General features: G+C 40.7%; 1 protein-coding gene across 1 annotated transcript; it reads right to left on the reverse strand.

The window, feature by feature from the left end:
* Positions 1-3558: 3558 nt before the first annotated feature.
* On the reverse strand, positions 3559-99327 carry LOC128979453 (guanine nucleotide-binding protein subunit alpha-14-like). Its single transcript, XM_054397673.1, is given in 8 exon segments — positions 3559-3749; positions 4663-4698; positions 4701-4815; positions 7719-7842; positions 12158-12286; positions 15205-15350; positions 70506-70690; positions 99201-99327. Coding segments are annotated over 8 exon segments (1053 nt in total).
* Positions 99328-119616: the final 20289 nt, after the last annotated feature.

Consider the following 119616-nt stretch of genomic DNA (forward strand, 5'->3'; position numbering starts at 1 on the left):
TGTATGCCATTTGCTACTTAGGATCTCTTAACACCTCACAAAGTGCACTGACACACCCAAGAAGTCACTAAGGTCTTTTGCTCTTTCTGAATTATTTCCAGCAACCTATCTGCAAATAATAAACCCTACACACAGCCAACAGAAGTTTAATATTGCTATGTATTGATAGCTTAAATTTGATACAGCATACTCTTGCAGTGCAAACCATAGGTTACCTGATTACTGTGCTGTTGTAAAACAGTTTCAGTAAACAGATGACATACTTTAGTAAGATTGCTAAGTTGTGTGGCTTGTTTGTTAGTGGCTTTGTATCCATGTGACATTTAAATAGATTGATTTGTATGTATTTCCTGATACTGTATTAGCTATGAGAATGTTCCACAAAACTGTTTAGGAAATTTCCTCCACCCACTCCTTAAGCCTTTTACATTTCAATTCCAGAAAAGACCATGTTCCTTGGAATCACGTAAGTAGTCTACAAGGCAAGAGTGTGGTGTTTCTTCAGCAAATCGGAGTGCTCCACAGTACGTCTTTCCAGCATGAAACTAACAGTTGATGTCTCTCTATCTGCAGTGAGTAATCTTTACTGAAGACATGGCATAAAGAAGCAATCAATACTGGTGAAACGCTTACTGCTCAGGAACTGAGAGTATAGGTGGCTACAGCTGATTTCTATCCCTCACCCTGCCCATTTGTTAATCCATTTATCTGTAACTTCTGCTAAGGAAGGTTCTCAGGTTCTGTGCTTAAATGCGTTACTAAAACCAGGCTCCCGGGCAAGGGAGCTGTCAATCTCTCTATTGTGTGCAGACACTACAGTAATTAATTCAATACCATGGAAGTTTTGGATTTTTTTTTTCTGCCAATTCCAGGAACTGGGACTGTATACCTCAAGAGAAGAGGGTTATTAAATGTGGAAACTAATGGTGAAAAAAACGTGTGAATACACATTGTGTATTGTAATTTTCTCAGACATGGTACAGAATATTTCTGACTTAAATTTGATTTTCATGTGTTCCACAACATGTTTCATTATGCAGATCAAAATTTTGCAAAGCACTTCATATTTTCATACAGAAAATAGTTTATCATCAGCTTCTCTTGAAATGCAAATTGTCATAGTTTGGTTTTGCAGTTCTTAAATGCTTTTTATGGTTTTCTGTCTAAACCTCAAAAAATTAGCAAACAGCTTTTTTCCCTGCCTACAACTGTTTTAGTCAAGATTTGTCTATTTCTCCTACTGGGGGATTAATTTAGGAATTGTCTGGCTACTATATGCATCATCTAGGAGCCTGAGCCTTATTTAGCCTAAGAATTGCAACCACAATTTGCTCTTCTGAGTGCAAGTGGGATTTAAGGATCTCAAATTCTACTCACAGCAGACGGTATTTTTATGAAGAGGTTTTGATGGTTTTCAGGGCAAATTCTAAATATTCTTGTAATATTTCAAAAGTGGAGTAAATAGGCTTTTAAGTCTCCTAAGCATCTTCCTGCAAGGAGTCAGAGTGTTCACACCATGTCTATTCATCATCTCCAGATCAGTACATCAGAGGTTGAAAAAAGTGTGACTGCTGGAATGAGCATGGTGAAGTAGAACACTAATAGGCAAAAAGTGAGGGAAAACTGAGCTCTCCTGCTTGGTGTGTCTCAGTTTTTTGTCCTTGTGGCTTTCATTCTGTGTTGCATCAAGCAGACTGAGAACTATGTGCAGAAATTTGTCTTGATAACTGGGCTTATGAATGTTTTTTAATGTTTTCGAAGTGTGAAAGAAAAGCATTCTTGTGTTGGATGGGTTCTGTAAAATGGTAACTCTCCCAATCCCAAAGCTTGTGCTCCCAAAAGCCAGGCTCAGAGCTCTTTGCATAGATGGCAAATCTTGACTCAAGACATCAAGGTTCTCAGGGGGCTCAAAACTGGATCAAGCAGTTTAATCATTTGGGCATGTCATATGCTTTCCTTCATTAAATCTGCTGTCCTAGAGAAAGTATTTTTGGCATCTGTTCATGTGACTGGAAGTTCTTAAGTAAGATTCCAGTATCTTCAGATTGTGTGACGAGAAATACTTTTGAATTCTTTTTTGAGCAATAGTAGTTAGTTCAGGACAGCAGGTTTGAGGACTTGCCATGATGTCAGTACTCCTGAGGCCAGGTAGAGATGACATTTGAGGTTAACCTCTATCTTGTCCCAGGGGATACTGTGCTGTTCCCTCGGTGCCAATTACTGCCACTCACTAGGATGGGCACAATGCTTTTGTCAGTGTGCTTCCCTCGGAGAAGAATATTATTAAAGCAGTGTAAGAACAGCGTTCTACTGCTTGTTCTGGCACTTAAGAAAGAATAAATGAATCAAATGTTAGAGGTTGTTTTCTGCATAGCAACCCAAAACAGCTCTGGACATTTTCTCTCTACTGCTGGACAAAAAGGAACTGTCCTGTTGATTGTGGAAAATAGTAAACGTTTTTGTGGGCAGTGAAAGGTCAGGGTGGGCTTTACACAGGACTGACCTGCAAGAGCTATCAACATAGCTGAATACACAGAAGCAGTACTCAAGCTGGAAAATCATAATTTGAATTTTTTCTGTGTTGCATAGAAATTGCTATTTTATGTAGATGATAAAAACTACTGCTTATAATATTTCTTCTTGGAAGAATAGAATTTTAATTTATTTAAAAACAGGAGGACCTCAGTGTGTCTTTTGGGATGAATTACTGCTAATAACAAACTGTTCTACTATATCACTCTTCTTACCAATGTTTCTGGGTTAGCTGATCAGGTTCCGATCACTGTCATGAATTCTGAATGGATAAAACAGGTTTTCAAGATTGACCTAATGTTTTCATTATGAGAATTTTTGACACAGTAAAGGAGAACTGACTGAGCTATTATGGTGCTGGCATCTTTAGTGTCATTGGGCAGGGTGTGGAAGAAGTGGAAAAGTGGCAAAAGTCTTCTACAGGAGAGGCTTTACTGCTCTTTAATACATATAAAACTACCCAGGAAACTATGACAAGAAAATACAGAATGCAAAAAAGCAGCTTATTAGGAGATATTTAAAGCTTAGTTTAATGCAGCTGTAGATGACCTCTGAGCTCACACAGTACTGAATGCCAAGAATGTTTGTTAAATATTTTGCTGTATTCCCCTTTAGAAAAAAATTAATTCCATGGACTGCCTACAAGATCTTAATCTGTCATTCCTTAACTATGAAAGGTATTTTATTTTTGTAAGGCACTTGAAGAAAAAGGCATTGATAAACAGGAGTCACCAGGGATTAATCTTTTGTAATGATTCCTAGAACACTGACAAGTTTGGCCTATCAAGGCTACTGAGAGATGCTCCTAAGAAGTGTAATAGGATTACTCTTGTCTTCCAACTACATTGCATAGAACAAGAATACAAAAATGTCTAGCACCCTAAAATAACATTAACTTGTCATTTTTAAGGCATCACTGCTTGAAATTCTGTAAGCTATGATTTTAAATGCTAAAGAAATAAAAATAATTGGTACAGGCTGTGCTATGAGTAAGCCACACTTTGTGACTGCAGCCATGTTTTTTCTTTAAATCAGGGTGAACTCCCTGAGTTTTAATTGCAGGATGGTGTCCTTAACAGCAGCGAAGACGAAATGAGTCTTTTCTGTGTCTGTGGCACAAGTGAAATGGGAGTAGATGACTTTTTTCATGCCTGGATTCTGATCCTGATACAGCTTCAAAATGAAGTCTCTGGCAGCTGTGACGTCTTGTTTAGGACCTAGTCAAAAGCACAGTTAGTGGTCTTGAACAATTAAAAGCTATGGGTCAAGGAAGAAACATGGACAGTATTTTAAGAGACTAGTTTCATATGCCAGTCTTAGTTTGCATTCTTTCGTTCATGCCAGTGGAACAGAAACTGATACATGCATGGAGTGCCCTGTTTTCCACAGTAAACCTTACAGGCCATAGCATTTTAAACAAACAAACAAAAATCCCCCAACAACTCCAACTGAAATTACCCAGCATATGTTAATAGTTTGCTACATTATTGTAGTATGTCAAAATACTATGGGAGAAATTACATTTTCTAAAACACATGGAGTAAAGAGGATTCACTTTATCCAAGCAAGAGATGTGTTTTTTTCTATGTAGCTATTAGCTCATTGTAACTCTTCATTATTAATTGTAGGATTCAACATGATGTATGTCTTGCAGAATATAATACTGAATGAAGTAGTGGAATACATCTGTGATTGTTTAATTACTTTTCTGGTGACGTTAAGTAACAGTAAAATTTGTTAAGCAAAGTTATTCAGACTGCTTTTTTAACTTTGGGTCTTTTATATAGATAAGAATTTATAATAATGATTACAGAACGTTATGACAGGTTTTTAATATATATAAAGAGGTGCATTAATAGCTGCATTCCTCAAGTTCTCTCACATAGTAATCCTGACACTCTTGCAGCAACAGAATGGCTGCAAGAAATCTTGCAACTGTCCACAATGATCCAGTAAAAAACCCAAAGTTCCAGTAAAACTGAGTAACTTAACTTTGTATTTTAAAGGATAAAGTAGAAAAGCATAGATAGGAAATACATTGAATAATTCCACTTTTCATGCTTAATTTGATGAGGACAGGTTTAAATATGACTTTCATCTTTGTGAAGATAGTATGGGATAAATGCTTACCTGTGTATTCTGGAAAGTAACTAATTAGATGTGATGCATGATTTTCTCTTCTAGAAGATCCTATTTTGTTTTTAAATAAAAGACTGAAGAATTCAGAAACCATGGATATGTAATGATAGTTTTAAATAAGGCCTTGGTTTGTTCCGTTCGATTCTACAACAACAAAAAGTATATGAAGGTACACTCTTTGGACAGTACCATATACAAATCACATCAGCCAGAGATCATGATGATTTTTTGGAAAGTTTTTTTTAAAACTGTTACTTCATAAAGCACAATTGTGGAATCAATCATTGGTTGATCATTACTCTTCATGTTGTATCTTTTTATTCACTGGTGTTCGGAGCACTACTATGAATGTAGATGTGAAAACGAGATAAGCCTTTTAGTAGTGGAAACTGCTTGAATTCTTAGTATGAGTTAGTGAGCAGCCATGGAGTGCTGTGCTGCTCTGTGAAAGCAGAACTAAAGCAGGATGTATCAGGTAAAAATACTTGCTATTAACATGCTGTGACAGCTAAATGACAGCAGCCTAAGTACTGTTACACTGTGTTCCAAACCCCCTCCCTCACCTCCATCTGAATAGGGGAAGACAAAGGTGTGAGATTGGCTTCCGTTTACCCTGGGGACAGGCAATGGGTGCCCGTTCTTGCTGCCAGGGTGGAGGTCCCTCACAGGTATTTACTGATGGGGAAGCCCACTGGGATTTGGAAATACAATCATCAGGGCACTTCATATATTGGCCTGGACAATTGTTTAGGAATATTTTAAACAGGGTGAGCAGAGAGCAGTCAGGGCTCCTATTTTTTTGCCACTCTTACTTGGTTCTCCCCTGGCCTGCCTGCCAGCCTGAGAGTGATCCTGCAAAGCGTGTTTATGGACACTTTGATTCCTGGTGGGTCCCCTTTTGGATTTCGAGCCTCATTATCCACAAAATTGGATTACAAACTCTGCAGTTTTCTGAAGCCTGTGTTGGAGAGAGAGACCTAGGGCTGTCTTCAGATTCCTGCTCCAATTTTGTGAGTAAATCAGACTTCCCATATTTTCTCCTAAGGTTATCATTTGGCCTCTGATTTATAAGGGGTGAAGCTATTTCTGGCTTAGCCTTTCCATTTTCTGAATCCTCCAAATTGTACTAAAGTCGACGTAAGCATCCTGGAGGAATTCACAACTGAATAGAACCTGTAAATAAGTTTTAATCAATTTTGTACATGGTGTGGGGGTTTTGGGAAAATAAAAATAACTATTAATTTTATAATTCCCACCTTGGTAATTTAACCCCAAATTAACACACATACCTTTAGGTACCATGTTTTTCACTGTACTACTATTTCTGGAAAGATCTCAGGAACACCAGAGACTGCTGTTTGGAGCTCCTGGGGATAAGCTTGTGATGGTAGTAATTTATTTCCTAATGGCCAACATGAGCGTAACCAAGCATTCAAGACAGTGAAAGGAAAAAAAGCTACAGTGACCAAGGTTTGTTCATAAATCTAAAGATGACAGGAAACTTTGAGAACCTGATCTCAATTCCAATGGATGTTGTGATACTTCAATAAATAAGTAGGCTATACTCTTCATAGTTCAAACAGATCTAACAATGTGATCTGTAAGGGCTTTGGGACTTTAGAGTTCAGATGGCATTAAGCACTTTTGAAGGACATTTGAAGGATGTAACGCTACCACTATCAAAAGCAATGCAGTTCCACTAAAATGCCTTTCCTAACTGCTTAGTGTTTTTCTGTGTTGCATCCTTCTCTACAACATCTGGCTACTGCTGCTGACAGCACTGCAAAACAGATAGGAGAACTTATGTTTTTGACCTTGGCAAAGAGGTAAATTTAAAGCTATTTTGGTTTAATTCTCCTTAATTAACACACAGGTAAATTCTGAAGTACCAGAGACTTAACAAACCTAACTACAGAAGACTGAAGTACTTTTATTTGCCTAGAGATACTGCTCATACCCAAATTCTCAAATATTTGACATAGCTTAAGTGATTTAAATCATGTTTTGTCTTTTAAGGTAGAGTTTAGTTTTACAGGCAGGCTACTACTTTAATACAATTTCATGGGTGGTAGTAATCATTGCTACTAGTAATTCTAGTAGTTCTAAATGCTTTTATGATGACATGATTGCTGTCTCAACAAGCGTGCGTCTCTTTTGTATACCTTATATACCATGCCCCCACTCCTCACTGTCCTGATGGAGCATAACTAAGCCCATACATGTTTCACCAAGAACCACTCCTCCTTGGCGGAGGCCTGGAGAAGTGCACAAAGACAGACACTTCTGGCTGAAGGGGCTTAGGCACAGGGGTTTGTCCAGACTTGCCTGCGGTGTAAAGCCAATAAACCTGTTTGACAGGAACCGTGGCCACTGACTGCTGTGCTGGTGCTCAGAATTTAGTTGGCGAAGTTTCAAATTACTTTTCTGCCAGTGGTCCGTTTTGTTTTGAAAAGTAGTTAAGTAGAGGCTTTTTGGTAAACTCGTGCTTTCTTCTTCTACCTGCCTGCTGGTTGGGTGCAGCTGGCAGCCTTCGCCTGTGAGCACGTGGTTTCAATTTTACTTTTCTGTTTAGACAACGTGCTTGGCTCCTGTTTTCACTTTGGCCCTGAAACTGCATCAAGAATGCAATTTTGGATTATAAAATTTCCTGACTGCAGCTCCTGGCACAGCGTCTCGGACTGACCAGAATTGTTTTAAATTGAAGACAGCTTTTGTGAGAAATTCAAGTATTGATTTGCTTAAAGCTCTGTTAAAGAGCAAAGAGGGTCCATCTTGTGAGCAAATCAGAAATGGCAGCTCCTCACTCTCTCCAACTTTCAATTTGATGCTAGGTTTATATTTGTCTTTTCCTTTCCTTTTCCTTAATTGTTCTTGCTATTTTTAAAGGCTCATTTTGCATAGGTAATTCCCAACTTTTTACATGAACCTAAATAAATAGTAAATAAGTTTTATTAATATTTTCTGTGGGGCTTTTAGATTAATAAAGTTATTAACATTTTTATTAATCATTCCACCAATTATTACATGTTAATAACCTTAACACTTACCTTATTGTCACATTCCACCATGACTTGATTATATTCACTTAATGCAACTAAGAAAATGATGGAAGTAACACTTTCAAAACAATGGATCCACTTCCTTTGTGGAAGGCCACTGACATCCACGATCCTGCTAAACAGAAATAGAGTCAAACAGATAAAGTATGTTATCAAAAGTAATTTTGATAACATACTTTAAGTACAGCTGAAGGCCTTACAATAGATCACTTATGTGAGGTAGGTTTGAACTGTAAAAAGTGTATCTTAACATTCTATGCTCTGCTTAATACTTGAACTTGATTCATTTGCTACAGCTTCCACTGTTCTTTTGTGTTGTGGGTTAATCCTGGTGCACAGGAAAAGGACTTGGGGGTACTGGTGGACAAGAAGCTGGATATGTGCCAGCAATGTGCACTTGCAACCCAAAAAGCCAACTATATCCTGGGTTGCATCAAAAGAAGCATGGCCAGCAGTATGAGAGAAGAGAAGGCTCTGAGAAGTTATTGTGGCCTTCCGTTATCTTAAGTGGGCCTACCAGACAGCTGGTGAGGGACTTTTTAGGGTGTCAGGTAATGATAGGACTAGGGGAAATGGAACAAAAATAGAAATGGGTAGATTCAGATGGGATGTTAGGAAGAAATTCTTCACCGTGAGGGTGGTGAGACACTGGAACAGGTTGCCCAGGGAGGTGGTAGAAGCCCCATCCCTGGAGGTTTTTAAGGCCAAGCTGGATGTGGCTCTGAGCAATCTGATCTAGTGTGAGGTGTCCCTGCCCATGGCAGAGGGGTTGGAACTAGATGATCTTTGAGGTCCCTTCCAACCCTGACAATTCTATGATTCTGCCACTCTGCTCTGGTTGAGACCTCACCTGGAGTACTGTGTCCAGCTCTGGAGTCCTCAACACAGGAAGGACATGGACCTATTGAAGCAGGTCCAAAGGAGGGCCACAAGGATGATCAGAGGGCTGGACAACCTATTCTATGAGGACAGGCTGGGAGAGTTGGAGTTGTTCAGCTTGGAGAAGAGAAGGCCCCAGGGAGACCTTATAGCAATATTTCAATATCTGAAGGGGATCTATAGAAGGGTTTGGGAAGAATGGTTTAGAAGGGCTTGCAGTGATAGGATGAGGGGCAACAGTTTTAAACTAGAGCAGGGTAGATTTAGATTTGCCATTAGGAGGAAGTTCTTCACAAAGAGGGTAGAGAAATATTGGAACAGGTTGCCCAGATAGATGATGGAGGTGTCATCCCTGGAGGGATTCAAGGTGAAAGTTGATGGGTTCCTGAGCAACCTGATGTAGTTGGGGATGTCCCAGCTCATTGCAGGGGTGTTGAACAAGATGATCTTTGAGGGTCCCTTGCATCCTGATGCATTTTCTATGATTCTATGACATCTAAGCACAATTCAGCTTCTTGCTACCTACATGGTAGGTGGAGAGGTAGAGAGAAAAGAAAGAGTAAAGCAAGAAAACTTGGTGGTTGAGGTTAAAGGAAAAGTAGTTATTGTTTAATAAGTGAAGGATGAGTGGGAGAAGAGATTAAAAAAAACAAGTCATGCAAGAGCAATCCCTCACCACTTCCTGTGGGTAAATCAATGCCCAGCCAGTTCCAATGAAAAATATGGCAGTCTTTCCTAAACCCCCCCTTTTTAGTTATCACTAAGTATGCTGCTATGTGGCATGAATTATGTCTTTGTTTAGTTCAGGTCATCTGCCTGGCTGTGTCCCCTCCCAGCCTCTTGTTCACTCCCTAACTTATTTACTGAAGGACAAAGAAACAGAGAAGGCTGTGGTGCTGTACAACCACTGTTCATCAAAAATTACAACACTGGTATGTTATCAGTATTCTTTTGGTTACAAATATAAAACACAGCACTGGACCAGCTGCTATCCTAAAAAAAAAGTAGCTCTGTCCTAGCAGGCCTAGTATGATGACTGGAAGCTGGCCAGTGTGATGCCCATCCACAAGAAGGGACGGGTGGAGGAACCTGGAAAATACAGGGCTGTCAGCCTGACCTCAGTGCCAGGCAAGATGATGGAGCAGATCATCTTGGGGGCAATCACAGCACACCTGCAGGACGGCCAAAGGATCAGGTGCAGCCAACAGGGATTTAGGAGGGGCAGGTCCTGCCTCACCTGATCTACTTCTATGATCAGGTTACCCACCTGGTGAATGTGGAGAAGGCTGTGGATGTAGTCTACCTGGACTTCAGCAAAGCCTTTGACACCGTCTCCCATGGCAAACTCCTGGCCAAGCTGTCAGCCCATGGCTTGGACAGGAGCACTCTGTGCTGGGTTAGGAACTGGCTGGAGGGCCGAGCCCAGAGAGTGGTGGTGAATGGTGCCACATCCAGCTGGCAGCCAGTCACTAGTGGTGTCCCCCAGGGATCAGTGTTGGGCCCAGTACTGTTCAATGTCTTTATTGATGATCTGGATGAGGGGATTGAGTCCACCATTAGTAAGTTTGCAGATGACAGCAAGTTTGGAGCAGGAGTTGATCTGTTAGAGGGCAGGAGTGCTCTCCAGAGGGACCTTGGCAGACTGGACAGATGGGCAGAGTCCAACATGATGGCATTCAACTGAAGTCCAAGTGCCGGGTGCTGCACTGTGGCTACAACAACCCCATGCAGAGCTACAGGCTGGGGTCAGAGTGGCTGGAGAGCAGCCAGACAGAAAGGGACCTGGGGGTACTGGTTGACAGTAGGCTGAACATGAGCCAGCAGTGTGCCCAGGTGGCCAAGAAGGCCAATGGCATCCTGGCCTGTATCAAGAATAGTGTGGCCAGCAGGAGCAGAGAAGTCATTGTGCCCCTGTACTCAGCACTGGTTAGGCCACACCTTGAGTACTGTGTCCAGTTCTGGGCTCCTCAATTTAAGAAGGACATTGAGATACTTGAACACGTCCAGAGAAGGGCAACGAGGCTGGTGAGAGGCCTTGAGCACAAGCCTTATGGGGAGAGGCTGAGGGAGCTGGGGTTGTTTAGCCTGGAGAAGAGGAGGCTCAGGGGAGACCTTATTGCTGTCTACAACTACCTGAAGGGAGGCTATAGACAGGTGGGCGTTGATCTCTTCTCCCAGGCAATCAGCACCAGAACAAGAGGACACAGTCTCAAGCTGTGTCAGGGGAAGTTTAGGCTTGAGGTGAGGAGAACTTCACAGAAAGAGTGATCTGCCACTGGATGTGCTGCCCAGGGATTGGTGGAGTCACCGTCCCTGGAGATGTTCAAAAAAGCATTGGATGTGGCACTTGAAGTCATAGTTTAGTTAGTCATGAGGTGCTGGGTGATAGGTTGGACTTGATGATCTCTGAGGTCTTTTCTACCCTTGTTGATTCTATGATTCTAAGTGTATAAACTAATTGAGGCATACAAAAAAATACATTGCTGGAGTTTTTTTCTGTGTTGATGGATTTTTTTAGTAAAGGTGGATGTTAATGTACTCAGTTTTGTTTCCTTATACACTCCAAAATCTCCTTCACCCCCCCAAATACCCCAGTGTAGTCTTAATCTCACTATTCAGAATAATCAAACTGCTCACAAGTATCTTAGTTACACATGGGGTTTGCAGACAGTTAAGTATGTCCCTAACATTTTACAAGGTCGAAGTGTTCCCTAGAACCTTCCATCACAGTTAGGCTGTGTCATCACAGCTGATCCTAGTTCTCTGTAGTAACTGCTGGCAGCTGTTTGTTCTTGATGAAACAGGTGTTTTGGTGGAAGAGCACCTATAACTGCATTAGTGTGAATTCTGCAATATTGAAATTTAAAATAGAAATGCTCTTCCTTAGAAAATCAGTAACCCTACCTGTTGCAATATCTTGTCTAGCAGCAGATAAGGTAATTCTAAGGTCCTTCTCAGACTTCATTTCATCTTCATGTGTACATTTGTCTCAATTGCAATGAACATAAATTTTGGGGGTATGTTATGTAGCACAAAGAATCTGTGTTGTGGCCCTCCATTTCGTATTCTGTTTTGTTAATTTAAAATTTTATTTTACTTTTCCTTCCATCAGTGTCTCAAATTTCCTTCTCTAACTTTATCTGAATTGAAAACTCACTTGAAATCTTTAGCGTTTCTGTCAGGGTACTCTTTTCCAAACAGTTACAGTCAGGAGGCAGAAAATGTTGACTCAAAATGGAATTAAACTGCATCACTCACAACAGTACAAATACATTACCTCTGCACCCCTGTGACCCATCCAAAGCCTCTAATTAAACAAATAGTTCAGAATACACAGTAATTTGGCTCCTTGAATTAAAAAGCTTTCTTCATGTAATGTAAATTTGAAAAGGAGTGTTTTGAAACACAACTCAAGTTACTGTATTAACTTCAGAGACTGAAAGTGTTGGAAACACAACACACACTGAATGCAAAAGCATCTAGGTAGGACTTCAGAAGTGAAGTTGCAGCAACTACCTTCTACTGAAATACTTGTCAGGCAGTCTTACCTAATTATAGTATTTTCTAAATCAAATGGATACTCAGTAATTCTTGTAGTTGGCACTTGAACTCTAAGAATATCTTGCTGAGTTGGCACAAATGAGGGCATAGCAATATGATCAAGGTCAGTAAGATAGCTGGAAAGTTAAATATACAACAGAAACAAGATTAATATACTGTCACGAAACTGATCACACAGATTCAAAACCAAAGTACTAACCTGCAGTCACAGAAGTGTTCCCAAAAAGCAGCTTTAACAGATTAATCTGTACATAGCCTTTACACAATTGTGCTGGCATAAAACACCAGAACCCTTCAGCTGAGACCTGCATGTATGTTTCAGACAAAACAGTAGCACTCAAAAAAGATGGTGCCTGAATGTTCTGTAGACAATCATCACACACTCAAAATTGATTTTTTAAATTTGAATAATCTTTGCTATTTCACAAAATAAACATTAGAATTAAGATTTGAACACAAACATAAATATGAGCCCTAGTCATAATATTTGCCAACAGTACCTTATCTCTTGTCATTTCATCTATGATGCCAATATTGCATGCAAATAGTGACATGCTGCTGGACAGAATTCAGAAAAGCAGAATCACAGAATCAGCCAGGTTGAAAGAGCCCTCAAGATCAAGTCCAACTGATCACCCAACCTTATCTAATCAACGAAACTGTGGCACTAAGTGCCTCATCCAGTCTTTTCTTAAGCACCTCTAGGGATGCTGACCCCACCACCTCCTCTGGGAGCCCCATTCCAATGGCCAATCTCTCTTTCTGTGAAGAACTTTTTTCAAAGATCAAGCCTGAACTTCCCCTTGCACAGCTTGAGACTGTGTCCTCTTGTTCTGGTGCTGGTTGCCCTGGAGAAGAGACCAACCCCCACCTGGCTACAACCACCCTTCAGGTAGTTACAGACAGCAATAAGGTCTCCCCTGAGCCTCCTCTTCCCCAGGCTAAACAACCCCAGCTCCCTCAGCCTCTCCTCATAGCGCTTGTGCTCCAGACTCCTCACCAGCTTCATTGCCCTTCTCCGGAAGCATTTGAGCAGCTCAGTATCTTTCTTGAATGGAGGGGCCCAGAACTGGACACAGTACTCAAGGTGTGGTCTAACCAGTGCTGAGTACAGGGACAGAATGCCTTCCCTTCTCCTGCTGGCCACACTATTCCTGATACAGGCCATTAATTACAGCAATTAATTACAGCAATCAATTAATGGAAGGCACTGCAAACATGAATGCTTTGAACTTACATGTTTTTTAATATAAAAAGTGGTTCCTTTAATTTCTCATCTGCCTATGCAGTCAGTCTTAACTTTGCCCTCTTTAGTTTCACATGCTTTTGTGCTTTTAACGGCTGGGGTTAAATTGTAGGATGATATTCCTGTGCCTCGGTAAGTGAGCAGTGTGTGAGCAAGACAAGGTGCCTGGTATGCCTCTCTGGAGTCTATCTTCCCACCACTAGGTGGCAACACTAGATCATCCAAAATTCTAGGAAGGCATACAAAGGTCAAATGTATTCCTAATGTGTTCCAACATGGGTGTAGTGCGAAGCTTCCCCTGAGCACTAATTTCACCCCTTTCCTTTGGTGGAAGAGGGGAGGTGTCGATGTGTTCTGCTCTTGCTGCCCAAACATCCCTCACATTAGGGCTCTAACATAAAAATACTTCCACTTAACACAATTGCTTACCTAGGAAAGATGTCTGTGAAGAAAATTTCTTCTCTCCAGCAATAGGTTCAATTGTTACCGAGATCTCAATTATAATTAACAGTATAAGGAAGAATTAATAAATGTTCAAAGAAAACTGATTTTCAGTTGTAGCTGATTTCTTAGAAAATGAGGCTGACATAGACCATTAAGTGACATCCTTCTCCAAAGCTGGATTATTTAGGAACAAGGCAGACAAACCTCTGTCAAGAACAATAATGCTTGACACACTGGAATAGATTGCCTGTGTGTAACCACTCTGAGCTATTTTACCATAATTGTCTAATCTGAATGTTCCTTGCTGAAAGGTAACCCTATTACTTTTTGACCTTGGCAGAAACAGAAATGTAAATTTTCTGTCCTTGCGAAACAGTAACTTTTCACAAATAATTTAAAATCTGGGAGAGTGAGTTATCTCCTGTCTTGTTTAAATACTTAACTTTTCACATAACTGAAAGGCCTGACTTGATTGCCTGTTAATATATTTTGTGCAGTTGTTTTTCAATATTTCTCTCACTGGAAACTCGGTTATGTACCAGCTGTGCTAACCTCAGAACTCGGAGGCATGATGGTCCAGTATGTTCAGAAAGCTTAATATTAGTTTCATCACTTCAGCATAAAACTTATTGTGTATCACAGACTAACACAGACACAGGCAGAAGTTATAAAATCTCTCTTTATTATGAACCAGCAGTGTGCTCAGGTGACCAATAAGGCCAGAAGCATCCTGGCCTGTATCAGGAATAGTGTGGCCAGCAGGACCATGTGAGTGATCATGCCCCTGTAACTCAGCACTGGTGAGGCTGCACTTTGAATACTTTGTTTAGTTTTGGGCTCCTCATTACAAGAAAGACATTGAGAACAAGAAAGATGTAAGGTGTCAAGAGCACATCTCTCACACCTGTGAGAAGCACCTGAGGAAACTGAGATGGTTTAGTCTGGAGTGGAGGCTGAGGGGGAGACCTTATCACCCTCTACAGCTAACAGAAAGGAGGTTTTAGGTGAGGTGGATGTCAGTCAGTAAAAAAGTGACAGGATGAGAGGAAATGGGGGAAGGTTTGCACCAGGGAAGTTGCAGCAGGGAAGGTTTGGATTAGAAATTAAGAAAAAAAAAATCTTCACCAAAAGGGTTGTAAAGCACTAGAACAGGCTGCCAGGGAATGTGATGGACTCACCATCCCTGGAGATATTTAAAAGTCAGGTAGGCATGGTGCTTAGGCATATGGCTTAGTTAGGTCAGTGGTTGGACTTGATGATTTTTAAAGGTCTTTTCAACCTAAATGATTCTATTCTTAACTTTATGAAGTCTGGCTTGTCCTTGTCATTACACGGTGTACTTACTACTTATCAGAGTCTGAGAATTGGTACTCCCTCCGTCTGTTGTAGCATTCTTGAAATCCTGGGTCTTCCCCAGAGCTTCTTGATTGCTTCAACTGCAGCACTGTCACTTTATCCACTTCTACTGCATTGAGCATCTGACCACTCTCCTAATCAATTAAATGGTTACACTACTGTGAGAAAGGATGGCTGTTGGCATGCAGTACACACTCTCCTCTTTTATTATACTCTACCCATCAGTAACACTAAGCATCAGGAATAAACCTATGATAAAATAAAACTTTAATCCTTGAATGCATTTAATTTTTCAAGTCAATTTACACCTACTGAATGTTTTAATTGTTAGTTATCTGTGTGTGATTTTTTCCTTTTCAAAAGGTGACCTTAATAAAGGTCAGAAGGTGCTCTTAACACACTATTTTTAAACCCACAAAATCTGACTACCGTTTTCTAACTGAGGTAATGTTTTTAAAATTCTAGATACATTCTTTAGTATAGGCATTTTTTGTTTGTTTGCAGGTTTGGTTTGCTTTGGGACAAAACAGAGGCTGACCTAGCATGCAGGTTATTCAAGCAGGCACCAAATTCCTACAAGCCATCTTCTGTTTAATGCCAGTGAAGTACATCCAAGGTACTGCTCTACGGAAAGAAATTCTTTTTCTTTGCTTTAAGCATAAGAAGTATTGTAAAGATAAGACTAAGTATCTGTGGGATACAAAAGAATTTATTGTTCTGCAGCAAGTGGTGCAGATGATTCACTTTCAGGAAGGGCTGCCATCTAAAGTAGACTTGACAGGAAGAGTGGGCTTGTGCAAACCTGAATACAGGATGGGGAATGAAGCTGGCAATGCACCCTTCTGTGATGGGTTGAAATTACCCCCAAAATAAAATTGCCACACTAGCTCAGTGGAAGCAAATGAAGCTATATTTACAAGCAAAATCGCAATTTTGCTAGAAATATGAAATGCAGTGAATATATGCAAGATATACAATATTTACATGTGTTTGCAATTTATAAATAACACAAGAACCCTGCTGGACAAAACCAGGGCATTACCAGCAGTTTCCCCTCTCCTTTCTTTCCCCAGTACAAGGGAAAAGATAAAGAGGAGAACAGCAGAGAGTAGCTTGTTAGTTCTTAGCCACAAGAAGAATGCAGCTAAGGTCAGCAACAGCCAAGCAAAAGCACCAGCTAGTATCTGCTAGAGCAAAGAAGCCGAAAAGAGAGACCGTTAGCTTATACAACTAACTTTATGTTAGTTATTGGACCAATAGGATTTTTTTTTTTTGGTACTTTATTTACATTCTACCACTTTCTACTCAATCTGTGGAAAATTTTCCTAGGCATCAGCCTAAAACTGCCACACCTTCCCTCTACTCTGCTCCAGTGCAACCCCACCTGGATCATTGGAGTCTGCTGGATTTGGTGCAGAGGTGAGCCACAAAAAAAAAAAAAAAAAAAAAAAAAAAGATCAGAGAGCTGGAATACCTCTTCTATGAAGAAAGGCTGAATTGGAGTTGCTCACCCTGGGGGAAGGCATTATTGTGGTCTTTCAGTTCTTCAAAAGGAGCTCATAAGTGAGATAGAAAAAGAAATTTTACCAGTACCTGTAGTAACAGGAGAAGGAGCAACGCAACGCGTCTAAACTGAGAGTAGGTAGATTTAGCTTAACCAGAAAGGAGAAATTTTTTAGTATGAAGGTGGTGAGACACTGGAACAGGTTTCCCAGAGAAATTGTGGAATGCCTCATTACTGGAAGTGTTGAAGGCCAGTTTGGGTGAGGTTTTGAGCAACCTGATCTACTGAAAGATGTCCCTGCCCACAACACAGGAGTTGGAACTAGATGATCTTTAAAAGCCCCTTCCAGCCTAAACTGTTCTATAATTGGAAGCATTCTGTTCTGTTCAACTGGGTATATAATGATGTTTGCTTATGCTTCCAGTGGTCTGGAAGAATCTAAAATGCATTTAATATTGTGTCCAGCAGGTTTAGGGAGGTTCTTCTCTGCTTCTACTCTGCCCTGGTGAGTCCACACTTGGAATACTGTGTCCAGTTTTGGATTCTGTAGTTCAAGAAAGACAGACCTGCTGGAGAGAATCCAATGGAGAGCCACGAGGATGACTAGGGGACTTGAGCATCTCCCCTGTTAAGAGAGACCGAGAGACCTGGGGCTGTTTCATCTTGAGAAGACTGAGAGGGGATCTCATTAACATGTATAAATTTGAGGGGTGGATGTCAAGTGGATGGGGCCTATCTCTTTGGTGGTGTGCAGTTATAAGACAAGGAACAATGAATACAAGCTTGAATATAGAAGATTTCATCTCAACATGAGAAGAAACTTCTTTACAGTGAGGGTGATGGAGCACTGGAACAGGCTGCCCAGAGAGGTTGTGGAGTCTCCTTCTCTGGACACGTTCAAAACCTGTCTGGATGCATTCCTCCTGTGGACTACCCTAAGTGATCCTGCTTTGGCAGGGGGGTTGGAGCTGATGACCTCTGGAGGTCCCTTCCAATCTGTAATGTACTGTGATACTGTGAAATTATTTAATGTCTGAAATACAGCAAATTTGTTCCTATAAATAATGTTTGCCAAACCTCTTTTCCAGTCCATTGCTAAGTATCAGATAGATTTTTAACTTACATTCTCTTTAAATATGAAATAACACTGCATCCTGACCTCTGACTGAAGCCTGGGAGAGTCACAAATAGTAACACTGCATACAGATCTGATTTGGATCTGTGGTAGCAAATGCTTAGGTCTGAGATGGAAAGCCTGAATATCAATAGACTCTAAATGAGATAAAGATCAGTCAAAACCCAGGACTTCTCTAGTTATAGAATCTTTAAGTTATGACATGGCTCTGGAAAACCATGTTGAGCCTAATGCCTCAATAGCAATTTATTCTTGCTCAGTTCAAGTTTATTTTAAGTATTTTAAGTCTCTACAATGTTGTGAATATACCACTCTTACAAGTTTTCACATTAAAGATTTACAATGCAGTCAAACTGCCTGGGCAACTTCTCTATGACTGGAACTATTTTTCATTTTGGAGATATTTTGTTACATAAAACTAAATGCCAGGTCTTCCAATTTTTCATATTCATCACAGTGTTTTCACTCGGGTTGACTCAGGCTTCATTCCATGCTATAATTTTGTATGTGTTTAGGAGGACTTTGTGCAATTGTAGCTGCAAAGCTAGCTTTTGGTATAAGGTCCTTATGAAAAGAATTGTTTAAGTGTCTACATCTGCAAACCTCTGATCCCTTATGTGGCCAAGTGCCATGTGACATGAGGAAAAACCCTTTTAATGAAAATAATTCACATTAATCTTTCATTTTGTAGTATATATCAGAGTTAAACACTGGTAGCTAATCTCTTACCTGTGATTCAAAGAAAAAAAGTTCCTACATTTAAATGAAAAATTACATAAAGCACCAAGTAATTTTAGTATGATTCCATGGGTCTGTCTTCATCATCGTCAGTGAATAGGCACATTACTAATACAAAATGCTTTGGGTATTAAATTATGGGTGGATAATATGCCATGAAAGCAAAACACAGAAAAATTCAGTTTACTTGAAAAGCAGTCTTCAGGATAAATGAGTAATGAATAATCTTATGAGACACTGTACAATAATCCAGTCATGATCTGATGGAAAAGGGGATCGAACTCAGAATGTATTGTAAAATGTGCTTAGAAGCAATAGAAAGTCCTTCAACCTGGGCAGCACGGGAATTTTCTGCAATTTTGCTGCTGGGAAATTTTAACTAAAAGTAAGGTGTCATGGTGTTTTGAGTGTATATATTTTTATATATATATATTTGAGTATATATATGTGACAATTTATTACTAACAGCAAACATAGTAAGTAACAACCAGAGCGATGTCATAGAATCATAGGATCATGGAATCAGTCAGGATTGGAAGGGACCACAAGGATCATCTAGTTCCAACCCCGCTGCCGTGGGCAAGAACACCTCACACTAGATCAGGTTGCTCAGAGCCAGCCACGTAATTCAAATGTCACATAATTCAGCCTCTGACTACTAACTGAATTCTTCTACAAAATTGTGTTGATGTGATAACATATATTAAAGTAAGATAGGATTAAATTGGAAAGGTATAAGGTTTTTTTTACATACAGTTTTATGTAATACTGATTGTCAAACACTGGTATTAGCTATAACTTAGTTGCAGATGTTCCGTATTGTAGTCATGGTCAACACAACAACAATTGAAACTCAGTTTGAAAGCAATGGTAAAATTAAGCCCCCAAACCACAAACACAGCTCCTCCAGCACAGAATAAGAACCAGTTCTGCTAATCAGGGCTTTTTTTTTAAAAAAAATTGTACCTAACCCACAAGAAGATTTTTGCTAATTATTGCAAATAAGTGGCCTTTGAATCTTTCACAAACTTGTGAAAACTTAAAGACATTTTCTAACAGGCTACAGCTCTTTAAGCTAGCTTGACATCTGATAAAATGCTTAAATGTTCTTTTTTCACTCTTGTTGAACACTATAAAGGGTAAATGAATGATAAGATGCCCTACAAGGCTCACAAGGCTTTTATTATTTTGCTGTAGAATCCCACCACTGGGAATTCTAGAAAAGGGTTGTTAAATCTTGTCAACACTTAGTAATAATTTAAGTTTCCATGTTAACAAATACCATTTGGCATTGCCAACAGCACACCACAAAAGCAAGAGATTTTGGCAAGAAGTGGGCCTCAGTGTTTCAAGTGGACAGAGTCATATTTTAAAACCTTCTTCTGCAACTTGGAAGAACCACAGAAATGTATTTTTCATTTCCCTCAAAGCAAGAGTGGAATTTTATAGAAATCTTACCACTAAGAAGTTATCTCAAGAGACATTGTGAAAAAATGCAGCACTGGAATACATGAGCAGTCGGTGCTTTGCAGAAAGAACGGAAAGGGCTCACTACCATGGGAAGAAAATGTAGCTACAGTCATTCCAAACTGAAACAAACACAAAGAGGGGAAATTGAAAGCAGCACAAGCACTTGTTAACAGTGTCAGTTATTGCCATAATTATTTTTAATGAAATACAAGCAACAAATCAGTTCCAGAATTCACTCTTAATTAAAATACGTATAGCACATTATGCTGTCTCTAAAGACTATATAAACAGTTACCCTACTTGAGGCTGCTAGCTTTTTTTTCTTTTTATTTTTTTCCCTTTTTACTAGACGTCTGGTTCTCAATGACATGTTGCAGGTAGAGAGATGAATATAGATTATAAAATAAGGGAATAAGGATAAGTATTTTTGAATACAGCAGAAGTGGGAGAGTATATTTGTTCCAAAAATCACCACAAATCTAACCCCCAGACTTTATGATCCTGGAAAGAAAACTGAACCTGTATAACAAGGACATTGAAAACCTGTGTCTAAGATGCTTAGAACACTAAAAATCTATTAGTCTCCTAAAATTCTATTGTGTTATTCTCTATTGGAAATCAAACTTAATTCTGCAGTTAAAGGGCAAGTGATCTTGCGTAACAAACAACAATTCAAGGTTAATCTTTTTTCATTAAAAAGATACACTGGAAAGAAACAAAATAATCAGGAGGAGTCTTGAATATAACTTTTTCAATTCACACAGTAATACTGCTGGGTAAAACCAGTAAAAAAGCTGGGTAAAAGCTATGAAAGTACCAAGAAACATGCAGAAATGCTAGCTCAATGTGTATAATATTAAATACAACCTATATTAAGGACAAATCATCCCCAGACAATAAATTGGTAACACTACGAGCAGCAACTGTAATTTCTTTAGATATAGGAATAAATTTTATCTCCATTGATGTTATATGCAATGCATAGAACTGTTTTGGAGGGTATGAATCTCCAGACTCAGGAAAAAAAAAACCAAAATTAATTTTATACCTTGCCCCTCCATCCTATTTCTTAGGAAACTAACTCAAATAGTACCCAAAAATGTCTTTCTGCATTACCTCATGAAGCTCTTTTTATTTATAAAGCATGAATTTATATACATAGGTTGCTTCTCCTTTAAAAATCTTTCTGAGAAGAGCAGTCTGTTTTGTTTTTTCAAGCATTTATATTTACAGTCTTCGCACTTCACTTTCATGCCCCAAGTCGTTCTACTTGTGTCTGAGGAAAACAAACTGCAAAATCCTCCAACAGGAGTTATACTTGGAAGTTACAGCACATTCTTTACAGCAAACAGAAGATCACAAGAAGGGACACGAAGTGGTTATTCAGTATTGGGAGGTTACAAGAACAGCCAGTTAAACAGGGCATACTCCTTCAGACATTATTTATTAAGAGATACTTCACTATGGCACAGCTGAAGTTTTCAAACTACGTGAATAAGAACTTTGTAAATATCACCGAACACATCGTACATCTCTAAGCATTTTTACTTTAACAGTGCTACTGAAATACAGATCTCACTACAGAATATATAGCAGTATGGAAATAAATTCTTGCCTCTTCTTCGTACTATTGTTATGCCCATAAATGTGAACTTCTGGGGAGCACAATGTAATATATTTCAGCAGTCATTGTGTTTTACCAAAACCATGCTTGCGTTCATTTTAATCTAATTTTTTGAATCAGATAATTTGACATAATGCATAGAGGGTCTTTGTTTATAAAGAAATAAAAAGAAAAATGCATAAAACAGGAAAACAGTGGGGGTGGAGGGGGCATGTGAACAATACAAATATTCTGTAATTCACAAATTACTGGCTATTCCCAGGTCATATATAATTTTAGTAGAACTCACTCATTAAAAAAAAAATTACCAAGAAGTTAAGTGAATTTCAGTTTTGCTGCCCTTTTGTTGCTGTTCTTAAGCAATTTGTTGAATTGGAAGCAAAAGCAAGCCCAAGTACAGACCCACACACTTAAGTCAATCTCTCTGTACCAGCAAGGATACTAATTTTTGCTGAATTACAAGCACTGCATGTAGCTCTTCTGGTTGAGGTATGGTATTTTTCATATCTCAACCTCTATTACTGAAGTAAAGTACAGAGTAAGAGACTTCTAAAATCAGCTAAGCAACTATCTATGATTGGTTTGTTTACCTGTTTTGGGTACAGAAGAAATTGATTATGAACCAACCACCCTTAAAGCTAAGGAAGAGGAAGCTAACAAGTGGCTGAGCTGTACACAAAATGTATACACTGCTGCTATTATTACCATCTGAGGAAGATATGAAAGTTAAGTATATGAGGGATGTTTTCAATTTTTAAGTGGAAGAATATTGTGGAAGAGGAAAACTAAGGAAGGTGAAAAGATCAAGGGAACTAAACAACTCAAGCATGTAGAGTTAGGACATTATATTTTAAAGACAAATTAATATTGCTTGTTTTGCATTATTCAGCTGTAATAGTGCATTGCTTTATTATTATGAAAAGGTACCTGATCATAGTCTGGGTAACTGGATAGGAACAGAAGATTAAGTTGAAGATTAAATTTTTGATAATTAAAATAATGAATTGATATCATCCTGGTTGTATCACAGTATATTAGTAAGTGCATCAACCACTTACCTACCATAAGCTTTGACTGTATCTTTATTACTGAGTCTGTTCTGCCTGCTACCCACAGGCAGTAGGAAATTATTTCTGTAAGTTTTCAGTCATTATTAGTCCTCCATCTATAATAACAGCAGGAGCAGTAAACAGTACACTAGCTAGAAGTGAGCAAAGCAAGACTAAGCAGGGCCACTGTAAAAATACCAAGCCAAACCAACACTTGGATTGCAATTGTCAACCTAATCTTTTTTGGCAAAAACAAGACTTTGCAGTCAGATTTGATATAATAGTTAATGGATCGCCCTTAAAAAAATAGAGAATCACAAGATATTTGTTTTCTTATTCACAATTAAACTTTGCAGTAGCATCTTTATGTATTTGAATTTTTGATTCTGTGTGGTTATTTGTGAGTGCGATGTCATTCAGCTTCAGACACAAGAGACATAACTGCAGTATTATATAGACATGGACTAAAAGTAAGCATATATACACCAACAAACAACTATACAAATATAAATACTATAAAGATACATGTCACGTGTGGCTTCCTCATTTTCCAACTAGAGGAAAGGAGCAGGGGAAGGGAGAAACAAAAACTATCAGTATCACATCACAGATGAAATCAAGGGACATCCTTTAATTCTTGGTTCATTTTTCCTCTCTGTAGTAGACAAAGAGCATTGTTCAGCAAAAGTATTTGGGTCACAGCTTGGTTTAATAACCTCTGTTTGAAATGGTGGTTTTAATCTTTATGATTTTTTTGTTTTCTTTAATTTCCTGGCTATTCGTTGCCACCAGTTTCAATCAGGAATGGTTTTAGAGGACTATGTAGACGAGTGACTGTGTATTCTTTCCCACACTTACTAACTTGCAGCCTGGGTTTTAAAAAGGGGAGTGGAAGATTTTCACTTTTGTTAAGCATTTAGTAGCTAGCATAAATTGACATGGAAGAAAACTATTACATGGATTTTTGGTTTCAGGGTTGTTTGGCGGGGTTTTTTTTTGTGTGTGTGTTTTTGTTTTTTTTTTTTTTTTTTAAAGGAAGAGTGGTCTAGAAAGGCAGAGAACCCCTCTACTCAAGAATTAAAATGCTACTTATTTCACAAAACTTCCTAGTGGTATATTAATCCAAGTGGGTTTTACATAACTTTTGCTTTTCATCTTCATAGAAGACGTAGGCAGTGTTAGTTTTCAGTCCTGGTAAGACAAAGACTGCAGACTTGCATGTGCAACACTACTTCCTGTTAATGTAAACAATTACTGACACGTTCAGCAGAAGCTTCACTTTCAACACACTAGTAATGCTATCAAGTTAGGAATATGCATAGTTTTTCTCAGGTCTTACATGATGGGCCAAGTTTCTGTTTCTCTGAAAAAAACAAACTCTGGTTGGGGGCGAGTTCATTGCTAAGTTCCTTAGAATAATTTTTCCCGTTCCTCCACAATATTTACCTTATAAATAGAAATACAACTTTTAAGATCTGTAAAGTCACTCTGCATAGCATGAAGACTTTAAGACTCACAACCACCACCCAGAGTAGTGAACCAAAGGTGCCGCTGTTTGCAACTCCCTTCTAAAGGTGTCTGGGTCCCACTGACACCCTGTGTCCTGTCTTCCAAGTGCCTGCTGTAAAAGAGGTCCAGTGGACCACTTGCCCCTTGCTGAGGCACATGAAGGACATGACAGCCAGCATGGCTTTACCAGGGGCAGGTCCTGCCTGACTAACCTTGTGGTCTTCTATGATACAGTGACTATGTCGGTAGATAAGGGACAACCTAGGGATGTGATCTATCCAGGCTTCTGCAAGGCCTTTGTCCCCCACAAATTCCTGCTTGCCAAATTGGAGAGATATGGATTTGATGGGTGAACTGTTCAGTGGATAAGGAATTGCCTGGATGGTCATATCCAGAGGGTGGTGCTCAATGGCTTGAAGTCCAGATGGAGAGCAGTGACAAGTGGTGTCCCTCAGGGGTCCATACTGGGACCTGTGCTGTTTAGTATTTTTATTAGAATAGACAGTGGGATTGAGTGCACCATCAGGAAGTTTGCAGATGACACCAACCTGAGTGGTGGTGTTGATATGCCAGAGGGACAGGATGTCATCCAGAGGGACCTGGACAAGCTGGAGAGATGGGCCCAGGTCAACATCATGAGGGTGAGTAAGAGCAAGGGCAGGGTTTGGCACCTGGGCCAGAACAATCCTCACTATCAATACAGGCTGGGGGATGAGGTGATAGAAAGCAGCCCTGAGGAAAATAATTTGTGGGTGCTGATGGATGAGAAGCTGGACATGAACAGGCAGTGTGTGCTTGCAGCCCTGAGGAAAATAATTTGGGGGTGCTGATGGATGAGAAGCTGGACATGAACAGGCAGTGTGTGCTTGCAGCCCGGAGAAGAGGAGGCTCTGAGGAGACCTAATGGCAGCCTTCCAGTACCTGAAGTGGGCCTACAAGAAGAATGGGTAGAGTCTGTTTATAAAAGCCTGCAGTGACAGGACAAGGGGCAATGGCTTTAATCTGGAAAAGAGCAGATTTAGATTGGATGTTAGGAACAAATTTTTTACCATGACGGTGGTGGAACACTGGAACAGGTTGCCCAGGGAGATGGTTGTGGTCCCTTCCCTGGAGATATTGAAGGTAAGGCTCAACGAGGCCCTAGGCAGCCTGCTCTAGTTGGGGATGTCCCTGCTGACTGCGGGGAGGTCGGACTAGATGACCTTTGGAGGTCCCTTCTGGCCTGGACCATTCTGTGATTCTATGATTCACACATGGCAAACACTGGCATTCTCACATGACATCCTCCTTTGAATCAGATTAGTTTTACCCTGCTGATCACAGAATCATAGAATGGTTTGGGTTGGAAGGGACCTCCAAAGGACATCTTGTCCAACTCCCCCTGCAGTAAGCAGGGACATCCTCAATTAGATCAGGTTGCCCAGAGCCCTGTGAGCCTCATCTTGAATATGTCCAGGGATAGGGCCTCAACCACTTCCCTGGGCAACCTGTTCCAGTGCTCACCACCCTCATAGTAAAGAATGGTAAAGAATGATGATGTTGTTGCAATAGTGAAAATACAGAGATAGCAAGTGGAAATCTGACTACATTTAACTATATTTCAACCTACCAGAACCGTTCAATTAATGAAAAAAAAGAATTCCCTCTTTGATACAGATGTGATCAGAAGTAAAGAAGTGTGGTGGGTTGAAATTACCCTCCAACTAATTTGGAGAAACAGCCCCTCCCAAAATAAAATTGCCAGACTATCTCAATAGGGTCTTGGAAGCAAATGAAGCTGTATGTACAAGCAAACTACAATCTAGAAATATGAAATGCAAAAAATATGTACTCTCTCTCTCTCTCTCTCTATATATATATATATGTATGTAGTTATTTACAATTTATAAACAACACAGAAACTTTTCAGACCCCTCTGGATGGATCCAAGGGACCCATTTACTTCCTCCCCCTCTCCCTCCCTTCTCCCTGTTACCACACACAGTAGTCAAACAGAGATAGCCCTGGCAAGGCCAAAGGAGAGAGAGAGAGAGGAAAGCTGCAAGCAGAGTTGGCAGAAGAAGAGAGAGCAACCCAAGGAATTATATAGACCTTATTATTATTTTCCTTTTACATCTATTGGTAATTTATTTTCAGTCTTTGCAGTCAGGGACTAGGCTTAAAGTTCCCCCTTCAAACTGTAACAAGGAGTTACCACATTCTAGACAAAAGATGAGAGTAATTAATGTGATAATACTGTATTCTTTTTCAAGAACATGCATCTTTTACAAGAGAAAAAATGTGTACATTTTATTGAAAGTAAATATACCATATACATGCGATTGTATTTTCACATGGGTAATGCACTGCTATTATCTATTAATATTACACACAAATATTAGAGACATTTACTCCATAGTATTTACCATAACAAACTTCTCCGACCCTTCCAGACAGTCTATGCTCTGTTTTTCAGTTACTCCCTTTCATGTAATTTTGAGCAGAGATTATGTCAAGAAGATGCCAGTGATATAAGGACCAAGTTCACAGTATCACAGTACATCATCAGGTCCAACCCCCCTGCCGAAGCAGGATCACTTAGGGTAGTCCACACAGGAATGCATCCAGGTGGGGTTTGAATGTGTCCAGAGAAGGAGACTCCACAACCCCTCCGGGCAGCCTGTTTTAGTGCTCTGTCACCCTCATTGTAAAGAAGTCTCTTCTCTTCTTGAGATGAAATCTTCTGTGTTCAAACTTGTACCCATTGTTCCTTGTCTTGTTACTGCACACCACCAAAAAGAGCTTGGCCCCCTCCACTTGACACCCACCAGTCAGATATTTATAGACATTGATGAGATCCCCTCTCATTCTTCTCTTCTCAAGACCAAACAGCCCCAGGTCTCTCGGTCTCTCTTAATAGGGGAGATGCTCAAATCCCCTAATCATCCTCATGGCTTTCCGTTGGATACTCTCCTGCAGGTCCTGTCTCTGTTGAACTGGGGAGCCCAACACTGGACACAGTATTCCAGGTGTGGTCTTACCAAGGCAGAGCAGAGGTGGAGAAGAACCTCCCTAGACCTGTTGGACACACTTTTTTTGACGTATCACAGGATCCATTGGCTTTCTTGGCCACAAGGGCACACTACTGTCCCATGGCAAACTTGCTGTCCACTAGGACTCCAAGGTCTTTCTCCATGGAGCTGCTTTCCAGCAGAGCAGCCCCTAACCTGTACTGGTGCCTGTTGTTATTCCTCCCCAGATGCAGGACTTGTCCTTGTTGAACTTCATGAGGTTTGCCTGCACCCAGCTCTCCATCCTGTCCAGATCTCACAGAATCACAGAATCACAGAATCAACCAGGTTGGAAAAGACCTCAGCGATCCTCAAGTCCTACCTATTACCTAACACCACCTGATAACTAAACCATGTCTCCAAGTGCCACATCCAATCTTTTTTTGAACCCCTCCAGGGACAGTGACTCCACCGCTCCCTGGGCAGCACATACAGTGGCAGATTACTCTTTCTGTGAAGAACTTTCTCCTCACCTCGAGCCTAAACTTCCCCTGGCGCAGCTTGAGACTCTGTCCTTTTGTTCTGTTGCTGGTTGCCTGGGAAAAGACATCAACCCCCACCTGTCTACAGCCTCCTTTCAGGTGGCTGTAGAGAGCAATAAGGTCTCCACTGAGCCTCCTCTTCTCCAAGTTAACCCCAGTTCCCTAAACCTCTCCTCACAGGGCTTGTGCTCCAGACCTCTCACCAGCCTCGTTGCCCTTCTCTGGACATGTTCAAGTATCTCAATGTCCTTCTTAAATTGAGGAGCCCAGAACTGGACACAGTACTCAAGGTGTGGCCTAACCAGTGCTGTGTACAGGGGCACAATGACTTCCCTGCTCCTGCTGGCCACACTATTTCTGATGCAGACCACGATGCCATTGGCCTTCTTTGCCACCTGGGCTCACTGCTGGCTCACGTTCAGCCTACTGTCACCCCCAGGTCCCTTTCTGCCTGGCTGCTCTCCAGCCACTCTGACCCCAGCCTGTAGTGCTGCATGGGGTTCTTGTGGCCAAGGTGCAGAACCCTGAACTTGGACTTGTTGAATGCCATCATGTTGGACTCTGCCCATCTGTCCAGCCAGTCAAGGTCCCTCTGCAGAGTCCTTCCACCTTCTAACAGATCAACACCTGCCCCCAACTTGGTGTCATCTGCAAACTTACTAATTGTGGACTCTATCTCCTCATCCAGATCATCAATAAAGACATTGAACAGCACTGATCCCTGGGGGACACCACTAGTGATTGGCTGCCAGCACCATTCGCTACCATTCTCTGGGCCCAGCCCTCCAGCCAGTTCTTGACCCATTTTAGAGTGAATTTGTCGAAGCCATGAGCTGCCAGCTTGGCCAGGAGTTTGCTATGTGGGATGGTGTCAAAGACCTTGCTGAAGTCCAGGTAGACTACATCCACAGCCTTCTCCACATCCTCCAGGTGGGTCACTGGTCATAAAAGGAGATCAGGTTGGTCAAGCAGGACCTGCCCCTCCTAAATTCCTGTTGGCTAGGTCTGATCCCTTTGCCATCCTGCAGGTGCAGTGTGACTGCCCTCAAGATGATATATTCCGTAATCTTGCCTGGCATTGAGGTCAGGCCTGTAGTTTCTGGGTTCCTCCACCAAGACCTTCTTATGGATGGGCATCACACTGGACATTTTCCAGTCATCTGGGACCTCTCCAGTGAGCCAGGGCTGGTGGTAAATGATGGGCAGTGGCTTGGCCAGCTCATCTGCCAGCTCTCTCAGTACCCTAGGATGGATCCCACCTGGTCCCATGAACTTGTGAGTATCCAAGTGGCTCAGTAAGTCTCTAACAGCTTTCTCCTGGATTACAGGGGAACTATACCGCTCCCTGAACCCAGGAGGCCAGTTATCCTGAAGCCCTCCTGTCTTACTGTTGAAAATTGAGGCAAAGAAGGTATTTAGCACCTCTGCCTTTTCCTCATCTTTAGCTACAATATTCCCCTCCGAGTCCAATAAAATTGGAAGTTCTTCTTGCCCCTCTTTTTACCATTAATACATTTATAAAAATGCTTTTATTGTCTTTCACAGCAGTGGTCAGTTTGAGTTCTAAGTGGGCTTTTGCCTCTCTAATTTTTCTCCTACATGGCCTAACAACATCTTTAAACTTATCTCAAGTTACCTCCCCCCCCTTTCCAAGGACTATATACTCTCTTTTTTTCCCTTAATTCCTTCAGGAGATGCTTGCCCATCCAGGCTGGTGACCTTCCCCATCGGCTCATCTTTGGCACGTGGGAACTAGCAGTTCCTGTACCTTCAAGAGCTCCTGTTTGAAGAAGGTCCAACCTTCCTGGGCCCCTTTGTTCTTAAGGGCTGCTTCCCAAGGTACTCTCTGGGTTAATTGCTTAAATAAGATGAAGTCTGCCCTCCAGAAGTCCAAAATAAGGGTTTTGTTGTTGCTCCTCCTTATTTCCCTGCATATTGAAAACTCCACTCTTTCATGATCATTGCACCCTAGACATCTTCTTACCATCACGTCTCCCACCAGCCCTTTTCTATTTGAGAACAGCAGGTCAAGCAGGGCCTGACCCTTGGTAGGCTCACATAACAGCTGTGCCAAGAAGCTGTCCTCCATACCCTCTAAGAACCTTCTGGACTGCCTCCTCTCTGCTGTGTTAGGTTCTCAGCTGATATCTGGCAGGTTAAAGTCACCCACAGAGCAAGGTCTGGTGATCTTGAGACGACGCTTGTAGAATACTTCATCTACCTCTTCATCCTCCAACCAGGATGTCAGTTTTGTTAGCCTTCCCTCTTATTTTAACCCACAGTCACTCAATCCTTTCATCCTCTACCTCAAGTTCTGAGGTATCAAGAGAATCCCTAATATACAGGGCCACCCCTCCTCTTCTTCTCCCTTGCCTGTCTTGCCTGAAGAGCTTATAACCATCCAGTGCAGTGCTCCAGTTGTGTGAGTCATCCCACCACGTTTCTGTAATGGTGACTACATCGTAGTTTTTCTGGTGTACCAAGGCTTCCAGTTCCTCTTGTTTGTTACCCATACTGTGTGCATTGGTGTACATGCACTTCATGCTGATTTCACCACTGGCTCTAGCTTACCTCCCTCTGTCTCCTCCCTGGAGAGACTGGTTTCATCACTCTCCCCCTTTGAACCTAGTTTAAAGCCCTCTCAATGAGCCCTGCCAACTCTTCTGCCAGAGTCCTTTTGCCCTTTCTAGACAGATTCAGCCCATCTGGACCCAAAATTCTGCTGCTGGCACAAGTCCCTGAGCCATTTGTTAATCACATGGGTTCTCCTGTTCCTTTCAGTATACACCCCTGCCACTGAGGGAACTGAGCAGAGCACCACTTGCACTCCTGCCCCATCAATAATTTCACCAAGGGCCTTGAATTCCTTTTTGATTGTCCCAGTGCTCTTCTTATCAACTCATCACTGCTGGCTTGGATTACCAGCAATGGGTAATAGTCAGAGGGTTGGATTACCTTCAGTAGTCTCCTCGTGATGTCCTGTACCTGGACCCCAGGTGGGTAGCAGACTTCTCTGTGGGATGGGTCAGGATGACATGTAGGTCCCTCTGTTCTCCTCAGGAGAGAGTCACTGATAACAATTACCCTCCTCTTTTTCTTTATGGTGCTAGTCTTGATGCAAAGTGGGGACTGATTTGCTTTAGGCATCCCCTCAGATGGTTCCTCTTCTGCCTTCTCATTCACATTGCCCTCGACTTGCAGTGCCTCATACTTGTTGTGCAAGGGCAACGGGGGGTGTGTGTGTGTGTGAAGAGTGCTGGGATGGATTCTGCATGCCTCTCCTAACAAGGACCTGTATCCAGTCCCCCCTGCTTCCTGGGTCACCTCCCTCAACTAGGGAGATCTGTAGAGCCTGCTCCCACATGTCTAGCTCCCTTTCACATTCCCTTATAGTCCTGAGTCTTACCACTTCTTCCTTAAGCTCAATCACCAGGTTAAGGCAGATAATTCCCCTGGTGACACCTGATACAGGTGTTGTCTCCATGACCCTCCATTCCAAGTGCCAGGCTCCAGCACTCTGCAGCTGGGAGCCTGGACACCTGCATGCTTGTGCACGGGCTCTGTCTGGTTACCCACTGTTTCTCTAGTAGCCTTTGGCCAAGTTTTAACCATGGCTGGATCTCTTCGGGCAAGTGAAAATAAGTTTGGGTGGGGCTTTTTTGTTTGTTTGTTGTTGTTTTTTAAATGTTATTTTAATTTGCCAGCAGGTCTTGCACATACTCCAGCCAGAAGGCTAGCTCTCTTGCCAATGATGGTCTTAGCAGCTTTCTGTTCTCCCTGCATTTAAATTTCCTGCAGCTGATGTCACCCTCCTGAGCAGGCACATGAGAAGACGACACTGCCAGTCCTCACTGCCTGTTCAGGTCCTCCCGCCCTGGAAAAGCCCCAAAAAGAAACCAAAAAGATGCCCAAAAGCCCCCCCAAAGAAACTAAAATAAAGCACTGCTCAGCAGAGTTCACCAGACCTGTCCTGAGTCACTCCCTTCCAATAGCGGTCTCGTTGGATGGCCACACAGTTGGTGTTGGCCAACCCCCCAGTTTTGTATCATCACTGAACTTGATGAGGGTACACTCAATCCCCTCAATTTGTCTACTTGCCTGTGATGTCAAAATCTATAGTTTAATTCACAGAATCATAGAATATATCTGGTTGGAATAGACCTCAAAGCTCATCCAGTTCAACCTTCACAGAATCACAGAAACATTCAGGTTGGAAAACTCCCTCATGATCATCAAGTCCAACCGATAATCCTACTCTACAAAGTTCATCCCTAAACCACATCGCCAAGCACCACATCCAAAAAACCTTTAAGCACATCCAGGGATGGTGACTCAACCACCCCCCTGGGCAGCACATTCCCATGCCTGACCACTCCTTCTGTGAATTTTTTTTCCCTAATGTCCAGTCTAAACCTAGCTGGTTGTAGTTCGAGGCCATTCCCTCTTGTTCTGTCACTAATTACCTGTGAGAAGAGATCTGCACCAACCTCTCTACAACATTGTAGCAGGGAAGAGTTAATTGGAGTTTGAAAAGCACCCAGCTGCCAAGGGCTGCCTGGGAATAATTGGTGTTTGTACCCAGCTGCCTGGGGATGCCTGGGAATGCTTGGTGTTTGATCAGAAGCTCCCAGGTGCACAATAAGAGTAATGGATAACAGAGAAGAGACCAGCTGCAGCCTTTCCACAATGTCCTTTCAGGTAGTTGTAGAGAGCAATGCTGTCTCCCCTCAGCCTCCTCCTTTCCAAGTTAAACAGCCCCAGCTCCCTCAGTCACTCCTCACAAGACTTATTCTGCAGTCCCTTCACCAGCTTTGTTGTCCTCCTCCTCACTCACTCAAGCACCTCAACATCTCTCCTGTGTTGAGGTTCCCAAAACTGACCAGAGCTGAGTACAAGGGGACAATCACCTCCCCACTCCTACTGGACACAGCATTTCTAATACAAGCCAGGATGCCATTGGCTTTCTTGCCCACCTGGGCACACTGCTTGCTCATATTCAGCTGCTTGTCAATTAGAACCCCCAGGTCCCTGTCTGCCAGACAGCTTTCCAGCCACACTTCCCCAAGCCTGTAGTGTTGCTTGGGGTTGTTGTGACCCAAGTGCACGACCTGGCATTTGGCCTTGTTGAAACTCATGCTGTTAATGTTGGGTCATTGATCCAATCTATCCAAGTCCCTCTGTAGACCCTCCCTGCCATCATGCAGACCACCATGCCTACCTAACTTGGTGTGATCTGCAAACTTACTGACGATGAGCTCTATGTCTTTATCAAGGTCATAAATCAACCCAGTACTGAACGGGCAACACTAAACCTAAGCACCAGGTTCACACATAGCTTGAATACCCCCAGAGACAGTGATTCTACCACTACCCTGGCCAGACCATTCCAATGTTTCATAACCTTTTCAGTGAAGAAGCATTTCCTAATATCTACCCTAAATCTCCTTTGGCACAGCTTGTAACCATTTCTTCTAGACCTGTTGATTGTCATCAAGGAGAAGACACTGGCCCTTTCCTTGCTCAGGTCAGGCTTCCAGGCCTGCAGTTCCCTGGATCATCCTTTCAGCTGTTCTTGTGGATAGGCATCACATTTGCCAGACTCTGGTCAACTGGGACCTCCCTGTTAGTCAGGACTGTTGACAAATAGTTTGGTAAACAGACTGTTGGCAAGTAGTTTGGTGAGCACATCTGACAGCTAATTAAGTACCCTTGGGTGGATCCCATCTGGTCCCAGAGACTTGTGCCCATCTAAGTGGCACAATAGGTCTTTGATCATTTTCTCCTGGACTGTGGGGGCTGCTTTCAGCTCTCCATCCCTGTCTTCCAGTTCCAGGGAACCCTCATGGAGCAACTGGTGTCACTAGAAAACACTGAGGCAAGCTAGCTGTTCAGCAGCTCAGCCTTTTTCTTGTCTTTGGTCACCAGGTTCTCTCCTACATCCAGTAGTAGGTGGACATTCTCTCCAGCTCTTCTTTTACTGTTAACATATTTATAAACGCACTGTCTATTATCTTTAATAACACTGGCCAGAATGAGTTCTAGCTGAACTTTGATCCTTCTAATTTTCTTTCTAACATTCAATCACTTACACAAGATGATGATAAAAAGAACCCCTCTCATATGTCTGTACCCTGTTTTTACTTATTTAGAAATAACTTCATCTTGTTTTGCTTTAGGATCTGCTGGTGTAAGAAAGGCTTCCAGAAAACTGGGGGAAAACCCAAAAAAAACCCCAAAAAGCATTCTGATATTCCTTATTCTTACTGGACCTACTAAATTATAGCAATTACACTATGCTGTTTCAAATCTTAATAAAAATGAGCAGCCTAAACCAACCATATATATAGTAATAATGCAGTTACATACCACTGTTAAGTCAAATGACATGATAAATTAATTAAATTAATTTTCTGTATTTCCCAGCAGTGCTTAAAAAATTATTCTCAATTTTTATCCTCTTCAAATAATACACGAATATATATCCATAACAGAATTTTCTATTTTCCTGAGTAAATCATTCTGATTACCTAATTCTGGCACAAATTTTCTGCAGTTACAGAATCACAGAATCAATAAGGTTGGAAAAGACCTCAAGGATCATCAAAGTCCAACCTGTCACCCAAGACCTCATGACTACTAAACCATGTCACCAAGTGCCACATCCAATCCAGTTAATACTGCACATAGCTTCTGATTTATTCACAGTATATTATGAGAAAAGACAACAAAATTTAGTGTGAAGAGGTGAATTAATCTCCATCATTGTTTCAAAGAAGAATAGCTCTAAGCACACAAAAGCTAACAAAATGTGCCTCTGGGTTCTGCAGTGATGTTGTGATAGTGCTTATTCAGTGATCACGCTCAAGTGCACACCTTGAGTACCCTCTTCTGTCCAGTACTTTCTTGCCACCTCCTTTTCCTACAACAATATATTTGCAACAATTTTCTCCCTTATTCAGCCACCTTTATCACAAAACTTGACAGAATGTAATTGCTCTTGAAATCTCCCTCCTTTGGAACTCTAGCTGATAGATGTCCATGAGTTTAGAAGTTGCAAGGGGTGAAGAAAGGCAGCTGTGCACATAGTGTGACCACGGAATAATTCTTGCTTAAGAATCCAGATGTGACCTTATGAATTAGTCACAACAGCTTAAAAAAAATTTCCTATGGATTAGAAAAGAATAAGGTTCCAAACAGCAATACTCACTCTATATGTGTTCAGATTAGGAAGAAAGTTATCAGGGAGTTTTGATACTTGGTTGGTTTGTACATGTATTCCATCAGAGACTGTAATGCAGGGCTTTCAGATTTATAGTGACTCAGGAGAAAAGGAAATCTACAATATGTGTAGATTACTGAAAGGAAGGAAGCAAATTCGGGACAAAACTGTTATTAGGTAACATTCACCTCAAATGAAAACAAAACACTCAAGTTCAGCTGGCTAAGAAGAGGAAATTAATCCATGTCTTGGCTTTCTTCCTTGGAAGCAATGAGATACACAGATTCAAACGCCTGCATGTCTGTTCTGTACAGCCCTTTGCAGAGAGCAAACCTTTGATGTAGTAGGAGAGGTGGGACTCCTGTTGATAGAGACTACTTTGAAATTTCCTAGGCTGACAAACAGTGTCAGTGAATTCAGGATCAGGAGAGAAAAAAATCAGAACATAGCATTAAGATAAAACAGAATGAACTTCTAGCTAAGCAATAAATTCAAATACTAATCCAAGAAAATGAGTTTTCAGACAGAACTTGCATAAAGTTTCTTCTGACGTGCAGAGATTTAAATCACTAGAATTTTCCCAGTGGAAACTGGCAGGTGTAGGACAAATGTGACATAAATGGGTTTTTAAAGATGTGATTATGTATGCAAGAGCCACTAGAGCCACAAAAAAGTTCTGCAACGAAGTGAAGACAGGCATACAAGCACACACTAAAAAAAAAAGGAAAAAATACAAGATTGTGGATGTCTGATCTCTACAGATTGGTGCAAGTTCACTAGATCCATCCCCAAGACCATGCACATTTCCACTTATTAAGATATCAAAGTTCTGCGGTATTGCAAGATTCATTTCCTCTCGTTTATTTCTGCAGTTCTACTGGAAAATAACCTCTTGGGAACAGAAATTTTTTGTATTGTGGAGAATGAGACTGTATCATGTGAAGGAAGTTATGCAGTGACTAATTACGAACAAAAACTCTGGATATTTGCAGCACACCCAAATAGCAAGAATTTAGCGGTTTGGTGTTCCTGAATTCTAGCTTCAGCTTCTCACAATTAGTGTATAGTGGTTCTGCCCCACCCTGACAACTGGAGATGAGATACAAATGATTTAGGCTTTATGACAGAACTAGGAGCATCTCAAAATAAAAAATGTCTTTCTTTTCCATCTCATAATAAGATAATACACACGAAAAGAACTATTACTTATTTCTTCTGAAACAGATCTAGACAAAGCAGCAGCTTGATCTCTGTGCATGTGAACTATCAAGACTGCCAACAAATTAAGCTCTTCTTGAAAACCAATTGCTTTCCTGGAATGAGATTGTCTCAGTTGGTCTCTATATACAGTCTGTGCCTGGTGAATTTATCTCCTGGCTTCATTACTTCTGACACAACAAATCCTAACCTGAATAAAGAAAATACATGACACATGACATCACAAGCAGATATTTTGAACGAAATCATAGTGTCTCATTCTTAAGATACATACGAACATCAGCCTCGAAATACGAAATCTGTCATATCCTTGGAGACTTGACATTAAGAGCATCTGGAGAAAATTAGATTTCTGGCCACCCTAAGTTAATACAACATGTTACAAAAATAAAAGAGGCAAATTAAGTGCAGATCCAATGATTTCTTTCAGGACACAACACTGCATCCCTATAATCACTATTTAATAAGGACATGTAACATTCACCTACCACTCTACACTTAGGGCGTTAAAAAACAAAACCAAATCAAAACACACCACAAAGCCCACAAACCAAACCAGCTGACCAGTTTTTAAGCATTTGACAAACCACACCTCTTCTGGAGGGCTAAACAAGGCCATACAAGCCCAAACTCAAACCCCCTTTGGCCCCTCCCCGTGGAGCTGGGGTTTTTGGCATGAAACCAGAAAAAAGACAAGATGCCTCTAAGTCTGCAAAATCTGGACATGCCCAGGCTTGTCTAGACATGTCCTGGGGTCAAGGTAAACAAGGTGTCCGTGTTGCATGTGTACCTGGCCATCTGCCACACTTACGGACTGTGTGTGCATCCATGTTTGGACAAACTTGATTCTAAAGGTTGAAGTATCAAGGTTCTTCTCTTTTCTCTCTCCTGCCATTGGCTGTTAGTATCTTTGGGAAATCATTAATACAAACTGAGATGGTAAAACCCTTGCCTTGCTTTTACCTAGAAAGCAGCAAGAGCCAAGCCGTGTCATAGCTGGGGCCTAGCTGGTGAAAGCAGACCAGATTTACAGCAGCCTCGGCATGTACTGCTGCCAAAGTTACAGCTGAAAAAGTCTTTCCTAGCTGCAAAGTAAGCCATGCCAGCTGCAGCCTGAAGCTGCAGTCCATGAGCAAAAAGCTGATTGCCAGGGTAGAACTTGCCCTGGCTGCCCGCTCTGTGACCAGCTGACAAACCATGCTGGCTGCTGAACCGCGAAAGGAACCACTGCATCACGAGCTGAGAGAGAGCTGTTTTGGAGGCTTCTACAAATCCCCCAGTGGTACAGCTTCCCCCCAGACTGCTCCAGAAAACCAGAGCTGCACACTCCACAGCGTTCCACATGGTGGATGCCACATTGTTTGCTTTGTTTACTTACGCAAATGCGCACCATATTTCTTGGATTATGATTGCAGCATCCAGAAAGGTCCCTTAATATTTTTTCACAGATCTTGAGCAGAAAGTAGTAAAATATAAACAAATCACTATTGGATATAAAAAGGAAAATAATGATTATTCTAAAGTATTCTGTTGGAGAGATATCTCCCATAAGATTTGGTTCCCAAAACAATTTCTCTCTTCTCTTCTTGCTCCTTTGCTGGGGAGATACTAACAGGCTTTGCATTGTTTTGTCTGGTATTAATTTTCTCTGCTTCTCTCTCTTCCTTTTTCTACAGGGCAGGGTAAGGGGGAGGCAGGGAGGCAGCTTCCCTGGTCTTTTGGACAGGGAGGGATCCTTGTGCTGTTTTATTAATTGTAAATGCCTCTAAATATTGTAAATACTGTATATTTGTATATATTAATTGCATTCATTGTAGATTCTAGTTTTGCTTGTAAATACATCCCCGTTTGCTTCCAAACTGAGCTGGTCTGGCAAAATTAATGTTGGGGGGCAATTCTGAAACCCGCCACAGCATTCCATGTGGTGGACACCATATTGTTTGCTCTACTTCTGCAAATGCGCACCACATTTCCAGCGTCCAGAAAGGTCCCAGATGGCAGCAGCCATGAGTAAACTGGCTAATTCCTATAAAGCCTCATTTACAGTTCTAGTGCCTACTACTCCTTAAGCAGACCTAGAATGCCCCTTGTGGGCAAGCCAGCGTCTTGCTGTGCATCTTTTTCCCCATTTGAATTGCTGTTTGAAAGTTTCTCATTTGATTAAATGGTTTAAATTGTTACCTGTTCCTTTTTGTTAAATACTTTAGCCACAACCAAATATCTGTACCTATAAATGTACATTGTAAATAAGTTTTGGTGGTATTTTGATATTAACAAATAAATAAAATATTTTTGTAATATCTATGCCTAAATATTAAATAATAATATTAATAATTTCATAACACCACCACACCCCAAGAATCCACTCACAGCATTACTAGTGTGTTTACAGGAGGATATAAATTATTTATAGAAATGCTTTTGACTTTTTTTTTGGGTGGACAATTTTTTGAGTATTCTTTATAATTGTAGCAGTGGTGTTCTTCTCATAGGCTGCATGTTACGGTGTTTCCAGGTGAAGACAAGAAGACTCTTATTGTGAGAGCCAAAAGCATTTATTGCCTAAGCAACTAAGCAAAGTACTAAGCAAAAGCAAAAGCTGAAGCATAAGCCTAAGCCAAAGCCTACTAGTCTGTTACATAGTCAGCTTATATACTTTTCTAATACAGAGCTGTCACATCCCAACTGGCTATTCTTTCACTGACATGGGTCCAAGCAAAGCACACAATAAGTTAATACTGACAAAGAAGCTTCTCAACACATGCAGTCAACTTCTGCCTAGTCTTTCTCTTCACTTACAAGGTGTTTACATTCTTTCCAGCTCAATGACAAAACATAGCCCTCTCAAAAGCTATTCAAAGGCTTGCTATCTTCCTACAATTCTTCATTAAGATATAAAACAGCTTCATCAAATAGATTTGAGTTGCCTGGCAGTGAGAAAATTACTGAGAACTGCCATACAGCCAGTCTAATCACAAAAGGCTAGCTTTCAATGTAATCTGTGACAAAGGGTCTTGGTGGATTTGGATTTTGCCTTCCCCCCCCCCCCCCTTTATTTTATTTTTAAACTTCAGTTCTGCCTAAGGACATTGCATTAGATGCATTAAAATAAAGATATCACTTCTCAGTGAAAACACCACATATTAAAATACTCTTGTTAATTCGGTGTACAGAGAAATGTGAAAGAATTATTTAAGTAAAAGAGTAGCTTTAACAACATTTAGGCTTCAACTAGCAATAGCCTAAATATGCTAGATGATTTATCAAAAGGCGTCCCAGTTTATGAGATTATCTTTAACATAGAGCTGGCAGATCTTTAAGGATGCTTTCCACAGAGTATAAGAAGTCTCAGTCTCCAGGTGTAAGAAATCAGGCAAGGAAGGGAAGAGACTAACATGTCTGAGTCATGATCTGCTTGTCAAAGTAAAGGGCAAGAAGGCAGGCATTGGAAACAATTACAGGTAACCTGGGAAAGATTACAGGGGCACGCCTGGTTGTGTATGGATGGGGTCAGGAAGGCCAAGGAGAGTCTGGAGCTGAACTTGGCAAGGGATGTGAAGAATAATAAGGGTTTCTCCAGGTATGTCAGCCAGCAAGAGAAGATCAGAGAAAGTGTACCTCACTTGATCACTAAGAGTGGCAACCTGGTAAAACAGATATGGACAATGCTGAGGTACCCAACAAATTTTGCCCCAGTCTTCACTGGCAGCCTCTCCTCCCACACCTCCTAAGCTCATGGACTAGAAGATGGGGACCAGAGGAACAATGGCCCTGCCATTGCAAGAGAATATCAGGTTCATGACCACCTGAGGTGGGGACATCTTACTGCAGTCTTTCAGTACTTAAAGGAGCCTATAAGAAAGATAGGGACAATCTTTGTAGCAAAGCCTGTAGCAACAGGTCAAGGGGTAATGGTTTTAATTTAGGAGAGATTTAGACTAGATACAAAGAAGAAATTATTTTATGAGTGATTAAACACTGAAACAGGTTGTTCCATCTACTGATGCCCCAGGTAAGGTTGGATGGGACTCTAAGCAACCTGATCAAGTTAAAGATGTCTCTGCTCACTGCAGGCAGGTTGGACTAGATGACCTCTAAAGTTCCTTCCAACCCAAAACATTCCATGATTTCAGTCTTTAGAATTCACATTTTAGTTATACTGCACTACATACTAGGTTTCTTTCAAACTTCGTCCATCTTCTTTTCTGAAATAAATTTGCCATCATTGTGAAGTACTGCAGGACTTCATTTTCTAAAAAAAGTTAAACACAGGAAGTACCAACAGTATCTAACAATCTGCTTTATCAGACTTCCAGTCAATATGTGTAGACATAATTAGTTTAGATGTTGTTGCTATCCAAACTAAAATGAACTCCAAGCCTTTTGATGTTCACCCATTATGAATGACTGTTTTTAAGGACAATGTCCTTGTAAAGTGCATACTTTCCCACTGAGACAAGATGCTCAGCTGTCTAATTTCCTTGTTAAGTAAATTCCTTGGATACTATATATGTAGCATTCTAAGGGTGTCTCAAGTTGTACAGCAGGTGAATGTTGCCAAACATATTATGTCCCTTCCCAGACACTTCAGATACCTCACAGCACAGCCCACATGAGCATGGCTTTACACTAAACCACTCTGAAATGCTTCCTTCTTAACCCCTTCAACTCATGTGGGACAATAGATGCACTGTTCATTCCAGCACATAGCAGAAAAACAAGTGAGGATGACTGCAAAATACAAAGCTTACTATTATTTTCTATACTCAAAAACACCTCTGTATTCTCAAGCAGGAGTATGAAGAATGCTATGTGAGACTTGTGTTAACACATTTTTCTCTCCTCAGACTCTGAACATCTTTCATTCTCAAATTCTGTTTCATTTACTAAATCTTCAGATTAAGTAAACATAAGAGCAGAGAATGGTAGGGTTTGGAAGGGACCTCTGGAGATCATCAAGTACAACCCCTCTGCTAATGCACATACAACCAAATTAGGTTGCATGGGAACACGTCCAGGCAGGTTTTGAAAGTCTCCAGAGAAGGAGACTTCACAGCCTTTCTGGGCAGCCTGTTCCAGTGCTCTGCCAACCTCAAAGTAAAGAAGGTTCTCACATTCAACTGAAACCCTCTGTATTCTTGTTCATACCTGTTGCCCCCTTGTCCTATCACTAGTGACTATTGAAAAGAGCCCAACCCCACCCACATGACCTTCACCTTGTAGATATTTATGTGTATTGATAAGATCCTTTCATGAAGAACATACCTGATGAGTTTTCAGAATATCCACATGCTCCCCTGTGAGTTCATATAGCAAACTTCACTCCTTTATTTTTACACATTTACATGAATTAGATATTGTTTGTAATAGAGATAAAGCTCATTAGTTACTGCTTACAATGCTTAAAAAATATATATTTACAAATATAGGGCAGTCTGAGCCTCTTTCTTTCTAAACAACTTCTTACGTATGTCAGTGAAGTGCCTTGGAATCGTAAGCCAAGAATTTGTTTTTACATTCATGAGAACAGGAAAAGAATGACATGTTTTCACCATGCCAGTCAATATCTATTGTCAGTGAACATAATTTCATTTTTTAATATAAGAATACTCTGTACTTAAAAGATCTGCTTCCTACAGCCCAGGCACTTTTTTCATCTTTTTCCTCTACTGCCTTAGATATAAAAACCTGTTAGAATTTAAAGTGCTTTACTAACTTTATAATAATTCTGCTGGTCAAACATCTGGGTCTCATGACTTCTCACTTATTACTTCCTGCGAACTATATTTTGGTTGAAGGATGAAAAGTTGTCATCATAATACTTTCCAACTGGGAACTGCAGCAGTGGCAAAACATAAAAAAAGCCCTCTAACAAAGAGCCATACACAACCTGCCTCAGACAAGATCTCACACTGTTCCATCCGACATTCTCTGACTGAATCTCCCTTTCCCATGATGTGAAACCACCTCCTTCCTCCCCAGCAGAGCAGAAACATTGATAGTCAGCTCATGGGTAGTTGAGAAGTGAACACTTTCCATGTCTTTTGTTGAAGTCACACAAGATGTAGTGGGACTGTACTCATAAATGCCACTCATCAACAGCAAATACTTAATGGAGGCTAGGAATCTACCTCTCTGTTTTCCAGGTTACAGTCTGAAAAAGCACATAAATATTTTTTCAAAGCAGATATTTAAGCAGAAACAAAGCAAGAAAAAGAGACATTTCTTCCACCTCCTAATTTGGTGGTTAGAGCACCCATCTGAAAAATGGGGACCAAAAGTTTAATCTCTGGTCTGATGTTTACTAAGTACTTCTGGTTGTCTGTTTTCTATTCCTCTATGCAAAGTGTCAGACCACCACCAAGAGATTGGTTTTGATACCTTGTTAATTTTGTCTAAGTTGTCCTTGTAATGAAGGCAGATAAGCATCAAAACTGATGAGTGCTGAAATGCTTGGTGTAGCAATGCCTAGGTTTGCATTAACAATTTTAGCCCAAACAACATTTGTTTACAGTAAGGAAAAGAACACAATCCTTCATGCACAAAAGGCATACTGCATATACCAGAATTGGAAAAAAATTAATCATTTGATGACTTTTCTTCATTAGCAGTTGCTTCATTAACAATTTGCAGTAGGTATGCTTTCCTGTTACATGCTTTAAGAAAGTTATCAAGTATGTTAGGAAGCGTGATGCAGCTAACATCAATACACTAGGCTAGGATGCACTTTTCAGCAAAGCTGTGAAAAAAATGCAGTTAAGAGATGGTAAATGATAAAAAAGCCCCCAAAAATAGGAGAGTAATCTTGTGGATTAAGAGGCAGCTAAAAGACAAGAAAACCAAAACCAAACAGAGGAGTTACAAGACGCATCCTCACAGAGAAAAGGGTTCAGTAGCAGATTTGATCAGGTGTCTGTTACTCCATTCCATGAATAATCCACAGAATATTACACCTTCACTGAGATGAAAGAGCCCAAAGATAACATAGAATTAGTTCAGATAGACAAAGCTAAAGATGATACTGACTAAATGGAGAAGAATTTCACAGTGCTAAGAAAACCAAAAAAAACAAGAGGCTCATTCATTAATGGAACTATGAATGTCTTGATTCTGGCTCCTGTTTCACACCTCATGCAGCTATGGGAATGAATCATTGTCAGGGATCAGCATCATCATACCCTGTTTCTTACAGACTTTCCCTAAGAAATCAGTAGTGGGCCCTAAGGCTCACTAGTAGAACTGGCTGGACTTTGGTTGTATTTGGCAGAACAATATTTATGATCTTTAATGGAATTCAGCTAGCTCTGCTTGACTGACCACTTAGCTTCTGTGGAAAAAAAAAAAGAATTCACATTATTTCCTTCAAAGCTACAAAGTTATAATGGAAATGATGAGGTTATCCCTCAGTGTTCTTTGGAAATTCTGTCTCTGAACAAAATAATTTTCAAACATTCATATCAGCAAAGACTTATATTTATTAATGTTCAATCACTTACTCATGACTGTTCAAAGTAGACTCTAATAACACAAGCATGCCTTCTCCAGTGACAACTGCATTGCAGGGCGTTGATCTGCTTTCCCAGACCACCAAGAATTTTACTCACAAGGAAGAAAGCCAGAAACTTCTAGGAAAAATCCTTGCAAATTAGTAAGTGTAAACAAATTTTAGATGTATACAGTAAAACAAAACAAAACAAACCCCACAAACCTTTAAAATGTAATTCTCTTTTTAAATTACCTTGCACTTGTTTGCATTCAAATTGAGAAGTGTTAAGAAAACAGTGGTGTCACATTACTACTAAGCACATTTAGTGTTAGGTCGGTCAGGCATGTATCAATTAACTATAAAATATTTCAAGCATAGGTGAGGGGCCTGGAACACAAACCCCATGAGGAGAGGCTGAGGGAGCTGGGGTTGTTTAGCCTGGAGAAGAGGAGGCTCAGGGGAGACCTCATTGCTGTCTACAACTACCTGAGGGGAGGTTGTAGGCAGGTGGGGGTTGGTCTCTTCTCCCAGGCAACCAGCAGCAGAACGAGGGGACACAGTCTCAAGTTGTGCCAGGGGAGGTATAGGCTGGATATTAGGAGGAAGTTCTTCACAGAGAGAGTGATTGCCCATTGGAATGGGCTGCCCAGGGAGGTGGTGGAGTCGCCATTGCTGGAGACGTTCAAGAGGAGACTGGATGCCATGGTCTAGTTGATTGCTTAGGGCTGGGTGATAGGTTGGACTGGATGATCTTGGAGGTCTCTTCCAACCTGGTTGATTCTATGATTCTATACTCTATTGTGTCGGTGTGAGCTGAAATTCCCCCCCCACCGATAACAACCAGGCTAGCTCAGTCTGGAAGCAAATGAAAAGCTGTATTTACAAGCAGAGTCTAAAATCTACAATGAAATGCAATGAATATGTACAAATATACAAAATTCACGACATTCACAAATATATACAATCAACAGAAAAAGCACAACCGATCTCCCTTTGCTTCCCCCCAAGGGGACCCTCCCAAAGGGGCCTCCCTCTCCCAGGAGCTTCCCCCCAGACCCCCTGGACAGAGAAGCAGAGTTAGTTAAGCAGAAAGTTGTTAACTTAGCTGCCAAGGTCAGTGTGTGTTATCTTCAGCCAGAAGAGAAGAAGAAACAGCAGCCAGACAGCCCAGCAACTGCCCCCACTGCCGAACGCAGAATGTGCAGAGTGCCCACTTTGTTTTGGGTAATAGTTCTTAAACATTTCTATCTATCCAATGGAAGTGTTTAGAACAATCAGTATTTTGCTTTCTTACACCCAATAGTGACTTATTTACATTCTTTCACTTTCTCTGTTCTGAACTTTGCAAGGAAAAATTAAAAAGACAGTTTCAAACCACCACATCTATATAAGTAATTGTAAACCTGTAATTTTCTTCCTCAGTTCATCACAGAAATACTCTGTCATGGAAGGTTGCAAAATAAAAAAAATGTAATTTATGGCCTACAGATAGCAGAATATAATTATACAGAGTCGTGAAACGCAAGCTAAACAAAACTTATCATGGTCTGTTTATTGTTATTATTTTAGAATTTACTTTCTAGTTCTACACATATGCAATCAATTCTAGATATTTTACAGATAATCACCATAAAAACTGCATTTTAAAAAGTTCTTTTTAACTTTGTATGTGATCTATTTCATTGGAAACTGTTTTTAAATGCTTGTGAACATAGAAAAATCTACAGCACAGACAGTGCAGTTTAGCTCATGAAAATATTTCTGATATCAAGCCTGCAGTAGGCTGCATAATATTGTTCTATGTAGAAGTAATGAATCAGGTTGTTTCCTAAATGAGTAATGAATGTAAGAGATGAAGAAAGTTTTTGCTTATTTTTAACAAATTATGATGTAAACTCTAGCAACACTAAAAGCTGCACTATCCAGTGCGGATTCTGAACATATGCAACTGTAGAGTCAAAAGCCACATAAATGTAAATGTTTTAAACTTATCTGCATTAGGAAAGACATTAGGAAGCAGAATAAACCAGGAAATGGTCAGTGACCTGCTGTGCTACTTATACGGACACAAGTCTGTGGGGCCAGACGGACTGCACCCAAGGGTGCTGAGGGAGTTGGCAGATGTGCTCGCCAAGCTACTGTCCATTATTTACCTGAGGTCCTGGCTAACTGGGGAAGTGCCAAAGGACTGGAGGGTAGCAAATGTAACATCCGTCTACAAGAAAGGCAGAAAGGAAGGCCAAGGGAACCTGTCAATCTGACCTCAGTACCAGGGAAGGTCATGAGACAGATCATCTCGAGTGCCATTAGGGGATCAGCCAGAGGATCAGGCCCAGTCAGCACAGGTTTATGAAAGGCAAGTCCTTCCGGATGAACCTGATCTCCGTCTATGACAAGATGACCTCACTATTGGATGAGGAAAAGGCTGTGGATATTGTCTATATAAAGCTTTTGACACTGTTTCCCACAGAATTCTCATGGACAAACTGGCTGCTCGTGTCTTGGATGAGCACACACTCTGCTGGATAAAGCACTGGCTGGACAGACAGGCCCAAGGAGTGCTGATCAGTGGAGCTGGTGGCTGGTCACAAGAGGTGTTCCTCCAGGCTCAGTGTTGGGACCACTTCTCTTTAAAGTTTTTATTGATGATCTTGATGAAAAAATAGAGTGTGTCATCAGTAAGTTTGCAGATGACACCAAGTTAGGTGTGAGTGTTGATCTGCATGAGGGCAGGGAGGGTTTACAGAGGGACTTGGATAGATTGGATCAATGAGCCAATGTTAATGGATGAGCTTCAACAAGGCCAAATGCATTTGGGTCACAACAACCCCGAGCAATGCTACATGCTTGGGGAATTGTGGCTGGAAAGCTATCTGGCAGAAAGGGACCTGGGAATTCTAATCAACAAGCAGCTGAATATGAGCCAGCAGTGTGCCCAGGTGGCCAAGAAAGCCAATGGCATCCTGGCTTATATTAGAAATGCTGTGTCCAGTAGGAGTGGGAAGGTGATTGTCCCCCTGTACTCAGCACTAGTGAGACCACAGTTCAAGTATTGTGTCCAGTTTGGGGCACCTCAGTGCACGAAAGACGTCAAGGTGCTTGAGTGAGTGAGGAGGACAACAAAGCTGGTGATGGGCCTGGGGATAAATCTTATGAAGAGCAACTGAAGGAGCTGGGGCTGTTTAGTTTGGAAAAGAGGAGGCTGAGGGGAGACCTCATTGCTCTCTACAACTACCATAAAGGACGTTTGTTTTAGTGAGTTCTTTTCAGTGAGGAATTAATTAATTACACATACCACAGGTGCCGATAGGTACGCCTTTATTTATTACAGAGGCGGGTGAGATTGCATAATGCATGAAACCCAAAAGCAAGACACAGCCGTGCTAGGTACCCACAACCCAAAAGCAGAGCCTGATCCCAAGTAAAGCACAGCTAACTTACCCTAAACACCTTGTAAGAAACAGGACAGTGCTGAAGATCATAAAATGGCAGAGCTGACTGCCTCCCATCCAGGCAGGCGTCTCTGTGAGACCAAATCTTGTCTTGTTGGATTGGAGAAAATGGCAGAACCCCACCAGTAGTGATCTTCATTTTTTTAAGGGTCCCGTGTCCCATGACGTGGGGCCAAGACATCACAGAAGGCTGGGTCTTGGAGCCAAAGCCCCTCCCATAGTTTGCTCATGCACACAGCCCACTCAGAGGGTTGTATGCCCCCCCACCCAAAAATAGCCTTTCTCCTCTTCATCTTCCTCAGGTAAATTAACGGACAAATGAGGCTTGAAGGTCTTTTGCGGTTAGCTCAGAATGTCAACACGTTCAATGCATTCCCAACCCTGCTTAGTTTCATAAACAGAGGGACCTACAGATACCTGTTATCCGTTGCTCTTACTGTGCACCTGGGAGCTTCTGATCAACCACCAAGCATTCCCAGGCATCCCCAGGCAGCTGGGTACAAACACCAATTATTCCCAGGCAGTCCTTGGCAGCTGGGTGCTTTTCAAACTCCAATTAACTCTTCCCTGCTGCAACGTTGTAGAGAGGTTGGTGCAGATCTCTTCTCACAGGTAATTAGTGATAGAACAAGAGGGAATGGCCTCAAGCTATGACTGGGCAGGTTTAGACTGGACATTAGGAAAAAAAATTCACAGAAGGAGTGGTCAGGCATTGGAATGTGCTGCCCAGGGGGGTGGTTGAGTCACCAACCCTGGGGGTATTTAAAGGTCAATTAGATGTGGTGCTTGGGGATATGGTTTAGGGGTGAACTTTGTAAAGTAGGGTCAATGGTTGGACTTCATGATGCCAGGGGTCTTTTCCAACCTGAATAATTCCATGATTCTATGAAGTGTCAAAATATTAAAATTAAGAGGGTGAGTTACAAACCTATGCATTTACCACATTATCAGAAGTCCATTTTCTTTTCATCATCAAAGGAGCAGTTGCAACAGCAACTACAAATGCCATAAAAATATTCCAGCAGTATCTCTTGGCCATTAAGAATAACAAATGCATTACCTACATACATATGCTGGTACCAGAGGTGGTTGTCTCCATCAGCAGTGTCTGTCACAGTCTCCCTTTGTGTATGGTACCAAACCTCTTGGGATTTTTCCACAGCAGAGGTTCCCCAGGCTGCAGTGACTTTGTGGATCTGGGTTGGATTTTGGGAACCAGTCCATTGATTTTTCTCCATTGAGAAGCTGACAGCAGGTGATGTCTTCTCCAGCTCTCCAAATCCTCCCTTCTGTTTCCCTCATATTCCCCTATGATCCATACTGATAACACTGACTTAGCCAGACCCAACGTCCTTCCTTTCTCTTAAATTCCAGCCACTAGAGCCAGGGGATTGGGCACTTTGCTCCTTTTCTGTTGGGTGTTGTCTTCTACTTTTTTGCCTCTTCGAAGCTTCCAATGCTTTTGTTTCTCTTGGGCCAGAGTTGCTCTTCCTGTGTACCACAGGTGCCAAATGCCATCCCTCCTTGCTTTTCTCCATCACCAGCACGGAAGATGAGCAGAGCCCCCAGAGCAATGGGAATGTACAGAGTTGTTATACTACTGAGCTGATGTGCCTGTACAGACAAACCCTGCATGAGATGTTGCTGTATTTAATATCCAATTATTCAAGGAATTTTCTTATGGAGCTCTTTCCAAAAGACCTTTATAGATACTCTGTGGTTAATTTTTTTTTTTTCAGGCAAACCTCATGAAGTTTAATAAGGACAAGTGCAAGGTCCTACATCTGGGGAGAAATAACAACAGGCACCAGTACAGGTTAGGGGCTGCCATGCTGGAAATCAGCTCCATGGAGAAAGATCTTGGAGTGCTGGTGGACAACAAGTTCTCCATGGAACAGCAACGTGATCTTGTGGTCAAGAGAGCCAATGGGATCCTGGGATGTATCAAGAAAGGTGTCCCCAGCAGGTCTAGGGAAGTTCTTCTACCTCTCTACTCTGCCCTGGTGAGACCACACCTGGAATACTGCATTCAGTTTTGGGCTCCCCAATTCAAGAGAGACAGAGACCTGCTAGAGAAAATCCAGTGGAGAGCCACAAGGATGATTAGAGGACTTGAGCATCTCCCCTCTGAAGAGAGACTGAGATCCCTGAGGCTGTTTAGTCTTGAGAAGGGATCTCATCAATGTCTATAAATATCTGAGGGGTGGGTGTCAAGCAGAGGGGGCCAGGCTCTTTTTGGTGGTTCACGGTGATAAGACAAGGAACAATGGGTTCAAACTAGAACATAGAAGATTTCACCTCAACCTGAGGAGAAACTTCTTTACAGTGAGGGTGAGGGAGCACTGGAACAGGCTGCCCAGGGAGGTTGTGGAGTTTCCTTCTCTGGAGGCTTTCAAAACTCACCTGGATGCATTCCTGTGCAGACTACCCTAAATGATCCTGCTCTGACAGGGGGGGGTTGGACTTGGATGATCTCTTGAGGTCCCTTCCAACCTCTGATATACTGTGATACAACTTTGTAAGAAATAATGGCCTGTTATTCCTGAAATGAGAGAAGCTGCTGTTACTTAACTTCCAACTTTCTTCTCTTAATTCTGAGGGTCTGAACTTCTTCAGCTCAGGAACACATTTCTCCTGAGAACATCAACATTTTCAAGCCATGTTAGAACCAGCCAGCTCTCTCTGACGCTTGAACCAGTATGCGGCAAATGGTTCTGTCAGGCTTTTTCTTTTAGTGAATTTTATGATTTGTCTTCCCCAGACTGAGGACGAAACCTCTCTGAAAGTACTACCTCTGCTATGCTTTAGTCACTGTTCACATTCACATTTTTCAGGCTACCCTAGGATTGAGCACCCCAAAGCATGACCACAAAGTGCACTCAAATTTTGTGCTTGGCTGCCCTAGAAATGTAACATTGGTTTCCCAGTGCCTGCTATGGTAACTACTAGAAAAGGAATCCAGATTAGCTATTTCAAGAAGACATTTTACCACCACCTGATTTACTACCTAACCAAGGTACTCTGCTTCTCAACTTTCTCATTCTCTTCCTACCTTCAACAAGCTCTGGCAATCAAAAAAAATATCCTTCCTTAGCAGACTGCAATGACATAACTCAAGCTAAAAGACAAGTGAAAAGTAATGAAACAGATAAAAATAAGGTATTTCACATTAAACAAGAGGCCGATCAGTGTTTCGCTTGCGCCTAGCTTATGAGCTGCCATTTCCATTTCTTTTAACATCAGCTTGATGATTTTTAGTAGCACAAAGCATGAGGCACCTTGTTGCTATATAGACATCCTATAAAAATCAGAAGACTTTAATTTTTTGTGTTGTAACACTTAAAAAATTGCAAGTGTAGACATGCACACTGTTGCTTTTGGCACAGAATTTCTTGTTTCTGTCAACGGGTATGGAGACAAGCCCAAAACCACATCAGACAGGAGAAAAGATGGACTATCTCACAGTCTCTCATCACTGGATTTCACTTGAGTGAAAAACAGACCTTTATTCTGGCAGTTTGGGTTCACTTTTAATAAACTGAAAATACACATTAATTATAGGCAACAATCATCAGACAGTTCTGAATGTGATTGTGCAGTGATGTCCTTCACATATTTTTAAATAGCAATTTCTTTTCTTTGCCTTATGATTTTGCTTTGTCAACTAGCACTTTCCTGGAGTTCTCTTTATCTTCTAAGCCACAGTGATACTTATCCAATTTGTGCAGGTTTCTCAATGTCTCAATTTTACACACCATTTTGCTCTCTCTGTATTTTTCTCCTTTTAAGTCATTTGCAAGTTTACAAAGAGCGCCCTTCTTTCCAATTTCTTGACAAGCTTTTCTTTACTATAAGTCTAAGAAAACCTAATAAAGTTAAGATGTCAGTATGGATTTGGGGGCCACTGCTTCTCATGCTGATCATAGATGTCTCTTGTCTTTATTACATCTTTCATATTGAAAATTTTAAATCTCACCCACACTTTAAATTAGCTGTTTTACAAGGCTCAGTTTAATAGGATGCTTGTTCATGGATAGCAATGCTGAGTGCTAGCATCATTGACTATTCATGTTATTGTTAATAACCAACATTATCAACAGCTGAACTTAACGCTGCACCATCCAACACATACTGAAAAATGTAATTCCAGGTGACTGTACCTTGAGATAACATACATGAATCAATACTCAGCTCCATGGAAAATGACCTTGGAGTTCTGGTGGACAGCAAGTCCTCCATGGGACAACAATGTGCCCCTGTGGTCAAGAAGGCCAATGGTATCCTGGGGTGCATCAAGAAACATGTGTCCAGCAAGTCTAAGGATGTTCTTCTCCACCTCTACTCTGCCCTGGTGAGACCACACCTGGAATACTGTGTCCAATTTTGGGCTCTCCAGTTCAAGAGAGACAGGGACTTGCTGGAGAGAATCCAACAGAGAGCCATGAGGATGATTAGGGGACTTGAGTGTCTCCCCTATGAAGAAAGACTGAGAGACCTGGGGCTGTTTAGTCTTGAGAAGACTGAGAAGGGATCTGATCAATGTGTATAAATGTCTATAAATATCTGAGGGTGTCAAGTGGTGGGGGGGCCAAACTCTTTTTGGTGGTATGCAGTAATAAGACAAGGAACAACAGTGAAAGGTTGTGTGAAAGGTCTACTGCTCTGGAGACTTTCAACACCCATCTGGATGTATTCCTGTGTGGACTACCCTAGCTGATCCTGCTTTGGCAGGGGAGTTGGACCTATGATGTCTGGAGGTCCCTTCCAATCTCTAATGTTCTCTGATTCTGTAATACTGTATAATGGTGCTATCATAAACCCATTAAAAATAGATTATTCAGTGAGAATAATCTGAGAATTTGAATGCCAAACTATCTCTGTGACATACCTAAAGGTACATGCAAGTACTAACTTTTTATGGTTTCAACTCAATGGGCAGCCAAGTTCCAATAGCTGCTGTCACAGGAATCCCACACACTGCGTGGGACAGGAAGGAGGATTGGGAGTGAAAGAAAAACAAAAGCCCTGTGGGCTGAGATAAGGAGAGTTTAATGGGATAATAATTAAAAAGAAATACCAGGTGTTTGTAGCAAGCAAGCTTACCTGGAAGCAGAAGAGCCAGAAAGTACTGGGAACAGAAGCTTTTGAGGTCACAGTCCGAACTCCAAGTCCCTTTCCACCTTTGCTCCAGCCAGTCTTTTCCTTATTCAGAGGCATGGCATCAGCATGGTATTGGATACTCAATTAGCTGTTTCTTTTGACTCTCCTGACTGTGTTTCCTCCTAGCTGAATTCTGGATGTAAGTAAAACCCAGTACCCTGGTAAAGTATTAGTGATAAAAATAAGGATGCAGCTTTGACAATTAATATAGGTGAGAAAGGAACACCTCTTCTTCAGCAATACTGCATAGCAATTAACAGCACTCCTGTGAGACCGTAATTATTCTACCAAGAAATAAGGGAATAAGGGTTTCCAATGACCTCAAGTGTCAAAAATAGATGTATATTACTCTAAATTTACCCAGATTATTCTGTCCTTACAGTTGTTGGGAACCAGCAGTGCTCAGTATCAATCTTGGAATTTGTTTTCTGATAAATTTTTATTCCTCTCTCTGAAGTTGCTCTAAGTGTTTCTGAATGTGTTATTAAGTCATGTTCGGTCAATATATCTCTGTAACAAAGATGACCAAAAGAACACAGATGTTATTTTTTGTGAGACTGAAGCATAAGAGTAAAAATGCTGAACAAGCTATTCTTACCTCCTCTGCAATGAGAAAAGCATCCTTTGCTTCACTGTTAATGGACTAATTTCTTCTGATGTTCTAAAATATATTTATGTATGCAAACATCCAAGCAAAGAATATCATCTAGAGATGACAAGGAGATCATCTTCTAAAATAATCTCTTCCTCCAAAATAAAACACTAGTGTTGACACATGCTTCAGGCATTCAATGAAATCTGTATGGTAATGACATGACAAATCTAATTTTCTTGAGAAACTAAATACTAGCCAAAAATTTCTGCAGTTCATTCTTTATGAGTGTCTCATGAGATCTTCATGTGGAAGAAAAAAAAACAACCACCAAGCAACAAACCAAACAAAACAAAACTGCTCAGCTTAAGTATATTAGCTTAGTTATCAACCTAAATTTGCATTACCACAGCAGAATTACTACCATGTGTCTGTAGAGAATCCTAGATAAAGGAAGTTCTGAAATCTTTTCTTCCATATTTTCTTAGGTAATACAGGCAAACACCAATGCCTGTAATTATAGCATTAAAACCCAGTAACTCCAAAAGCAGTAATGAAAACTGAAGTCTTGTATAGCTTGAATGTGACAAGAATTCTCACAGACAAATTCATGTTTGTTTAATAAAGTATTTCATTTTGCTGCAATTCATACGAGGATGAAATTAAATATGGATGGTTACTTCCATTGCAGATGTATTAGCACAGACTTTTTCAGTAGAAACAGACAAAATGTCACACTGTATTAACCTTTTACGGTAAAACAAAAATAATGCAATTTAGTATACATTTGTAAACTGCAGACTTCTGAAACCACATTTTACTTAAAACCTCTAGAAAGAACCTGGCTTTTATGCAGAAGAATGACAATTCATTTTTTTTCCTAATTTCTGCTTCTTTTTACAGTTTCGTTCTGCTTAGAACCAAGTTTGCACATGATACAAACTTAAGAAAGCGATAAACACTATTTAACTGACAGCAATTCAGATTATTTGCCTATGGCATGCAAGCAAACAGAATCAGCTTCAGTATAAACATGTGAACATTCAGTGGGCAGGAAGAGACAGAGCTCTCTTCTAGTGAGAAACAATTCAAACAGACTTGGAAATCAGATTATGCAGACTGCTGAGCATGAGTTTTCAATGCCACACTGAGGTTACAAAGGCTAATGTGTCTCTTGGAAGTAAAATCAAGAAGCACAACAATAGCAGTAGCAGAAATTTTTTTTCTCCATTTTTGACATGGATGCTACAGCTGTAAGAGCTCTCAATGCATTCTTAACAATGTTTGATCAGACCAAATGTTCCTCTATCCTAGTTTTCAGCTGTGACGAAATGGGGCCTCTGAGTAAGACTACAAATACATATGACACATCTCCTTCACAGGTATCCTCCAGCATCTAATCACATTCAGTTCAGTAAGGCTGTGATCTATATGCAGTTTCTGTGTATTTAATAACCCTCAGGTGAATTCCTTTCCATAACTTGACTGTGACTGCAAGAGCTTTTGAACCTACATGACTAGGTTCTCATGCTGCCTGCAATCCTACAGCAGGCAAATCCAAAGCCTGACAAATTTTCTGCAAAGGATCACCTTGCTTTGCTTTCAGTCGTCTTTTGATGTACTGCAGCTCTTGATGTTGAATAAATGAAGACCATCTCAACCTCTTGTAACTCTTTTGCAGACTACTATAACGACACCTCAACTGTCTCTTTTCCAGTCCTTAGTGACTTGCATTCATAGTAACTATTTGATAACTTTGTTCATCCTTTTCCAGGCCTACTGTATGGTTTTAGTAACAGGCAGCTAGAACTACACACAACAATCAGGCCTTGGGCAAGCAGAGGATTATACAATGGCAGAGAGATACCTGCTTCTTTTTTACCTGTTTTTTGACTGCTACTGAGTGCTGAATTGATATTTTCATGGAAATGATCTGTTAAGATCCCAACATATCAGAAATTTGTGGGAAAATTTTGAATTTCTTTTCCCTATATGCATCTCTTAACCTCTCTTTAACTCAATTTTCATCTGCCATTTTATTTATTATTTATCTCATACAATTTTTTGTTGTTGACCCTCACCTTTGCTACCAAACACCCAGGAAAATGCTCATAAAAAAGGCTGTGACAATAGCAAAGACACTCTTTTAATACTTATACCATGTGCCTGTGCAAGGGAAATTGCTGCCTAGGACACTGGTCTGACAGAAGCAGCATAAATTACTCCAGTATGGCTATATTTATTTTAATGTAGAACTCCTAATGAAAGCCAAGAGCAAAGTTTCCCATCTGCCTTGCACCACTTGAAGCCAGGATATCTTAACCAGCCTGCCTCTTGATTTTTAGCCTACACCATGAAGAAGATTGGAACTGATCCTGGTTAAAGGACTGGAGCCATTCCTAGTATGGAATGAGAAAACTGGAGCTATGAAGAGATCAAAGAAAGTATGCACAAGTAACTCAGTCACTTCAGTGTGGAACAGTAATAGATGACTATTCAAGATAAGCAGCAAATATGTAACAATACCCACTTGCCAAAAGTGGAAGTGTGGCACAGAACAGAGCAAGGAGCCTTTTACGTCCACCTCTGTAAGAATAACTCATCACAGGAATACTTTACAAGAATTGAGGTGAATTTACTATAACAGTGATTCTTATTTTATTTTCAATTGGAGTATAACCTTCAGAAAAAAAACATGTTGGAATGCAAGTCCTACAATACATGCAGTAGAGCAGATACCATCTCTCTAACCCATTATGTAACTTTATAATGCATCTTTGTGCCAAGTATTTCTGAGGCATATCTGCATGGCATAACAGAAAAAAAGTTGTCAGACAGCACAATATGTGTTATTTTCCACATATTTAATTTAATTTATTTCTAGTGGGAGCATAGAACAGAAGCCAGCAGAGGAGGAAAATTTATCATATCTATGTGTCTATCTATGATGATAGACATATCTATCATAAAAAAGTGACACGTGAGAATTTAACAAATGACAATTTATACAATATTGCACTTTATTTATTTTTAGAATTCCTACTCCAATTTTTAGTTCATTCTTTGTCCCTTTTTTTCCCTCTTTGGGTTTCCTATACCTCTGTCTTAAGTTTCCTCAACTGCTTTCTGATGTCTTATCCAAATCATTTCATTTTTCATTACACTCAGTTTCTATTGCCCTGTCTAATTGCCCTCTCCTTGCTTCTCTTCATCAGACAATTCTCCCTTTAAGCAGAAGCAAAAGACACACAGTTTTATGGCTCACAAGGGAGGTTTGGTCTGCAATTATGTAAAGGACCTCTCGGATATCTGCTGACAAAAAAAAACACTAAAGCTGTAGATGTCCTCTGGATTTCTTCTTTACTACGTACCTTCCAGACTACCTCTTTCCACACTGCTCTGAGCCATGCCCTCATCCATGTCCATCCAACACCATCCCTGTAGAGTTTAATTTTTACTATTGACTAAAAGATAAGAGGAAAATAGAAGAAAGACCAACATCACAAATACATATGAAAACACAACAGGAAAAAAAAAAAAAGAAACATGCAACTGTTTTATGCTTTTTATTGTACTACCATGCAGTCTCAGCTTCAGAGACTCCCAAATAAATGAATACTGACCACCTTTAAATGGCCACATGTTCTACAGTGGAGAACAAAATGTAGAGAGGGATTTCTAAATAAGAAAGACTTTTCTTGTACCAAACCTGTTCAAAGGAATGTATTAGAGAGCAGAAATGGGAAATCCGTCCATGAATGCCCATAAATGGTTCATATCTTATGACAGCTTTTTACATCCTCATCCTTTTCCTCTTTAATGTGAATTATCTGTAGTCAATCTATGCTGTTGCTGCTTTGAAATTTATTATACACTCTAGCCTAAGGGCAAATTAGACAACTTTTCACCCCAGTTTTTAAGTAGCAATCTACACACACCTCCAAATTAAAAGATATATTCTGTAATGTCATACTAAGTAAGTTATTAAATATGTAAATAAAACATACTACTTTATTCTTTCAAGAAATAGAATTTTTCACAGTACAACAAGAATTGAAAAAAAAAAAAAATTCAGGATTTCTCCTCTGCATCTTGCATCCGTGTATGACAATTTACAGTGCTTCAGATTTTCAACAGAGGTGGTAAGAATCGAGCCACAGAAGAAAAGCTCTTCAGTTAAAAGTTGCAAAAGCTTGTTTCAGGCTTCCCTTTCCAGTGACGATTATGGTCTATCCCAGTCCTTCCACACACCCCCTCCCCCTTTTTTTTCCCCCCACTGTTACCAGAAACACTCCTCTTCTCAGGAAAGCTAAACTCACAGTGAGCGCTGTCATTGCAATTTGATTAAGCAGAGTGAACAAGGTTTACACATAAAAATCCAGCGGCTTCTAATTACTGTATTCGTGCTGCTTTATGGATCAGTAAGTAAATACTGTTTTAAACCCACTGAAGCTCCTGGTTTATAAAATTAAGCAGGACCTTTGTAGAAGCTACTTGATATCTACTGGGCACAACACCTATTGAGATTTGTCCAATGGTATTAACACTGTCAGGCCAACTTAGACTAGGGGAGCCTCCTTGCTGCTTTGGCAGTGTGGACTCCAGGCAGCAGCAGGCATTTCTCCATACCTCTGCATTAATTTCCCAGTCAAACAGAGAGGTGTGGAAATGGCTTGCAAGAAAAAAACAACTGACAGCATGAAAAGAGACACTCAGTGAAAGTGTAGCATATTCTGCCCACCAAAATTACCTGCATGCTTCCAAGACAGTCAGATACACAGTTGTGGTAATCAGCATTAATATAACCGTCTTCAAAATCATTTCATACAGTGAAAGTATATAAATCTTAAATTAATGAAAATAGAAAGATGCATAATTTTTCAACATGCATAAGGAGAAAAAGAAAGTAAAAAAATGGTACCATGGGGTTTGCTAGGAAATAGACTAACATAAAAAACACTTTGCTATGGCAAATTCATTGAAAGAATAATTTTGTTGGCAGATCATAAATGCACAGAATGTGTCACAGGCTTTAGCACTAATCAGAGGGCAGGCCTAGAGGAGTTTCCTAGCCATTTCTGTTTCTGAAGTGGCTTTTAAATTTTTTAATCAGCATCTGCTGTCATGTTAAGGGATTTTGACTGAGTCACTACTAATTGGTCTTTTCATCTGCCATTAATTTAATTGTCTTCTTGTTCACTATGAGATTTAATTGCAGAACCACAAAAGCTTGCCAATTTTCCTTCAGAAAAATACCAATTAAGCAAACAATCTTCATATTTTCACTGCAAGGAGCTCCATAATACAGTAAATGAAAAATAAAGAATTTCTATAAAATAGTATGCCTTTCTTCTAAGAATTAAGGTTTTTAGCTGTATGCACTCACTCATGTATGCAGGGAAGATTGCAGAAGAAAACTTCATGAACTGCAAGATGTTGTCAGCAAAACCAGTCATACAGCCTTTCACACAGACAATGTCTTCTATACAGCCCCTCGTGCAGATATTGAGTCTCCAGCTGTGACACATTTTTAAATATCTTCCTCTCAGGGCTGATTTGACCTCTGGCTCCTCATGGCAAATCTGAAAATGGAGACTTTTGTGTTGTTTTAAATGTTATTTTCTTAGAGTTTATGACAAATCAGTCATTATAAAATGATGAATTATTGTTGCTTACTGATTGAGAGTCCCTCGTTTCCTCATTCTGCTGACCAAGAGCTCTGAAAAATGAACTCTGGCTAATTTTTGTTGTGACAGCTACAGATGTGAATTTACCAGATTGAACTTGGGTGACAGAGCCTGAGGCGTATGCTTCCCCTCCAATTCTGATGCAGGAGCAGCAAGCTGTGATAGACAAGTTGGGTGGCAAGATGTATTCATCCACAGCAGCCTTTGTACAATGACCTTGTTTAAGCCTCTATAGCAAAGGTTTGCCTCTTCTTATCTCCATAACCCACAGCACTAGGTTATGAGAATAACTGGACTCTGCTCCATCTGCTGCACCATTAGCAGACTTGTTTACCAAGATTTCCTTGGTTTCAGTTGCTAATAAATAATGCTTTTTCAGCCACAAATGCAGCAATTCAATTATTCAGTAGTCATGAAGGAAGGAGTATAGGGAACAGCAAGGATATTTGGTCTGTGGAGTATTAATGTCTGCTCTGAAAAGCCAAAAAATCTTAACCATTTGTATATATCCTTCTGGTATTTGCCCTTATATGCAATCCTTCACTTCGAAGAGCAAAACTAAGTCTGGAGCTTTCATTTAAATAATTAATTAATCTTTTTCCATCACCATTGCCATTTCTTTTCATAATCAGATCACTTCTTTTCTGTATTATTTATGCTAGCAAGATTTATAACATTGTAAAGTAAGAAGAGAACTAGGTGTAATGAATTCACTGCTGGCTGAAGGGCTTCCATTCAATCACTCATAATACACTAAAATCAACCCTGATTACTTACATGATGTGTGCTTTCGTGTATTAGCATTAAATGCTGTATAGAAATAGGATCTGGAAAGATAGAACATTGTAGATGAAAGGCGATGTCAAGAGAAAAAGCCTTGATGAATCCAGAAGATAAAGAAAGAACATAATTTGCTGTAAAAATTCTTACAAAGTATCAGCTGAGAAGGACCTGATTTTTGTAGATTTTACCACTATACTTCTGGACAAACTTTTATATTTATGAAAATATAGACCACATTATAGGTCAGGAAACTTTTGGGTTTACTCACCATGAATCCAGTATCCACCAGCACTGACATTTCTTAATGTGAAAAGTAACAAAATTTAATGTTTGAGTGCACCTACTAGCATTTTAAGAGAAATTACATTCCTTTTACAGTAGAATTTATGTAATTACCTCAAAGATTAGGAGACCTAGGAAATTAAAAATCACTGCAATTGCAAATGAGTCTCAGTTTAGAGACTCGTCAGTTCAGCACAAACTTTCTTAAAAATAAAATACACACAGAGTCTCCTTCCCACCTTTCCCTTCTCTACCCGAAACCTTGAATGTATATACTTTTAAAGACATACTTCTTTCTCCTTTCTGCTCTTCTGCTCCAGTTACACAGTTTTTTTTTTACTTTTTTTTTTTTAAGATCCAAAAGATGCTTATAATTAGTTGAAAGAACTGAAAAGCTTTATATCTTCTGATAAGCTAAACCATCTCTCCCGGTTAAAAAAAAAGTATTAAATTTACTGAAAGTCAGGAAAAAACCAAACCAAACAAAGAAAAAAAACCCTCTACCTTGAACTAAATAACCAGAAGATGACATAAAACTTGGAATTATTTAATGAATAAGTTAGAAGGAAAACTGTTATATTTCTGGTAGCTCTGAGATGTTAAAAGGTAAGGAAATGCCTGAAGATTTCTAATCACCAGCCTATTATTTTTAATTACAGTAATAAACCAATCATTACAATGAATACAACAATTTCAGTTGAAGACAGAGAAATGGGTAGTTGGAATTGGTATGCTAAGGAAAGCAAAAGCATGCCAGTATTGTATTTGCATCTAAATCTGTCTAGACACTATTTAGGGAGGAAGTCTGCCAGTAGCTCATGAGAATGAATTTACCAAAGTAGTAGAGGAAGAAACAAAAAGAACCAAACAACTCTAAATCTACCCAATCACATTTATGGAAATCCAATGGAGAAATGTAAACAATGACAAAAATAACCTCTCCTGTACTGGCAGAGCTAAGTAATTAAACAGATGTCACTATTCACCCTCAGTAACAAGATGGCATGGTAGAGAATCTCAGAAGTTATTAAAGGAAGCCACAGTCCATATATTTCCAGGCCTGTACACACTTCCAAAGATCTCTCAATAGTAAGTTGTAACTAGCATCATCGTGTATAAGCACATATTTTACTATGACATACCAGAATAAGAACTCCACCATTCCAGGCATTGGTATTACAGGAAACAGTCCCATTAGGGTCTGGTCATTTTTAAATACAGTAAGCCATTCAGGGCTTTGGGAAGATTGACTGAAGGCTTGTGAACACAGGTGGTGTTCTCCTCCATCCCAGTAGCAGGGACCAACCCAAATATATTGAGAAAGACACATGAGATTAATTCCTGGGTTCAAGCCTGGTGCCACCAGCAGAATTGTGGGGGTTTTAATCATGGGTCAGTTTACATGACACCAGACCTGCTGGCAGCAAACAGGGTACACCTCACCCAAAAGGGGAGAAGGGCTTTATCACGGGAGTTGTCTGGCCTCATTGACAAGGCTTTAAACTGGAATGGAAGGGGGAAAGGCGAAGGAGACCAAGCTTGCTGGAGGCAAACCTGGGGCACCTGTGGGATGGTGTGATGGCTCCATTGCTACCTCAGGGGAGGTAGGGGATAATGGGCAACGAGATAAGGAGGATGCAAGAGCCATTGATGAGCTAGGACTCACATCAGTGCCTGGGAGTGATCAAGCAGACCTCTATGCTGCAAAAAGGCACCCCAGCTGAAGTGTAACTATGTTAGTGCACAGAGCATGGGACACAAGCAAGAAGAGCTGGAAACTCTTGTGCAGCAGGAAAATGATGATATTATTGCCCTGACAGAAACAGAGTGGGATCAGTCCCGTGACTGGAGTGCTGTGCTGGATGGCTATAGACTCTTCAGAAAGGATATGCCCAGAAGCAGGGGTGGTGGGGTGGCCTTGTACATCAGGGAGGGCTTTGACTGTCTTGACCATGATGATGAAGGTGATGATAGGGTTGGATGCTTGTGGGTAAGAATCAGGGGAACTGCCAGCAAGCCAGATGTCATGATGGGGATCTGCTATAGACCACCCAACGACCAGGATGAGGAGGTTGATGAAGTGCTTTATAGGTGCCTGGGGAAGGTCTCAGAATCAATAGCCCTTGATCTTGTGGGGGACTTCACCTTACCTGATATCTTCTGGAAATACAACACAGCAGATAGGAAGCAGTCCCAGAGATTCTTGGAGTGCATGGAAGATAACTTCCTTACACAGCTGGTGAATGAGCCAACAAAAGATGGCTCATGACTAGACCTGCTGCTTGTAAACAGAGAAGGGCTAAGAGGAGATGTTAAGGTTGTTAGCTGTCTTGGACAAAGTGACCAGAGATGGTGGAGTTTTCAATTCTAAGTGAGTTAGGAGGGGAGTCACTAGAACTACATCCTTGGACTTCTGGAGGGCAGACTCTGACTTGTTTAGGAGACTGGTTGATGGCATCCCCTGGGAGGTAGTCCTGAAGGACAAGGGAGTCCAGGAGGGCTGGACATTCCTCAAGAGGGAAATCTTCAAGGCACAGGAACAAGCTGTCTCCATGCATCAGAAGACAAGTCAGCAGGGCAGAAGACCAGCCTGGCTAAGTAGAGAACTTTGGGTAGAACTCAGGAAAGTCTACTGGCTGTGGAAAGAGGGGCAGGCAACTCAGGAAGAGTACAAGACTCTTGCAAGGGTATGTAGAGAGAAAATTAGAAAGGCCAAAGTTCAGTGCAAACTCAACCTGGCTAATGTCATTAAAGATAATAAAAAGAGCTTTCATCAGTATGTTGACAGTAAAACAAGAGCTAGGGAGAGTGTCCACCTACTACTGGATGTAGGAGGGAACCTGGTGACCAAAGACAAGGAAAAGGCTGAGCTACTGAACAGCTAGCTTGCCTCAGCATTTTCCAGTGACACCAGTTGCTCCTTGAGGGTTCAGCTGCTGGAAGACAGGGATGGGCAGCAGAAAGCAGCCCCCACAGTCCAGGAGGAAATGATCAACAGCCTATTGTGCCACTTAGATGTGCACAAGTCTATGGGACCATATGGGATCCACCCAAGGGTACTTAAGGAGCTGGCAGATGTGCTCACCAAGCCACTCACCATTATTTGTCAACTGTCCTGGCTAGCTGGGGAGGTCCCATTTGACTGGAGGCTGGCAAATGTGATGCCATCTACAAGAAGGGCTGAAAGGATGATCCCAGGAACTACAGGCCTGTCAGTCTGACCTTGGTGCCAGGAAAGGTCACGGAGCAGGAAATCCTGAGTGCCATCACGTGGCACACACAGGACAACCAGGTGATCAGTCCCAGTCAACATGGGTTTATGAAAGGTAGGTCCTGTCTGATCTATCTGATTTCCTTCTACAATAAGGTGACCTGTCTAGTGGATGAGGGAAGGGCTATGGACATTTTCTACCTGGAATTTAGTAAAGCCTTTCACACTGTCTCCCACAACATTCTCCTTCAGAAACTCATGGCACAAGGCTTGGATAAGTGCACTCTGCACTGGATAAAAAACTGGCTGGCTGGCCAAAGAGTGGTGGTGGATGGAGTTAAGTCTGGCTGGCACCCAGTCACTAGTGGTGTCCTCCAGGGTTCAGTACTGGGACCTATCCTCTTTAATATCTTTATCAATGACCTGGATGAGGGGATTGAACCCACTATCAGTAAATTTGCAGATGACACCAAGCTGGGTGGCTGTGTTGATCTGCTAGAGGGCAGGGAGGCTTTGCAGCAGTCCCCGAGCAGATCAGACTGATGGGCCAAGTGCCAAGTGCTAGGTCCTGCACCTAGGTCACAACAACCCTATGGTAAACTACAGGCATGAGGATGTGTGGTTGGAAACCTGCAAGCCAGAGAGGGACCTGGGGATACTGGGTGACAGGCGGTTAAATATGAGTCAGCAGTCTGCCCAGGTAGCCAAGAAAGCCAGTGGCATCCTGGCTTGTATAGAAACACTGTGGCCAGCAGGAACAGGGAGGTGATCATCCCCCTGTACTCCACACTGGTGAGGCCACACCTCAGCTACTGTGTTCAGTTCTGAGCCCCTCACTACCAGAAGGACATTGAGATTCTGGAGCATGTTCAGAGAAGGGCAACAAGGCTTGTGAAGGGCCTGGAGCACATGGCCTGTGAGGAGCGTCTGAGGGAGCTGTGGTTGTTCAGTCCAGACCTCATGAAGGGAGACCTCATCAGGCTCTACAACTACCTGAGGGGAAGCTGGAGTGAGGAGGGGGCAGCCTCTTCTCACTGGTGTCAAGCAACAGGACTAGAGGAAATGATTACAAGCTGCACCAGGGGAGGTTCAGGCTGGATGCTAGGAAATATTTCTTCACAGAGAGGTTTATCAAACATTGGAATGGTCTGTCCAGGGCAGTGGTGAAATCACCATCCCTGGAAGTGTTTATGCAGCGTGTGGACCTGGAGCTTAAAAGACATGATTTATGATTGACCCTAAATTGGGTTGAAGGTTAGACTAGATGATCTTTGAGGTCTCTTCCAAGTGGATGTTTTCTGCAATTCTGTGATTAATGTGACTGCAAAAAAACCAAACCAAAGACAACACAAAACAAGCAAAATGCAAACTTTTCACACAACTTCAGTAAGTCCCACATATTCTAATGTCACCAAATATGAACACAGTCCCAGCTTAGCACGTGCACATCCACTGTGTGGCAGGGAAGGCTGTCTTCTAAGAAGTGAAAAATTTCCTTCCTGACTTTCACATGGGGAGCAGTTAATTCAGTATTAACATGTTTTGTATTTGCTTATATGAAGTAACACATACTTTAATCCCCCAAAGTGGATACTTTATTTCCTTACTCTAGAATGAGGTCCTGTTCTTACTCAAAAAATAACCTTCAAAACAAAACAAACAAACAAAAAAAGAACAAACAAACAAGAAGAAAACTATGCCTTCCAGGGATGATGCATTATTGTATACAATAATGTCTAAGCTTATGCTACTACATGCCCACATGTGGGCAGCTATATCACATTTTGTGACTGAGTGAATGCAGGTACTCACACAGGTACTTTGAAAGTAGCCTCTCTGTTGATTATTTGGGTTTACTCCAGTTTGGTTACTTGGAGAAGCTTTCTCCCTTCTCTATTCTTTACTGTCTAAACTCTCTGAAGCCAAAAATTTTAACTTTCATCTTGCCTTTTGGTAATTTCTATGACTGTGTGGAAAAAAAGGGAGAAAAAAATCATTCTGAAACTGTAGGTTTTAGACAGTACTATATTAATTCCTTGAGTTACTAGGTTCCTATATATCTGCAGGATTTATGCCTAAAATATACCCAAAACCTACTATGATACCTTTCAAGTTCAAATTGAGGATGAGACAAAGTATCCCAAAAAACACAGGACCTGAAATTAGGATAAAAATCAGGCATGGCTATATAGGCAAGTACTGCATCCAATCAAACCAATACAGAACAAAAACTCCTTCCCATCTCAGTGCAGCATACAGAGCAAGTCACACCATACTTAAATATTTGCATTTCACAAAAGCAGTAAGACACCTCTTTAAACATCTTCTAAAAAATTGGCTTTTATTTGCAAACATTAAGAAGAATAAGAGACTTTTTTTGATATTCTGTCCACATATGAGTTACGGATTTTCATACATCTCACATACTTAACAGAGACGAGACACTTGGCACAGAACAATCTGTTCTCTGCTATAAAAACATTAAATGAAGATACTCAACAGCCGAAGAATTCCAGGGCCCAAAGAAGAGAAAACCTGACTTGGTCAAAGCACACATTGGGTACAAGAAAAACAAACAGAAAAACCCAAACTATTAAAAGGGCCAGAGAAACAGAAATTTTCCACAGAAAAGAAGGCATGCCATGGAAAAGATGGACATCCTGAAATGTGGAGAAGGATGCTGAACAGCTTGTGTATGGTCCCTAGACATGCCTTTGTAGTAGAATTATGACAACAGAATCACAGCTCTTTTCTTTAGAAGTTTAAGATCCTTTAATAAAAGCACTAAGAAGATTTTTCCTCTCATCATCTGAATAAATGAAGTGACTCAGAAGGTAGCAAGCAATGTTCGTGGCCAGTGCAACAGGAGCCGCAGCTGTGTCCTCCAAGGAGTGACTCCACCTTCCAGGCTGCCCTTGCAAAACAGATACAATGGTGTGCAAAGGGAAGCAGTCCATGGTAGTGATGATGGATCACCCAGACTGGAGGAGCTGCTGAGATTTAGTCAGTATAGACCTCTCACCAAAATTTCATCACTGAAGCACAAAAGGCAGGTTGTTCTCTACTCACTTCTGAAAGGAATTGAAGGCTCTATATGCAGACCACATCCAGATCATCAGGAAGTTGGTTGCCTCCCAGGGTTAGTGATGTAAAGAGAAAGCTTCCTTTCCTAGTACAGCCCTCAGACTACTATCCATAGCTGATGGTGTAGGTAGACAGCAATGAAGTAACAACAAAAAGTCCAAAAGCAATAATGAGAGGCTTCTGCGCCTTGGGATAACTGTTTAAGGAATAGAATCATAGAATTGTTTTGGTTGGAAAAGATCTCTGAGATCATCAAGCCAAACTGTCAGCTTCAGACCACCATGGCCATTATACCATGTCCCAAAGTGCCATGTCCACATGTTTCTTGAACACGATGACTCCAACACGGCCCTGGGCAGCCTATTTCAGTACCTGACCACTCTTTCAGTAAAGAATTTTTTCCTAATATCCAATCTATAGCTCCCCTGACACAACTTCAGGCCATTTCCTCTCATTCCTCATCACTTGGTACTACAGAGAAGACACCAGCACCCACTTCCCTACAATCTTCTTTCAGGTAGTTGTAGAGAACAATGAGATCTCCTCTCAGCCTCCTAAACAATCCCAATTCCCTCAGCCATTCCTCATAAGACTTTTTCTCCAGACCCTTCACCAGCTTTGTAGATCAGGAGCACAAGTAGTGCTCTCCTCTATTCCCCCAGTTGCAGTCAGTGAGTAAACAGGAAAAAAACAGCAGATCAATGCCTGGCTCAAAGCCTGGCATCTCCAGCAGGACTTTGGGTTCTTTTGTCAAGGGTTAGTTCACAGAACATCCGGCTGCTGGCAACAGATGGGATACACCAGTCTCAAAGTGAGGAAAGGGTTCTAGCACAGGAGCTAGAAGAACTCATTGAAAAAACTTTGAATTAGGTTGGAAGGGGGTACGGCACAAAATCGGTCTTTCCAGAAACAAGCCCAGGGACAGCACACCAGTATCTGAAGGATGGTGTGCTGGCAAGGTCTGCTGTATCAGTGGAGGTAGAGAATGGAGACCCACACAGCAGCAAAGACACAAGCATTATTAATGGGTTAGCAACGACAAGAGCACCTGAGAATAGCAAGACTTTTAGATGAACTGAATTGTATCTACACTAACGAGGAGTAAAAAACCAGCATGGGCAACAAGAAGGGAGGATCTGGAAGCCATTGTGTGTAAGGAAAACTATGATATTGTAGCCATAACAGAAATGTGGGATGTGTCACGCAACACAGAGCACCACAACAGGGGCTACAAACTCTTCAGAAGGCATAGGCAAAGTAGGAGAGGTAGTAGGGTATTCCTGAATGTAAGGGAGCATTTTGATTGTCTTGAGGTTAATGACGGTGATGATAGGGTTGAGTGTTTATGAGTAAGAATCAGGGAGAAGGCCAACAAGGCAGATATCCCAGTGGGAGTCTGCCATAGACCACCAAACCAGGATGAAGTGACAGATAAAATATTCTTTGGGCATCCTGGCCAATGTCTCATGATAGCTAGCCCTTGTTCTTGTGGGGAATTTCAACTTCCCTGACATCAGTTGGAAAACAACACTGTAGCAGACCTGGAGGTTCCTAGAGTGTGGAGGAGAACTTCCTGACACAGCTGGTGAAGGAGCCTTTCAGAGGAGGCACCATGATGTACCTGTTGTTTGTAAACAAAGAAGGACTTGTGAGTGATGTAACAACTGGGGGCCACCCTGGGTACAGCAATCACAAAATGACAGAGTTCTCACTTGTCAAAGTAAAGAGGGGGGTCAGCAGAACTGCCATCCTGGGCTTCTGGCAAGCAGATTTTGGCCTGTTGCAGAGACTGGTTGACAGAGTCCCTTGGGAGGACTCCTTGGTCCTTCAAGGACCAGGAATGCAAGACACTGTTCAAGAATTTCTGTCTCTTGTTGGATGCAGAGGGAAGATAGTGGTAAATGGTGAGGAAAAGGCTGAGGTACTCCATACCTTCTTTGCCTCAGACTTTAGCAGTAAGACCAGCTCTTTGTTGGATACACAGCCCCCTGAGCAGGAAGATAGGGATGGAGAGAAGAATAAAGCCCCTATAATCCAAGAAGAGCTGGTTAGTGACCTGCCACACCACTTAGTCATGCACAAGTCTATGAGGCCTGATGGCATGCATCCAAGGATACTGAGAGAACTGGCAGAAGTTCTCACGAAGTCACTTTCCGTTACTTACCAGCAGTCTTGGCTAGTCAAGGAGGTCACAGCTGAGTGGGGATTCACAAATGTGATGCACATCTACAAGAAGGGTGAGAACCTGGATCAATGAGTTGAGGACAATTATATGAGGTATGGCAGAGGGTGGCTGGAAAGCTGCCTGGCAGAAAAAGACCTGGGGGTGCTGGTTGACAGATGGCTGAATACGAGTGAGCAGTGTGCTCCAGTGGTAAGGAAGGCCAACAGCATCCTGGCCTGTATCAGTAGGGAAGTGATTGTGCCCCTGTAGTTGGCACTGGTGAGGCTGCACCTTGAATACTGTGCTCCGTTTTGGGCCCCTCAGGTCAAGAAGGACATCGAGGTGCTGAAGCACATCCGGAGAAGGACAATGAATCTCTGAATAAGGGGAGTGGCTGAAGGAACTGGGGTAGTTTAATCTGACAGAGACTTTATTGCTCCATAAAGGTACTTAAGGTTGTAGTGGGATAGGTGTTGGTCTCTTCTCCCTAATATCAAGTGACAGAATGAGAGAAAATGGTCCAAAATTGTGCCAGGGGAGGTTTAGACACAATATTAGGAAAAATTCTTTACTGAAAGAGTGGTCAGGCATTGGAATAGGTTGTCCAGGAACATTTCACCTCAGCATGAGGGGAAACTTCTTTACAGTGAGGGTGACAGAGCACTGGAACAGGCTACCCAGGGAGATTGTGGAGTCTCCTTCTCTGGAGACTTTCAAAACCTACCTGGATGCATTCCTGTGTGGACTACCCTAAGTGATCCTGCTTTGGCAGGGGGGTTGGACTCAATGATCTCTTGAGGTCCTTTCCCACCTCTAATATACTGTGATACTGTGGTGAAGTCACTGTCCCTAAGGACGTTCTAAAATGCATAGACACAGCACTCTGGGATATGGTTTAATTGCCAAGGTGGTGTTAGGTCAACGCTTAGGACTTGGTCTTAGAGAGGTCTTTCCAACTGAAACAATTCTGTGAGTCTAAAATTTAGGGTAGTTCATCACCTAAGTGAAAGACAACAGAGAAATTCCCATAATTGGCAAGTAGTGCTGTGAGTAAATTGTAATATTCCTAAAGACTCCAGGAAATAGCTGCCTTTTGTCAATAGGTGTAACATACTGCTTTTGGATGTATGTTTTGCAAATACTGTTTTCTCAAACTATCTGTAACCATTCCTATATTCTGAAGATATTCTCGACCAAACACATGAACCTGTATGATATTTCATAACTTTGGTATATAGTTACATGGGTGCTGGAGTTAAATTAATAAATAATTTATAATTGTATTAATTCATAACATCATCCTCAGAATACTTTTCTCAGGTCGGAAAGAATTACACCAATACTTCAGTTCTCTGAAGTCCAACATTTGGTTTTGCTGACACCATCTGCTCTTTTGTGATAAAAAAATAAAAGGATTTTCATTTTTCAGTCTTTCGTTTTAAACATTATCTATCATTCCCTATAACCCTAAGGAGAATATACAACACAAACAAATTTAAATATTAAAAATCTAAAAATTTTTGTTGTTCACATGCAATCATAGTTTACTTTTCATTCAAAAATATCAACTGTATTTTCTTCATCTAATCCTTCAGTTAAGTAAAACCGTAAATTCTACAAATTACTTCTGCCTTGATACTTCCAACAGTCTTCCCTATCTTAACAGAATTTAGCCAACTCAAAATCCCTCTGAAATTAATCAATTATCACCCAAACCTGCAATTTGCTTATTTATTCATCACAATATTTGAACAAGTGATACAAAGGATGGATGCAAAGAATGAAATTGATTTAACTGAAGCAGGATTCTTTTCTGTATAGGCAAATAAATGTATGATTGTCTGTAATTATAATCACTGAAACAAAAAAATGTAATTATATAACACACATTGAAACTAAAAATTATTGCAGAACAGCTTTACATATTCGAGTTATATAAGAACATAAAGGTTGCTACCAATTCTATGAAGGGCTCTAGGCAGCATGTTTCAAAGCATATCAGCATCAAGCAGATCTGGTATTTTCCTACAACAGATGCAAAATTCCTCATTCTGAGTTCTATTGTCACAACAGGTTCTGTCTGCATATTCCTGTCATGCATAGTCTAACTTAGATTCCAAAAAAAAGGTTTCTTTTTTTGGTACTTATTACTCACTTGCAACTTAGAAAATTCTCCCTTCCTACCCAGCTCTATCCAATCCCTGCTCATCCTGCCCATCTTTCCAGTAGGAACTCCCTGTTGTTTGTAAAATCAGACAGTGTGGCATCAAAACCCCTACAAGACATAGGGACTTCTAAGATTCTGCTTGTAGAGGGTTATGACTCAGATAATGTCTGCACAAACTGAAATTTCGTGGACTGAAGCTATAATTTTCTTGGTATTGGCTTACCTCATTCTCTTTGGATGTGTACTGTATCTTGAGAGTATCCATGGCTCTGATCATTGCTTGTATAGCATTAAGTATGTTTTGGTAAACCAGTTTTATGAAGCCTTTCCTGTCTTCCTCTTTGTAACCTGATCCATGAATAATCCTCATTTGTTTAATGAAAGTACTCCTGAGATTTTCTCCTGTGCCTGGGGGAGGGACAAAGAGGACAGAGACAAAAAGTATTGTATTTGCAAATCCTGGCAGTTGAGAATATTTGTAAATACATGGAATTGTGTGCACTTTATCTGCACGTGAATAGGAGTCACCACTAACTGAATTTTCTATTCCCCATAATCTATATTGCTTTAGTCAAAATCCTTTTGTGGTTGGATTTAGAAGGGTTTTTTTTCTGTTAAAAGGCACGTAAGTATATTGTAATACATTCTACAATGTTTAACTATCCTGCAGGCAGAAGTCAGATTACATAACAAGCAAGGCAGATGACTACAAAATAAAGAAATTTTCTTTGTGTAAGGGTCAGATTTCTCAACTTTGAGATGTTTGCACAAAGTTTTTGTACCACTGACACCTTAACAATAAAGCCTGTACTAATACTGAATTTAGGGAAGAATTGTATCATTAGGCCATATTACTTAGTTTCACATTTCTACTAATTCCTATACAAATACTGATAGAAAATGTGCTAGCTGAAATTACAAAAAAAGGCATTAATTACTGTAAGCTGCTCTGGGAAAAAAACCCTTTCAAATATAGATTGCAAAGTCATATATCAAGTGACCTAATTTATACAACATTTTGCACGTACATATTGTTTTAAGCCCATTTACAGGACACAAGAATACATATCCTAATATTTTTCAGGACATAAGCCTTGTTCCTCTGCTCTTTCCTACATAACCATACAATAGAAAAATGTCTGCACCAACTCATAGAAAGGGTGTATTCAGGCAGTGTCTCATCTTCAATGAATTTTTTAAGTTGTAGGCAAAAGAGGAGTAAAAAGAGGGGTCAGAACATATGACACTTTTGCCACAAAACCATTCTTGCATCTTAGAAGTTAGGACTTAGAATTTAGCTTAGAAATTTTAGAATTTTACTTAAAAATTAAGTAGCTAAATTTGCTACAGGAGCTGTAATGCTACAGTAGATTTACTGTATTTCTCAAGAACTTGAGCAGGTCTCACCTTAAATCCATGGAAAACTTTTGCATGCTCAACACATTTTAGTAATGAGTTTCAGAGCTCTACAACTCATGATAACATCATTTGTTCTGTGTCCTGAAGGGTCAAAACCCACGACATGCCCTAGCCTAGACAATGGACTAAGCACCTGTGAATGTGCTTACCTGGTCAGTTCCTGGGGTCCAGATGGTCAAGGCAAATGTATAGCATGTGTGATTAACCTTGTAAGCACCTGTGAATGTGCCAACCTGGACACTTCCTGGGGTCCGGATAAACATGTACCATGTGTAATTAACTTTGTGACACAGCTGTGAACTGTGTATGCCCCTGGCCATGTCTGGATATGCCCCATCCCATAGGTCCAGTTATCAGGGTTCTGTGTTACCAAAGGGCATTCATTGTCTTGGGACAGTATTCAAACCAGCCAAGAAGTCAGGCAACTTGCCTTGTTCCTACCCAGTGAGCAACTAGAGCCAAATGCTGCTGGAGTAGTAGTTGAAGGGCTTGCACTAACAGGCACCAACTACACCCAGGCCTTGCACCTGGACCAAATCAGAAAGGGAAAAGCTCCAAGAGAATCTCAGAAGAGCCACGGAAAGACTACAGCCCAGTGATGGAACACACAAGAGACAGAGAGGCCTGCTAGGCCTGTCCAAGCCAAGGGCAACTCAAACTGTAGTCACAGCATTGGGAGAGATACCAGACAGAGAAGCAAGTCATGAGTACCCAGCTAATCTCCTACAGAGTCCAATTTGTGGGAAACCACAGATCACAGAACCTTTATTTCCAATTTGAATCACTGTATTGGATATTCTTAGATCTGTGCTTGAATCATTTAACTGTCTTCATATGTGGAATGTAATACCCACAACCAAATAATCAAACCTGTAAATACACTTTGTAAATAAGTTACAGTGGTGTTTGAAGATACCACCACTGGGAAATATTGATTATAAAATATATAAAAATATACATTTTATCACATTCTGTGCATGGGCTCACCAGCTTAATTTCTGCTTGCCAAGGGCAAATCTTGCCTGACAAACCTGGTGTCCTTCTATGACAAGGTCACAACATTCATAGATGAAGGGAGAGAACTGATGTCATTTACCTGGAGCTGAGCAAAGCCTTCGACACTGTCCCACACTACATCCTGGTCTCCAAACTGGTAAAGTCTGGGTTTGATGGATGGACCACTCAGTGGATAAAGAACTGGCTTGATGGCCACACCCAAAGAGTGGCTGTCGATGACTCCATGTCCAAGTGGAGGCCAGTGACAAGTGGAGTCCCTCAGGGATCAGTGCTGGGACCAGTCTTGTTCAACATCTTTGTCGGTGCCATGGACAGTGGCATTGAGTGCACCCTCAGCAAGTTTGCTGATGACACCAAGCTGTGTGGTGCAGCAGACATGCTGGAGGGAAGGGATGCCATCCAGAGGGACCTTGACAGTCTGGAGAGGTGGGCCCATGACAACCTCATGAGGTTCAACAAGACCAAATGCAAGGTCCTACATCTGGGTCGGGGTAATCCCAAGCACTGATACAGGCTGGGCAGCAGCTGGCTTGAAAGCAGCCCTGAAGAAAAGGACTTGGGGGTGCTGGTGAATAAGAAGCCAGCAGTGTGCACTTGCAGCCTGGAAAGCCAATCACATCCTGGGCTGCATCAAGAGAAGCATAGGCAGAAGGTTGAGGGAGGTGATTCTCCCCATCTACTCCACTCTGGTGAGACCCCACCTGGAGTACTGTATCCAGTTCTGGAGCCCCTATTATAAGAAGGATCTGGACACGCGGGAAGGTGTCCAGAGAAGGGCCATGAGGATGATCAGAGGGCTGGAGCCCCTCTCCTATGAGGACAGACTGAAAGAGTTTGGGCTATTCAGTCTGGAGAATAGAAGGCTCTGAGGAAGCCTTGTTGTGGCCTTCCATTATCTTAAGCGGGCCTACAAGAAAGCTGGGGAGGGACTTTTTAGGGTGTCAGGTAATGATGAATGGAAGAAAACTAGAAGGGGGTAGATTCAGATTGGATGTCAGGAAGAAGTTTTTCACCATGAGGGTGGTGAGACCCTGGAATAGGTTGTCCAGGGAGGTGGTAGAAGCCCCATGCCTGGAGGTTTTTGAGGCCAGGCTGGATGTGGCTCTGGGCAACCTGATCTAGTGTGAGGTGTCCCTGCCCATGGCAGGAGGGTTGGAACTAGATGATCTTTGCGGTCCCTCCCTACCCTAACAATTCTATGATTCTATGATTCAATAAATCATCTCCCTAGACTTCTTTGCACAATCCTGATTTTATCCACCTCTATCATATTGCACTAGGTTTTCATGATAAGGTGTTTGTAACTGTGGGCATTGCAGGATTGGCTTCTGATGTCAGGTTCTTCCCCCACGACAGACTGTGAGATAACTGTGCAGTTTGTCTTGTGACAGGAATTTTGGTTAATTAAAGACATTTCAGGAGAAAGGGTGAGATGCCCACAGCCATGTCCCTGTTATCTCTGGGAATGAAGATCTGTGAAGCTGGCCTGCCAAGCGGCTGAAGAAGGGAGGCTTATGAAGGTAAGAAGCCATTTAGCAAGAGAACTGCTCAGGACTGGCACTGGGACTGGTGTGCTTGACCTGAGAGGTGCTCTATTTTGGTTTCTTTTGGGGGCTTTTTGGGGCGAGAGGACCTTGGCAGACATCGAGGCCCAGCAAGGTCATCTTCTCGCGTGCCTGCTCGGAAGGGTGACATCAGCCACGGGAAATTTAAACGCGGGATAGCAAAGCCACGCGCCCGCCCTTTGGCAAGAGAGCTAGTCCTCTGGATGGCTGGCTGGATTGAAGCTAGCGGCGCATGCCGGGACAACTGACAGAGTACAGGAACTTCTGTGGTAGCTTGAGCAAAATACAGTAGTCAGGTGCAATGTATATATTTATAAACAAACAATAAAACCCCCCCAAACTTAGTTTCACCTGCCTGAAGAGATCCAGCCATGGTAATGACTCAGCCAAAGGCTACTAGAAAAACGGTAGGTACCCAGGCAGAGCCAGAGCACAAGCATGCACGTGTCCAGGCTGCCAGCTGCAGAGAGTGCTGGAGCCTGGCACTTGGAATGGAGAGTGAAGGAGACAACACCTGTGTGAGATGTGACCAGGTGAATTATCTTCTCACTCTGGTGGCTGAGCTAAAGGATGAAGTATTAAGACTCAGAACTATAAGGGAATGCAAAAGGGAGTTAGATATGTGGAAGCAGGCCTTAGCTGAGGGAGGCAACCCTGGAAACAGGGAGGGATGGGTAGAGATCCTTGTGAGGAGAAGCATGGGGAATCCATCCCGGCCCTCTTCGCCTTCCCCGTTGTCCTTGCACAATAAGTATGAGGCCCTGCAGTTTGAGGGCAATGTGGACAAGAAGACAGAAGAACAACCATCTGAGGGGATGCCTAAAGCAAATCAGTCCCCACAAACCATCAGGACCAGTTCCATAAATCAGGTTGCTATCTTCTTATGAGATCTTATTATTAAAACTACCTGTTTCCCAGCTTTTGCAGTGTCTGTGCAAAACCACGGCATACAAGCAATGATTGAGAGGGATGTGTTAAGGAGATCTCCAGTATTTTTGATCCTGCAAGGCTAAGTCCCCTTATTCATAGCCTCCTGGATGAGTCTAAAGCTACAAATTTATTAGAGATGTTTACACCCCTGCCCCAGTCCAGAATTACAAATGTGAGGCAGTGCCCTCAACCTTGTTCTCTCCAGCAGTGAGAGGATGGTGACAAACATGGGAAAAGAAGAGGTATTATCCTTCATGCACATTACCCCTATAATTCTCCTATCTGGCTGGTGAAAAAGCTGAAGGGACAGTAGAAACTTACTACTGACTTCAGGAAACTGGACACTAATACTGCACTGTTAACTGTTACTGTACCAAATATTATGGGACTGTTACAGTGGGGAGCTGGAATTCCCCTCCACACTGACAATAACCAGGCTAACTCAGTTGGGAAGCAGATGAAGCTGTATTTACAGGCAACACTATAATCTATAATGAAATGCAATGAATATGTACAAATATACAGTATTCACAACATTTACAAATATATACAATCAACAGAAAAACACAACAAAGGCCCCAAGGCCCTCAGAGGGGCTGTGCTTCTTTCCTCTGAGGGGCCCCTGCTTCTTCCCCCACCCACCCCCCCCTTTCCCAGAGCAGGCAAATGAGAAGAAAGCCAATAAGCAGAGAGGTTTGTTAAACTTAGCTTGTCAAGGTCAGCATGCCAGTATGTTATCTGCAGAAAAGAAGCGCAGGACAGACAGACTGAGAGAGACTGCCCATACCTTGTTTTGAGTACTGACTCTTAAACATTTCTATCTCTCCAGTGGAAGTGTTTAGAATAATCATTATTTTGCTTTCTTACACCCAATAGTGACTTATTTACATTCTTTCACTTTTCTGCTCGAACTTTGTGAGAAGAAATTAAAGGTATAGCCTTAAAACCATCACAGGGACAGATAAGAAAAGGACAGAGCATGGTCATTTGGGGACCTTTTAGTCTTCCACATATAGTTCAATAGGGTACAGTGTCAACAGCATGCACTCCTCAAAACTTACAGCATGCAAGCCAGCTGGTGCTGGCTAAAATGCCTCTGACTGGGACAGTGCCAATGGTACTGACAGTACCCATCTTTTAACCTAATATCTGCCTGTTGTATAGCTACTAAGTACCTTTTTTTTTTTTATGTTCACAGGTACTCTGAAGGCCAGTTTCACCATCTTGAAGAGGCACCCCGCTGCTGGCCAAAGCTGAACCTGTCAGCAATGCTGGCAGCACCTCTGCAATAACATATTTAAGAAAGGGCAACAAAAACTGTCACAGCTGTGTGAGGAGTGAGAAAACGTGAAAGCAACCATCCCTGCACTCCTCAAGAGGAGATGATAGAAGAGTCAGGAGTAAAACTCAGCCTAGGAAGAAGGGAGGAGTAGAGAGAAGGTATTTAAAGATTTTTTTTCTCATTTCTCACTGCCTTTCTGTTATTTACTGGCAACAAATTAAATTCTTTCACCTAAGTCAAGTCCACTTTGCCTGTGATGGTAACAGTTAAGTCATCTCCTTGTTCTTACCTTGGCCCATGAATATTTTCATATTTTCTTCTCTGTCCTGTTGAGAAGGGGGTGTGATACAGCAGTTTGGTGGGGACATGGAGGTCAGCCAAGTCAACTCACCACATGTTCTTGCCTTCAGCTGTACTTTTTCTAGGTTGGAGAACCCTATCCAGATAAGTTCATGCATCAGCTGGAAGATACTCCATAGCTTGACGATCCCTTTGACCCTTCTTAAAGCTTTCTCACTTCTGTTTACCTCTGAGATATACCTGAAGTACAAAAACTTCAAATACTAAGGTGCTGACTAAACTTAGATTTATGAAGTGGCATCATTGTATTATCTGTACTCTGAGCAATTAAAAGAGAGAGAATGTCTACATGCTATACAGTTGTTCTCCATCTATATTGCTTTACACTGATCTACAATTAACTTTACCTGCCATTTCACTCTCACATCCTTCTGCAAGGTTGAGTCATCCTTACAAATCTGACCAACACTGAGCAGAAAAATTTCTCTTGTAATTGCTCAACCCTTTCCCATCATACCTTTTATTTTCTCTATATTTCCTGTTATTCAGCATCAATCTCATGTGACTGAACCCAACTCGTTTCTATCCCACAGAGCTTTTAAATGGGAGGGGTCATGGACAGCCTTTTCTTGTTCTTCCCAAATGAAGGGGCAGAAGCAAAAAGTGCAAAAAATACCTGTTATACCTTCTTTTTTAAAATCTTCACCGTAATTTTTCCAAGTTTTACAATTAACTCCATTCTGGCTGAGCTATAGGATATGCTTTACTTCTCCACTAAGAATCTCCTCCTGGCAAGACAATATAGCCATTAAGAAATTTTCAGTAATTTACACTTAGCACCAGTAGGTGTTGAAAATACGTTACCACAGGGAAAGAGCTACTCTGGACACCACATGTTCAGATATAGCAAAGCAGGAAAATCTTGTGAGTGTGTACCTCATCATACTGTATACCAGTAGCTTGGCAGGCCATAGTTATCAGTTTAATGAAGAATCATGCAGCTGCAGGGCTCCAAACATTAGAAATAATAACAAGCAAAACGCAGAAAAAACAAAGCAAAACAAGCAAAGCAGGATTTGGTTGTTGTGGGGTGGGATTTTCTTCTTGGACCCAACCACGCTGTTGCAGGACGGGGTTTATGTAACTGGAGAGTGTTATAAAATCCCCCAGTTGGGGGTGTAAGGTGTGCATACAGGCTTTGTTAGGCATGCATCCAGCACTGTAAATAAAATTCTTTGCTCCACAACTTTGTTCCTCAGAGAAATTTTTAGAAGAGTTAGCTCATTTCTCACGCTTCCCAGGAAGCAGGGCTTCAATATGCATAGTGGTTGTTCCAGAGGACAGACACCCTCAATGAATGTCCCCACACCTCCTTCTTTCACTTAGCTTTCATTTCTGAGCTGATGTCATATGGTATGGAATACCCCTTCGGTCAGTTTGGGTCAGCTGGCCCAGATCTATCCCCTCCTTCAACCTACAGTTGCAGGGGAAATGCTGGAAAAGCAGAGCCTTGGTGCTTGGCTCAGTGGTAGCCAAAACACTGGTGTGTTATCAACACCCAGCTACACCACTGCAAAGCACAGCACTAGAAAGATGCTCTGGAGAGAATTAACTCCAGCTCAGCCAAAGCAAATGTACAGCCATCAATTCTTACTCTATGACCTTCTTTTCTATTTTGCACCATCCATTGTGCACCTCCTGTCAAAGCTGTTGTTGTCCCTCGTTTAAGTCTGTGGTGTTCAGCAGTCCTTCTCTAGAACACTGCTAGCCCAGCTCTGCTTTACAGGTGACAGGAACTATAACACTCATCAGGAAGAGTAAAACAACTTCCTAATCAAGCAATAAGAAATATTTAATACTTTCATCTGTTAAAAAGTAGGTTAATGTACGTGTTAGTTCAACATGTTCAGGATTTCTTTAATTTTGGCATTGTATTGGTTTACTCCAGAGAGATGGAACAACATAGAGTTATGCTGAAATATATGTGAAACAATTTCCTGGAGGAATTTGGTTTAGTAAAATGCTGTTACAGCCCTCAGAAAGGCAGTTCTGGCATGGCAGTTTTAAGAAGCCAACATAAACACAATTAAAATACAATTCAGTATAAATATAAAGCAAAACAAAAGCCCACCACCAACTTTTGCTCACTGCCAATGGAATCCTATTTGAAAGGAAAATGCTCTGATTAATCCAAGCTAAATTGCTGGCCTAAATTTTTATATAACTCAGAATTAACCATCCTATTGTTTGAGTTAAATTAAAAAAAAAAAAATTCAACTCTTCACTCTCAGAGAAATGACACATTAAGTAAAAAAAAATTAAAAATCTAATTTTAATGAAAGATGCTTTCTGCCAAGCCCCACAAACCTTAAAGGTAGATGCAGCCAAATTTGTAGAGATCACCATCTGTAATCTAAGGCAGACTTCCTCCTTGTAGCAAATCTAATTTGATGAAATAAAATTTAATTTTAAAAGGAATTTATGGTTAATATTTTATTATTATTTGATTTGACCTTCCAGCTCCTTATGTGTCTAGCTGTACCTCTTGTCACGAACCCAGAACATAGGGCCTCTGTGCAAATCTAACACTACATGCTCATAAAATACCTAAAAAAACTTATAATATCTTCAGGGCTTACCAGCTTAAAATGAAACAAGGCTTTTGAAGTACTTCTTGACAGAGCATCATATCAAAGCACGTTAAAAAATGACCTGACTTTCAAGAACAGTTTGACTAGCAGTCGTGCCAATATGCATACCTGCTGCATGGTACTTTAGCTTTGTATTGAGTATCTTCTTAATTAAAATAGTTGGAAAATAAATGGAGGCATATAAATTGAAATTTGGGGGTTAAGACTTCAAGTATTGAGGGGTTAAGAAAATGGGAGCATAGTTTTTACATTAGGAATAATAAAAATAGTAATGGGGTAATAAAAAGCAAGTAGTACAGATAGGGTAGTTAATAGAACAATAAAATATTAATTTATTATACACACTTTGGAGGTATAGAGTAATATCTTAATGCCACCCATTCTAGAAGCATTAGAGAATGGGAGGTCTCTGTATATCCAAGGTGTTGGAATTATGTTAGTACAAGAGGTTGTTGGGGGGAAATAAATAAATAAATATATCAAACCAAATAACCAAGACAAAGTATATTTACTCCTCAGTGACATTTCTGGTATGTACTTGCCCAGAATACATTTAGTGCATTTATCTTCAGGTAATGACCTATTAAATCATTACTGCCAAAATATGGAATTCAAGGAGAAGAAATAAAATATTATCAAAGAATTCACTTCTGACTGTCACATAGGTAAGTGTACTTATGCAAATACACTTTCTCAATTAAAGAAAATATCAGAACTTGGCTAATTAATGCAAATAATAAAATACTGTATCTGTTTTGGACATTGTCTCTCTTGTCCTTAACTGCTCTGCCTGTCATCTTTATTTTCCACATCTAATACCTCAGTTCTTTATGGAGGAAACAAGTTTAAAAAAAACCACAAGCAAACAGAAAAAAAAAAATCAAACGTCAAACAACACAATTTTATGCTCTTATTTTCCTAAGGACTTTGTGTGTGTGATTTAGTTACATTAATGAGCAGACTGGGAACACAGCCACAACAAAACTAGAAGGCTGTAGTTGCTGAGGGTACAGTAATGATAACTAACTAGTTTTGCTACCATCATTATGTACAACAGAACAGCAGCTTTGGCAGATTTAATACAGGTGCTTGCATTGCTTAATTTGCTGCTTGCATTAAAAAATAAACTATAATTAAACAGCATCTGCAATATTTTGTACTGCAGTTGTTAGGCTTGTTCAGCTGACAGAAGGAAGCATCTTTCTGTAACTATAGGACTAACAGTTTAACATACAGAACTAAATAATGGTAGTCCTCAAATACGGACATAACAGAAATGGCTCATAAGTAAATAAACTTGATTTACATTAAATTCATAAAGTAAGACCAATAAAAACAGTTCTTAAACAACAGAGGCAGAAAAATTATACAGAACAAGATCTTATTTCAAGCCAGAGATGTGAAGCAGGAGAAAGGAAATTTTTAAGATTTATCAAAAAAGGAACATATTTAGAGTTATTCAGCAATCTTGCAGGATTGCTTTGCCCATTCTCTTTACCTTCATAGAGGTACCATGTTAAATGCTGAAATTAACTTCACAATTGTAATGCACGTTTGAAAACAATGCCACTTCTGTTCCCACTACTATGAAGCAGGGACAAGACAGTGTTTCTAATGACCTAGGGAAAAGCCAAAGCAGATTTGATCTCTAGGACTCACACAGGTTAGCTCTTGTTTTCCAATAGAAATGTAACACACACACCCCTTCTCTTATGTCCAATAAACATTGACCTATAAGCCTCACTAATAAGCATTCCTGATATCTGTGCCAGGAAATGTTTTGAAGTATTAACTGTCACTTCTTACTAACCAGCATTATAAAAAACCTGCTCCATAAGTGTATAAATAAACAAATTTGGCAGGAGGGAGGGGAAGGGACGGATGACAAAACTGGACAGAGGACAATCAAAACAACAACCCTCCCAAAATAACCAGCTATTTCAGATATTCCATTCATATTCTGCAGCACCCAGAACCATCATCTTACCAGGGAAACAGCTTTCATTAATTTTAAAATACCTTATATTAAAAGCACATTGATAACTTTTCCCCTGCAGATGACAGGGAATATGATTAAGAATAAAAGCTTTGCAATTTCCAAAGACAGACATACAGGATCCAAATATGTGTATCTAATCATCAAAAACCATGTAGAAAAAACACTCTTCCAAGTTCATCCAGGGCATGATTAGCCCTTGCTGCTGCATAGAACATTGCTGCCTCTTGTTCAACTTGGGTGTTCACCAGGACACCCCAAGTCCTTTCTGCAAAGCTACTTTCCATCCAATCAGCCCACAGTAATGGGTGTCCAGGGCTGTTCCTTCCCAGTGCAGGACTTGGAACTTACCTTTGTTTAATTGCTTAAAGTTCCAGTCAGCTCATTTTCTCCAGCATGCTGAGGTCCTAGGGGTCTGGATGGTAGCACAACCCTCTGGTTTAATCAGTCACTACTCACAGTTTGGTGTCATCAGTGACCTTTCTGATGGTATAGTCTGCACCATCATCCAGAGGATTAATGATATTTTCATGATGTTAAGCAGGAATGGACCCAAATACTCCTGAGGTACACCAGTAATTACTGGCCTCCAAATAGATTTTGTGCCACTGGGCCAAGCCACTCAGTCAGTCTTTCAATCCATCTTACTGCCTGCTCATCCAGTCCACACTTTGTAAGCTTCTCTGTGAAGATCTTGAGGCAGACAGTGTCAAAAACCTTACTGAAGTCTAGACAATCCTCACTGCTCAGCCCCAATCTGCACAGCCAGTCATTTCGTTGTCAAAAGTTATCACATTTGCTGCGTATGACTTCACCTTGGATAATTTTGTTGTCCTTAATGTGAAAATTACTTTCTGGGATTAGCTGCTCCATCACCTCCTTAGAGATTGAGGCGAGGCTGACAGGAGATGTTATACAAAGCGCACAGCTCATTAACACAGACTAAAAGATAAAAGTTAACGAAAAAAAAACCCATGATAGAGAAATGACAGCAAGGCTTTAGAAGTTTATGTAGCTGCGAAAAAGAATTGACATAATCAGCAAATGCAAAGCTGAGTCTGAAACTGTAACAGCTGCTATCACCCAGTGAGGCAGATGTATAAAGGCCCTTGTCCTACAAGGACAAAATTGAAAACACTTCAACTCAGTTATTTCTCCTGCACCAGTGTTATTCATTAAAGTCAGCTCAATTAATCTTCTGAAAAAACAGCATTGTACAAAAGCTGTGAGTGAAAACTTACCTTAGCCCTAGCAGATTTCTTTAGGAACATTCCTATAGCAAAAATTCCTCTAATGCTACCCTCAGCTGAGGTCCTTTCCTTTTCAAGTAAAACAGATTCATCTTTCCCTTTCCTAACTCATCATTCTGAACTTTGCAATTCCGTTAAGATCCAAATTCACTGGTTTTAGCTAGTTCTCAACTTATGTCACAACTAATACTATATTCAAGTTAGGGGCTGACTTGATGGAAACAAGTTCCACAGAGGTGATTACCTTGGAGTTCTGGTGGACAAGTTAACCATGAGCCCTTGTGGCCAAGAAGGCCTGTGGTATTCTGGAGTGCATTAAGAAGAGATCAGCAGCTCAAAGGAAGTTCTCATCCCCTACTGTGCCCTAGTGAGGACACATCTGGAGTACTATTCTCAGCTCCCTGGTTCAAGAGACAAAGGGAACTACTGGAGAGAGTCCAAAGGAGAGCCACAAAAATGATTAGGAGACTGGAGCATCACTCTTAGGAGAGGCTGAGAGACCTGGGGCTCTTTAGCCTGGAAAAAAGTCTGAGAGTGAATCTTATCAATGCATATAAATATCTAAAGGGTGGAGATCATGACAGGGCTGGGCTCTTTTTTTAGTCATGACCAGTGATAGGAAAAAGAGTAAAGGGTACAAACTAGAACACAGGAAGTTTCACTTGAACTTAAGAAGGAACTTCTATATTTTGAGTGTAATATAGTATTGGAACAAGCCACCCAGAGAGGTTATGGAGGTGTGCCTCCATCTAGGTCTGCCTATGTTAGCAGTGGCTTGAACCAGACGACCTCCAGAAGTCCCTTCCAACTCTTACCATTCTGTGACAAATACTGTTTTGTTAACCAGAGTTCATGGCAGATGATATCACAATAGTCTTGCATTAATCATAATCGATTGACATATTCCCCAAACAATGTACTTTTCCTACAGAACAGAGGCCACCTACTTCAAATTCATTTCCTACCTAGCCCTGTTTCACTATATGTACAAGTCATGTCCATTAGTCCACACCATAACCAGTTTTTGGCAACTTTGTTGATGAAATAAAAGGATGAAGGAAGTCTATACTGTATTTGCATCGAAAAGACACTACAGCTGAGGTCAAATACGCCTACAAAATACAATTGACAGTAACTCTACCCTTGTACTTACTGTAAGACAGCTGAGAAAGGCAATGACTGATCTATCATTCTCGAGTCTTTCCCTGCATCAAAGTGCCCTGTTTTAGATCAGTACTTTACTTTAAAATTTCACAGGTTTAGTTCAGAACCTTTTCCAGATGAATCCATAAAACAGTTAATGTGGCAGTTAGTGAACAGTAAAATGTTATTAGAATAGCAGTAGCAAAAGGCTGAAGCCTAGCTTGACATTGTAAAAGAGCAAATAAACTACATGTATGCACACATTTATACAAAGTTCTTCCAGCAGGAGCAATAGGAGCCATTACAGACAACAGTCATATGGCCCTACCACTGACTTTAAACCACAAAACACAAATCAAAGACTGTCTTTCTATAAAACTTCCTCAGTGCTTATTGCCAAGTGCTTTTACTGCTATGGCTACAATTCTTGAGCACCTTGCAGGTGACCAACTTCAGCAAAGGCAACCTGACAACATCAGTGTACTGAGCCTGGGGATATGGGTCTATTTGAACATTCTGAGTCGTCAGAAAAAGATAGTAATTTGCTATTTTCTCTTTAAAAATCTATCCACTCTGTGATCAAATTATAATGACAATTCCCAGTAAACACATTACTGGAAGTATACACATTCATTTCAAGCTATGATGGGCCACAAAACATGCTTAGGCATGAGATGTTTCTTCCATAACAAATCCGAAGGTGTGTATGTGCCTTCAAAGTAACCTTACTCCATAAAAAGCCACATCCTGCCTTTGATATACAAAGGTGGTTCCTACTCATTTCAAAGGGAATTTAGTCTATCTAGTGACAGACAGGATACAGTCATAAGTTTGTAACTATTTTTAAAAAGTTGTAATCTGAAACTCATCTTTGGCTGAGAAACACTGTGCTAAACAAGGGCAGTATGAGAATATGTAGTTTGCCTGACCCTCACCCCAGACTAATCCTGCGGTTACTGGCAAATAAATGACAGGAAGTTTCCGTTTCAAGAATGCTGCAACTGATGTGAGTAGAACATCATAAAGAGATGCAAAATGGGGAAAATAATGATTTAAAAGATGTTATATACATGCTAGCATTATGTCAGGGGTTTTATAAGTCCGTGTTCTCCCTCCCTTCACACTCTCTCTGATGCCCTTTCTCTCTATCCTCCTTCTATCCCTTCCCACTCTTTTCTGTCCTGCATTTTCTCCTGATCACCTTTTAATCTCCTCCACATCCCTCTCTCCTTTTCCTCAGTTTCACTAGCACTTTTGGAAATACAGTCTTCATAATAATCCAAGCAGGAAGTAAATAAATAAATAAACAGTGAAGACCTAACGTATATGTCTATGTTATATTCTTTTTTCCCCCCACTCTTCATCGTTCTTTTTAGTGAGGCTGGTTTTTTTTTTTTTAACTTGTAAATTTATAACTACAATTCTGTGCAATCCTTCAGGAAAATGCATATTACAAATAATTATTAATCCCAAGAAGTAGAGTCATAGTATAAAAAAGACACACACACACACAAAACCCTATAAAACAAACAAACTACATCACAAACCTGCTGTAATTAAAGCACATTGAAAATCAAGGTATGTCGAGGTATGTGATGAAAGATGAATTCTTTACCCTATCTAGATCACAGTATATCTGAACATCTAACAGGACAGCAGCACTATTCCTTTGTTTTCTGACAGATCCAATATTCGGTAGAACATTTTCTTAAAAAAGTTGTAAAGTTGCATTTTGTCCAGCAGCATTAGTTAAAATTTGGTTCTCATCAGCTCATTCTCAGGGAAAAATCACTAAAAATCCTGCTTCAAGTGTGTTCTGTGCAATAAACATGAAGGGGCAGCTTCCTTTCCTATATTTTTACAAGCAGTCATTCTACCTCTTTATAGGGGTTGTAACTTTTTTTGGCTACCAAAAACCAAACCAAACAACATCCAAACCAATCAACCAATTTGTGCTCCAGTATTCTTACTGCTAATGAAAAACTATGATTTGAAAGTTGTGACACACATCTGAACATCAGAGACCATCTTTCAAAACTCTGCACACTCTTGTGCTGATCCCTCTTCCTTTGATTCCTTCCTTCACGCTTGGGATTCTGGCCATTTCTTGCAAAGTCCACGTGTTCTCCTCTTCCACAACACAGGGATGCTGTAACAGCATTCCTCATGTCAGAATAGAACCTGTGAGAATGAAACTGCCAACACACTAAGATACACTGCAATGGGTACAATATGAAAATGCTTCTAAAATACACAAGATCTTCACATAGGATGACGGTGTTTAGAAATAAAGTGGTCTTGGTTCAGTTTAGCTTTATCTTCTCAAATGTATGGGCTAGAGAGATAAGTGGCATTTCTTTATGTTTGTGAAACTCCTCCTCTCTCCCAGAGAATAAACAAAAGCAGACAAAGTACACAACCAAAACCAAATATCACTGCTTCTGTGAGCAGCAGTGGGGGAGTGGAAACAGTCTCTGCTGAGCCCCAGAATAGAGCTGGAAAAACTTTCTCACTCATTCCGGGTGGACTACAGCTAGCACTAATCACAGGAAAAACAAACAAACAAAAAAATCAAAACATTTTGCTTTGCCTGTAGTGCTAGCAGTTACACTTCAATAGAATGATTCCTGGTACAATGCAGAAAAACTAGTAAAAAAGGTGAAAAAACCCTCACCAAGCTGTAACATAAGGACATCAACACTGACCAGTAGTTTTTTTAAGATATGCTTCATCTTAATTTTAAAAATCCTGCATGAATAAGAGAATCAAAGTGGCATATAAGCTACTGAATATCTTAATGACAAAGTAAATGAAGATAAAGCTGCAAGTTTAAAATTAAATGTTTTACACAGGAAAACCAAGACAAGTATACACAGAACAGGTAAGCTTGAGCAAACTGCATACAGTGGCACAGCAATGCTCCGTTGCTTCACAAGTCTTGCTTATTTTTAAATTGTCCTTCATGGTTAAAATATTACTGATAACACAAGATAAATAGTATGAAGCAGCTAATTCAAGCCAAACATACTGAAGTTTTCCCTCACATTCCCTCTTTCTCCCAAACTCATCCAATGACTGTTTTCACCTACTAGACAATAAAAAACATTCTGTTACTCCTTTAATTATTAGATGACAAACATACTTGTACTGGTATTCCTTGAAGAGCTAAATATGCTAGGTATTTTTATCTTCAATATTCACATTAAATTCAATCTTCCTTGAAAAGTCAGCAAATTCTATCTTTTGACTTCATCACATTGAAATGTATTACTTTTAGTTGTAACAGTAACAGAGACTACAAGAAATCATGTAACAGTATTATACTGCTATTTAGTTTCCTAATCCACCTTCCCCCCAGACACAGGTCTCTCTATTTAGGGAATTATGTTGGGCTGCCTGCTGCCTGTGTATTTTATGGGTGCTGTATGCTCCATTTCCTTTAGCTGGCAGTGAAGAAGCAGCTGTGTACTTGTAAGCAAACCTCTGTGGCCTACAACAGCTTCAGAGACAATCCAGACTTCACATTCCATTACACTGAACTGGGACAATGTATCTGACAGAACAAACGCCTGTTTAAGGAAGAAGAATAAAAGGTACATTCCAATTTTTTATTTGAACCAGATTTCCCAGCTTCCCTGAATTTCTCAGTCCTCATAATAACATGCAGCTTTCAGTATGGAAATGCAATTCTTTTAATTTAAATTTTATATATTATTTTTAATTTATTTTTAAAGTCCCTTTTTGTACTAAATAAAAGGAAACAGTTAAACAGCTTCCTTATGGAAAACCTGCTGCTGCAGGATGTTCTGGATGATGGCAGTAACAGTTTATCTTCTCAGTGTTGCGTGTGCAATAGGAAGTACTGCAATAAGCAGGAATAAATATTAAACACAAGAAAAAGCTTGTTTAAAACAGACAATATCCATCAGACAACATTTTCTTGTCTTGCTAAATTACACTCCATCAGCACAAGGGATGGGCCCAGTTGTCATGGTGAGGGAATTATTAGGGATGGAAGATGACAGTTATTAATTATGAATTATGAAATATGAATTATGAACATCAGTATTTATTAATTAGTATAATTATGAATAACTATTAATCACCTTATATATATATTGATTCGGATGCACGGTTGTAACAATATAGTCCACAACTGGTTCAGTATTTACAATTACACCCAATTAGAATATTTACAGTCAATTTCTAATTAAGGGAACGAAAGGCTGCAGTTCTGCTGCTTGTCCAAGAGATGGAGACTTGACAAGACGCAGCTTGCAACTATATACAGAAACATTTATAATGTTATCACGAGACAAGTTAAGATAGAAATATCATGCGGCTACACGCGGGCGCTTTGAACACAAGGTTACTGAATGTTGCACACATGAAATGATACATTCTGTCTTTCTTTGTAGCGAGGCAAGTTGCTGGGTTACGCTGGCTGCTTGCTGCTGCTGGCTTTCTGCCCGGGGCTGGTCCCATTCGAGTGGCGACTTTCTTTCTCCCCCCTGCCTCTGCGGGTGGGGGCAAGGCTTGCTTTCTCCTCCTGCAGTCGTGGGGAGGGGTGGCTGGCTTTCCGCCTATCAGCGGTTTCCCTTAGCGGGACTGAAGCGGCTCCCTGAACGGAGGATCGGCCCTCACGATCGAGGTGGCGGTTCCCGGTAGGCAGGTTTTGGTGGGGGGTGCAGTGAAGCAATGCTTACATACCTTCAAACTTCAGTGTCATAGGATGACAGCTGCCGTTTACCACTGCGAGCTTCGTACACCGTGAAAATCCTCCATTGTGAGAACAAGCTGATGAGCAGTCTTTGCACTGAGTTATAGAAAGCTTCAGAAACCAGAAATAATGAATCCTAGCAAAGTCTGCTTTCACAGTGAGTATTCACAGTGAGTATCTTTTCCTTATTTTTAACAAATTACAATAAAAATTTGTTTTTTTATTTTCCCATAAAGACTTTGAAAATGTTGCTAGCCATGTACAGAGGTGAAGAAATATAGGACAATTATTCCCAAGTTATTTTTAAATATCAGAAAAATATGGATTATGTTATTCTTGCTATTTCTTCTGTAGCAGCCCTTTAATTATCCATAGGTGCTTCAAAGAGTCCCATTTCTTCAGTTAGCATGTTGCTGCCACAGGCAATTGCATTTGCTGAATGAAGTCTCCATCTTGTTATCTTCTCACCAGGTTCACATACCAGAACAGTTTAGACTTAATACCCCACACTCAGTAACAGCATTCATCATTGAATACCACCATGTTTTGACCTGTCATCTGACCCAGACCTAGAATTTACTAAAATTGTATAGCATAGCATTAGAAAGAAAACGTGAATTAATTTACACTAGTGAAAATTCTGTCTTTCCCAGTTTTGTTGCTTTCAGTGAGCTGCTAAAAAAAAAAAAATGGAAAAAAAGAGAAGGAAAAAAAAAAAAAAGCTCCTGTCTCTACTTCCAAAATCTCTGATTTGAAACCAAACCATTTTTCCAGACCCAGAGGGCCACACCACTGCACCTGACAAGCCAGTTCCCAATAGAACACTGCAGCAGATCAGATCCAGAATGGCCTCACTTGATAGATACAATCAGTTCCCAGCTAGTCTACTGAATAATGCCAAGCAGGCCTTCAGTGAGACTCTGTGGGTACATAGGTATTGAAATTGGACATGGATCTGACATTAGCTACGGTTACTTGCTACTGCAATTACATGACAATGACTATGGTTTCTCTAAAGGCTCAGAACCACTTGCTGGTGCATGTCAATCTGTCCTGATTTGAGTTTCCAGGGCAAAAACCCACAGGACAGAACGTAGGTTACCCCTCTCTCCCTCCTCCCTTCCCCTGCATGGGGAAAAGATAGGCAAGGGAAGATGAAAAGGGTAAACAAAAAGACTTGCACAGAATTAGAAGTTAAGAAAGCAATTTTAACAAAAAATAAAGGATATTAAGGGAAAAGGGATTTACAGAGAAATTGGGGAAGGGCATAGATACAGATATATGTATATACAAAACTGCATCAGCAATGGATTAGTCCCAACCACGTGGCAAACAGCTCTTAGCCAGCAAGAAGCTCCCCACCAGGCAGCAAAGCAAAAGGGAAAAAAGAGCTTGCAAGAAGTTCCTGCCCCTTAAATATTGGGTAGGCAGGAAAGAGAAGGGAATAAGATAATCCAGTGCCAACCCCTGAGTGGGGTTTTCCACCCACTGGGATCAAGTTCCACCCCAGGGTCCATTAGTTAACCCTTAACCCACAACACCATCCAATCCTTTGCAACCACTTAGGACCATTAACATCTCTCAGCATTTCATAGACCAGTTTAAATTTACATCACAGCAGGTACTACTAAAATGGTAAGTTTGATCACTAAATTAAAGTGTCAAATTACATAACACTTGTACATATTTAGTTAATATTTATTATCCATCCTTGAGGTTTAAGCATCTCGTACTTAACCATTTTTCATAGCTGCTAACACCAGGAACATAGTTCTCCAATGTGTATTAGGTTCAAACATTAAAGTTCAGACTTAGGCTTTGAACCTACAACCACTGCCAAATCTCAAAAAGCACCAGGATCTTTCAGAGCATAGCTGAGGGGGAGAAAAAAAAAAATCAACCAAACAAATAGGAGTTTAATGCTTAGAACCTAATTAAGAGCCAAAACCCAGCTGCTGGTACCGAATCCTTCTTAAGCTTAATTTTAGCAGCTTGAAGCCCTCATAGAACACTTGTATTTATTATGTGAATACTAAGACTGAGATAAAGACTGTAGTGCAAACTTATACATTAGCCAAGAAATACAGTTACATTATGAAAGGAAACTGTTTTTCAGGGGCACTCAGGAGGCTGAAAGCTTCTCAAAAAACTGTAAGAAACTATACAAACTTCTGATGGTACTTTAAAAGGTGACTGTATCCAGTAATATGCAAATACAGTAATACAAACCCACATGAAAAACAATAATATGTAAATAGAAACATGTAAATAGAAAAACCAACAAATAAACCCACAAAACCCAAAACCAAACCACAACCCACAGGATTTGGGGTAAGGAGCAAAACTAAAACCATGTAACCTGAAAACAAAACAGTTATATTAACATTTGAACTCAAAAGGCAAAGCAACAGATGCTCCTCACCCTGCACCCCTCCAAAATACAGTAAAAGAACTTACAGTAAGAATTATCTTTTATATCCTGGCCCTAGAGAATATAAACATGTCAACCTGTTAGTATTTGCTTTCTTGTGGTTGTTGTAATAAACTGAGTGCAGTTGGTTGGATCTTATCAAAAGGAGGAATAGATCAGTGTGATGGTTTTAAGGCTCCTTGAGATTGGCCCTAATGAAAACTTTCAAATGATCAAACCCACTGTCTGGTTACAGCAGGTATCACTAGCAGCAAAGTGCTGAGCTCCATAGAGCCCAGTAGCTCTCCCAGAAAATAATAATTAAATAAAGTAGACTCACACAGCACTATACTTGGTTATATACACAGTGTTTTCCTCAGAAGGTAATAATAGATGTGCAAAGTCCTAATCTGTTCCAAAGCAGCAAAATATTAGACCTCTGTTATTAGACTTCTACATGTTCTTTATGTTAGATGCTAATACTACCAATGCACAATCTCTTTTATCTCATCTAGTTTCACAGGTCATAATTCCAAACCATCTGAATTAAGGTTAGAAATATGTCTGTGAAATACCACACCACCATTCCTTTGCTATTATCATCACACTTCTGTCAATCCTATATACCTCAGAGACATTGCTCTGCATTTAATGTGTGTACTTCTGCTTCAGAAACAAGCTCAGAAGTGTGAAATACTTTACACATATGACTTGCAATAAAAAGACTGCAAGAATGAAGCAGGTTCCTCTGTTTAGTCTTAGTCTGCATTTCACAGAGCAGCAGCTGTTTCTCCACACAGCTAAATAATAAAAAAAAAAGGCATAACATGCAATCCCAAAAGATCCCTTGTTTATTAGCATTTTTATCACATAAAAATGGGATTTTTAAGCATCTAGGTATCAAAAACAATTATTACCACATTAAATATTGATGAAGACTGCATTGATAACAAAACAACAATAATATCATGACATAATAGTGCAAAATAAACCAACTCAGAACTATTTGCTATATTTTTATAGACATAAGTACAGCTTATGAAAATTTCTGGTGCATTAAATTTAAAAGTACTAAACAGTATACTTTGCATCAAGTAAAATAAGACTTTTATGTTGAAATGAAAACAACTTTTAAAGAAACTGCTGCCATTTAAGAACAAACCCATTTAATGATTCCTTTTATTTTTAGAAATGCAAACCTCTCATGTCACCTGAACATGCAAATTCCTCCAAATTTCACTGGGCCTACTGGCATTATATAGAAGGCATATTTCTAAATCTGTTATAACTGGCTTTAACTATAGTTTCAGCATGTAAACAATTTCAAAACAAAACCAGAAGTTTGAAATGTCTGTCTCATGTGTTAACGTGGATGTAACAGGCATCTCTACCCTAAATAAACTGCCATGCTGAGATTTATAGGGCCTCGATTTTTTTGCATGGGAAATTATGACTGATTTAATCTTGGGGACAGGACTGTCAGTGCTCAAGTCAGCTAACAATTCTAAGCAACATGTTTGCTCCCTTTCATCTTAGCCTTAAAAAAAAGGGACTTGTCAGGTCTTGTTTCATAGTAACCTGCCAATACAGCCATGCTGGTTGGTGACTGCACACATGCAGTTAGATAGACTGTACACACTGGGAAATTATTTAAAAATCATGACACAGCATAAACTACTAAAGGGGAGGAAAAAATTAATAACCAGTGAAAGCTTTCAGTGAAATAAACTTTGCTTTCACCTACTCACTTTTCACACTTCCTATGACTTGCAAGGCAAAAAGAAAAAAGGAAAATCTATAGTATGCTAATATACAAGTAGAGTAAATGCCTGGCAGTGGGTTGGCAGAAACTCCTCACAAACACAGGTTTGCAAGCTCCTGGTCTTGACATTCATTATGCCAACTTTTAAGATTTTCAGATGGAAATTTCACCCCTACACATCTGTCAAGTAAAGGTAACAGCTCCTGCTGCATACCACAGTGCCACAGAAGGTGTGTGGGGTGAGTTGAAAATTACCCCCCAACATATAATTGCCAGACCAGCTCAGTGGAAGTGAACGAAGCTGTATTTACAAGAAAAACTACAATCTACATATGAAATGCAATGAATATGTATGAAATATACAATATTTACAGGTATTTACAATTATAAACAGCACAAACCAATACACACCAGGAGGCTACTAATAGCTTTCCTTTGCCTGGTCCCTTCCCTCTCCCCTGTAAACAAAAAAGGAGAGAGAAGAGCAGAGAGTTGTTTGTTAATACTCAGTCACAACAAAGCAATGAAGCCAAGGTCAGCAAAGCCATCAGAAGCCAGAGCTAGTATCTGCTAGAGCGAAGGAAGCGAAAAGAGAGAAACTAGCTTTATGTTTGTTATCTGTCCAATGGGATTATTTAGAATTTATCATTATTTTCCCTTTTACATCCAATCGTAATGTATTTACATTCCACTACTTTCTGTTCAAGATCTGTGGAAAATTTTCTAACCTAAAACTTCCACAGTGCCACCTCAAAAACATCACAAGCAGACACCTGGCTTTCAGATTGTAAAGTAACAATAAAACAAAGTTCAGCATAAAAACTTTCTGCTTGAGTAATGAATGCCAGTTTTTTATACAAAACACATTTTTATTTCAAACACAAAACTAGGAATTGTGAAATGGGTATGTCCAAAGGGCTAAAATGGATTTTCTACCAAAGAAAATACATCATGGGGAGGTATTTGCTTTGTAAAATATGTATTATGAATAAGCACTTGGCACAGTTATTTTGGAAACAATTAGGTCAAAAAATACTTTTAAGTTTGGGGCTTTTTTTAAAAAAAAAAACTTATTTTGTGACATAGTTTGCTTTTCAGCTAGTGTTCCATGCAATCCCCAATCAAGCAAATAAATACAGATCTTTCTAAGATGTTCTTTATGAAGTTCTAATGTTTTTGAGAAGATGGGCACAAGTGCAAGCACCACAAAAAGTAATACCATTTTAAAGAAATTAACTGCAGGACGTATAAGACTAGCAGTGGAATCACAAAACACTAGGTACATGCAGTGCTCATAGAAACCCACTCTTCCCTTTTATTTAAGCATTATTTTACAAGAATTTGTTCTTTCATTGAATGCCTGCAGTTTAAAGACAACAAATGAAGGTATTTCCGATAAACTATCTCAGCTTTAGCTCAGCATCAAGAGACAAAAGGTCCAGCTAACACTCTAGTAGCAGAAATGGTTATTCTGGTACTGAGGAGCATTAGGATGAGAAACACAAAAGAACTTCAATGACGAAATACCTCACTGGATTCCTGAACTTTAATGAAGTTTTACTACAGCAGTATTTGTGACAAGCCGTCCTGGTTTAACAGAGTCTGCTCTAAACAAGACTCATTCCCACAATCAAGAGCAAGCAAAACAACACAAAAAGCCCTGTGGGTTGAGCTAAGGAGGTTGATGGAAATTACATGCTATTTCATCAAAAAGCAAAAGCCGAAGCAGCAGCAGAAGGCAGCCATAAAACAATCCCCAAGCCGGCAGCAGCCCAGTGGAAAAGACCAACACCCCAAAACCAGAAAACAGAAGCCTCTCATGGTACAATCTGAACTTCAAACCCCATGACACTTTGCTCCAGGCTACGCTTCATATTTTAAAGCTGGCATGATATCAGCATGGTATTAAATACTCAGCAGCAGATTCAATTGGCTAAACCTACAACACAAGCACACTCAATTTTCTCTGGGAAAGCTGGAATGCTATTTTGAAAAATAATTATCCAGTTACATTCAAATTCCTAACTGAACTACACTGAAATTCCATAAGTATGAGAATCTCACTGTCACACTATTCCCGATACAGGCCAGGATGCTGTCAGCCTTCTTGTTCACCTGGGTACACAGCTGGCTCGTGTTCATGTTGACCTGCTGATCAACACTGCATCAAAGTACAGTATATTAGAGGTTGGAAAGGACCTCCAGAGATCATTGAGTCTAACCCCCTGCCAAAGCAGGATCACCTAGGGTAGTCTGCACAGGAATGCATCCAGACAGGTTTTGAATGTTACCAGAGAAGGAGACTCCACAACCTCTCTGGGCAGCCTGTTCCAGTGCTCCATCACCCTCACTGTAAAGAAGATTCTCCTAATGTTGAGGTGAAATCTTCCATGTTCAAGCTTGTTGTTACTCTTCCCCAGGTGCAGGACCCTGCACTTGCCCTTATTGAACTTCATGAGGCTTGCCTGCACCCAGCTCTCCAGCCTGTCTAGATCTCATTGGATAGCTGCACAGCCTGACAGGATGTCAGCCACCTGCCCCAGCTCCCCGACTCCTCTACTCGACCCCCCCCCCCCACGCCTCATCCAGTTTTGCATCATCAGCGAACTTGCTGATGGTACTCTCAATCCCCTCATCCAGGTCGTTGATAAAGATACTGAACAAAACAGGACCCAGTACCTATCTCTGGGGATCCCATAGGCCTCCTAGTTGACTCTGTGCCACTGATGACAACCCTCTGAACTCTGTGGTTAAGAAAGCTTTCAATCCACTTCATGGATCAACCCTCTATGCCACATTTCTCGAGCTTTTCTACAAGGATATCATGGGAGACAGTATCAAAAGCCTACTGAATGGTTAATAGTGACGTGAGATTTCACTCTAATTTCTCTATCAAACTGAAGTTATAAGCTAACTAAAAGCTTTCCTTTGAGATATCTATGAAAAAAGTTTTAACGTAAATACTGAAGGGATGGAGAAATCCAGGTTCAGAACCAAGCTTCTAAGGGTTATTATTCATAAGCTCTCCCCAGCATGACTCAACAATGCTGACAAAGCTGCCTACAGGAATGCAGCCAGGAGCTGTATCAACCCTCAGTTAAAAAATTCATCTCATCTCTGATACAAAGGTATAAAACTCCATTTCTTGACGCAGCAGCTCCTTATGATTTGTCTGCTAGATTCTATCTTTTCATTTACTTTCCCATATCTTTTAATAAAATAACACTAATAGTCTGCTGTTTCTTACTCAAAAATTATGTTTGACCCCATGCTGTATTATTTGTATACTCTGCTTTATGTTCAAAGAGCCAACCTCTCCAACAAAATAGTTTTTTTCAGTTGTGCACAACATACATTAATCATACACTACTAAATATACTGTCTGATTAAATGATGTCAATGTGAAAAGATACAAACAGTCATAGTATAAGTTTTTTTGTTTGTGGGAGGTTTTTTGTTAGTTCTATGTTGTTCAAAACTAAACTGTATTTGTGGTCACCTGCTTTCCTGGTAAAAACATTAAACCAATATAGAAAAACATTCACGGTGTTTTCCATTAAAACAAATCAACATTGCACAGTATGCAATATCCCAAAAGGAAACAGAGGATTAAGTGTGAAAAGAGTGAACATTAGAATGTCTAAATCATAGAAATGCAATCTGAAATAAGTTATTTCTCAGACTTTCATGACATTATCATCAAATATAAAACAGTGCCCTCAAGGTACTTTTAATGCACCGGTCTTATTTCTTATATCCACTGCAAAATCCAATAGACATCAGTTTAGACTGCTCTATCAGCCAACCATGGATTTCTACACCAGTAACAGGCAAAGGCAACAGCAAATCAGACACAGGGCACAAAAGTGAGTCAGCATTTTGGAGCTTTACTTTTTAAAAATCAGCTTCATGCTAGAATAATTATGTAATTCTATACTGAGAATTACCTGTTTGAAGTTAGTTTCTGATCTACAGTTTTGTTCAGTCTTCCTAAATACTTACACTTTAAAGCCTGGTTATTTGGTCAGGTACATTATGCAAACTGTTATATCTCTGTCTGCAGCACAGGTGAAGGCTGAGTTTCTAGCAAGGGAGTGGCATAACTAGTACATGTAATGCTAGCCCAGCAACTCACTGCACTACAGACACAGACTTCTCTGGCCGTGGTTATAGCAAGAGATGCTGTTCCCACATCATTGACTCCTGAGAGCTTCTACAGTGAGATGGATTGTGCACAAACAGCTGCCACAGAAAAAGAAACCTTTCCTAAAGTGAGGCTGCATCACCTTAGTTTAAGATCTGTATCAAGTTTCTTATTTTCTTTCAGCAGTTGCTGTGGGCTTACTTTCTCCCCTCTGCTGTCATCAGAGCATCAGGAACTGTATCACAGGTGTGTTTGGGGTCCATGTAGAGCAGCAACAGTCAGAAAGGCTTACAGCTGTTTTCAACTGCATTGGAGCTCTTGCTGACACCTTCGACGAGCTGAGTTAACACCGGTGAAAAAGTCGAGTGGCTGATGCAGGAAATGTTCTAAACAGAACCTTGCGAGCAGGGACAGGGCAAGCTGGTACTGCCTCACCCCACTCCTGACCACAAGACCTTCAACACGGTGCTGTAGATACCAGGGTCAAGCACCAACGTGCTCCCCCAGCCACAGGACAGGCCACACGACACGGTAAGGCATGCAAACACCACCTCCAGAACCTGCAGCTGTCTTTCACTCATCATAGAATCATGGAATCATAGAATCAGTCAGGGTTGGAAGGGATAACAAAGATCATCTAGTTCCAACTCTCCTGCCATGGGCAGGGACACCTCACACTAGATCAGGCTGGCCAGAGCCTCATCCAGCCTGGCTGCAAACACCTCCAGGGATGAGGCCCCAACCACCTCCCTGGACAACTCATTCCAGGCTCTCACCACTCTCATGGGGAAGAACTTCTTCCTCACATCCAGTCTGAATCTCCCCACTTCCAGCTTTATTCCATTCCCCCTAGTCCTATCACTACCTGATAGCCTAAAAAGTCCCTCCCCAGCTTTCTTGTAGGCCCCCTTCAGATACTGGAAGGCCACAAGAAGGTCACCTCAGAGCCTTCTCTTCTCCAGACTGAACAGCCCCAACTCTTTCAGTCTGTCCTCACAGGAGAGGTGCTCCAGCCCTCTGATCATCCTGGTGGCCCTTCTCTGGACACGTTCCAGCATGTCCATATCCCTCTTGTAATAGGGGCTCCAGAACTGGACACAGTACTCCAGGTGGGGTCTCACCAGAGCTGAGTAGAGGGGGAGAATCACCTCCCTTGACCTGCTGGCCACACTTCTCTTGATGCAGCCCAGGATCTGGTTGGCTTTCTGGGCTGCAAGTGCACACTGACAGCTCATGTTGAGCTTCTCGTCCACCAGCACCCCCAAGTCCCTCTCCTCAGGGCTGCTCTCCAGATAGTCACTGCCCAGCCTGTATTTGTGCTTGGGATTGCCTCAACCCAGATACAGGACCCTGCACTTGGTCTTGTTGAACCTCATGAGGTTGGCTTGTGCCCACCTCTCCAGCCTGTCCGGGTCCCTCTGGATGCCATCCCTTCCCTCCAGCGTGTCTGCTGCACCACACAGCTTGGTGTCATCAGCAAACTTGCTGAGGGTGCACTCAATGCCACTGTCCATGTCACCAACAAAGATGTTGAACAAGACTGGTCCCAGGACTGACCCCTGAGGGACTCTGCTTGTCACAGGCCTCCACTGGGACATGGAGCCATTGACAGCCACTCTTTGGGTGTGGCCATCAAGCCAGTTCTTTATCCATCTCATGGTCTCCCCATCAAACCCATGTGTCACCAGTTTGGAGACAAGGATGTGGTGTGGGACAGTGTCAAAGGCTTTGCTCAGGTCTGGGTAAATGACATCAGTTGCTCTCCCCTCATCTATTAATGTTGTCACCTGTTCATAGAAGGCCACCAGGTTTGTCAGGCAGGATTTGCCCTTGGTGAAGCCATGCTGACTGTACCCAATCACCTCTTCACTATTCTTCTGCCTCAGTAGTGCCTCCAGGAGAATGTGCTCCATGATCTTACCAGGCACAGAGGTGAGACTGATTGGCCTGTAGTTCCCTGGTTCTTCCTTCTTCCCCTTTTTGAAAATGGGAGTAATGTTTCCCCTACCACACCACATGTTGTGGTGTGGTAATGTTTCCCCTGCCACATCACAGCATCACCACACATTAACATCATGGTCTCCTCACAGTGTTTGGGCATGTTTGGGTTTGATTTGGTTTCCCTCAAAAGAAAAACACCCAGGCAGCAATGTTAGGCGCACAGGGCTATGACAATTTGTCTGTCCTTCATAGCGCTGCCGCACGCTGGGTAACGCCGGCTGGAACTTTAAACGAGCCGGCACCGGCAGGAGACATTCAAATCAGCAGCCCCTCGTTGGTGCTTCCCCGCCCCAGGGACGTGTAGGCAGGCAGTTCACCCAGCACTCACCCAGCAGCGGTAGCAGCAGCTTCAGCTCCCGGCGGGAGTCCTGCTTGTCCCGGCGCAGCTGCCGCTCGATCTCCGTGCTGATGCACTGCGACTCCTTCTCCTCTGCGGAAAGGCAGCAGCCGGCCATGGCCTCAGGCGCCCTCAGCTCCCGACGCCGGAGAAGAGCCAAGGAAACTCGTCCTCAACCGCGCCTCGCTGTGGCGAGGGGCTGCCACCTTCGCTCCAGCTGATGGAGGGGCCAGGGGCCTGGGCAAGCAGGTGGCACCTCCTCCCGCTGTTTAATAATTGCAGGTGCGGCAGCGCCACAGCTCTGGAGAAGTGGGGCGAAGTGCAGCACCCTGCAAGACGCCGCGGTGGGTGGGAGGGGAAGGCAGACGGTTATTTCGAAACAAAACCCCTCAGAAATACAGGAAACCTCCCCAAATAAGTTTAACATTAAAAAAAGAAAAATCCCAAACAAACCGCACGCACCAATGGGTCAGGCTACTAGGGAAAGGGGGAGGGCAGCGAGCTCTCACCGCGGAACTTCGGCTCCCCTGGGTGCACGCCGCAGCTGTGCGCAGGGGCTGCCTGCTTGTTGGGGGACGACTGACTGCCGCGGGCGGCTGCCTGAGGGGTAGCTGCTTAACGGGGTCAGCTCCGTCGCCCTGCTGTCGCCTCTATCGGAGTCCAGTGAAGGGCAACGGGGCATCATGAGCAACCGGTTAGTGCTGTAAAATCCCTGTCTGGGGCTTGCTTGCCCTCATCTCACCTGACACCTTTGCCTCTCAACAAGGATGGAAGTTGTCATATAGAGGAGAACATGCCTGCCTTTGGTGTCACCTGGTTTTAATTTTGAAATTTTTTTTTTTAAGTCAGCTGTGTTTAACTCTTTGCTTGTTTAATTTAATTTGGCATTTACCTGACTGGCTTCTGTTTTGTAAGGAATACAATCTTGGAAAATCTGTAACATCTAAGTCATGCCTGCAGTACTGTACGTAAAAAAATGAATAAAATAGGTGAATAAATAAACATGGAATAGAATAGGCCAGTGAAATAACTGGAACACAGTAGAGAAGCCATAATTGTTAGCTTGTTTGTTTAAGACAGCACAATACAGCTGGAAAGAGATCTTCTTTGAAGGTCTCAGATAAGGAGATGATGAATTGCAGAAGGAAAGAAATTGTGAAGTAAGACTTTTTTTGAAGATAAGAAAGAACAAAGACTCTTCTAGATGATTAAGACTTTCACTAGTGAATCCATACCTCTCTGAGCATGTGTGAACCTTTGGGTCAGCTAGCAAACAGACTGAGGAACATTGGAGAGTCAAGGGGATTCTTCTTGAAGACCCTTCCCCAAAATTCACCAGAGGCTGTGAGTGCGCTTGTGGAAAGTTATTTGAATATATTAGTGCGAGCTCTGAAAGACTGATGAATATGTTAAAGATTTCTGGGCAAAGCAATGAATTTGTGTTAATGTGTATTTTACAAGACCATATCTAAACCCTGTTCAGCATGCATGGACTTTGTGAAACAATTCACCCTTGCATCCGGCTGTAAATAAATGCATTTTTGCTCCCTGAAACCTTCAAACTGGTCTTAGAGTGTTTTCAGTAACAGTGCTAAAAACAGCATACATTGGGGCAGCTATGAAGCATTAATAAAAGGCTGCCCCAGGTGCCCTGTCAATGTCATGGCAGGCTCTGTATCTCATGGTAACAAACAATTACTTTGCTTTGGCGTGCTACAAGTAGTTCAAGGTCTGTGGTAATATGAGTTCAGGAGGATTTTCCTGTAGGAAGAGACAAAAGGGCAACTACCACAATCAGCAAATAGCACCGTAATTGATATATTCCTAAGGTCTTTGGGAACTTCCTACCTTTTGTTAGCAGGGCTGACATACTGCTTTTGGATTTATCTTTTTCCAAATACTGTTCTCAAGCCGTTTGTAACCCATTCCTAATACAAAGATAATTTCTCAACTGAATATCAAACCTTTATGAACCTTTATAACTTTTGTATATAGCTACATGGGAGGCAGAGCCAAATTAATAAATAATTTATATTTTTAGTAATTTCTCACCTTATTACCCTTCATTCGTAACAGATGGGTAGTGCAGTTAGGCTTCAAGATGAGGGAGGGTTCTGCCATAACATAGTGAAGTTCTAACAGTTTCTCAGTGACTGTGGATTTCCCTACCTATGAATTTTTTAACAGGATGAAGAACTCTTCCCAACGTATTACACGGTATTCCACCTATTCCGTAATCTAAGAACAAGTTAGTATAATGTAAGAAAACCTTTGGGAAATTTAATACTGGTGTGATCTAAACATGCTTAGTATTCAAATAGCTGATTGTCTGATGTGAATGTTGCTGGAAAGTAGCTGAAAAAGCTGTGCTCACATTAAGTTGGGAAAACTTTTGGGTTTTTTTTAAGTGGGGTGATAGTTTTGTCCGATCTCATGTAAGACAACAGGAAGTCATTTTCAGTAAACGTCTTGTAACAAAATCATAAAACAGCTACAGGTGCTTCCCTCTTTTTCTTTTTCTGCTTGTACACTGTTATTCTTCAAGAGTAAAGGCACACAAAATCATGTGCTGTTGTTTTCTGCTGATTAGATTTTTCATTCTTACACTTCGTTACGCATAAACACCATCTTCAGATCAGGAGGGTACAAGCTCAAATGACCAAGCAACAGTTTCTGTAGTGGCCTGGAAGAGAGTGGATAGTGTGGTCTGGGGTAGAGGTAGGAACCTGGAAAACAGCTACAGTAGAAGGAACTTTTAGATGTGTCATAATCTCGTTTTTTTAATTATGTGTTTTACATGGAAGTCGTTGGTTGAATAAGCAAGGTAATAAGTATTGGAGTGGGGCAGACCATGCTTTAGAAAAAAAAACATGAGCAAAAAATCTGTCAGTGTATGTTCAATGAGGGAAGTAACTTCGGTTTTGCTATTTTTACAAGTCATGTCTTTTTTTTAGACAGTCGCAGTGGCTTCTGGGTTTACGTGCCCACTTTTTCTTAACTATTTCTAGCCAATCTGTTCTAACATACTATGACTGACTGTAGCAGTAGAAAGGCATTGAAAATCCTGCTGTCATTCACACAAGAAGTACTGGAAAAATGAGAAATTGTGTTTTCTGGGCCTTCATAGAGCATGGCCATTTTAAGCTGTGAAAAATGGTTACAGGACTTTTGTTTGGTCGTGGTTCATAATCACTTTTCTTAGAAGTAAACAGCTATATAGAACACAGAGATTCAAAGAGAAACAGACTCGAAATGTTACTCATTTCTCAAAACTGGAAGATTAAATACAATTTTACTCTAATAGTTGTGTGGCTTTCTCTCTAGGGTGGGTGGTTTAGTTTCTATTTGGTTTGTTATTTTATACAGTGACAAAGTTTCACTCCAGCTGACTTCTTTATTTTCTTTGCCACACTGTGTACTTTCTGCATGTCTTTACTCAATAACTCATAGTAGCAGCACTCCTTTAAAGGAATATATTCAGAGAATCTTCCTTACGGGACCAAGCAAGTCTGACAAGTTCAATGACCCCAAATACTGGCACAGTGAAAAATATCCCAGATTCAACCACCCTCCAAGTATACGTTTTTTTAATATACTCCTTACCCTTACAACCAAAATGCCTGGATTAAAGGATACCAATTAAAGTAGCACCTCAAAAAGTCAACAATTAATTGGATAAAAATCACAAACCAGTCTAATTCTCAAAAGGCAAAGCTAGTCATTTCAGTAGGAGTACTTTGAAAACAGTCATCAGCAGCTCAGGTCTCTTTCTAACAGACAACAGAGGTATCATGGCCAAATATTGCTAATTTTGTTAGCATGGCTTCACCATGACAAGTCCTGCCTCACCAACCTAGTGGCTTTCTACACTGAAGTAACTAAATCAGTGGAAAAGGGAAATCCAATGGATGGCAACTATCTGGAATTATGTGAAGCATTTGACAACAGTCCCGCACAGCATCCTTCTCTCTAAACTGGAGAGATATGGATTTGATGAGTGGACTGTGCAATGGATAAGAAATTGACTGGATGATTACATACAAAGAGTAGTAGTCAATGGCTTGATGTCCAGATGGAGATGTGTGGTGTCCATCAGCAGTCCATACTGGGATCAGTGCTGTGCAATATCTTCTGCAATGGTAAAGACAGAGAGATTGAGTGCGTCCTCAGAAAGTTTGCAGATTATATCAATCAAGCTGAGTGGTGCAGCTGACAAGACTGAGGGATGGGATGCCATCTAGTGGGGCCTAGGCAGCTTGGAAATGGTCTCAGGAGAACCTTATGAGGCTCAATAAAGTGAAGTGCAAGATCCTGTGGATCATTATCAGTACAGGCTGGGAGATGATGAAATTGAGAGCAGCCCTGCAGAAGAAGACTTGGGAATGCTGGTGGATGAAAAGCTGGACATGAGCCAAAAACATACCCTTGCAGCCCAGAAGGACAATTGTTAGCTGGAGCTGTGTCAAAAGAAGTATGGCCAGCAGATAGAGTTGATTCTGCCACTCTGCTCTGTTCTGGCAAGACCTCATTTGGAGTACTGTGTCCAGTTCTGGGACCTTCAAGAAAAGAAGGATATGGACCTAACAGAGGGGTCCAAAGAAGGATCACAAAGGTGATCAAGGGTCTGGAGCACCTCTCCTAAGAGGACAGGTTAAGAGAGTTGGGATTGTTCAGCCTGGAGAAAGAAAGGCGCCAAGGAGACCTTATAGCAGCTTTCCAGTACCTAGTACTGGAAGAGGACCTACAGGAAAGATTAGAAGGGCTCATAGTGATAGGATGAGGGGCATTGGTTCTAAACTAGAGCAGGGTAGATTTGGGCTAGACCTAAGAAGGAAGTTTTTCACAATGAGAGTAGTGAAATACTGGAACAGGCTGCCCAGAGATGTGGTGGAGGTCCCACCCCTAGAGCCATTCAAGGTGAAACTTGATGGGGCTCTGGGCAACCTGATCTAGTTGGGGATGTCCCTGCTCACTGCAGGGAGGGTTGGACAAGGTGACCTTTGAGGGTCCCTTCCAACCCAGTGCATTCTATGATTCTAATTCAATTACATAGGCAAATCTTACCTTTGCAAGGTGAAGTTACCCACTATTTTAACCACTGCAAACAAGTACACAACTATGAAAGCAAAATAAAACTGCTGATATACTGTATCTCATGAGAGAGATAAAAACAACAATAAGGAGAATGAACAAGTGAGGGAAAAAAGGATTATAATTCTTGTAGATGGAAGAATAAGAGGAAGACTCCTCACTTAAATCCTAACGGTTTGATTATGCAGGGGATTTTTCCTGTGTAACTCTACGTGTGCATGCTGCTTTCTGTGAAGGATTATGTGCACAAATAAAGCTGCACATATAATTACAAGCCCACAATCCTGTTGTATGAGGAAAGAAATCCCATATTTTTACTATTAAAACCACTAATTAGAATGAATGTTCTGTAAAAAATCCGTGGAGTAATTAAAGCCATCATTTTCTGTTACAGTGATAAACCCCAACAGCAGGCTCTAAATTCCATCAGGTTCAAGCATGTTACAGTGCTGATAAAGACACATTAAATAATGGGAGGCTCAAAGAAGGACTTAGAAACATATTGAATTAAAATATGTTTTGGGAAAAATACATGTTTCAGTTACTGGCAGAACCAATAAACTTTTGCATTTTAATATTATCTTTTATTATGTAGTCTAAATTTCACTAAAATTAATACATTACTTCCCAAAAAAAGCTGTTTGTATGGGCTGTTTTTACTCCCTGTGCTCCACCAGTTCTATCTGAAAGACAAAAGAGCAATGAATCAATTTTAAATGGACAACACAATAACTGTGGCTGAGCTGGAACAGGAAGCCTGATTACATAAATTCTTGTCTGTTCTTCAGTTTAGCATAAAGCACTCGGTAACATTCAGGCATTTATCAGAATGTTTACTTGTGCTGACTGATGGCAATGTTTAATTAATTAAACTACGGTTTATGCTAGCACAACAGGAGCACTCTTCCAGTCTTCTGGTATTTGTCTTGGATTTCACAATTTATTAAAATACCATATCAAACAGAAAGAGATCTCAAAATTTTTGGCTGCAAGTTATCTGGGCCTGTTCTAATTCCTGCTCAGTATTATTCACAATTACCCCTAGTTACTAATGGATTAGAAAGTACTTAATCATGGTCAGGTGACAGCACTTCACTGTTCCTTTTGGACATATGACAGATACCAGCTTATGGTAAACCTGCTTCATAATTTTCCCATCCTCATGTTTTACCATTTCAGTAAAACTGCGTAGAACATATAGCATTGTTAATATATTCTAATGTGCTTGAAAATATCTGCCTTTTTAATGTCACCTTATCCTTAAAAACAATTGGTGTTTAAACTTCCCTCTATCGTTTGCTGCAGTCCTTACCTTTGATTTTCTCTTATTTATGACTAGCTTTTTGATTTTTTTTCTGTATGTTTTATTTTCTTTACCTTCCCTTTGCTATGGGGTCCTGATGAACTGTTAGCTTAATCCCTATTGCTACTGAATCTTCTTTTCTTGACCTAATAAATTTTTTAAAAGTTGTGGATTTCCTTTTCAGTACGTTGCACTTATTTTTGTTCCATCCCTGACTCATATTTTTCCCTAGCTTTTGTAAATTTGCACTTTTGAACTATTGGGTACACAGATTACTTCAAGGAACTCTCCTCTCTTGTTTATAATAAATACAAGGAAATGGAGTGCTTTGCCTGGCAAAGAGAAGGCTGAGTGGAGGCAGTAGCAAGGTGGGGATTGGTCTCTTCTCCTAAGTAACAAGTGATAGGACAGTAGTAAATGTTGAACCAAGGGACATTGAATTTTGATATTAGGAAACATATCTTCACTGAAAGCACTGCAACTGTCCTCCCAGGGAAGCAGTTGAATGACCATCCCTGGCAGTTTTAATGGATGTGTAGCTGTGGTCCTTGGGGACACAATTTAGTGGTGGATTGGCCATGCTACATTAACTTAAATAATTATAAAATTCTGATCAGATTTTTCAGAGAATCTGTCCTGAAGGGACAAAGCCTTAAATATGCCCTGAACCAGAGAATGGAGCAGGAGCCGGGAGGTTTTCCAGGAGATTGCCCACATTGCCTAGGCTTTTTTGAACATGCCCTGGGGTCCAAGTGGGTCAAGTGTGTGCTTTTTGCCATGTTTGGAGAAAACCTGATTCTATAGGTCAAAGTATCAGGTTTCTATCTCTTAATCTTTGTTGCCACTGGCCATCATTGTCTCGGGAAATCTATAAATGCTAGCCTAAAGGGTGAGCAGTTTGCTTTGTTTTACTGGAAGAAGCAACAAGAGCCACTGCAGAGGTTGCAGCTAAAGAACCTCTCCATAGCAGGCAAAGCTACAAAAACTGCCAAGCCCAGAAGTGCTCAAAGCCCACCTATATAGCCACATCATCTGCCTGCCTACACCATGCCAGGGACTCATCCTTCACAGAGAAGCCTTTCCCCAGCACAGCAGCGCTCAGGTGCAGAGGCCACTGCCGGCTGGTGTGAATTCAAATGTGCCACATGCTGTTGGGATTATAAACACAGCAACCGAACCTACTGGACTGGAGTGATTTGCAGTGAGTAACCCAGCACATCTGGTTGTTATAGGCATCTGTTAAAAGCTTCTGTTGCCCTAGCTGCTCTAATGGGTGAGTTCTAGAGTTCCGCTCTGTGGGCAAAGCCAGCATGTTGCCAAAGTCTTTCTTTACAGTTTAAAGTACTGTTTGCTGCTTCTGGTTTTTGTTAATATTGTTTAAATTGTTACATGTTCCTGCTTGTGAGATACCTTTCCACAATCAAATATTTCAAATCAGTAAATAGGTTTAATTAATATTCTCCATAGGATTTTTAATTAACAAAGTTATTAATATTTTTATTAATTGTTCTGCCAATTCTTGAATATTAATAACCATAACAGAATCATAGAATCATTCAGGTTAGAAAAGAGCCTTGAGATCATCAGGTCCAACATTAATCCTACTCTACAAAGTTCATCACTTGTGGCTAAGCACCACATCCAAACAACCTTTAAACACATCCAGGGATGTTGACTCAACCACCACTGTTTAAGTCTCTCTGCAGAGCCTCCCTACCCTCACACAGATCAACACACACACCTAGCTTGTTGTTATTTGCAGATTACTAAAGGTGAACTCTAACTCCTCATCAAGATCATTGATAAAGATGTTAAACAGAAGTGGTCCTAATACTGAGCCCTGAGGAACACCACTTGTGGCTGCCTGCCAGCTGGATTTACCTCCATTGACCACCATTCCTGGGCCCATTTGCTGAGGCAGTGCTTTATCCAGCAGAGTGTGTGCTCATCCAAGCCATGACTAGCCAGTTCTTTTCATGAGAATTCCAAGGGAAACAGTGTCAAAGGCTTTGTAGAAGTCCAGGTAGACAACATCCACAGCCTTTCTCTCAGCCAATAGCCATCTTGTCATAGAAGGACATCAGGCTCATCAGGCAGGACTTGCCTTTCATAGATCCATGCTGACTGGGCCTGCTTCCCTGTTTTTCTCTATATAGTGTGTAATGGTGCTTGAGATGATCTGTTCCATGACCTTTCCTGTTACTGAGATCAGACTGACAGCTCTGTAAGTTTCTCGGATCCTCCTTTCTGCCTTTCTTGTAGCTGGGTGATACGTTCGCTACCTTCCAGTCCAGTGTGACATCCCCAGTTAGCCAGGACCTCAGGTAAATAATGGAAAGTGGCTTGGTGAGCACATCTGCCAACCCTTTCAATACTCTTGGGTGTAGCCCATCCAACCCCATAGACTTGTGTGCATCTAAGTGGCATAGCAGATCACTGACCACCTCCTCTTTAACTGTGATGACCTAATTCCTCTTCCCCTCCCTGTCTCCAAACTCATGGGTGTGGGTGTCCAAGGAACAACTACTTCTGCTGCTAAAGACTGGAGCAACATAAGCATCGAGCATCTCAGCCTTTTCCTTATCCTTTTTCACTCTATTTCTTCCTGCATCCAGTAAGGGATGGAGATTCTCCCCAGTCCTCCTTTTCTTGTTAATGAATTTATAGAGACATTTTTTTATTATCCTTAATGGCTGTAGCTAGGTCAAGTTCTAGCCAGGCTTTGGATCTCTTAGTTTTCTCCTTGAATAGCCTCACTTCTTCTCTATAGTCCTCATGAGAGACTTGTTCCCTCCTCCAAAGGCCATAAACTCTCCTTTTGTTCCTGATGTCCAGCCAAAGGTCCCTGTTCAGCCAGGCTGGATGCCTTCCCTGATGACTCGTTTTTTGGCACATGGTGACAGCCTGCTCCTGTACAGTTAAGACTTCCTTTTAAATGTACACAGAGCTTCCCTGGGCTCCTATACCCTTCAGGTCCTTCCAAGGGACTTTGTCAGTCAATTTCCTGAACAGGCCAAGCTATGCCACCCAGAAGTCCAAGGTGGCAGTTTCATTGACACCCCACCACCACTTTCGTGCTTCTCCAGGGACTGAAAACTCAAACCTTTACTCCAACCTTTACTTCCCCGACAAGTTTTCTTCTATTAACAAGATGCAGGTACAGGAAGACACCTTCCCTGTTTGGCTGCCTCACCAGCTATGTTAGGAAGCTATCTTCCACACACTCCTGGAACTTCTGGGACTGTTCTCTCTGGTATATTGAATTTCCAGCAGACATCTACGAAGCTGAAGTCTGCCATAAAAACAAGGGGTAGTGATTGTGAAACCTTTCCCAACTGCTTATAAAAAATTTCATCCTTCTCTTCATCCTGGTTGGGTAGTCTGTATATCAGCCTTGTTTTCTTTTCCTCTGATTCTTACCCATAGTGACTCAAACCTACAATCACCTTCATTAATTTGTACACATTCAATATGTCTCCCTAACACAGAGAGCCACTCCACCACCTCATCTTCCTCACCTACCCCTTCTAATAAGTTGGTAGCCATTGACTGCAGCACTCCAGTTGTGGAAGTCATCCCACCTGGTTTCCATGATGGCAGCTTTCCTGTGATGGCAGTTTTTCTGTTGCACAATAGACACCAAAGGCCTCCAGCTCCTCCTCCTATGTATTGCCCCTGCTGCATGCATTTGTATAGATGCACTTCAGCTGGGCTAATGTTCCTGCCACCTTTTTGTGGGGAGAAAACAAAGGCTCAAATGAGGAAAAGCACCAGGAGGCCTGCACAAATGAACAAGGAACTCCTGCAGAAACTCAAAAACAGTAAGGAAGCCTATGGAGAGCGGAAGCAAGGACGGATAGCCTGGAAGGAGTACAGAGAAATTGTTCAGGCATCCAGGGATCAGTTTAGGAACATTCATCCACCACAAAGCAGTCCGTACAGCTCCTGAAGAAATTAGAAAAGACCTTTGGAATTGGTAAATTTGGAATTTTGCAAATATATTGATAAGAAGCTTATGAAGAACCTGTTATGTACACTCAGCAGCATGTGTGTAGGCTATTATTTTTTTAAAATATGTTTTCTCTGTAAACAAAGTTGACTACATTTGTTTAAAGCTATCTGCTTATGGTTCACTCACTGTGGAATTGTAGTAATCTACAAGTATCAAACTCCTTGGGTAATCACAATGAATTGCAGACTTCAAATACTGGAATCACAACCAGATATTTGGATTTCTACCCCAAAACAGACAGAAGCAAAGGAATGACAAATGCAAGTCATTTGTTTAACTGCTAATCCAGAAAAGATAGAAATTCAGCCAAGAAACAACATTGTTTGTTTTTTTTCTTCTCAATCTGACATTTAGATGTGCTGTGACCCTGTAACTAACACTTAAGCCTGGGAAAGGTGCAAACCCTTTGCCACTGGCAAGTCATGCATGAGAACTACATGACTTCTAGAGTTTGCTAATCGCATATTTGTTTCTAAAATACCACTGTGACAAGTGTTTGTTGTACTGGAGCATGGATGCTGGGAAAAAAGAGTCTTATTTCTTTGGTGGGTGAATAAATCTCTATTAACATTTTTCTTTGAACACAAACAAAATTTTATAGTAATTTCTAATGAAAATAGATTAAGTTGATTATAAAATATGATAATCAACTAGTTCCAAATTAGTTCAGTATAGTTCTAAAAAATGAAAATCTTAAAGTCCATACATGTAGAATTAACACCACAGACATCTGAAAGGGCATCTGAAGGACTTCTAAAATATTTTTGCAAGGTTGTGGCAAACAGGAGAGGTGCCTGAGGACTGGAGGAAAGCCAACATCACTCCAGTCTTCAAAAAGGGCAAGAAAGAGGTTCCAAGAAAGGGTTAGCCTTACCTCCATCCCTGGAAAAAAGATGGAGCAGCTCATTCCAGGCACTTGGAAGAGAATGAGATGATAGGACTAGCCAGCATGGATACCAAGGGGAAATCATGCTTGACTAACCTGATAGCCTTCCATAACGATGACATAGAACGGATAGGTGCAGGGAGACCAGTAGATGTAGTCTACGTTGACCTTAGTAAGGCTTTTGGCACTGTCTCCCATAACATCCTTGTGAGCAAGCTCAGGAAGTGTGGGATAGAAGAACAGACCATGAGATGGATTAGGAACTGGTTATACAAGAGAGTCCAAAGAGTGGTGGTCAATGGTGCCAAGTTCAGCTGGAGACCTGTAAGTAGTGGTGTCCCCCAGGGATCAGTGCTGAATCCAGTCCTGTTCAACATCTTTGTCAGTGACATTGATGAGGGGACAGAGTGACAGAGTGTCTGCTCAGCAAGTTTGTTAATGACACCAAACTGGGAGGCTTGGCTGATACACCTGAAGGCTGTGCAGCCATTCAGTGAGACCTGGACTGACTGGAGAGCTGGGCAAAGAGGAATCTAATGAGGTTCAACAAAAGTATTGGGAAGGAATAATAAACTGCACCAGTACAGGTTAGGAGGTGATCTGCTAGAGAGCAGCCCTGTGGAGAAGGACCTGAGAGTCCTGGTGGACAACAAATTATCCATGGGACAGCAATGTGCCCTTGTGACCAAGAAGGTCAATGGGATCCTGGGGTGTACTAAGAAGAGTGTGGTCAGCAGATCGAGGGAGGTTCTCCTCCCGCTCTGTGCTAATGAGGCCCCATCTAGAATATTGCATCCAGTTCTGGGCTCCCCAGTTCAAGAGGGACAAGGATCTACTTGAGAAGACTCCAATCGAGAGCTACAAGGACGATTAAGGGACTGGAGCATTGCCTTATGAGAAAAGGCCGAGAGACCTGGGTCTTTTTAGTCTGGAGAGGAGCAGACTGAGAGGGGATCTAATAAATGTACATAAATATATGAGGCCTGGGTTTCAAGAGGAAGGGGACAGCCTCTTCTCTGTTGTACCCTGTGACAGGACAAGGGGCAACGGATGTAAACTACAGCACAGGATGTTCCATCTCAACATGAGGAAAAACTTATTTACTGTTAAGGGTCACAGAGCACTGGAACAGGCTCTCCAGAGAGGTTGTGGAGTCTTCTTCTCTGGAGACTTTCAAGACTTATCTGGATGCATTCCTGTGTGACCTGTGCAGGATTACATGGTCCTGCTCTGGCAGGGGGGGTTGGACTCGATGATCTCCAGAGGTCCCTTCCAACCCCTAACATCCTGTGGTCCTGTAAAATCCCAAATGATGAGGCTTAAATTATGAAACATACAAAGACATTTGGAATACCTATATATTCTATTTTTTTTCCAGACAGGTACTTCTGGTATTTTGACCACATACTACTCTAGCATCTGTGATTTTCTCATCACTCCTGTAGTTTGTGAAAACTTACTACTCTTCAGCCATTAGAACCATTGATGTACTTATACATAAGAAACTCAGACTCTTGTAGAAAACACCTTGAAAATAAATTTCAGTTTAAGTTAAAAACCCAACCAACCAAACAAAAAACCCTTAAAACAAACAAATCAAACTAAGCACAACTTCTAGTTTTCATTAAAATCCATGAAATTACAATGGCTTGCAATATCTTTCTGGACATTCTTTAGGTAGGTAAGCATTATCTGTAAGATTACAGTTCTCAAATTTCATAAAATGCCCCATATTCTTGCTATGCTAACAGAAATGTAGATGTAGACACAACATACTTGAAAGTGTTTGTACCTGTCTGTGATGAAAGATGTAAAACTGTGTGGCGTTTTCTTGTCCTTTCTTTCTGTCATTATTTATATATGCTATTTCCTAAGTGTCACACAGCTCCTGCATTTATAGCTAGGTAGGACATGGTTGTAGATACATTCCGAGCTTGGGTTTTCTTTGACAGCCTCAAAGTCTTTCCAATATGACTTGGATTTTACCTTTTTATGTTTTCAAAAAGAGTTTTTTTAAGTAGTATGATGATTTCAACGTTGTTATTTTCAGTATACTTCTGGGCTAAACATAAGCAGTTACTCAGTTTTTCACAAAAGAAAAGTTCCCTCCTCCTGTATCAGTAACTTCAGCATGTAAATACCTCATAGTCTATTGCCTGCTTGTTTTCACTGTTGTCTCAGTACATTATTAATGGCCATCTACCATCCATAACTTTTCTGGCCACTCGAGGAATTCTAAACTTGAAAATACCTTTTACAGTACCACTAAAGATGTCTTCCTAAATAGCTAGAGGTATCTACATACTGAATCCCTCCAGATGTTAGAGCTTGATGCTGGAATTACAGGGTCAAAATTAATAGCCAGTGATCATATTCATAAACCTCTTGGTCTCTTGTGGCCTTTAAGAAGACTACTGAAAACTGTTCTCTGGAACTTGAGTGTAAGATGTCATTAATCTTCCTGGTTCCCTTGGAAGTTACTTAAGTAAAAATGAGAGAGGGAAAGTGTGTAAGGTATTTCCATGGTACAGAAGGGAAAAGCAGAATTGATCTTGCTTTGAATGCAGAAACATCAGACACAGACTTTCTGTTAAAATCGCCACTTTTGGGGACCTTGGGCTTACAGGTGACAGAGTGGGACACAGTGACAGCAGTGTACCATATGGGAATTTCCATGTTATTGCAAGCATTTTAAATAAAGCCACATCAGCCTGAGTCATTCTGCTTGACTACTGTCAGTGATGGAAAATGCATGCTTTAAAAAAAACATTAGTGTCTTTACACTAATGCTTCAGCATCTATTACTTACAGAACTTAAACTAGGTAATGTTGGGAAGGTAATGCTGGGAAATTTCAGATGATCAGCTCTGTTAGAAGCCTCTGAGGAACATTGGTTTTTCATAGATAGTGGAGTCAAACTTTTACTCAAATACCTCCAGGGAGACAAGCACATTTATTTTCTTTTTACTAAAATGTATTGAGCACAGAATTACTGAAAGCAAACGCTATAGTAGTGTTGAATAGATTGCACACAATAAAGCCTGCAGCAGCTAATTTTGCTTGCCATTTCATTAATTTCTTTTTGTTTGCCGTGCAATAGAAGACTAAATAAAGGTCATACTCATGGCTCTTGAAGACATCAAATCAGGACATTTAATGCTGGAGAGCTGGGGAAAGGAATTAATCTTCTTTTTTGCAGTCTATCATAAGACAACTATTCTTTCCTATTTCCATTAAGAAGGACTAAAGAGTGAAGAATTAAAGCTCATCAGCTAACTTCTGAAGTCACAGTAATATTTTCTAATGCTAGAACATACTAAATAATTGAATTATATGTATTTTACAAGTCAATTAGCAAAAAGCATTTTCACTTGCTTTATTTGGGATGCAAGGTTAGCCTTCTATACACTGTTCCCTTCTGCTGTTTATTTGGGGGTATCCTTCTTTTTCAGCACTGCAACAGCATGTGTCGCTCAGCTCTTGAACACCAGAGTAAGGGAGGAAGAAATCTTGCATATATTGGGGTTTTTTGTTTGTTTGTTTTGACAGGTACTTAAAGAGTCTTTAAGTGACATGCTAACATAGTAGCTCATATCCACTTATTTATGAACCTTAGACAAGTGAACATTCTCTTATTCTTCTGTTTACTTAAGCTTTTCTCTGCTTATGAAATTGTGCTCATTTACACTCTTAACACAATCATCTAGAATGAGTCCTTTTATTTTACCTTCTAGAGCTATGAAATGTTTTGTTTGTCTTGCTTTCAAATTAAGAATTACATTTTGCTGTCTTGAGTTGCTTTTTTTTCATATTAGCAGAAATGCAATCAGCATGTACGAATGTGAATATATATAAAGAGAGAATTAATGAATTAATCCATAACCATAGAAATCTTTCACTTCTGCTACCATTTTTATACTTTCCTACAAAAGATGCAAACAATTTCTAGACCATATTAAATACTGCTGGAAATCAATTATCTGTTTTAACAAATATTAGTCATAACATCATTTGACATGTGCTAAAGAATCTGAATATGATTACATAAATGAGAAAAATGGACTCCTCCTTCCTCCCATCGTAGCCTATTGCAATTCAAGAGGAATAGCTCCATTAGCTAAACTGTAGTGATAATATTGATCTGTTAAAAAAAGTACTATTATACAAGGGAGGTATCCAATTTGATCACATTTTTGTCTGGCCTTTTGCCTTTTACTAGCACTCAGGTTGCTTAACTTAGATGAAGTCAGATACCTAAAAACAGTGAAGTTCTAAAGTACTTGAAGAAATGGAATAACGGATTTTACATGGAAGCAAATTCTTCAAGCTAAAATTGTTTTCTTTAAGCAAAACACTGTTCTGTTTTCCAAAATAAGTATTTAAAATAAACCAAATATTTTACAGTGTGCAATAACAAATTGATTAATCTCTAGCGTGCAATAATCACACTTTTGTGCACTTAGTTGTTAAGAGACTCCAGATACTTCATCTTCAGATAAATGGGATTTTATTTGTAGGAAGTGCGTCCTCTTTATAATAAATGTATAAAAGTACAATATCTGAGCTATTTCCTGCATGCAAGGTTTTCTCTTTTTGTTAGCATCTTATAATCTTATGCAATAACTTGTCTCTGCAAGAATACATTGAATTTATTGTCGAATTAATGCATATCTTGAGTTTCAATCTGTTTGTTCCATTAACCACCTTATACAAGACTGCAGGGGGAAAAAAAACAAATATTCAGCAACATCTTGGCAAACAGTTCTCTACTGACAATGCAAATGACATATTAAAATGGGTATTTGGGCCCATTTTGGCCCACACTAGCCTACTGTATCTTCCAGTTGACTGTATTACGACTAATTGTGTTACAGTTTTGATTTCTCAAATGCCTGTCCACAAGACTAATTCGATCTGCCAGTATAATCAATTGTGTGATGATTAACAGAACTGAATCTGGTATATGAAGCAACCTTCTTTTAATGGGAAACAGGATAAAGATACAAAAAAATAATCAGAAGATGGCAGGATCATGAAATACGACTAAATAAAAGGGGTGGTCTTTAGCTGTATTGTACTTCATCAATTGTTGAATTTTAATAGACCAATTTACATGTAAGTCACAAGGGTCAGAAAGTATTCCAGTGTGTACACAAACAGTACTGTAAAAATGTTTTCTTTAGATGGCAGGAAGCAATTAATTGGTGTAATAGATGAGTGTGAATGGAGAAGGAAAAAAACACCTCGGAAAAGGACACAGGAAACCTTCAATGTCTTGCACAGTGACATGGCATTTTAAACAAGGTACCTTAAGAAAGAAAAACTTTTTTAAAAAAAGATCTTACTGGCAAACATTTTTTCCCCTCTTGTGAGATAGATCTTGTATTTTTCCATCCCTACCACCAAATTGTCAGCGTGTGACTAGAGTTGGGTTTAGTCCATGTTTATTAAAATTTGTAATTCTTAAAGGGGAACAGAAAAGAGTTTTGCTTGTTTGATCATTTCTTTTTTTTCTAGGATATAAAAGCAATCAAGACCTTTCAAAGTCAAAAGAGCAATACTTCTAAGTCAGAACAGCTAATGAAGTGCATAAAATGAGTTTCAGATACTACAACCTGTTCAGGATTAGGTTTTGAAAAGCAGGAGACTGACTTACTCTGTTTTCTCCTAACTTCTAAGGCTTTTGGCTATTAACACTATTAACACTATTTTACCTCTTCCACTTAGTCATCTTAGCACTTATCTGAATGGTAGATTTACTAAATCAGTCGAAACCCCTGAAAATTAGACTACTAAACCAGTCAAGCAGGAAGATGAGTATTTTTTTTCACCTAATTTATTTGCTGTCCAAGTGGCATGGGTGATGTAAAGAGGGAAAACTCCATGCAGCTGAGAAGTGGGGACTGGAGAGTAGTTCCTTTTGGTAGCAATCAGCTATGTGAAGAGGACAGCTACCTTGGTATCAGCTACAGATGCCAGATGTGGTCCCAGGGAGCTGGCCACTGTGTGTTTTGACCAATCTGTAAGTGCTCTTGAGGTCCTAGATGTTTTGGATAGTATCTTAAAAAGCAGTTGACCACTAGGCGATGTGATCATAGAACGCAATGTAAGGTTTTGTCACAACTATGCACAATTTATCACACAGACACAGTTTCTACATCTATTTCACGTACCTAAATATCACCGCTTACATGGCACTTTTGTTGACATTATCTTCACTGAGACATAAAGAGAAAACAAATCCTTCACCACTGACCCCTCCCTTCCTTAGTTTGGAAAAAAAGAAAAGTCAGTAACTATTCACTTAAGTCCTTGCTTAGGTGAACTTTTTGGACTCCAAGAATCTCACTTAAAACTATTGTGATCACACAATAGAACACACACTCATTTTTGCAACTGGCCTGAAATTCTGTTTCTTCAGTAATCAAGATCTGACACCATTGATGGTCGATCAGACTCCTGAAAACCAACACATAGGCATCTTTCCATTATTCATATCATCACACATGTGAACGAGACAAATCAAAGGAACAGCCTGCTCTTGTAATAATACTGCAGACAGATATAATGGATGCTGAAGAAATTCACCTATCTACAAATTCTGAGAATTTTTTACTATTGAGATATAGACTGTTAGTTCTTTCCCCCTATGCTTCTGAGTTTCCATTGTAACACAAGCCAAAAAACCCCTTAACAATACTGTCAGATGACTGTCTCCTTTGTAACAAACCTTTTAGATTTTGAATGTTTTGGCTGTAATAAAGATATTCTGGAAATTTTAGTATTTAGACAGAGCACATATAATTAAAAAGTAATAATGGAATAATACATCTATCTGACACTTATCATAGTAAGAAGCATTTTGGGAGAACAGTAAGCCCAAAGAATTTTTCAGAAAAGCCACATTTCAAGGAATGAAAATACTATAGTACGAAGTTATGGTCAAAAATACTGTATTTTTAACCAGCAACATTTTTGAGGGGCAGTTACTGTGTACAATGTTTTAAAAAAAATCCCACTTCTGTCCCTCAAACACCACACAATACATGCATTTGACACTTTAAGAACAGCAAATACGGTTTTTATTTTTGAATACTGCAAGTTTAAAAACGTATCTGACACACCCCCCCCCAAACATAATGAAAATTTAAAAATTGGTCAAATAAGAATTTTCTGCAGCATGGTAAATAAGGAATCCAGCAACAGACTTAAACTGTACTTTGATAGAAAAAACCCCAAACCAATAGAATTACAGCAAGATTCATCTGGCTGAATTTTCACACTATCTTCAAAATCCCCTTTTATTCCTTTCTTCCCTGCAGTATGGCTACTGTGAAAAAGCTTGAGTGAAACTTAAAGTAAAATCCTTTAAACATAATTGTGACCATCAATGTATTCTTCACTACCTAGAAATGTTTCTGGTTTGACTGACAAAACTCTAAATGCTATGGGCAACCAAAAGCCAAAAAAAGAGGAAGTATCAGTAGCTTCTTTTCTCAAACTAAACATGTGGTTTTGTAAAACTTCTACTACACTAACAAAGTGGACAGGGACAGATGGGTCTAGTTGTTTGATGTGTATTAGATTTTAGAATTTGTGGTTTATGTCAAACAAGGGACTGTATTTACAAAAGTGTGTGTTTCTAAAATACTGTATTAATTACCTACACCAGGGCATTTTAATTTCCTATCTTACAATGGTCTCTCCAAAACATACTTACTTTACTGGTCTCTTAACTAGAGGTAGGTAATTTGTAGGTTTTGTTAATATGCAGTGCACATTTCATTACTTCACTAATGTAATGGTCTGCAGGATAACCATGCACAGAGCTCCAAAAACAGCAGCACATATAATAAATTGGCTATTTTTTTTTCATGTGGGGTAACATGTCTTTGTTTTCTCCTAGTATTTCATTCTTTCGTGAAGAATGTGTAACAAGGAAAGGATCATGAGGTTGAGTAATCTGAAAGTCTCCTGCACCTTGCAACCAAAGGCTGGGAGTCTAGCAATGTCTTCATATGCAGCCCTTTTCTCCCCATTTAGAGTTTTTGCAAATGCAGTCAATTCTGACTGATATCCAGCATAAAGTCTCTTCTCCACTTTCAAACTTAAAAACGTGATTCACAATCATGTGGCAGTATGATTAAAAATTACAGTCCATATACCTTGACAATCAAAAGACTTTGAACTATAAAAAGTAAACTGCCCTTATAGCTGCATCATCCTATGTATGTAAGGACAGTGCCACTTAAATTTGTGAAAAAGGCAAGTTTAAGGTTTCTGTAAAATATATTACAGCTTTCTTGTGCTAGTGAGTATTTAGAATACATGGATTCCCAAGACATTTTCCTTCCCTCCTCCCCCACTTATGACATTCAAAGAAATCACATCATTTTGGCAAAGTTAAAAAGGTTTCTGACTTGATGTATTTGCCTTCAGCTTCCTATCAGAGGCACAAACTTCTGGACTCAAGCCCTCTAAGGCGTAGTAGAAACCACCAGTTAAAACAGCACCACCACCACCACCACAATGGAATATACTGCAAGTGAGAACAGCTGTGTCATTTGAAAAGGAAATGTTTTTGTAAACTGTCACACTGCAATGCTGTGTTAGGTGATTCATGTAAAGCTTGCCTTGGCATGCTGATTATTTTATTTTTTCCCTAGTACATGCTCAAATTACCTAAAATACCAGAAGTAGCCCAGTGGCACATACTCTTGAAAACTTTTGCTATCACAATATATCTGTAAAGCATGAATAAACTGGTTTTCTTTTCATACAAAACTCAGAACCACACTCCCTTCTCCCTCACTGAATATCCCTCTTAAGAAAATAAAACAAAAAAAACCCCAGACCTTTGTTAGGTATCACTGGCTGGGTTGTCTTTCTTTTTTTTGGCTACAGTTCCATTTACCGCACTGAATCCAGCACAGGTAATGTATTCCCAGGTTAAAAGAAGAGATATTGTCAACATTGGAACTGTGAAAACAGCAGCTCTGATGCATTTATAGCAAGTTTAGGACCAATTTTGTTATGCTGTGTGCAAGAGTTACTGCTCTGATCCCCTATTCAGAATGTCAGTGTTGCTTTTTATAACCTAGATCTATCTGCTTTA

This window comes from Indicator indicator, chromosome Z (genome assembly GCF_027791375.1).
Source record: "Indicator indicator isolate 239-I01 chromosome Z, UM_Iind_1.1, whole genome shotgun sequence".
In the NCBI taxonomy this organism is placed as follows: Eukaryota; Metazoa; Chordata; class Aves; order Piciformes; family Indicatoridae; genus Indicator; species Indicator indicator.